The sequence below is a fragment of the Elephas maximus genome, chromosome 7 (assembly GCF_024166365.1).
Source record: "Elephas maximus indicus isolate mEleMax1 chromosome 7, mEleMax1 primary haplotype, whole genome shotgun sequence".
Taxonomy (NCBI): Eukaryota; Metazoa; Chordata; class Mammalia; order Proboscidea; family Elephantidae; genus Elephas; species Elephas maximus.
In genome coordinates this window covers 113,568,709-113,712,887 of record NC_064825.1, presented here as the reverse complement: position 1 = coordinate 113,712,887, position 144,179 = coordinate 113,568,709, and the positions used below count along the sequence as shown (strand labels likewise).

Genomic DNA, 144,179 nt, shown 5'->3' with positions numbered 1-144,179 from the left:
CATGAATAAAAATCAACTCAAAGGAAAACAGGTTTGGTTTGGTTTAACAGATGCATGATAGATAGATAGGCAGACAGAGAGACAGAGAGATAAATAAACAGGCATACATCTTCAGCATATAGGTGCCTATTGAGGACAGTGGGTTGAATAAAATCAAGAAAGTATGAAAAGGTAAGGGCAGAGGAGATTTGGATAAAAACTGAAAAGCTTATCCTCAAAAGCACAGGCAATAGAAATACAACTTCTAAGTTACAGAAACAAGGAAATGGTAAATAAACTCAGAGACTGCTTTGCTCTGAAAACAAAAGATATACTCAACAGAGGCTAATAATGCTACCGAGCTGCCAAAGGGAGGGGGGAAAAAAAAAACCTTCATTGAATTTGGGAATAGGGAAGTTGATAGTGAACTTGTTGAGAAAATTTCAGTGGAATGATGGAAAAGGAAGGTGAATTACACTGGATTGAGTTATAAGTGTAATTCACATGCTCCAAGACTTTTAATTGAGAAGTGGTAAACGGGAGACAAAAGATAAAAGAGTAACTTAGATAAAGGTTCTGGGTAGATGGTAGTCAAAGGGTAAGGGGAGAGGGTGTTTTTGTTTTTCTTTTATCTGTCTTACAGATCTGGAGCCCTGGTGTCACAGTGGTTAAGAGCTCGGCTTCGAACCAAAAGAACAGTGGTTCGAATTCACCAACTGCTCCTTGGAAACCCTATGGAGCAGTTCTAATCTGTTCTATAGGGCCACTGTGAATTGGAATTGACTCAGCCCCAAAGGTTTGCGAAGTAACTGAGACAATGTGGTACCAAAGAAAAGCCAAGTGAACTTATCCGCTGCTCTCAATGGGAGTGATTTCAATTCTGCAAGTTTTCAAAATTCAGAACCCAGTTTAGGTTTGTGGACATGGTCTGTGGAATTTAGTTTTTTAAACTCTTTCCAAATGCTGTACACTTTGGATCATATACATGCTTAAAGATACCAAAACCAAACCCACTGCAGTCGAGTCAATTCCAATGCATTGCAACCCTATAGGAGAGAGTAGAACTGCCCCATAGAGTTTCCAAGTAGTGCCCGAAAGACTCAAACTGACTACCTTTTGGTTGGCAGCTGGAGCTTTTAACCAGCGCATCACCAGTGTTTCCTGCTTAAATTTACAGGGTAAAATAATTTGTCTTCATGGTCTAAAGCTGTTTATAATCTGGAAAATAGTTTACTACTGTGTATTTTGTAAAAGAGAAAAATACAGAAAATTAACAATCCTATTTTTCCTTAATATTAGTATCATAAGTTTATTAAAGGAAAAAGAAATGGAAGTAAGCAAAAAAAAAAAAAAAAGTTTAAAAATTATACCAAACTGGATACCTAAAGATAAATAGTTTTAATATTTTGGTTTTGACTTGTCAAATTACATTTTCCACACTCATTCCTGATAATTCATAATTTATTTATTAATTGATATATTCAATCCATAACTTTATGAAATCAACTCAAAATATAAGAAATCATTTTGATATGTTCTGATAACCACTAACATTTTTAATGCTGCAACTTTTATTTTCCCTATATTTAAAGAAAATACAACATAGATTTTGCTATTTTATTGATTGTAAATTTTAATTGAAATTATCTTTCCTATTTTGCAATTTCCCAGTGGATTGGAATTTCTGCCTGGACCAAATCTATTCACACTGACAGCAGGAGTAATAGCCAAATATAACAGAATTCTCCTTCAACCGAATTTAAAGTAATGTCCTGGTGAGCCATGACCATCTTCCCATATGTAGATTGATCACTTCCTACAGAACCAAGTTTATTCAGACCCTGTGCTCTGAGGGGTTTCCTTTAGAAGAAATTGTATATCTATTTCATGGCCAAAGGCAATTATTCAGCAGTAACTGAGTTCATCCTCTTGGGACTCACAGACAATCCAGAGCTTCAAGTCATTCTCTTTAGTGTCTTCCTAGGGATTTACTTAGTTACTGCTGTGGGTAATCTTGGTTTGATTGTGATAATTCAAATCAGTCCTCAGCTTCAGACACCCATGTATTTTTTTCTCTGTCATCTGGCTTTTGTTGATTTTTATGGTACCTCCTCTATCACCCCAAACACCCTGGTGAACTTTGTGCGTGAAATTAAAAGTATGTCATTTTATGCATGTGCAACTCAGGTGTGTTGTTTTATCACGTTCTCAGTTTGGGAATTATTACTGCTGTCTATCATGGCATATGATCGGTATGTGGCCATCTGCAACCCTTTACTCTATGTAGTTCTCATGCCAAGGAAACTCTGCATTCAAATGGCCACTAGCACATATATTTATGGATTCACTGTGGGAGTTGTACAGGCAGTGGCTACATTCCACATGTCTTTCTGTGACTCTAATGTGATCAACCAGTTCTACTGTGATGATGTTCCATTGATTGCTCTAGCTTGTTCTGATACACGTGTCAAAGAGCTGATGCTGTTAATTATTGCTGGATTCAATGTGTTTTGCTCCCTTATCATTGTTCTCATCTCGTATGTCTTCATTCTCTTTGCCATCCTGAGGATCCACTCTGCTGAAGGAAGACAGAAAGCCTTCTCTACCTGTGCTTCTCATCTATTTTCTATTACTATGTACTATGGAACCTTAATGTTCATGTACCTACAGCCCAAGTCAAGCCATTCACTGGATAAAGACAAATTTGCCTCAGTGTTCTATGTAGTGGTGATCCCCATGTTAAACCCACTGATCTATAGTTTGAGGAATCAGGAGGTAAAAAATGCCCTGAAGAGAATTATTGAAAAAATGTATTTTAATGATCAATAGTGAGATAAAAGTTGTCACTAAAAAAAAAAAAAAAAAATGGCAGATACAGAGTTAGGAGATTCTTGAGTCAAGGCTTGCACAATGGTACAGCGCTAATAAGTACAGGGACCCTTGTCCTCTGGGACTCAGCTTCCTAAAGTCTAGTTCCTTGCAAATAAGTATTTTTCTCGTCCTTTATTTTACCTTTTTTTGGTTTACACATAGTAGGCATTTCGTAAATGTTTGTTTAGTTGTTGGAGTCTAAAATGGAGAAAAAAATGTCAGCGCTCTTTGACCATCAGATGTTTCAACAATACAGATAAGCATTGAGTGTCTTGAAATAATGAATTTATCTTATTTCACTACGATTAGCCAACCACTTTACATTAAGATCAATTTATGTGTGGTCATCTTAAACTTTTATTACTGTAAAATGTATTTCTTTTGAAGCAATATTGTGTGGATTACTATAACAATGAATGTGGCAGTCTTTAGGCCAATGGAAGGTTTTATTCTCTCGAACACTGTAGTTAGGGAAGGCAAATCCATATACAAATATGTATTGATTTGGTACACTGGTGGCTTCCTAGTGATTTACAGACAGTGGAAATTAGCCCTGGAGAATTGGTTAAAGTACTAGGAGTAACAGAACATGGCATTCTAGGAAAAAGAAGAGAAGGTGATTTCAATCTAAAAGGTAGATTCTCTAATCTTCCTCGCTGTTGCAAAACTCTCTACTGTAGCTACTCTTTAGCAGTTAAAAATTTAAATCAGCTTGCCTTGTGCCCATTTCTCTTTCCCAAATTCCATGTCTTGCAGTCTTGTTACTCCAAGAACCCTAATCAACTGTCCAGGCCTATTTAGCATTGTTTTGAGTCAGTGTGTATCCATGCCTCAGGCCACAAGTTCTCCAGCTGAAGTGGGCAGTTAAATGCTCAACCACTGGGACTTTACATCTAAGTGGAGATGGGATGAGACATCAGTTTATGTCTAACTAGTTCTTACATAATGTAACAACCAACTGTGGATTAGATCCAAATATTAACCCCATCAGTTGGTTGTAGGGAATCTCTAACCCATGCAACCATGGAGTAGATCGACAGAAAGAACTTTATACAACAAACAACACTTGAGAGATAGATGATATAAAAATATCTTTCTAAAACAATTAATGAGCAGATTCTCAGGTCCATAGAGCTGTGTATATGCTGACAAGCATCTTTCAATCTTCCTTGGAATTCTCACATCTCTGTGGAAAATTACAATTAGTGCAACCATTACACACTAATTAGAAATAAAAGACTTCTGTAGAATTTCTGTGCAAGGTATTCTTGTTGTGGCTGTTAAACCCATGATATCAAAAAAGAAAAACCAAACCTGTTGCCATTGAGTCAATTCCAACTCATAGTGACCCTTGCAGGACAGAGCAGAGCTGTCCCACAGGGTTTTCAAGGCTGTCATCCTTACAGAAGCAAAGTGCCACACCTTTCTCCCATGGAGAGGATGGTGGGTTTGAATCAAAGACTTTAAGGTAGCAGCAGAGCACTAAGCAGCTGTGTCACACAGAATGATATTATTAAGAAACAGAAGAATAATGTTTCTTGGACAAAATATTCACATTAAATAAGATTGATTGTGTGTGTGTTTGTATAAAAATAACGGGCTGATTATGATTTTTCAATCAGTTCATCTTCCTGTTTATTCTACACAGACAGGTATGTGTGAAATGGGAATGAACAGACTTCACTAGAGGGTTTGATGTGTATATTTTTAAATGTTTTCCAGCACAGTGCTAGACATAAAATGAGTTATTTCTCAGTTATTATCCTTTGTGAAAGAATTTTCAGGCATAATTCTCTGTGACTGAACTATATACACCAGTAGGCCAATAAGAAATTCATGCCAATTGATAAATGTCAACATAATTGAGTTTCTCACCTAGAGTTGAATCTTTGGTACAATTCAAATCATTACTTAGCAGTAGATTAATCTCCTTTGATCTAATGAATATTATGGCCACTTATTGAAATTCATAAGTTTAAGAAGACCAATATTAAAGCATAAAAATATAAATCAAGTATAACTAAACATCTTCCATGTTGTTTTCCAAAACATTAGAATGATCTTTGTTAAGTAATTATTCTTTATTAGCAAGGTGATCTATTTCAAGTTGTTGTTCCTTGTCTGTGAGGCAAAATGGATCCCAAAAGACCAGCCATAACATAATTTGTTATGCTCGTGACTCATCATTACACTGTTTCATAAATTTTAAAGAATGATGTAATACAAGGAAAAGGCTCTAGAGAGACTACAAATGATCAAAATGTACTGACAATACTTAAGTAATCACAAGTGTTGTTGGCATCCCCAGAGCTGGCTTCAAGATTGATTGAATTCTTTTTGGTTTTGTCATAGATTACTCAAAGACGGCCATGAAGTAGAGAAAAATATTCAAGGTAATTAAGGTAATAAAAAAGGGTTTGGAGTAACCCAAACTTTGGATTTGTTTGTTCTGTTGCTCTACAGATACATTTGGAGTATCTACCAGTTGCTAAGTCCTGCTGGGAACTGGAGATAAAACTGAGAGAAATACAGAACTGTTTTGGCTTACCAAGAATTTGAAATTTTAAGTAGGTTCCAGACAAATTAACAGGTGGGTGAATAGTTCAGAGCTGCACTTGAGAGATAATAAAAAGGCTACAGAAGAAAGTGAAATTTCATCTGGAATTGGAAGGAGAAGTTGAAAGAAAATAGCCAGCCAGAGAGGTGAAGGTAAAGAAAGGAGTATTCCGGCAAAACTATGTACAAAATGTGTGGTCACATCTGAGAAACTGAGGCAACATGGCTGAGGCATGGAGATTACATGAGGGATGCCACAAGAGATAAGACTAGTCTGCAAAGCAAGGGTTTGTTTACCAAAGGTTGATTTAGCCACCTTAACGGCTTTGAACTTTATCTAAGGTCAGCTAGAGAACAAGCTAAGATTTGCAAGTTAGGAAGAACTCTTGGGCTACTATATGCACAGAGAGGGTTGGAAACTAGACGCCTGGATAAGTTAGAGAGTAATATTTAGGCTTTTCCTGCAGGAAAGGTATGATAGAAGTCTAAATAAGGAAAAGAATATATAATATAGAGAATACGAGAGAGATTGGATTTGAAAAAAATGGATTAAACAGAAGTGTTCAATAATTATTTGTTGGGTGGGAAAGAGTTATATGGAATGCTTTCTTGGTTTCTCACAGATTGAATGGCTGGAAGATACACCATTAATGGAGTTAGAAAATATATGCTCTAAAGCATATAGTGGGGTGGGGTGATTTTTGAATCTCTGGTTTTACTTTTGAACATGTTTAATTTAGGCACCTCAGATATATCTAAACAGCATTATCTGGAAAGCTGTTGGATACATGTACCTGGAGCTTAGAGAAAAAGCTGTCCTAGATATTTAGATTTGTGCATCATCAGTACATAAATGACAATTATCTTCATATCATTAAATGAGATCTCCCAACAAGAATGCTCAAAAAGGAAATGAGTTGGCCTAAGGTAAAACTGTAAGAGGGTCATTTAAAGTATAGACAAAGGATACATAGTCATCGGGGGAGAGTAAAAATGGACAAAAAGATGGGAAAATCCAGAGATTCTGGTGACTTAGAAGTCAAAAAAGAATGTTTTTCAGGATAAAAGGAAATGCCAATGGTGTTCAATGCTACAGAGAAGTCAAATATGAAGGTTTTGCTGGATTGGGAATGAGGAGAGTGTTGGTGTACTTGATGAAAGTAGTTTCAATGCAATGCTGAGAAAAGACATGACAATAATACAATAGGTCGAGATACGAATGTGAGAAAGGATGTAAGTGTGGGTGACTTTTCTATGGCGTTTGGTAATGAAGGAATAGAGAGAGTCGAAGACTTGGAGGGGTTTCTTAGGTAAAGGGAGAAGAATAGTGATGAAGGATCCCCGGTGGGGTTTTAACTATATACTTCATTTATAGTTCAATGTGAATGACTGAATAAATTAGCAGAAGGAGAAGATATGGAATGCAAAGAAACATGTGATCAAAATATAAGTTTAGGTATTAGAAATAGTGGTGTGCCTGACCCCAAACCATGGTATTTTCAGTTGCCTCATATGCACGTGAAAGTTGGGCAATAAATGAGGAAAACAGAAGAAGAATTGATGCTTTTCAATTATGGTGTTGGCTAAGAATATTGAATATGTCATGGACTGCCAGAAGCATGAACACACCTGTTTTGAATGAAGTACAGCCAGGATGCTCCTTAGAAGCAAGGTTAGAGAGACTTTGTCTTATACACTTTCAACATGTTGTTATGAAGGACCTGTCACTCAAGAAAGGCATCATGTTTGGTAAAGTAGAGGGTCAGTGAAAAAGAGGAAGACTCTCAACAGGATGAACTGACACAGTGGCTGCAACACTGGGTCCAAATACAGCAATGATTGTGAAGATGGCACAGGGTCAGGCAGTGTTTCTTTCGGTGGTTTTTAGAGTCACTGTGACTGACTGGACAGAATCTAACAACAACTTTAGAAATAGAACTATCCTCTCTAAAAAAAAAGAAAAGTGCAGAAAGGATAGATAGGAAGCAGGTAGGTTTGTGCAACTCTTCAAATGAAATTAAAATTAGTTTTATTTTATTACTTTAAATTCCTCTCTTTGTTGTCATGGATTGAATTGTGTCCCCCCAAAATATGTGTCCTATAGGTTAGGGCATGATTCTCAGTATTGTGTGGTAGTCTTTTATTTTGTGGTTTTCCTATGTGTTATAAATCATAATCTCTGCCTGTGGTTAAAGAAGATTATGGTGGGGAAAAAAACCCTTACTTAGGTCACAATGTAAAGGGAGTTTCCCTGGAGTGTGGCCTGCACCACCTTTTATCTTACAAGAGATAAAAGGAAATGGAAATAAGCAGGGGAACGACTTCCTACCACCAAGAAAGCAGTGCCTGGAGCAGAGCCCATCATTTGGACCTAGGGTCCCTGCTCAGAGAAGCTCCTACCTAGTCTTGGGGAAGGTTGATAAGAAGGCTGATAGAGAGAGAGAAAGCCTTCTCCTGGAGCTGAAGCCCTAATTTGGACTTTTAGCCTACTTTATTGTGAGGAAATAAACTTTTCTTTGTTAAATCCATCCATTTGTGGTATTTCTGTTACAGCAGCACTAGAGGACTAAGACTTCTGTTAGAATTGTTGGTATGTACTGAGAGTAAGGGGGGTGGTATAGAAAAGTATGAAGAAATTCAAAGGGTATGTGATAATAGGTACATGTAGACTAATACACAGAAAGTCAATTTAAGAAAAAGGCCAATCTCCTGGACAAAAGTAAGTGGCTATTTTCAATACGATAAGTTTGTAATTGCTTACTTTTGCCTGGTTGCTGTTCTTGTTACCTCAGACACAATTGTGAAGAAAACATTTCAAAATACCCAGATTTTGATGTATCTGGAGAGAAATAAGACCAGGATGTTTGGGATGTTGACAAGAATAATTGTAGTAATAATCATGAAGTCTAAGGTGGGCAGAGGAAGAATTAAATAAAGGAGGTAACAAAAGAGAAATAATTAGTGGAAAATAGTGTTGTCAGTGGCATCTTGGTATGAGAATTTGTTTTGTCATTTCTGAGATGTTAAAGGGAAGGGCAAATGTTTGTGATCTTAAGGTAATGTTTTAATTTTGGATTCGTAGTAGTCAATCAATTTCCAGATAAAACAAGATCCAAGATGGAGCCATGAGAGTTGGAAGTTCAAGCGTATTGGTGTTGGAGACATTGACATCAAGATTTTGAGAACTGTAGAAGCATTGTATTAAATGTGTGGTCTGTGTAGGCACTGATGTCAGCTTTATGGAAAAGAGACACACTGATCTTGGTGCCAAAATCTTCAATAAATAAGGAGTGACCTGGGCATAAATAAGTGACAACAATGAAGACAGGTATAAACTTCAAAGCATCACAAGAGTTTACTCAATGCAAGATGATGAATCATATCTTATCTCGAGCAAATGTGAAATCTGTGGAGAGTTACAAATTGAGCAGCCTGCAGAGAGGTGGCCTGGAGAGAAGCAGGTCTTCAAGTGGGAGCCAAGTTTTAGTTTAAGCAAGGGTGGGTAAAATGATTAAAGATGTTGGAGAGAACAAAATAAAAATGATACTAAATTTATGGTCCAGAGATCAAGAGTATTCAAAATTTTATCTCTGATCTTTCATATTAACTCTTTGGGAATCAATTTTTGGAATTTATTTCCTTTTAATTACATTTTTTCAATTTATTACACTTTTATTTAAGGTATTCTCATAACTTTAAAACATATTTTGACATCTGTGTTCAAAAAACTCTATTTCCTTCTATTAAAATTAGATTACTTTAACAATTCTTCACATAATTTAATATTTTGAAATTTCTGCCTAGAATACATGCCTTTATTCTGAATGCAGAACTAGCCTGAAGTTTCTCCTGGTGGGTCAGAGCCACCTTCTAACATCTGTTTGATGATTGCCTGCAGACCCAAATTATTTGCAACTGTGATCTGGAGGGATTTATTGTGATTTTTCCATGGCCAAAGGCAACCATTCAGAGGTGACTCAATTCATCCTTTTGGGACTCACAGATAACCCAGACCTTCAAGTCATTCTCTTTAGTGTCTTCCTAGTGATCTACTTAATTAGTGTCCTGGGTAATCTTGGTTTGATTGTGCTAATCCAAATCAGCCCTCAGCTTCACACACCCATGTATTTTTTTCTCATACACCTGGCTTTTGTTGATTTTTCTTTTACTTCATCTGTCACCCCAAACACCTTAGTGAACTTTTTGTGTGAAGTTAAAAGTATAACATTTTATGCGTGTGCCACCCAGGTGTGTTGCTTTATCACGTTTGTAGTTTGTGAAGTCTACTTGCTCTCAATCATGGCATATGATTGGTATGTTGCCATCTGCAACCCTTTACTCTATGTCGTTCTCATGCCTAGGAAACTTTGTATTCAGCTGGTTGCTAGCACATATATTTATGGTTTTACTGTGGGTCTTGTACAGACAGTGATGACATTCTGTTTGTCTTTTTGTGACTCCAGTATGGTCAACCACTTCTACTGTGACGATGTTCCTTTGGTTGCTTTGGCCTGCTCTGACACTCAAGTCAAAGAGCTGATGTTATTAATCCTTGCTGGGTTCAATACACTTTTCTCTCTACTGATTGTGTTAATTTCCTATGGCTTCATTGTCCTAGCCATCCTTAGGATCCACTCTGTTGAAGGAAGACAGAAAGCCTTTTCCACCTGTGTGTCCCACCTGACCGCCATCACAATATTTTATGGGACCCTTATTTTTATGTACCTCCAGCCCAAGTCAAGCCATTCTCTGAACACAGATAAATTTGCCTCGGTGTTTTATGTAGTGGTGATTCCCATGCTAAACCCACTGATCTATAGCTTGAGAAACCAGGAGGTAAAAAATGCGCTGAAGAGAAATATGGAAAAGTTGTGTTTGGCTATCAGATAAATGAAGAACCATAGGGCAGGGATCAGGAAACTTTGAGTTATGGCTTTTCTAGTGTCACAGTGTTGGTAAATGACAAAGCCAATTCCATTACTTCAAATGTTCAGACTCACATTTCTGAGGTATACCTCTGTAGACTCTAGGGGAGTGAGATCCACTGTTTATTCCCAGTGACTTTTCACATGAAATACATTTTATAAATTTTATTTGGGTTGTTGAAAGAAGAGAGAAAGAGAGGGAGGGAAGGGGGCAAAGAGAGAGAAATCCGTCTTGGCCGTGAAATCCTTCATCAATAGAGAATTGGGAAATATTTATTTTACCTGAAATCCATGTGAAATTGAGAAATTCAAGTTACAGTAAAGTAGGTGATTATCTGGTATCTTATATTGAAAATCTGCTGCATAGATTATCTAGAAAACATGCCAAAGTTTAATAGCAGGAATTTCGAGTTTGAGCGCTCTGCATAGTTTCCCTAACCCTCCACTGTCTCCGCACCCGGCTGGGAAGGGCAGCACTCGCAGAGCTAACCTGTCATTGAGCATTTCGTTGCATTGACCCTGTACCCGTCTAGATTGCTGAGCAACTTCAAACCGCTGTAATTCAGCCGCCTGTTATATGTGAGGGTGTGGTTAGGCTTATTGTATACAAGCGTGTGTTTAGAACTTGGATTCTTCATTCAAACATTTTGACTGACAATTTTCGCTTTACCAATTAATGTGATGAGAGAGTTAGTTCACATTTCTGTATCTCAACTGCCTCATCTGCAAAAGGCAGTAAGAGCTCCTTTCTCTTAGACTGATTGTGAGTAGAACTGCACCACAGAGTTTCGAAGAAGCCCTTCCAGGATTCGAATTGCTGGCCATTTGGTTAGCAGCTGAGCTCTTAACTACTGTGCCACTAGTTCTCTGATTGTGAGAAGTAGATCAGGCTATAGATTTGAAGGACATTGCACAGTTCCTAACACATAGAAGCAATTCATAAATGTTGAGTATTTCATTTAATTATTAACATTATAATTGCATAGATGTTTCCTTTGATTTGGTCTTAGAAAATGCAGTAGACATTTTGAAAATGGTTGTCCACATGATAAATTTCATTTTGTTGTTGTTAGGTGCTGTCAAATCGATTTCGACTCACAGCAATCCCATGCACAACAGAAGGAAACACTGCACTGGTATTGCTCCATCCTCACAATTGTTTCTATATTTGAGTCCATTGCTGCAGCCACTGTGTCAATCCATCTCCTCAGGATCTTCCTCTTTTTCATTGACCCTCTAATTTACCATGCATGATTTCCTTCTGGAGAGATTGATCCCCTCCTGGTAACATGTCCAAAGTATGTGAGACGTTATCTTGCCATTCTTGCTTCTAAGGAGCATTCTGTCTGTACTTCTTCCAAGACAGATTTGTTTGCTCTTTGGAAGTCCGTGGTATGTTACATATTCTTCGCCAGCACTAAAGTTCAAAGGCATCAGTTTTTCTTTGGTCTTCCTTCCTCGTGCATATGAGGCAATTGAAAACGCCATGGCTTGGGTCAGGTGCACCTTAGTCCTCATGGCTACGTCTTTGCTTTTCAACACTTCAAAGAGGTCTTTTGCAGTTGATTTTCCCAATGTTGAGCGTCTTTTGATTTCTTGATTGCTGCTTCCTTGGGTGTTGATTGTAGATACAAGTTAAATGAAATATTTGACAAGGTCAATCTTTTCTACATTTTTCATGATGTTGCTTATTGGTCCAGTTGTGAGGATTTATGTTTTCTTTATGTTGAGGTGTAATCCATATGGAAGGCTGTGGTCTTTGATCTTCAACGGTAAGTGCTTCAAGTCCTCTTCCCTTTCAGCAAGCAAGGTTGTGTCATCTGCATAGTGCAGGTTGTTAATGAGTCTTCCTCCAGTCCTGATTCTGTGTTCTTCTTCATATAGTCCAGCTTCTTGGATTATTTGCTCAGCATACAGATTGAACAGGTATGGTGAAAGGATACAACCCTGATGCATACCTTTCCTGACTTTAAACCACTCAGTATCCCCTTGTTCTGTTTGAATGAATGTCTCTTAATTTCATGTATGGATTCCTCACTCCACATTAAGTGTTCCAGAATTCTCGTTCTTTTGAAAAATTATCCATAATTTGTTATGATCCATACAATTGAATGCTTCATCATAGTCAATAAAACACAGGTAAAATCTTTCTGGTATTCTCTGCTTTACTAACATACACATTTACTAACATACACGTAGCTGATATCTAGATGAACCAGGTATTACTAATCCAGTTTTCTCAAACCACAAAGTTCAATTTTTAGATATTTTCTATACTTCCAAGTAAGTTGTACAATGTTGGATATATATTTTAAATTGAACAATGATTCACAAAAAGTCACTCAGAAAATATATGTGAATTAAAAATTTTATGTAAGTTCAAAAATACTCAGAAAGATAGATAAGCCTGAGTCTGGCACAGAATCTGGACCCTCCCCAGGTGTTGGTCATATACTCAGAAAAATAAAGTAAAGGGGAAGGTTATCACGCATATGGGGCCAGCTCTTCTGCCTTCATCATCCTGTCATCTGCCAGCGAAATTAACTTCAAGTGTGTCTGGGAACCTCCCGATTGCCCCCATAGCAAGATTCTTAGCTCTTCCTATAAAATATAACTGAAATTCCACTTTGAAACTTTCATGTCACTGGGCCCCATCTACTCAATTGTCTTGGTTTAGAACATGAGAAAAGGACACTGAAAAACTCTGATGCACAGTTTTCTTATCTGTAAGTATGGCCTGTAGGAGAAATGATCTGTAATGGATCTGAAGCTGTGTGATTACTAAGCTAGTAAAATGCCAACATCCTATGCTTGGCTACAGACCAAATTATGTTCCAAGAGGAAGGCATGAAAAAAAGTAAATATGTAGTATATAAATATAAACTAGTAGTTTGAAACCACCCACCAGCTCTGCAGGAGAAAGACCTGGAAATCTGCCCCCTTAAAGATGACAGTCAAGAAAACCCTGTGTTTTTGTTGTTGTTGCTCCATGCCATTGAGTCAGTTCAGACTCATAGTGACCTTACGTACAATAGAATGAAGCACTGCCTGGTCCTGCACCATCCTCACAATATTTCCTATCCTTTAGCCCATTGATGCAGCCACTGTGTCAATCCATCTTATCAAGGGTCTTCCTCTTTTTTGCTGACCCTCTACTTTACTAAGCATGATGTCCTTCTCCAAGGACTGATTTCTCCTGATAACATGTCCAAAGTATGTGAGACATAGTCTCACCATCCTTGCTTCTAAGGAACATTCTGGTTGCACTTCTTCCCAGACAGATTTGTTCATTCTCTTGGCAATCCGTGGTATTTTTAATATTCTTCGCTAAAACCACAATTCAGTTTGTCAATTCTTCTTTGGTCTTCTTGATTTATTGTCCAGCTTTTGCATGCATATGAGGTGATTGAAAACACCATGGCTTGGGTTAGGTGCACTTTAGTCCTCAAGGGGACATCTTTGCTTTTTAACATCTTAAAGAGGTCTTTTGCTGCAGATTTGCTCAGTGCAACGTGTTGTTTGATTTCTTGACTGCTGCTTCCATGGGTGTTGATAGTGAATCCAAGTAAAATGATATCCTTAACCATTTCAAGTTTTTCTCTGTTTATCATGATTTTGCTAACTGGTTCAATTGCGGGGATTTTGTTTTCTTTACATTGATGCATAATCCATACTGAAGGCTGTGGACTTTGATATTCTTTAGTAAGTACTTCAAGTCCTCTTCACTTTCAGCAAGTCAAGGTTGTGTCATGTGCATATGGCAGGTTGTTAAAGTCTTCCTCCTATCCTGATCCCAGGTTTTTCTTCATATAGTCCGGCTTCTTGGATTATTTACTCAGCATGTAGATTGAATAACATGGTGAAAGAATACAACTCTGAGGCATACCTTTCCTGATTTTAAACCATGAAGTATCCCCTTCTTCTGTTCAAAGGATTGCCTCATGATCTATGTATACATTCCTTATGAGCACAGTTAAGTGTTCTGGAATTCCCATTCTTCACAATGTTATCTGTGATTTGTTATATTCCACATAGTCAAATCTCTGCATAGTAAATAAAATTCAGGTAAACATCTTTCTCAAATTCTCTGCTTTCAGCCAGAATCCATCTGACATCAGCAATGATATCCCCGGTTCCACGTCCTGTTCTGAATCTGGTTTAAATTTCTGGCAGCTCCCTGTATATGTGCTGCTGCAGTCACTTTTGAATGGTCTTCAGCAAAATTTTAGTTGTGTGTGATATTAATGATATTCTATGGTTTTCACATCCGGTAGGATCACCCTTTCTTGGGAATATGCATAAATATGGATCTCTTAGAGTAGGTTTGCTACGTAGCTGTCTTCCAAATTTCTTGGCATAGGCGAGTGAGCACTTCCAGGGCTGCATCCCTTTCTTGAAACATCTCATTTGGTATTCCATCAACTCCTGGAGCCTTCTTTTTTTGCCAATGCCTTCAGTGCAGTGTGGACTTCTTCCTTCAGCACTATTGTTTCCTGATCACATGCTACCACCTGAAATGGTTGAATGTCGACCAATTATTTTTGGTATACTGACTCTGTATATTCCTTCCTTCCTCTTTTGAAGATTTCTGCTTCTTTTAATATTTTCCTCATAGAATCCTTAAACATTGCAACTTGAAGCTTGAATTTTTTCTTCAGTTCTTTCAGCTTAAGAAATGCTGAGTAGGTTCTTCCTTTTTGGTTTTCTACCTCCAGGTCTTTGCACATATCATTGTAATACTTTGTCTTCTCAAGGTGCCCTTTGAAATTTTCTGTTCAGCTCTTTTACTTCATCATTTCTTCATATGACCCACAGAGTTGCTGTGAGTTGGAATGGACTTGAAGTTATCTAACAACAACAACAACAATTCATTGTCTATACCTCAATATTACCTTGAGGAGATTAAAAATATATAAAAGGATTATGGGCTTCTTTAAACTAATTCTTAAATAATAAATAGATTTCAGGGCATATGAAGGACTTACAACTTAGTCTACAAAAAAGGTGTAAATTAAACTCCATGAGGATAATTACTTTCTAAATGTATTCCAGAATAATTATGATAAAAAATAATCCTGTCATCATATTAAGCTATATTTTCAAGGAATTTTAACTTCATTCATTTTTAAATTGTATGTTTTTTGATAAAAGGATTAAAGACCACTTAATTTATTTACTCTGTAAATCTCATTTTTCACATATTGAACTTACATGCTTGGCTATGACTTATCACCTGTGTAATTTGGATAAGTCATTTACATTCTTTATGTTTCACTTTTCACATTTTTAAAACTGTAAATAATAATCACATGTACTTCTTGGTACTAATAAGAGGATTAAATGAATGGATAAATGCTACACACTTAGAACAGAGGCAACTAATGGCAAACAATAAATGCTAGCCATTCTATTGCTATTATCATTATTATAATAAATACTATAGAGATTTTAGAACTCTGTGATGCTCTTTTGTTCAAATATAGTGTTTAAAAATCTTATATTCTACAGAGGGGTCTCTGTTCTGTTTATAACAAGGCAGTCTTTACTCAACCAGCTGAAAATTGTTGAAAAGCAGCTGAGGCTAAGAAAATCTAATACAAAGTCTAAAAGCTTTAATACCAGTATTCAAAAACAATCACTTTGTTTTTTATTCAAATTATACTACTAATCCATTGTGGACACAAAATAATAATAATAATACCCTTGTTTACAAGAAAAGTCATTGTGATATGGTTAATGTCTCAGGCCGTATTGATAATAAACTATTTATTAAGCCTCCCTTGGTTTTCAGCCATTGTGCAACAGTATTTACATAGATTTCTATCTAAATTTTCATACTGAGACAGGAGTTGGAATCTACTCCAGACTCAACAGCAAAAAATGCAGCCTCGCCAACCTCTTAAGTTTGTTTGACTGGAATAATTCAGGCTACTTGATTAAGTGCCTGGCCAAACAATTAATCAATCCTTAGCAGAACCCAATAAGTTGAGTTCTAATATTTCTAAAATTGGATACAAACGGACACAGAGTTTAAGTCAGTTGTCCAAGAATACACAGCTAATAAGGAAAGGAAATTGTATTCAAACTCAGGCAGTCTTATTCCTGAGCCCCAAGAGTTAACAAAAATTTGCTCCTGCCTTTGCTTGGAAAACACAAGTGGTTTTTTGTGTGCATGTCTGTGTTTGTTTTTGAGCAAATTTTCGTAGTCTCTAAAGACATTGGTGGCCTGAACAGGAATCTAAAGTGTACAGACTTTCCAAGTGTGCCCCTGATACTTACAGAAAATGACAATATCTATTGAAATAACAGCCACTTTTTCAGTCAGTTGGGAAAGAATTATAAGAAATATAAGCAAGATATTTTGTTGCATGTTTTTAGTTAACAAAGCACTTATATTATTATTTTCATAACTGCAACATCTTTACAGTTTCACAACCTTTATCCAAGGCTTTCTTGGAGGCTTTTTTTCCCTCCTTGTTCCTTAGACTATAGAAGAGAGGGATCAACATGGGGATCACTACAGTGTAAAAGATAGGAGCCATTTTGTCTGTGTCCAGTGAGTGGATTGCTGTAGGCTGTAGATACATGAAGATTAGTGTGCCATAGAAAATAGTGACAGCCACCATATGAGAGCCACAGATGGAGATGGTCTTGAGTCACCCCTGGGTAGAGGAAGTCTTTAAAATGTCAACAATGATAAAGATGTAGGAGACGAGTACAATTGAAGAGGAACAGATCATATCAAAGCCAGCAAAAGAAAAGATCAGCATTCCCTTTGTGTGTGTCTGAACAGGACAGATCTAAGAGGTGAAGGTCATTGGAAAAAAAATGGATAATTACATTGGGTCCACAGTAAGATAGACAGAAAGTGATACTGGTATGGAAGAGGGCAACCAGAAAGCTATATATATATATATATATATATACATATATATACATATATATATGTATATAGTGGGATATATATATATATATATATATATAGCTTTCTGGTTGCTATATATATATATATAGTGGGATATATATATATATATATATGGAACAGCCACTAATTGAATGCAGACTCTTTTTAAAGTTAATATTGAGTAACGCAAGGGACTACCGATGGCTATGTAATGACCATACATCATGGAGGCTAAAATGACACACTCAGTGATCATGAAGGTAAGAGAGTGGCCCAGTTGTGTTGCACAAGCATGAAAAGGAATAGTATTGCATTCCACAACAAAATTTACCATCATCTTCAGGGTACAGGCAGATGAGTAACAAAAGTCTGCAAAGACCAGGTGGCTGAGGAAATAGTACACACTTTTAGAATAATCTCTTAATCTGAATCCAGTTTAGGTCTGTGGAAATGTTCTTTGGAATTTATTTATTTAGACTGTCTCCAAATGTTGTACACTGTACATCATTTAGGTGCTTAATGATAGAGGGTGAAAAAATGTGTCTTAATCATGTAAAGCTGTTTATAATATGGAAAATAATCCTATTTTTTCCTTAATATTAGTACTATAAGTCTACTGAAAAAAAAATATAGAGGAAGAAGAAAAAAAAAGAAAGAAGTGGAAATGAAAGACAACAACAACAAAAAAGTGTTTAAAAATAGTACCAATCTGGATACCTAAAGATAAATAGTATTAATATTTTGGTTTTCATTTGTCATACTCAAATTTGCTAATTCATAATTTACTTATTAATTGATGTATTCAATCCATTATTTTTATGAGATGAGTTTATACCATAAGAAACCATTTTAATATGTTGTGAAAACCACTCACAGCCTTAATGCTACAATGTTTATTTTCCATATTTTTAAAGACAATACAACATAGATTTTGCTATTTCACTGATTGTTAATTTTAATTGAAACATCTTTCTTCTTTTACAATTCTGCATTGGATAGGAATTTCTGCCGGAAACAAATCTCTTCACCCTGACAGCAGAAGACATATTCAGACATAACAGGGTTCTCCTTCAACTGAATTTAATAGAACGCCCCAGTGAACTAGGGCCGTCTTCTCATATATAAACTGCTCACTTCATACACAGTCAAGATTATTCAGACCTTGTCCTCTGGAGAGGTTTCCCTTAGAAGAACTGTATATCTATTTCATGGCCAAAGGCATTATTCAGCAGTAACTGAGTTCATCCTCTTGGGACTCACAGACAATCCAGAGCTTCAAGCCATGCTCTTTGGAGTCTTCCTAGTGATTTTCTTAGTTACTGCTGTGGGTAATCTTGGTTTGATTGTGCTAATTCAAATCAGTCCTCAGCTTCACACACACACGTGTTTTTTCCTCTGTCATCTGGCTTTTGTTGATTTTTATGGTACCTCCTCTATTACCCTCCGACGTGTCTGTCAGTTCATCGTACTGTGGAGGCTTCTGTGTTGCTGTGTTGCTGGAAGCTATGCCACTGGTATTCAGATACCAGCAGGGTCACCCATGGAGGACAGGTTTCAGCTGAGCTTCCAGACTAAGACAGAATAGGAAGGAGGACCCGGCAGTCTACTTCTAAAAAGCATTAGCCAGTGAAAACCTTATGAATAGCAGCAGAACATTGTCTGATATAGTACTGGAAGATGAGCCCCCCACGTTGGAAGGCACTCAAAAGATGACTGGGGAAGAGCTGCCTCCTCAAAGTGAGTGGACCTTAATGACATGGACGGAGTAAAGCTTTCGGGACCTTAATTTGCTGATGTGGCATGACTCCAAATAAGAAGAAACAGCTGCAAATATCCATTAATAATCGGAACCTGGAATGTATGAAGTATGAATCTAGAAAAATTGGAAATCGTCAAAAATGAAATGGAATGCATAAACATCGATATCCTAGGCATTAGTGAGCTGAAATGGACCGGTATTGGCCATTTTGAATCAGACAATCATATAATCTACTATGCTAGGAATGACAACTCGAAAAGGAATGGTGTTGCATTCATTGCCAAAAAGAATGTTTCAAGATCTATCCTGAAGTGTAACGCTGTCACTGATAGGATAACATCCATACGCCTACAAGGAAGACGAGTTAATACGACTATTATTCAAATTTATGCACCAACCACTAGGGCCAAAGATGAAGAAATAGAATATTTTTATCAGCTGCTGCAGTCTGAAATTGATCCAACATGCAATCAAGATGCATTAATAATCCCTGGCGATTGCAATGCAAAAGTTGGAAAAGAAGAAGGATCAGTAGTTGGAAAATATGGCCTTGGTGATAGACACAATGCCAGAGAACGAATGATGGAATTTTGAAAGACCATCAACTTCTTCATTGCAAATACCTTCTTTCACCAACATAAACGGCGACTGTACACAAGGACCTCTCCAGATGGAACACACAGAAATCAAGTTAACTACATCTGTGGAAAGAGACAATGGAAAAGCTCAATATCATCAGTCAGAACAAGGCCAGGGGCCGACTATGGAGCAGACCATTAATTGCTCATATGCAAGTTCAAGCTGAAACTGAAGAAAATCAGAGCAAGTCCACAAGAGCCAAAATATGACCTTGAGCATATCCCACCTGAATTCAGAGACCATCTGAAGAATAGATTTGATGCATTGAACACTGGTGACCGAAGACCAGATGAGTTGTGGAATGACATCAAGGACATCATCCATGAAGAAAGCAAGAGGTCACAGAAAAGACAGAAAAGAAAGAAAAGAAAGAAAAGACCAAGGTGGATGTCAGAGGAGACTCTGAAACTTGCTCTTGAGCATCAAGTAGCTAAAGCAAAAGGAAGAATTGATGAAGTAAAAGAACTGAACAGAAGATTTCAAAGGGCCTCTCGAGAAGACAAAATAAAGTATTATAATGACATGTTCCTTGCTGGAGATGGAAAATGAAAAGGGAAGAACATGCTCAGCATTTCTCAAGCTGAAAGAACTGAAGAAAAAATTCAAGTCTCACGTTACAATAGTGAAGGCTTCCATGGGGAAAATATTAAATGATGCAGAAAGCATCAAAAGAAGATGGAACGAATACACAGAGTCATTATACCAAAAAGAATTAGTCGATATTCAACCATTTCAAGAGGTGGCATATGATCAGGAACCGATGGTACTGAAGGAAGAAGTCCAAACTGCTCTGAAGGCATTGGCAAAAAACAAGGCTCCAGGAATTGATGGAATATCAATTGAGATGTTTCAACAAACAGATGCAGCGCTGGAGGTGCTCACTCGTCTATGCCAAGAAATATGGAAGACAGCTTTCTAGCCAACTGATTGGAAAAGATCCATATTTATGCCTACTCCCAAGAAAGGTGATCCAACTGAATCTGGAAATAATAGAACAATATCATTAATATCACACCAAGCAAAATCCTGCTGAAGATGATTCAAAAACAGTTGCAGCAGTATATCGACAAGGAACAGCCAGAAATTCAGGCCGGTTTCAGAAGAGGACGTGGAACCAGGGATATCATTGCTGATGTCAGATGGATCCTGGCTGAAATCAGAGAATACCAGAAGGATGTTTACCTGTGTTTTATTGATTATGCAAAGGCATTTGACTGTGTAGATCATAACAAACTATGGATAACACTGCGAAGAATGGGAACTCCAGAACACTTAATTGTGCTCATGAGGAACCTTTACATAGATCAAGAGGCAGTTGTTTGGGCAGAACCAGGGGATACTGATTGGTTTAAAGTCAGGAAAGTTGTGTGTCAGGGTTGTATTCTTTCACCAAACCTATTTAATCTGTATGCTGAACAAATAATATGAGAAGCTGGACTATACAAAGAAGAACGGGACATCAGAATTGGAAGATGACTCATTAACAACCTGCGTTATGCAGATGACACAACCTTGCTTGCTGAAAGTGAAGAGGACTTGAAGCACATACTAATGAAGATGAAAGACCACAGCCTTCAGTATGGATTACACCTTGACATAAAGAAAACAGAAATCCTCACAACTGGTCCAATGAGCAACATCATGATAAACGGAGAAAAGATTGAAGTTGTCAAGGATTTCATTTTACTTGGATCAAGAATCAACAGCCATGGAAGCAGTAGTCAAGAAATCAAAAGATGCATTGCATTGGGCAAATCTGCTGTAAAGGACCTCTTCAAAGCGTTGAAGAGGAAAGATGTCACCCTGAAGACTAAGATGCACCTGACCCAAGCCATGGTATTTTCAATTGCATCATACGCATGTGAAAGCTGAATAATGAATAAGGAAGACTGAAGAAGAGTTGACGCCTTTGAATTGTGGTGTTGGCGAAGAATATTGAATATACCATGGACTGCCAAAAGAACAAACAAATCTGTCTTAGAAGAAGTACAGCCAGAATGCTTCTTAGAAGCAAGGATGGCGAGACTGCGTCTTACATACTTTAAACATGTTGTCAGCAGGGATGAGTCCCTGGAGAAGGACATCATGCTTGGCAGAGTACAGGATCAGCAGAAAAGAGGAAGACCCTCAACGAGGTGGATTGACACACTGGCTGCAACAATGAGCTCAAGCATAACAACGATTGTAAGGATGGTGCAGGACTGGGCAATGTTTCACTCTGCTGTGCATAGGGTCACTATGAGTCGGAACCAACTCGACGGCACCTTATCAACAACAACAATCTCTATTACCCAAACACCCTGGTGAACATTTTGTGTGATATTAAACGTATGTCACTTTTTGTATATGTAATGTAGGTGTGTTGTTTTATCATATTTTCAGTTTGGGAATTATTACTGCTCTCTGTCATGGTTAATGACTGGCATGTGGCCATCTGCAACCCTTTACTCTGTGTACTTCTCATGCCTAGGAAAATCTTCATTCAAATGGTCACTAGCACATATATTTTTGGATTGACAGTGGGAATTGTACAGGCAGTGCCTACATTCCACATGTCTTTCTGTGACTCTAATGTGGTCAACCAGTTCTACCGGGATGATGTTCTCTTGATTGCTCTACCTTGTTCTGATACACATGCCAAAGAGCTAATGCTGTTAATTATTGCTGGAGTCAATGTGTTTCGCTCACTTATAGTTGTTCTCATCTCCTATGTCTTCATTCTCTTTGCCATCCTGAGGATCCACTCTGCTGAAAGAAGACAGAAAGCCTTCTCTACCTGGGCTTCTCATCTATGTTCTCTTACTATGCACAAAGGGACCTTGATGTTCATGTACCTACAGCCCAAGTCAAGCTACTCACTGGATAAAGACAAATTTTCCTCAGTGTTCTAGGCAGTGGTGATACCTGTGCTAAACCCATTGATCTATAGTTCAAGGAATCAGGAGGTAAAAAAGGCCCTGAAAAGAATTATTGAAAAAAAATATATTCTAACGATCAATGGTGAGATTCATTTTCACGAAAAAAATGCCGGAAACAGAGTTTGGAGTTTTTTGAGTCAAGTTTGTACAATGGTACAGTGCTAATAAGTGTAGGAATCCTTGCCCTCTGGGGCTCAGTTTATTGAAAATAGTTATTTGCTTGTCCTTTGTTTTATCCTTTTTGGTGGTGTTTCATAAATTTTTGTTTCATTGTTAAATTTTAAAATAAAGAAAAGAATTAACAGCCCTTTTTGACCATTAAATATCTCATCAATAGAGATAGAGCATACAGTTTCTTGAAATGATGAATTCTAAGTGGAGATGGGGTGAGACACCAGTATATTTCTAACTAGTACATAATATAACAACCACCTATGGACTAGGCCCAAATATTAACCCTGTCTTTTTGTCATTGTAGGGAATCCCTAACCCAGGCAACCATGGCATAGATCAATAGAAAGAGCTATGTACAATGAACAACACTTAAGAGATAGGTGATATAAACATCTGGACTACCTTTCCATATAACGTGTTCATACAATCCTGGAAATAGACTTTGTGGTTTCGACAGAGGGAAAGCAGTTTAAAATATCTCCGTAAACCAATGCGTGAACGTGTTCTCAGGCCCAAGTGTCTTTCAAGCTACCTTGCAATTCTCTCACATCTCTGTAGAAAAACTAAAATTAAGTTAATAATTACAGATTAATTAGAAATAAAACAATCCAAAAATATATAGTGACTTCTGTAAAATTTCTGTTCAAGATACTTTTATTGTGGTGGTTAAATTCACAAAACTAAAACACAAAAACCAACCCTGTTACCGTCAAGTCAATTCTGACCTCATACTGATCCTTGTAGGACAGAGCAGAGCTGCCCCATAGGGTTTCCAAGGCTGTAACCTTTACAGAAGCAGACAGTGACATCTTTCTCATACGGAGGAGCTCGTGGGTTTGAATCGTGGACCTTGAGATTAGCAGTAGGGCACTTAAACCCTGGGCCACCCAAAATGGTATTATTAAGAACTAGAAAAATAATGTTAATTGGGCAAAATATTCACAATAATTAAGGTTGATCTTGTGTGTGTGTTTGTATAAAAAGAAGGGGTTGATTGTGATTTTTCTATCTATTCATCTTTCTGTTTATTATTCTACACACATACATGGGTGAAATGGTAATGAATAGAGTTCATTGCAGGGTTTGATCTATGTACCTTTAAATGCTTTCCAGCACAGTGCAGGATAAAATAAGTTCTTTTTCAGTTATTATCCCTTGTGAACAGAACTTTCAAGCATAATTGTCTGAGATCAAACTAAGTACACCAATAGCAAATAAGAAATCCATGCTAATTGTTAATTGCAACAGATCGAATTTCTCATCTAGAGTTGGATATTTGGTACAATCCAAATTATTACTTAGTGGTGGGTTAATATACTTTGATCTAATGCATATCATGACGACTTATTGAAATTTATAAATTTAGTAAGACCAATATTAAAGTATAAAAAAGAAAACCAATTACAATTAAATATTTTCCATGTTGTTTTCTAAAACGTTAGAATGATCTTTGTTAAGCAATTATTCTTTATTAGACTTTGGCTCAGCAAAGTTATCTGTCATTTCAAATAATTGTTGCTTGCTTGTGAGGCAAATTGAATCCCAAAAGATCAACTATAACATAATTTGCTATGCTCATGAGACATCATTACATTGTTTCTCATAAATTTTAAAGAATGATGTAATACAAGGACAAGCCTCTAGAGGGACTACAAACCATACAAAATGCACTGACAATACTTAAGTAACGGTAAGCGTTGTTGGCATTCCCGGAATTGGCTTCAAGACTAATTGAATTCTTTTTGGTTTTGTCATAGATTACTCAAAAACGGCAATGCAGTACTGAAAAGTGTTCAAGGTAATTGAGGTAGTAAAAAAGGGTTTGGAGTAACACAAACTTTGGATTCATATTTTCAATTATTTTACAAGTGTTTTTGGAGTGTCTACTGATTGCTGAGTCCTGTTGGGTATTGGAGGTAAAACGGGGGAAAATATAGAAACATTCTGGCTTACCAAGAATTTCAAATTTAGAGTAGGTTACAGACAAATTAACAGGTAGGTGAATAGTTCAGAGTAGCACATGAGAGATAATAAAAGCCCTACAGAAAGAAGTGAGATTTCACCTGGGATTGGAAGGAGAAGCTGAAAGAATGTAGCCAACCAGAGGGGTGAAGGTAAAGAAAGGAGCATTCTGACAAAACTATGCACAAACTATGTTGTCACATCTGAGAAACTGAAGCAACATGGCTGAGGCACGGAGATTACATGAGGGATGTCACAAGAGATGAGACTAGTCTGCAAAGCAGGAGTTGGTTTTCAAGGGTCGATTTAGTCACTTTAAGGACTTTGAACTTTATCCTAAGTTCAGTTGAAGAAAAAGTTAAGACTTGCCAGTTAGGAAGAGCTCTTGGGCTGCCATATGCACGAAGAGGGTTATAAAACTAGAGGCTAGGATAAAAGAGAGCAATATTTAGGCTTTCCCTCCAGGAAAAGTGTGATAAAAGTCTAAATAAAGAAAAGAATTCATAATGTAGAGGACATTAGAAGAGGATGTATTTGAAAAAAAATGGATTAAAAAATTAGAAGTGTTCAATAATTAATTATTTGTTGGTACAAGAAGGAAGGTATATGAAATGTTTTCTTGGTTTCTCACTTGGATAAATGGCTGGAAGATGGTACCATTCACTGAGATAGGAAATATATGCTATAAGGCATATGAATGGGGTGGGGTGGTTTTGAAACTCTGATTTTTCTTTTGAACATGTTAAATTTAGGTACCTCTGAAATATTTAATTAATGTTATCTGGAAATCTGTTGGATATATGTACCTGGAATTTAGAGAAAAACCTATCTTAGATATTTAAGTTGATGCATCATCAGTACATAAACGACAATTGTCCTCATATCATTAAATCAGAGCTTGCAACAAGAATGTTCAAAAAGGAAATGAGTTGGCTAAGGGTGGAACTCTAAAGTAAGATAGTCATTTAAAATATAGACAAAGAAAACATATCTATCAAGGGAGAGTAAAAGTGGACAGAAGGATGGAAAAACCCAGAAATTCTGGCTACTTGAAAGCCAAAAAACAATGTTTTTTAGGATAAAAGAAAATGGTGTCCAATGCTACAGAGAAGTCAAGTGTGGAGTCTTCATTGGATTTGGGAAAAAGGAGAGTATTGCTGTACTTCATGAACATAATTTCAATGCAATGCTGAGAAAAAACATAACAATAGTACAATAGGTCAAGATATGAATGTGAAAGAGGGGGTAAGTGTTGGCAACTTTTCTCGGCTGTTTGGTAATGAAGGGTGGAAGACAAGAGCAGAGGTAGAGGGTTATCTTAGGTAAAGGGGCAGGAGTAGAAATGAAAGAACACTGGTGAGGTTTGACCATATACTTTGTTTATAGAACAATGCAAATGGTTGAATAAATTAGCAGAGGAGAAGATGTGGAATGCAAAACAGCATGTGATCAAAATATAAGTTTAGGCATTAGAAATAGAGGTGTGCTTGATCCAAGCCATAGTCTGTTTGATGGCCTCATATATATGTGAAAGCTGGGCAATTAAAAAAGTACTACTGAAGAAGGATTGATGCATTTGAATTATGGTGTCGGTGAAAAATATTGAATATACCACGGACTGCCAGAAGAATGAACACACCTGTCTTGGAAAAAATACAGTCAGAATGCTTCCCAGAAGGGAGGATGGTGAGATTTTGTCTTATGTACTTTCCACATGTTATTAGGAGGAACCAGACCCTGGAGAAGGACATCATCTTTGGTAAACTAGAGAGTCAGTGAAAAAAGAGGAAGACCACCAAAAAGACGGATTGACACAGTGCCTGAGACAATGGGCTGAAACATAGTAATGATTGTGAGGATGGCTCAGGACCAGTGTTTCATTTTGTTGTAAATAGGGTTGCTCTGAGTTGGAACCTACTCAATGCCACCTAACAACAGCATTAGAAAAAAAAATCCTCCAAAAAAAAAAAAAAATGGAAGCCGGTAGTTTTGCACAACTCTTCAAAAGAAGTTGAATTTTTTGTTTTGTTTTGTTATTTAAAATCTTATGATGGAATTATTGGTAGAGAATAAAGGGGTGGTATTTTTTTTTTATTGAAGAGTGTGAAGAAATTCAAAGGGCCTGAAATAATAGTTACATATAGACTGAGAGAAAGTTGATTCAGGAAAAAGGCAATCTTCTGGGGAAAAGTAAGTGACTACTTTTGAATATAAGTTTCTAATTGTTCACTTTTGCCTGCTTGATGTTCTTGGGAGTTCAGGTACAATTGTGAAGGAAGAATATTTAAAAATACCTAGATGTTAGTTGATCTGGAAAGAAATAAGACCAGGATGTTTAGGATGTTGACAAGAATAATTGTAGTAATAAATCATGGAATCTAAGCTATGTAGGGGAAGAACTAAAAAAAGGAGGTGACAAAATGGAAGAGAAATAATTAGTGGGAAATAGCGATATGAGTGGAAACCTGGTATGCAAAGTTGTATTGTCTGACTAAGATGTTAAAGGGAAGGGTTGTGATCTAAAGAAAATGTTCTAATTTTGAATATTTAGCATTTAATCAATTTCCAGATAAACAAGACCAAAGATGAAGCCATAAGAGCAGGAAGTTCAAGGCTGTTGCTGTTGGGGTCACTGATACCAAGATTTCAAGGATTCAAGGAACAATGCATTAGATGTGTGGTTTTTGTGGGCACTGATGCCAAATTTATGGAAAAGTAACAGAATGGTCTTGGTGCCAAAATCTTCAATAAATAAGGAGTGACATAGGAATATCTAAGTGGCAACAATGAAGATGGTTTTAAGCTTCAAAGCATTAGAAGAGTTTACTCAAATGGATGATATAATAATAAGTAAAAAAACAATGCTCTGAGTACGAATAAGGCCTTGTCTTAGCTCCCAAATTTGAAATATGTGTAGAGTTACAAATTGAGCCACCTAGAAGAAGTAGGTCTTCAAGGGGAGCCAAGATTTAGTTTAACCAAACAAAAAAAACATTGCCTTCAAGTCCATTCCAACAAATAGTGAACCTATAGGACAGAATTGTCCCATAGATTTTCCGAGGAGTGGCTAGTTGATTTGAACTACTGACTATTTGGTTAGCAGCCTACTCTTTAACTACTGTGGCACCAGGGCCCCATTAGTTTAAGCAAGGGAGAATAAAATGAAGATGTTGGAGAGTTTGGCAATATCAGAGCAAGAGCTGCCCATATTTCAAAACAACACAACTATGTAAGTACTAGAGAGAATAAGAGCCAAGACGGGCAGGGATCAAAGTTAAATTTAGTGAGGCAATGGGAGAACGCTTTTCAAAATATTGCAAAACAAATAAACTCCTTGATAAATAACTGTGATGGGATTGCACACAGAGTAAGTCTCAATGTAAATAATATTAACACTATTAAGAGCTAAATTTTATTTAGCACATAGTATGAGATAATGGACAATGAATAAGGAAACCGAAGAAGAGTTGATGCCTTTGAACTGTGATGTTGGCGAAGAAGATTGAATATACCACGGACTGCCAAAAGAACGAACAAATTTGTCTTGGAAGAAGCCCAACCAGAGTGGTCCTTAGAGGCAAGGATGGCGAGACTGCGTCTTACATACTTTGGACATGTTGTCAGGAGGGATCAGTTCCTGGAGAAGGACATCATGCTTGGCAGGGTACAGGGTCAGCAGAAAAGAGGAAGACCCTCAACAAAATGGATTGACACAGCGGCTGCAACAATGAGCTCAAGCATAACAACGATTGTAAGGATGGCTCAGGACAGGGCAGTGTTCCGTTCTGTTGTACATAGGGTCACTATGAATCGGAACCAACTCGACAGCACCTAACAACACAACATGAGATAGGCACTGCTCTAAGCGTTTGACATGGACGTGGGTTGCCTTTCCAATGCTGTTTTGTTTCTGGTAAGTGGGGGAAATCATTCCTCTCTGAAAAGAGATCATTGAATAAACTATGAATTGAGGTTAGGGATTCAAGGCTGAGACTAGTTAGTGTGTTACTCTTCTTCATCCCATGCTGGTCAAGAAATGTAAAGGAAACGTAAACTCTCTGCCTCCGTTTGTATATCTCAAAATAAAGGTGACACCTATATTATCAACCTATAAGCTTGATAAAATCTGAGACAAAATAGTTAGAAAGGCAAATCACTTTGTGGTAATGTAAAGTTCATTAAAAGGGCCCTCCTTTTGTTTAGCTAGAAACCAGCTTGCATTTCTACAAATTCGTTTTATGATGTTTTCCTGCTTTGCATTTGGAACTTGGAAGATACGTGATAAATGTGCTTTGTGAATCACTTAATGCATCTTTAACTTGTTCTGCAATTTTCAAATAGAAAGAGTGTGTTTATACTTCCACGGTATTTTTCTCCTTTAATTCACAAAAACTACACAACAATTAAAGAAAAAAACAGGAATTACAGGTATGAGAAAAAAATTTAAACAATCCTGAGTTTATGGTAGAGAGCTCAACAGTATTCAAAATTTTAACTCTGAACTTTTATATTAACTATTCTGGGATGAATTTTTGGAATTTATTTCATTTTTATTATGATTTTTTAAAGGATTTAGTATACTTTTTTTTTTTGTTTTTTAAAGGATGTAGTATACTGGGGCAGTACTACTCTGCCCTATAGGGTAGCTGTGAGTCGGAATAGACTCGATGGCACTGGGTTTTAGTATACTTTTATTTAAAGTATTAAAATAACTTTAAAAACATTTTGGCATCTGTGTTTAAAAATCTGCCAATCTTTATTTCCTCTTGCTAAAAGTAGATATGCCATAGATTTTTCAGTTATATAAAATTTTAAATAAAATGCCATCTTTCTACTTTTACTAGTCCCTACATAATCTCATGTTTTGGAATTTCTGCCTAGATCAGATGCCTTCATTCCAAATGCAGAGCTAGCACGAAGATTGTCCTGGGGGGTCAGAATCATCTTCTAACATCTGCTTGATGATTACCAGCAGACTCAAGATTACTTGGAACTGTGATCTGGAGGAGTTTATTGCAATCTTTTCATGGCCAAAGGCAGCCATTCAGCTGTGACTGAGTTCGTCCTCTTGGGACTCACAGATAACCCAGAACTTCAAGCCATTCTCTTTAGTGTCTTCCTAGTGATCTACTTAGTGTCCTGGGTAATCTTGGTTTGATTGTGCTAATCCAAATCAGTCCTCAGCTTCACACACCCATGTATTTTTTTCTCAACCATCTGGCTTTTGTTGATTTTTCTTTTACTTCATCTGTCACCCCAAACACCTTAGTGAACTTCTGGTGTGAAGTTAAAAGTATAACATTTTATGCGTGTGTCACCCAGGTGTGTTGCTTTATCACATTTGTAGTTTGTGAACTCTACTTGCTTTCCATCATGGCATATGATCGGTATGTTGCCATCTGCAACCCTTTACTCTATGTCGTTCTCATGCCTAGAAAACTCTGTATTCAACTGGTTGCTAGCACATATGTGTATGCTTTTACTGTGGGTCTTGTACAGACAGTGATGACATTCCGTTTGTCTTTTTGTGACTCCAATATGGTCAACCACTTCTACTGTGACGACGTTCCTTTGGTTGCTTTGGCCTGCTCTGACACCCAAGTCAAAGAGCTGATGTTGTTAATCATTGCTGGGTTCAATACACTTTTCTCTCTACTGATTGTGTTAATTTCCTATGACTTCATTGTCTTAACCATCCTTAGGATCAACTCTGCTGAGGAAAGAAAGAAAGCCTTTTCCACCTGTGTGTCCCACCGGACCTCCATCACAATATTTTATGGGACCCTTATTTTTATGTACCTCCAGCCCAAGGCAACCCATTCCCTGATCAGAGATAAATTTGCTTCAGTGTTTTATGTGGTGGTGACTCCCATGCTAAACCCACTGATCTACAGCTTGAGAAACCAGGAGGTAAAAAATGCACTGAAGAGAATTATGGAAAAGTTGTGTTTGGCTATCAGATAAATGAAGAGCCATAGGGCAGGGATCACAAAACTTAGAGTTATATCTTGTCTAGAGTCACAGTCCTGGTAAATGACAAAGCCAAATCCCTTATTTCAAGTGTTCGAGCACACTATTCTGAGGTACAGTTCTGTAGACTCAAGGTGAGTTTCATCCACTGTTTATTTTCAATAATCTCTACATGAAAATCATTTTGTAAATTTTATTTCGGTTGTTGAAAGAAGAGTGTGGGAAGGAGAGAGGGAGGGAGGCAAAGAGAAAAATAGAGAGAAATCCTTGTTGGATATGTTACCCTTCAGCAGTAGAGTTTTAGGAAATACTTATTTTACCTGAAATCCATATGATATTGAGAATAGATCAACATCTGATATCTTACTTTGAAAATCTGCTGCCGGGATAATCTGGAAAGCATGTCAAAGTTTAATAGCAGGTGTTTTGGGTTGGAACACTCTGAATAATTTTCCTAGTAGTCCACTTTCTCTGCACCCAGCTGGGAAAGATAACTCAAGCAGAGTTACCCTGACATTGAGCATTTAGTGGCATTGATTCTGTATCAGTTTAGATCATTTGGGCTACTTCATACCATTATGATTCACTGCCCATATATATGAATGTGTGGGTAGGCCTATTCTACATAAACGTGTGGTTAGAACTTGGATTCTTCATTCAAACAGTTTGGCTAACCATTTTAGCTTTTCCAATTAATGTGATAAGAGAACTAGCTCACATTTCTGTATCTCAACTGCCTCATCTGCAATAGGCAAGAAGAGTTCCTTTCTCTTAGACTGATTGTGAGTAGAACTGCACCATAGAGTTTCCAAGACGCAGCTGGTGGATTTGACCTGTGGACCTTCTGGTTATCAGCGGAGCTCTTAAGCACTGCACCACCAGGGCTCTGATTGTGAGAATTAGATCAGGTTATGAATATGAAGAGTATTGCCCAGTTCCTAGCACATAACAAGCAATTTATAAATGTTGCCTATTACATTTAATTATTAATATTATAACTACACTAATGGTTCCTTTGATTCAGTCTTAGAAAATAGAGGAGCCTTTTTGGAAATAGTTGCCAACATGATATACTTTATTTTAAAATCAACAAAATGAAGCTATAAAAGCTAAAAAGTTATATTCTTGTGATCTTTTAAAACAATACAATGCTTTTAAATTTCTTTTGTGTGTGTTGATGAGCACATTTTTAATCGATTTTTTAAGAGGGAGCAATTCTCTCATACCAGCACTTCGATGATACTGATAATATGCATTGCTTTCTTGATAAAATGAATCAATTCATTCTTGTTATATTTAGTAAAGATTAGGTTAATAAATTATTAATTTATTCAGTTACAAACTTTTAAAATAAAATTGGAGTTAACATCAATTGTGTCTTTTTGGTGTGTCAGGTGGTTAGTGCAGTGTTTTTAAATAAACTGTTTCAGTTAATTTTCATAATACCCAGCTGAGATAGATATAATTCTCCATTCTATCAAGAGAATAGTCAAAGTAGGTTATGTAATTTACTAGCACATGCATAGCTGATATCTGAAAGAATAAAGGTTTGAATCTAGTTTTGTAAAACCATAAAGCTCATTTTGTAATTATTTCTTATACTTCCAAGGACAGTTGTACAATGATAGGGTATTTTAAAAAATTGGAACTAATTGAATGCAGACTCTTTAACATCAGTATTGAATAATTCAGGGGACTACAGATGGCTACATAGCAATGATAGACCATAGAGACTGTCTTTGTTATCTAGTGCTGCTATAACAGGCATGCCACAAATGGATGGCTTCAATGAACAGAAGTTTATTCTCTCATAATCTAATAGGCTAGAAGTCCACATTCAGGTCATCAGCTCTAGGAGAAGGCTTTCTCTGTCAATTCTCCAGGATGTCCTTGCCATCAGGCTTCCCCTCATCTAGGAGCTTCTCCTACACAGGGACCCTGGGTTCAAAGGACATGCTACGCTCTAGGTGTTGCTTTCTTGGAGGTGTGAGACCCCCCATCTCCCTGCTCCATACTGTTTTTTATATCTCAAAAGAGATTGGCTTAAGACACAATTTAATCTTATAGATCTCATCAACACACCTACCAATAACCCATCTCCTTAACATCATAATGATCAGGTTTACAACACATAGGACAATCACATCAGATGACAAAATGGTAGACAATAACACAATACTGGGAATCACGGCCCCACCAAATTAACACACATAATTTTGGGGGACACAATTCAATCCATGACAGAGGCTAAAAGGAAACACTTAATGATCATGAAGGTAAGAAAGCAGCACAGTTGTGTTGCACAAGCATGGAAAGAAATAGTGTTGCATTCCCCAACAAAGTTCACCATCATCTTTGGGATAATGGCAGAGGGGTAAAAAAGATCCATGAAGGCCAGGTGGCTAAGGAAATAGTACATAAATGTGTGGAGTCGAGTGTCAATCCTGATTAATATAATCAATCCAATGTTCCCCAGAACTGTGACCAGATAGATGAATAAAAGTACCACAAAACATGGGGTCTGGAGCTCTGGCCTGTCTGTAATGCCTTTGAGAATGAATTCAGCAACTTAAGTGATATTAACAGCAGCCATTTATATTCGGTGATTGTTGTTGCATTTGGAGAATAAAAATGGCAACTCTCTTGGCCTCTGCCAGTGTAGAGGAAAGATGATCATTGATGTCTTGTCAGCCTTGAATTACATCATCAGATGGGTAAAAAGTGCACCTTAGCTTTTATCTGCCATTCAGAATAATCTTCTTAAAAGTTATTTTTCTTTCTAAGTTTAGAAAGTAAGAAATCATCTTGGCTGAAACAAAATATTATCTAATTTAAACCCATTGCAGCAACCACCACTAATATTTCACTGTTCTTGCTGCCGTTATCTTTTCTATGCACATATAAGCACAATGGGAGTCCCTGGGTGATGCAGATGGTTAATGTACTAAGCTGATAAGCATAAGGTTGGAGGTTTGAGTCCACCCAGAGGTGTCTCAGAAGAAAGGCAGAATGACCTACTGTTCAAAAATCAGCCACTGAAGACCCTCTGGAGATCTACTCTGACACACACAGGGTCACCATGATTCAGAATTTACTCGATGGCAACTGATGTTTTTACTTGCATATGGTATTTAAAAATACTCAATTTTTTATCACAAAGTCTTTTCTTTCAGTTCCAACCATGAAGTTATGATTTGAACCCTAATTGAGGATAATTATAAGATTACCATATAAGGTAATAATAAAGTAGGCCATCTTCACTGAAAGATGATCTCAGGGGAAGAGGTTTATTTATAATTTTTTTTCTTTTTTGCTTAAAATAGAAACACAAGTTTTTTTTCTTTTATTGCTTTTATAAAACCTCAAGATTTATTGTTGTCCCAAGTTGCTTGTCAAACCAAAATCAGAGGAAACTGTATGGGGACATAAGTGTATCAATGAGAACCTGAACTATGGTAGATATTTACTACTAAGTCCTGGTGGTGCAGCGGTTAAGAGATCAGCTACTAACTAAGAAGGCAGTTCCAAATCCACCAGCCACTCTTTGGAGACCGTATGGGGCAGTTCTACTCTGTTCTATACGTTCACTATGAGCTGGAATCAACTCAATGGCAACAGGTTTGGTCTGGTGGTACAAGCAATTTGCAATCAGTTACTACCTTAAACTTTGGAGGTTCAAATCCACCCAAGAGTACAATGGAAGAAAGGCCTGCTCATAAGCTTCTATAAATATTACGGCCAAGAAAACCTTATGAGGCAGTTTTACTCTGTAACATATGAGGTTGTCATGAGTCAGAATCCATCTGAGGGAAACAGGTTTGGTTTGGTTTAATAGATAGAGAGAGATAGATAGAGAGACAGACAGACATAATCAGCAATGCCTATTGAGGACATTGGATCGGACAAAATCAAGAGAGTATAAAAAGGTAAGGGCATAATAACCTTCATGAACCCCAAAAAACAGATCATCTAAAGCACAGATAATAGAAACAGAACTTCCAAGTTACAGATTCAATGAAATAGTAAATAAACTCAGAGACTGCTTTGTTCTAGAAACCGAAAGTATATTCAACAGAGTCTAATGCTATAGAGCTGCCAAAGGCAAAAACCAAACAGATAAACAAAAAACCGTCATTAGATTTGGGAATAGGGAGATTCATAGAGAACTTGGTGAAAAAATATCAGTGGAATGATGGAAAACGAAGGTAAATTACTCTAGGTTGAGCTATAAGAGTAACTGAGAAAGTGGAGATAGATGCTCCAAGATATTTAATTGCGAAGTGGTAAAAGAGAGACAAAAGATAAAAGAGTAACTTAGATAAAGGTTCTGAGTAGATGGAAGTCAAAGGTTAAGGGAGGGGGGTTATATTTTATTTTATTTTATCTGTCTTACAGATCTATAAGGTTGATGTTGAAATAACTTGAGAAAATGTGGTAATAAAGGCAAATCAAGTTAACTTATCCTTTGCTCTGGATGAGAAAAATTTCAATTATGCCAGCTTTCAAAATTCAGAACCCAGTTTACATTTGTGGAAATATTCTGTGGAAGTTAGTTTTTTAAAACTCTTTCCAAAATCTTTATATCATTTAGATGCTTAAAGGTAGAGGGTAAAGCAATGTGTCTTAGTCATCTAAAGCTGTTTATTACCTGGAAAATGGTTTACTAATGTATACGTTGTAAAAGACACAAAGACAGAAAATTAGCAATCTTAGTTTTTCCTTAATATTAGTATTTAAGTCTATTGAAGAAACAAAGAAAAGAATTAGTAGCAAAAAAAAAAAAAGAATGTTTAAAGTTATACCAAACTTGATACCTAAAGATAAATAGTATTAATATTTTGGTTTTGAAATTGTCATATTACATTTTCCACACTTAATTCTGGTAATTCATAATTTACTTGTGAATTGATATATTCAATCCATAATATTTTGAGATAAACTTAAAATCTTACAGTACAAGAAATCATTTTAACATGTAAAAACCGCTCACATTCTTAATGCTGCAATTTTTTTTCCTATTTTAAAGAAAATACAACAGAGATTTTGCAATTTTATTGATTGCAAGTTTTAATCTAAACACATTTTCTTCTTTTGCAATTCCCCAGTGGACTGGAATTTCTGCCTAAACCAAATCTCTTCACACTGACAGCAGAAGAAATATCCAAACATAACAGATTTCTCCTTCACCTGAATTTAACATAACATCCTGGGGATCTAGGATCATCTTCTGATATTGATCACCATCTTCTCTAAATTGATCATTTCCTACAGAATCAATATTATTAAGACCATGTGGTCTGGAGAGGTTTCTTGTAGAAGAATTGTATATCTATTTCATGGGCAAAGGAATTATTCAACATGACTGTGTTCATCCTCTTGGGACTCACAGATAATCCAGAGCTCCAAACTACTCTCTTTGGTGCCTTCATAGTGATCTACTTAGTTACTGTCATGGGTAATCTTGGTTTGATTGTATAAATTCAAATCAGTCCTCAGCTTCACACACCCATGTATTTTTTCCTCTGTCATCTGACTTTTATTGATTTTTATGGTACCTCCTCTATTACCCCAAACGCTCTGGTGAACTTTTAGCATGAAATTAAGAGTATGTCATTTCTTGCATGTGTTACTCAGATGTGCCGTTTTATCATTTTTTCAGTTTTTGAATTATTACTGCTTTCTCTTACGGCCTATGACCGATATGTGGCCATTTGCAACCCTTTACTCTATGTAGCTTTCATGCCTAGGAAACTCTGCATTCAGAAGATCACTCAAAAAAACCTGTTGCCATCATGTCGATTCTGACTCATATCAACACTATAGGGCAGACTAGAACTGCCCCATATGGTTTCCAAGGAGTGGCTGGTGGATTCAAACTGCCCACACTTTGTTTAGCAGAACTCTCAGCCACTGGGATACCAGGGATCCAAACGGTCACTAGAACATATATGTATGGATTCACCCTGGGAGCTCTACATTCCACGTGTCGTTCTGTGACCCTAATGTGGTCAACCAATTCTACTGTCATGATGTTCCCTTGATTGCTCTAGCTTGTTCGGACACATTGTCAAAGAGCTGATGCTGTTAATTATTGCTGGATTCAATGTGTTTTGCTCTCTTATCACTGTTCTCATCTCCTTTGTCTTCATTCTCTTTGCCATCCTGAGGAACCACTCAGCTTAAGGAAGACAGAAAGCCTTTTCTACCTGTGCTTCTCATCTATTTTCTATTACTATATACTATGTGATCTTAGTGTTTATGTACCTACAGCCAAAATCAAACCATTCACTGGATAAAGACAAATTTGCCTCAATGGTATATGCAGTGCTGATCCTCATCCTAAACCCATTGAACTACAGTTTGAGGAAACAGGAGGTTAAAAATGACCTGAAAAGAATTGTTGAAAAAAAAAAATACGTTCTACTGATCAATAGTGAGATATGTTGTCACTAAAAAAATGCCAGACACAGAGTTAGGAGATTTGGGAGTCAAGGCTTGTACAATGGTACAGTGTTGATAAGTGCAGGAACCTTTGTCCTCTGGGGTCGGTTTCCTAACATCTCGTTCCTTAAAAACAGGTATTTCATTGTCTTTTGTTTTACCCTTTTTGTTTTACACATAGTAGGCATTTCATGAATGTTTGTTTAGTTATTGAATTCTAAAATAGAGAAAAGAATTATCAGCCCTCTTTGACCACCAGATGTTTCAATAATACAAATGAAGCATACAGTCTCTTTAAATAATGAATTTATCTTATTTCACTATGATTGGCCACCCACTTCATGTTAAGATCAATATGTGTGTAGCCATGTTAAACTTTTGTTGTTGTAAAATACATTTTTTTGAAACAATGTTGTGTCGATTACCATACCAATGAATGTGGCAGTCTTTAAGCCATTAGAAGATTTCATTCCCTCATACACTGCACTTTTTTTTTTTTTATTAATTTTTACTTAGGGAAGGCAAATTCATATACAAAATATGTATTAATTCAGTGCAGTAGTGTCTTTCTAGTGACTTACAGACCATTGTAAATAGCCCTGGAAAGTTGGTTAAAGTACTAGGAATAATAACAGAACATGGCGTTCTAGGAAAGAAAAGGGAAGATGATTTCCATTTATAAGGCAGATGCTCTAATCCTCCTTGCTGTTGCAAACATACTCTGTTGTAGCTACTCACTAGTAGTTAAAAACTTAAATCAACATGTTTTGTGTCCGTTTCTCTTTCCTAAAATTCCATTTTTTATAGACTTGTTACTCCAAATACCCTAACCAACTGTCCAGGTCTGTTTATTATGAGTCAGTGTGTATACACATCTCAGGCCACAAGCTCACCAGATAAAGTGGACAGTTAAGTGTTCTACCTGCTGGGACTATTATATCTAAGTGGAAATAGGATGAGGAAATGTTGCTGGGTGGAAACCCCAGGATCTGTTCAGGGTGACTTGTCATAGCCAATAAACAAGAAGCCTAGGTGGGAGAAGAAAGGCGCCTCTATTTTGTTGTACAAGGAAAGGAGCAATCGGGAGTGCTGCCTCCAAGACTGCTGGCAGACAGCTTGGGGAGGTGGGCTTTTACAGAAAGCAGACAAGGAAATGCAAATTCATCATGAGCATTCAGGAATGACCTTCACTCAAGTGCTCAGGGCTTGGGGATGGCTATGCATTTTCTCTAAACAATTATTTGATTCTCTGCCAGGATATTTATGTGTATTTTGCACTTAATGAGCTAATAGGTTACCCGAAGTGTTGACATGGCATAGAAAATCTGCTAAGACCAGTTGAGGCCCACCATGACTATTCTGTGGTTATCTTTTCAAGGACAATTTCTGGCCCATTTTATACTATCTTGTCAAGGACAGTTTCAGAAAAATGTGCAGGCTATTCTGCTTAGTGTAGGAGGAAAGCCAGAGCAGGTGTCTCTTAGAAGTGCTGAGCCCTGAGGCTACCTTTGTCTCCTTGAAGTGCTGAGCTCTGAGGCTGCCTGTCTCATTTTCTCTTTTTATTTGAACCCTGACCAATACTGGTCAGGGTTCATTCTAGACCACTGTGCAGCTGCATATTTTGCCTGGTGGGAAGGCTCTGATGAGGTCGCAAGCTGGGGGTAAAGCTCTGGGATTTTGTGAAGATTAACTCTTTGTTATGCCATCATTATGAAAGAGGTTTTGGGTCAGAACGTATTAAAACATGTGGGGAAAATTTGGATGCAACAGCATAGTAAAATCCATAAATAAAAAAAAACCAACCCCCCTTCTGTTGAGTCAATTTTGACTCATGGCAACTCTGTAGGACAGAGAGTTCCCAAAGAGAGCCTGGTGGATTCTTCAAACGGCCGACCTTTTGCTTAGCAGCCTCAGCCATAGCTCTTAACCACTATATCGCCAGGGTTTCTGAAATGCATAAGCAGATAAAAAGAAATGAAAATGAACACTTCTTGTATTCAGGAGGTACTGGGTAACCAGGAAGTGAGCCAGCTAAGAAGGGCAGTGGGCCCTAACACTCTGGAACCAGATAACTTGCTCCCAAATACGTCTGACAATTTGTTCTACAATTCCTGAGTTATTCATCCACATGCAGCAAGAGGTATTGGCTATAGCCCAGACCCCTCCTTGATTAGCTAAGAGGAAGTTCATCACAACATGGTTATCTAAAACTGCTCTAGCTAAAGCATCTAAGGATGTTTGTTGGGTCCTAACAGCTTGAGTTGTTGAATAGGCAATGACTTGTGAGAAGTGGGACAGTTTGTGGAGGAGTAGTTCGTGGGAGGCTATGTCTATACAAGGGATAAAGAAACTAGATTCAAATAACCCCCATTGGACAATGTCCTGTAGGCTGCGTTTAGTTCGGTGAGCTGTGGACACAGAACAGTTAGTTGCATTAAACACTTGAAATGGGATTGTGAGCCCAAAGAGCACTGCCCAGTCATTTTGGCATTGAGGTGTCAAATAACCCATCTGTACAGGGGTCAGCTGGGCCAGACAAAGACATATCCTGAGTGGAGGGCACATGCTGCTAAGCGAGATGTGTTATTTAAGAAACTGGTGATATTTAAATATCAGGGGTCCTGGTGACAAGACCTATTACCAAAAGAGAAAACGTGGGGAGTTTTGGTCCTCTTGGCAAAGGCAGATGGTTAGTGAAAAACATGAAAAGTAACATTGGTATCACAGGTAGGTCTATCGGGATGGTCTACTAGCACACAACTTTCTTTCCAACTGGAAATAACTTGGTTACAAGATGGGGAAAACACGTCACTGGTTGATTGTCCTGGCTTTAAGGGTACCATCGATGCTCCCATTAGGCATTGGGAGTAAAAACTGTAATTGACATCGACAGTTTTACTGGGGGTTAGATTGAAGCATATATCTGGAGCATGAGACAGGTGAATACTTTTATGGCCATGGACTCAGGGTTTCCTGGTGTCCAAGGGGAAATGCCTGTTAGGCTTTGGACAAATTGGGTCAGTAATAAACTGTCAGGGTCTTCTGAACTCCAAATTGGGAGAGGGTGACAGACCCAGCAGTTTTTTAAATGTCCTCCTGTAGCAACGGCTTGACTAAGTTTGGTGATAGCCTTGTCTTTCTAGTCTTCTTGGACTGTGGTTTCAAGGCTGTGTGTAAGTTCCAATTAGTGGCCAGGGAAGTTGCCACTGATTGCACCACCAAGGCACAAAATGGGGCCCATTGTCACTGCCAATAGAGATGGGAAGCCAAAATCAAGGGATAATTTCGTTTAGGAGGTGTTTCACAACCTCAGTGGCCTGCAAGGAAAAGCTTCAACCCAGTTAGTAAAGGTGTCGATAAAAACTAGCAGATATTTGTAATTCCTGGGAGCTTGAGACAGTCAGTGAAATTCACTTGCCAGTAGTCTGCAGACATTGTCTCAGTTTGCTGGACCCCTGGGGATGATTCAGCAGTGTTCTTTGGATTATTTTTCACACAGGTGGGGCAGCTCTTTATCATTGCTGAAATAGTGGACCTTTGGTCCAATTAATTGTCTCTTAACTCAATCATATGGTCCATCTTGTCCATAATGGGTGGATAGGTGGCCTCTCTGTAGAATAGAGTGTATGAGTTTTTATGGAATGAAAATCTACCCATGAAGGGTGTACAGCCATCCATCCTTGTTTAAAGTGCCCCCCCTCCCCATCTTGGCAATGTTTTTATCTTGTTAGGGCCAGTTCAGGGGGAGGTCAGGTGGTAATAACTCTAAACGGGGAGTTAGCAGGGCTACTACAACAGGGTTCTGTTGGATCGTAGCTTTATTTTCTCTCGCATCTGCTTTGTAATTACCTTTGGCCACCACGATGTCCCCTTTCTAATGCTTTTTGTAGTGTACTACTCTTCCTTGGGTGGGTAGGAGAACAGCTCATAAACGCTGTAAGATCTCTTGAGAATATTTAATGTCCTTACCTCCTGCTTTTAGGAGGCTTTCCTTCCAGATTGCCACTGTGCATGCAATACCCCAGGCATGTACTTGGAATCAGTACAAATAGTTGTTCGCTTACCTTTGGCGATTTTAAGGGCTTGCCACATGGCAATGAGCTTGGACTTCTGGGTGAAGGCACCTGGGGGAGGTGCTCTAGAACCTTTTGTAAAGTGACCACCACATATCCAGCTTCTCTTTTTCCTTGTTCAGTATAACTGCTTCCATCAGTGAATAGCTCAAGGTCTGCGACTGGCGACGAGTAGATCGTCCACATATTGAGGAGGACACCATTGGTTATGGTCAGTTGTCACAATTCTTGGACTAAAGCTGATCTAAAAAGAGTGGGACTGTTTTTAAAGAGCTGTGGGAGGACTTACCAGCCAATGCAGCTTCTGTCTTTGTCCTGTTCCTGGGTCCTCTCACTCAAAGGTGAAGATTTCTTGAATTTTTCCTGCATTTAGATGCAAAAGAAGGCATCTTTCAAGTCGAGGACAGTGAACCTAGAAAAGGTGGGCAACAAGGTCAACAGCAGGATATATGGTTTGGGGACTACAGGGTGGACCATAACAGCTACCTTGGTGACAGCTCGAAGGTCCTGAAAGAACCGGTAGTCTCCATTTTTCTTCTTCATTGGCAGGATGGGGGGTGTTGAACATGGTCTGAGCAGTCCATGTTTCTGGTATCTGGTGATGATTTTGCCCAGTACCTGTCAGGCTTCAGCTCTGATGGGATACTGCTTAACCCTTGGGAGAACTATAAGAAAAAAAAAAAAATTTGTCTTATATACCAGGTAACAATTCAATGACAATGGGAGGGACATTTTTGCTCTCCCCTGTATTCTGTTGGCCCACACCTATGGCACTACTGCATCTCTGATATCTGGATCAACTAACTTTTGGTAATGTTCTTCTTTCCCATAGTTAGTTGGTGGCCCAATAGTGTTGGCCCACTGTTGGCCCACACTTATGGCACTACTGCATCTCTGATATCTGGATCAACTAACTTTTGGTAATGTTCTTCTTTCCCATAGTTAGTTGGTGGCCCAATAGTGTGGGCCATTTGTAACTGCCACCTGTTTTTTGTAAAGGAAGGAGTATATTAAAGATTTTCCTTGTATAGAACAAGTTAGAGGTTGTAGGAAGGGGGGGGTGTTCTTTTCTTGATACTCCCACAATGGACAGTGTCTGTCTCATTGGGGTAGCTTCTTTTATCATTAATTTTTTTTGAGGAGGGGACTCAGAAGTGAAGAGACTGCTCCAGTATCTACCAGAAACTTTACATGTTTCTCTCTTCCACCTTCATTATAACCAGAAGATCGGGTGAAGGACTTGCCTTAGTTTGACTCATCTTCTAGTGGCACGACTGGGGACTGGGTCACCTGTCTGTTTTTTTAGTTCCTTTGGTTGGTATTTTGTACACTCTCATTCAATGTATTTTTACATCAGCTGCACCTGTTTCTTTTCAAAGGAATGTGGGGCCTTCTCATCACCTGAGGCCTTGATCTCCCTTTTCTTATTTATTTCTTCGGGGGATGGCCTTCAGCCTGCAAGCCGGCAGCTAGGAAGTTTGCCTGGTGCTTTGGATTGTAACTTTCTTGCTTGCTCCTTATCTCAGTTATAGTAAACTTGACAGGCCAGTCCCACTAGCTGAGAGATTTTTAACCCTATACCACCTTCTACTTTCTGAAGCTTTCCTTTAATATTGGGGGCACTTTGCCTAAAATATTATATTAACCATTAGAGCATTTTCAGGGCTTTTGAAATTCAGAGCAGTGAACTTGTGAACATGGTTCTAAGATACCATGACTCTCCCAAGAACTGGTGTCGACCGGGGTATTTTCATTTTCCCTAACAGACAAATGAGGGTGCCCAAAAGTCATTCCATTCTGTGTGTGAGGGCAGCGAGCCAACTGGCAAGACAGAAGGACCAGGGAGGGGTGGATACAAACATTGAGGGGGCTTAACAGTGGAGGCTATCACTGGTGCAGTGGCTCCATTGGGTGGAAGCAGGTGTAGAGAGCAGGAGGTGCGCATGCTGAAGCAGTGGGAGCTGTAGAATCCTCTTCAGGGTCAAGAGAGAGAACTGGTAATTGTGATTTATCAGTCTCTTTCTGAACTAAGATTTTATTTTTTTCTGTAACTGTTTATTCTAATACAGAGTCATGAAAACTTTCACATAATACTTTTTATCTCATTTACCCTTGCAAGGACAGAAAAGATAAAGTTGGAGGACAGTATAGTTAAGAGACCAATTTGCTGGCTACTTTTACTCATCTGCCAATTCATACTGAGGCCATGTGGCATTACAAAAGAAAATCATCTTTTTATTTTTCATTGGGTCTAACCTGAAATATCCCTAGTTTTTAAAGACGCATCTTAGTTGGCTGTGTTTCAGGATCTTGTGAACGTTCCTCATTTCCCAGACTCACACACACTTATACATTCACACAACCTCATTCAGTGCACCAACAGGTACCCAGAGTCTTTTACACTCTCAACCATCAATACTCCTGCTTCTTGGGACTCTTGTAAGAACTTACGTTGGAATTACCCTGTTACTTGCCAAACCTAGAGCCTTTTACCCCCTTAATGGTAAATACTCTCTCTTCTTTGGACTCTTCTAAGGCCTTACCTGGGTGCTTACCAAATAACCTCAGATACCTAGAGCTTTTTATGCCATCAATGGTCAATATTCTTGCTTCTTCAGACTCTTTTAAGGCCTTACCTAGGTACTTACCAAATAACTGTAGGCACATTTCATGTCTCCCACGTAGCCACCATTGGATCTGAGGCAGGTAGGCCTTTAGGACTTCCCTGAGGTCTCCTGGAGAACTCTCCAGGTGGTGCCAGACATCAGATGGGGTCCCTGGCACAGCCCATCTCAGGAACCGAGCAATGACTCCTGGCTGGCTGGCCAGAAATGCTGCCTGGTGGAAACCAAACTCAGGTTCTGCTCAGTGTAATTTGTTACAGCCAATAAGCAAAAGGCTGAGGTGGGAGAAGAAAGGCACATTCATTTCATTGCGCAAGGAAAGGAACAATCAGGGCTGCTGCCTCCAAGACTGCCTGCAGGAAGCTTGGGGAGGTGAGCTTTTACAGAGAGCAGACAAGGAAATACAAATTCATCATGAATATTCAGGATTGAACCTAACTCATACACTCAGGGCTTGGGGATGACTATGCATTTTCTCTAGACAAGGGTTCCATCCTCTGGTGGGGTATTTAGATAAATATTTTACACTTAATGAGCTAATAGGTCACTTGAAGTGTTGAGATGGCATAAAAAACCTGCTAAGACTGGTTGAGACCCACTATGGGTGCTTTGTGCTTACATTGTCAAGGGCAATTTCTGGTCTGTTCTATAGCTATCTTGTCAAGGACAGTTTCAGAAGAATGTGCAGCCTATTCTGCTTGGTGTAGGTGGATATATCAGAAGTGTCTCTTAGAAGTGTTGAGCCCTGAGGCTACCTTTGTCTCCTTGAAGTGCTGAACTCTGTGGCTTCATGTCTCAACACCAGTTTATTTCTAACCAATCCTTACATAATGTAACAATCATTTGTGGATTAGGCCCAAATATTAACCCAAGCTGTTGGTTGTAGGGAATCCCTAACCCATGTAACCATGGCATGGATTGACAGAAAGAACTTTCTGCAGCAAACACTTGAGAGATAGGTGATATAAACATCTGGACTACCTGTCCATATAATGTGTTCATATATTCCTGCACATAGAATTTGTGGTTTTGAAAGAGGGGAAGAAGTTTAAAATACCTTCCTTAAAAGATCAGTGGACAGATTCTCAGGCCCGTAGAACTGTGTATATGCTGGCAAGTGTCTTTCAAGCTTCCTTGACACACTCTTACATCTCTATGGAAAAACTACTGTTAGCATAATCATTACAGATTAATTAGAAATAAAAAAATGCAAAAAGATATACTGACTTCTATAAGATTTCTTATAGAAGTCAGTATAAGATTTCTGTTCAAGATATTTTTGTTGTGGTTGTTAAATCCATGATGTCAAATAAGAAAAACCAAACCTGATGCCATTGAGTCAATTCCAACTCATAGTGACCCTTATAGGACAGAACAGAACTCTTCCCTAGGGTTTCCAAGGCTGTAATCTTTACAAAAGCAGACTGCCACATCTTTCTCCCATGGAGTGGCTGGCAGGTTTGAACAGGGAGACTTCAGGTTAGCAGCCAAGAACTTAACCACTGCACCACTCAGAACTGTATTATTAAGAACCAGAAGAATGATGTTTTTGGACATAATATTCATATTAAATAAGATTGTGTGTGTGTGTGTTTGTATAAAAAGAAGGCGTTGATTATGATTTTTCTATCTGTTCATCTTTCTACTTATCACTGTATACACACTTATGTGTGAAATAGGAATGAACAGAGTTCATCGGAGGGTTTGATTTTTATACCTTTAAATTCTTTCCAGCACAGTGCAGGAAATAAAATGAGTTCTTTTTAAGTTATTATCCTTTGTGACCAGAACTTTCAAGTGTGACTCTCTGAGATTCAACTAAATACAGAAGTAGGCTAAGAAATTCATGCCAACTGTTAACTGTAATAGATTCAGTTTCTCATCTAGTATTGGATCTTTGGTAAAATCCAAATCATTACTTAATGATGGGTCAATATACTTTGATCTAATACATAACACGACGACTTATTGAAATTCATAGATTTAATAGGACTAATAAAAAGACTTAAAAGGTAAAACAAGTACAATTAACGATTTTCCATAACATTAGAATGATCTTTTTTAAATAATTATTCTTTATTAGATGTGGGCTCAGCAAGGTGATCTGCCATTTCAAGCGATTGTTCCTTGCCTGTGAGACAAATTGTATCCCAAAAGATCAATCATAACATGATTTGTTATGCTTCTGGGACATCATTACACATTTTTTCATAAATTTTAAAGAATGATGTAATACAAGGAAAGGCTCTAGAGGGACTAACAACCATACAAAATGTACTAATAGTACTTAAGTAATGGTAAATATTGTTAGCATTGCCAGAATTGGCTTCAAGGTTGATTGAATTATTTTTGGATTTGTTCTAGATTACTCGAAGACAGCAAAACAGTAGGAAAAAAATATTAAAGGTAATTAAGATAGTAAAAAAGGGTTTGGAGTAACACAAATTTGGATTTCTTTGTTCAGTTATTCTACAAGTACATGTGGAGTGTCTATTAATTGCTGAGTCATACTACGTATTGGAGATAAAACTGGGGAAAATATAGAAGCATCTTGGCTTACCAAGAATTTGAAATTTAGAGTAGGTTACAAATTACCAGGTGGGTGAATAAAAAAAAAAAAAATTATTTTTTTTATTCACCCACCTGGTAATTTGTCTGTAACCTACTCTAAATTTTACCAGGTGGGTGAATAGTTCAGAGTAACACTTGATATTGAAAGACCTACAGAAGGAAGTGAAATTTCACCTGGGATTGGAAGGAGAAGCTGAAAGAAAGCAGCCAACCAGAGTGGTGAAAGCAAAGAAAGGAGTATTCTGACAAAACTATGTACAAAATGTGTGGTCACATCTGAGAAACTGAAGCCACATGTCTGAGGCATGGAGATTACATGAGGGATGCCACAAGAGATAAGACTAGTCTGCAGAGCAAGGGTTTGTTTATCAAGGGTTGATTTAGCCATCTCAAGGACTTTGAACTTTATCCTAAGGTCAGCTGGAGAACAAGCTAAGACTTGCAAGTTAGGAAGAACTCTCAGGCTGCCATAAGCACAGAGAAGTTTCTAAAACTAAAAAAAAAAAAAACTAGAGACCAGGATAAAAGTTAGAGAGTAGTATTTAGGCTTTTCCTCCAGGAAAGGTGTGATAGAAGTCTAAAAAAAAAAAAAAAAAAAAAATATGTAATGTAGAGGACATTAGAAGAGGATGCATTTGAGAAAAATGGATTAAACACTTAGAAGTTTTCAATAATGAATTATTTGTTAGAGGGGGAAAGGAGGTATATGAAATGTTTTCTTGGTTTCTCACCTGGGTGATAGCTGGGAGATGGAGCATTCACTGAGAAAACATGTGCTCTAAGGCCTATGAGTGCGGTGGGGTGGTTTTGAATGTCTGATTTTTCTTTTGAATATGTTAGATTTAGGTATCTCTGAAATATCTAACTAATGTTACCTGGAAAGCTGCTGGATGTATGTACCTGGTGCTTAGAGGAAAATCTGGCCTAAATATTTAGATTTGTGCATCATTGTTACATAAATGACAATTGTTTTCCTGTTGTTAAATGAGAGCTCTCAACAAGAATGCTCAAAAAGGAAATGAGTTGGCTTAGGGTGGAATTCTAAAGCAAAAAGGTCATTTAAAGTATGGATAAAGAAAGCATACCTATCAAGCAAGAGTAAAATTGGACAAAAAAATGGAAAAATCCAGATATTCTGGTGACTTGGAAGCCAAAAAAGAATGGTTTTCAGCATAAAAGGAAACGTCTGCTGTGTCCAGTGCTACCGAGAAGTCAAATATGAATCTTTCATTGGATTTGGGAATAAGGAGAGTGTTGGTGTACTTGATGAAAGCAATTTCAATGCAATGCTAAGAAAAGATGTGACAATAATATAATAGATCAACATATGAATGTGAAAGAGAGGGTATTAGTGACTTTTCTAGAATGTTTGGTAATAAAGGGATGAAGAGAAGAGGAGAGGGGGAGGAATAGCTTAAGTAAAGGGAGAGGAATAGAAATGAAAGAACACTGGTGAGGTTTGACCATATACTTTGCTTATAGATTATTGTGAAAGGTTGATTAAATTAGAATAGGGAGAAGATATCGAATGCAAAAGAGTATGTGATCAAAATATAAGTTTAGGTAGTAGATATAAAGTTGGGCCTGACCCCAAGCCGTGGTATTTTCAATTGCCTCCTATGTATGAGAAAGTAGGACGGTAAATAAAGAATACTAAAGAAGAATTGTTGCATTTGAATTATAGTGGAGATGAAATGACACAGCAGTTGTAACGATGGGTTCAAACATAGTAATGATGGTGAGGATGGTGCAGAGCCAGGCAGTGTTTCGTCGTGTTGTAAACAGGGTCGCTATGAGTCAGAACTGACTTCATGAAACTTCACAGCATTAGAAATAGAACATCCAGCCACTACAAAAAAAAAAAAAAAAAAAATTGGAAAGGATAAATGTGGAAGCAGGTAGGTTTGTGGAAATTTTCAAATGAAGTTGAAATATTTTGTTGTCATTGTTACTTTAAATTTCTCTCTTATGTTGGAATTTTGGTATCTTTTTTTTTTTTTCCTGGGAGTAAGGTGGGTGGTATAGAAATGTATGAAGAAATTCAGAGTCTGAAATAATAGCTACATACACACTAAGAGATGGTTGATTCAAGAAAAAGCCAACCTTCTGGACACAAGTAAGTGGCTACTTTTGAGTACGATAACCCTGTAATGGTTCAGTTTTGCCTGGTTGATTTCTTGGTAGTTCAGGTACAATTGTGAAGAGCAGAACATTTCGAAATGCTCAGATTTTGATGTATCTGGAGAAAAATAAGACAAGGATGTTTAGGATGTTGACAAGAATAATTGTAGTAATAAAACATGGAATCTAAGCTATGTAGGGGAAGAATTAAAGGAGGTGGCAAAATAAAAGAGAAATAATCAATGGGAAATAGTGATATGAGTGAAGCCTTAGTATGAAAAGTTGTATTGTCATAACTGAGATGTTATAAGGAAGGGCAAATGGTTGTGATCTTAAGATAATGTTTTAATTTTGGAAACTTAGCATTTAACCAATTTCCAGATAAAACAAGATACAAGATGGAGCCATGAGAGTGGGAAGTTCAAGGGTATTGGTTTTGGAGTCACTGTTTTGATCTCAAGATTTCAAGAATTCAAGAAGCAATGCATTAAAGGTGTGGTCTGTGTGGGCACTGATGCCAACTTTATGGAAAAGGGACAGAACGATCCTGGTGTTAAAATCTGCAACACATACGAAGGAGTGGCCTAGGCATATATAAGTGACAACAATGATGATGGGTATTAGCTTCAAAGCATCAGGAGTGTTTACTCAAATGAGAGGTGTAATAATAAATAAAAAACAAAGCTCTGAGCATAAATCATGCCTTACCTTACCTCCCAAATTAGAAATATGTGGAGAGTTACACATTAAGCAGCCTGCAGAGAGGTGGCCTGGAGAGATGTAGGTGTTCAAGGGGAAACCAAGTTTTAGTTTAAGCAAGGGAGGATAAAATGTTTGAAGATGTTAGAGAGTTTGGTCATATCAAAGCAAGACCTAAAATATCACAGAGATGTTAGTACTAGAGAGAATAAGATCCATGTGGGACAGGGATTCAAGATCAGAACTTAGTGAGGCAACAGGAGAACATTTTTCAAAACATTGCAAAACAAACTCATACATCCATTACTATGATGGAATTACACACGTTTCTGCAGAGTAAGGCTCAACATAAACAATATCAATACTACTAAGAGATAAATTTTAATTAGCATATAGTATGAGATAGGCACTATTCTAAGCATTTGACATGGACATGGGACGCCTTTCCAAAGCTGCTTTGTTTCTAGTCAATGGGGCAATTCTTTCCGCTCTGAAAATTAACCATTTGAATAAACTGTGAATTAAGGTTAGGGATTCAAGGCTGGGACTAGTTAGTGAGTTATTCTTTTTCATCTCATGCTGATCAAAGACCACAAATAAAAACTAAATTATCTGCCTGAGTTCATATATCTTGAAAACAAGGAAGAAAGCTATATTATCAATCTATAACCTTCATATAAATATAATCTGAGACAAAAGAGTTAGAAAGGCCAATCACTGTGCTCAGGTAAAGTTCATTAAAATTGACCACATTTTAATTATCTAGAAGCCAACTTGCATTTCTACAGACTCAGCTTAGGATGTTTTTCATTTCCTGTTTTGCATTTGGACACTGCATCACACACCATAAATGAGCTTTCTGAATTATTTAATGCATGTTTAACTTTGTTATACAATTTTCAAGTAGGAAGAGGCTATTCATATTTCTATGCCATTTTTCTCCTTTAATTCAAAAATACTGCACAATAATTGAATAAAAAAATGAAGAATTACAGGTAAGAGAAAAAAAGAAATTATCATGAATTTATGGTCCAGAGATCAACAGCAGTCAAAATTTTAAATCTTTAAAAAAAAAATTTAAATCTTAAAAAAAAAAAAATTAAATATTAACCATTTTGGAATGAATTTTTGAATTAATTTCCTTTTAACTAAAATTTATTTTCATTTATTACACTTTTATTAAAGATATTTCAATAACTTAAAAAAAATATTCTGACATCATGTTCAAAAAAACTCTTTCTTCCTATTAAAAATAGATTAAAAAATGGTTCAATTATATTATTATATTATAATTTACATTTAAAATTTTAAGTAAAACACTACCTTTCTACTTATACAATTTAAAATAATTTCAAGTTTTGGAATTTCTGCCTAGATCAGATGCCTTCATTCCGAATGCAGAACTAGCCTGAAGATTCTCCTGGGGGGTCAGAATCATCTTCTAACATCCGCTTGATCTTTACCAACAGACTCAAGATTGCTTGGAACTGTGATTTGGAGGGGTTTATTGTAATCTTTTCATGGCCAAAGGCAACCATTCGGCTGTGACTGAGTTCATCCTCTTGGGACTCACAGATAACCCAGACCTTCAAGCCATCCTCTTTAGTGTCTTCCTAGTGATCTACTTAATTAGCGTCCTGGGTAATCTTGGTTTGATTGTGCTAATCTAAATCAGTCCTCAGCTTCACACACCCATGTATTTTTTTCTCAACCATCTGGCTTTTGTTGATTTTTCTTTTACTTCATCTGTCACACCAAACACCTTAGTGAACTTTTTGTATGAAGTTAAAAGTATAACATTTTATGCGTGTGCCACTCAGGTGTGTTGTTTTATCACATTTGTAGTTTGTGAACTCTACTTGCTTTCCATCATGGCATATGATCGGTACGTTGCCATCTGCAACCCTTTACTCTATGTCGTTCTCATGCCTAGAAAACTCTGTATTCATCTGGTTGCTAGCACATATGTGTATGCTTTTACTGTGGGTCTTGTACAGACAGTGGTGACGTTCCACTTGTCTTTTTGTGACTCCAATATGGTCAACCACTTCTACTGTGACGATGTCCCTTTGGTTGCTTTGGCCTGCTCTGACACCCAAGTCAAAGAGCTGATGTTGTTAATCATTGCTGGGTTCAATACACTTTTCTCTCTACTGATTGTGTTAATTTCCTACGGCTTCATTGTTTTAGCCATCCTTAGGATCCACTCTGTTGAAGGAAGACAGAAAGCCTTTTCCACCTGTGTGTCCCACCTGACCTCCATCACAATATTTTATGGGACCCTTATTTTTATGTACCTCCAGCCCAAGTCAACCCATTCCCTGATCAGAGATAAATTTGCTTCAGTGTTTTATGTAGTGGTGATTCCCATGCTAAACCCACTGATCTATAGCTTGAGAAACCAGGAGGTAAAAAATGCACTGAAGGGAATTACGGAAAAGTTGTGTTTGGCTATCAGATAAATGAAGAACCACAGGGCAGGGATCATGAAACTTAAAGTTATGTCTTGTCTAGTGTCACAGTGCTGAGAAATGACAAAGCCAAATATATTACTTCAAGTGTTCATGTTCACTTTTCTGAGGTATAGTTCTGTAGACTCAAGGTGAGTCTCATCCACTGTTTATTCCCAGTATTTTCCCCAGGAAATATATTTTGTAAATTTTACTTGGTTGTTGAAAGAGGAGAGAGAGAGGGAAGGAGAAAGACACAGAGAAGAAGGGAGAGAGTTAGAGAAAGAAAGAGAAATCCTTTTTGGCCATGATATCCTTCCTCAATAGAGTGTTGGGAAATACTTATTTTATATGAAATCCACGTAATACTGAGATCAACATCGGGTATCTCATATTTCAAACCTTTTTGCATAGATAATCTGGAAAACCAGCCAAAGTTTAATAGCAGGATTTTTGGGTTGGAACACTCTGGATAATTTTCCTAATAGTCTACTTTCTCTGCATCCAGCTGGAAAGGACAGTGCTAGTAGAGGTACCATGGCACCAAACATTTAGTGGTATACTGATTCTATATCAGTTTAGATTGCTGAGCCAGTTTACACTACTATAATTCACTGCCTGTTATATATGAATATGTGGTCAGGCCTATTCTATATAAGTGTGTGGTTAGAACTTGGACTCTTCATTCAAATAGTTTGACTAACAATTTTAGCTTTTCCAATTAATGCAATAGAGAATTAGTTCACGTTTCTGTATCTCTCCTGCCTCATGTGCAATAGGCAGTAAGAGTTCCTTTTTAGACTGACTCTGAGTAGCACTGTACCATACAGTTTCCAAGAAGCAGCTGGGTAGATTTGAACTGTGGACCTTTTGGTCAGCAGCCAAGCTCTTAACCACTGCACCACCAAGGCTCTGATTGTGAGAATTAGATCAGGTTATAAATGTGAAGAACATTGAGCATTTCCAAGCACATAAAAAATAATTCATAAATTTTGGCTATTACATTTAATTATTAATATTATGATTGCATTAATGATTCCTTTGATTTTGTCTTAGAAAATGGAGTAGCCTTTTTGGAAATACTCATTAACATAATATACTTTATTTTAAAATCTACAAAATGAAAGTATAAAAGCTAAAAAGTTATTTTCTTGTGATCTTTTAAAGCAATGCAATTCTTTTAAATTTCTTTTTATGTGTGTTGATTAACATACTTTGAATTGACTTTTTATTGGGGGGGCAGTTCTCTCATACCTGCTACACAATGTTACTGATAATGTATATCATTTTCTTGAAAAAAAATCATTTCACTCTTGTTATATTTAGTAAAGCATAGAATAATAAATTATTAATTTACTCAGTTACATATTTTTAAAATCAAATTAGAGCTAACACAATTCAGTGTTTTTGTTGTGTCAAGTGCTTAGTGCAGAGTTTTAAGTTGACTTCCTCAGTTCATTTTCATAATATCCAACAAAGAGATATAATTCTCTATTCTACCAAAAGAATTGTCAAAGTAGCATTTGTAATTTACTTACATACACATAGCTAACACCTGGAAGAACAAAGATATGAATCTAGTTTTGTCCAACCAGAAAGCTCAATTTTTAATAACTTTTCCATATTTCCAAGTACAGTTGTACAACGCTGGGACTTTTTTTAAAAAATTAGAACTAATTGAATGTAGACTTTTTTTTTTTTTTACATCAGTATTGAATAATGCAGGGGACTTCAGATGACTAACAATCGTGCACCATGGAGGCTAAAAACTAACACTCGGTGACCATGAAGGTAAGAAAGTAGCCCAGAAGTGTTACAAAAGCATGAAAAGGAGCAGTGTTGCCTTTCACAACAAAGTTCGCCATCATCTTTGCGGTAATGGCAGATGAGTAGCAGAGGCCTACCATGACCTGGTGACTGAGAAAATAGTTCATAGGTATGTGGAGTAGAGTGTCAGTCCTGATTAAGATAATCAATCCAATGTTCCCCAGGACTGTGACCAGATAGATAACTAAAAATACCACAATGCCTTTGAGAATGAATTCAGTGATTTAAGTGATATTAACAGTAGCCATTTATGCCAACGGACATTGCAGATTTGAAGAATAAAAATGACAACTCCTGTGGTCCCTGCCAGTGTTGAGGGAAGATGATCACTGATGTCTTATCAGCCTTGAATTATGTCATCCAATGGGCAAAAAGTGCACCTTAGCTTTTACCTTCTATTCTTGCCCACAGAACGTTGTCTTTCTTTAATTTCAGAATAGCCTTCTTAAAAGTTATTTTTTGAAGAGGCAGGGCCAAGATGGCAGAATAGCCAGACACTTCCAGTGATCCCTCTTACAACAAAGACCCAAAGAAATAGTGAAAGGATTATGAAAACCTAGGAGCCCTGAACATCAAAGGCAAAGTTAGAAAACAGACTGAGCTGAAGGGGGAGGGAGAGACGGTTCAGAAGTGGAGAGGAGTTACTGGACCTGAATCTCCCAGAAACCTCAGGCACTATGCCCAGGAACGGCTGGGGAGGCTGGTGGTAGTGTTCAGCTGCAGTTTCCTCAGGGAGAAAGAGCCAGATGCACAGCCTACTCACAACTCCAGAACCAGAGAAGAACAGCGCTCTCGGCAAAAGCTAAGTACTTGTGTGTATTCTATCATGTACCTGCCCCCAAGCCTCAATCAGTGGCTGTTAAGTTTCCTGAGCCTGATAGAGGTGCTGTTGAGCTCCCTGAGCCATCCTTCCAGCCATGGAGAAGGAATAAATTCACAATTAGGGGAAAAGACAATATGCCAGCTCCACTAACCTGGGGAGCTCAGGACAGAAGTGGCTCCTGTCCGGGCATAAAGAGTCTGTGGGCTTTGAATACCTTTCCCCCACGCGTGGACATGTGTGGGCTGATTTCAGGAGAATAGCCCTTTTTAGCAGACTGCACCCGTTTTAGCTGTGTGTGGAGAGTTGGGTGTTAGATGTTCGACACCACTTTGCCTGTTAAACAGGGTCCTCACCTACTCACATTAGGGGCCTAAGGGCTGGTGGCTCCACTCAGGTTACCCAGCCACCTGTGACAGAGGTCCAAGGATAACTGGTACCTCCCAGTTCTTACAAACAAAAGCATTGGGTGCCCATGGCCCATCTGCAAAACCCACCCACCTGTATGCACGAGGGAACAGGGATGCACTTTCCTCACAGATACTCGGGGGATGGTTCTCAGCCCCCTGCCTTGTTCAGAGCATGACCTCCTGCTGCAACCAGATACTGGTACCTACACCGATCACCCCTGCCCCTCTAAGACTGTGGGACAGAGGAGTACCACACACTTGATGACCAACTACCTGGGCAACTGAGCTGAATCCATACAAGAAAAGTGAATGGACTCCTAGACTGATACACCTGATAACAGCTCTGGTCATCTGGTGACAGGACTTCAGAGCTTCAAAGGAGAAAATAGTCAAGCTAGCTTACTCAAGCAAACCACTTTGGCATATCAAAACAAAACAAAGCAAAAAGCTAGGATGTTGTTGTTGTTGTTAGGTGCCATCGAGTCAGTTCTGACTCATAGTGACACTATGCACAACAGAATGAAACACTGCCCTGTCCTGAGAAATCCTTACAATCGTTGTTATGCTTGAGCTCATTCTTGCGACCATTGTGTCAATCTACCTTATTGACGGTCTTCCTCTCTTCCGCTGACCCTGTACTCTGCCAAGCATGATGACTTTCTCCAGGGACTGATCCCTCCTGACAACATGTCGAAAGTATGTAAGACACAGCTTCGCCATCCTTGCCTGTAAGGAGCATTCTGGTTGTGGTCCTTCTAATACAGATTTGTTCTTTCTTTTTGCAGTCCATGGTATATTCAATATTCTTCACCAACACCACAATTCAAAAGCGTCAACTCTTCTTCAGTCTTTCTATTCCTTACTCATCGTCCAGCTTTCACATGCCTATGATGTGACTGAAAATACCATGGCTTGAATCAGGCACACCTTAGTCTTCAGGGAGACATCTTTGCTCTTCAACACTTTGAAGAGGTCCTTTGCAGCAGATTTACCCAATGCAATGCATCTTTTGATTTCTTGACTGCTGCTTCCATGGCTCTTGATTGTGGATCCAAGTAAAATGAAAACCTTCATAACTTCAATCTTCTCCGTTTATCATGATGTTGCTCATTGGTCCAGTCGTGAGGGTTTTTGTTGTCTTTATGTGGAGGCGCAATCCATACTGAAGGCTGTGGTCTTTGACCTTCATTAGTAAGTGTTTCAAGTCCTCTTCACTTTCAGCAAGAAAGGCTGTGTCATCTGCATAAAGAAGGTTGTTAATGAGTCTTCCTCTAATCCTGATGCCCTGTTCTTCTTCTCATATGGTAAAAGAATACAACCCCTATGCACACCTTTCCTGACTTTAAAACAATCAATATCCCCTTGTTCTGTCCAAACAACTGCCTCTTGATCTACTTAAAGGTTCCTCATGAGCACAATTAAGTGTTCTGGAATTCCCTTTCTTTGCAATGTTATCCATAGTTTGTTCGGATCCACACAGTCGAATGCCTTTGCATAGTCCATAAAACACAGGTAAACATCCTTCTGGTATTCTCTGCTTTCAGCCAGGATCCATCTGATATCAGCAGTGATATCCCTGGTTCCACGTCCTCTTCTGAAACCAGCCTGAATTTCTGGCAGTTCCCTGTCGATATACTGCTGCAGCCATTTCTGAATGATCTTCAGCAGAATTTTGCTTGCATGTGATATTAATGATATTTTTCTATAATTTCCACATTCGGTTGGATCACCTTTCTTGGGAATAGGCATAAATATGGATCTCTTCCACTCAGTTGGCCAGGAAGCTGGCTTCCACATTTCTTGGCATAGACAAGTGACCACCTCCAGTGCTGCATTTGTTTGTTGAAACATCTCAGTTGATATTCCATCAATTCCTGGAGACTTGTTTTTCACCAATGCCTTCAGAGCAGTTTGGACTTTTTCCTTCAGTACCATCGGTTCCTGATCATATGCCACCTCTTGAAATGGTTGAACATTGACTAAATCTTTTTAGTATAATGACCCTGTGTATTTCTTCCATCTTCCTTTGATGTTTCCTGCATCATTTAGTGTTTTCCCCATGGAATCCTTCACTACTGCAACTCAAGGCTTGAATGTTTTCTTCAGTTCTTTTATCTTGAAAAATGCCGAGCGTGTTCTTCCCTTTTGGTTTTCCATCTCCAGCTCTTTGCACATGTCATTATAATACTTTGTCTTCTGGTGAGGCCCTTTGAAATCTTCTGTTCAGTTCTTTCACTTCACCAATTCTTCCTTTTGTTTTATCTGCTCAACACTCAAGAGCAAGTTTCAGAGTCTCCTCTGACATCCATCTTGGTCTTTCTTTCTTCCTGTCTTTTCAATGACTTCTTGCTTTTTTCATGGGTGATGTTCTTGATGTCATTCCACAACTCGTCTGGTCTTTGGTCACTAGTGTTCAATGCATCAGATCTATTCTTCAGATGGTCTCTAAATTCAGGTGGGATGTATTCAAGGTCATATTTGGCTCTTGTGGACTTGCTCTGATTTTCTTCAGTTTCAGCTTGAACTTGCATATGAGCAGTTGATGGTCTGTTCCACAGTTAGCCCTTGGCCTTGTTCTGACTGATCATATTGAGCTTTTCCATCGTCTCTTTCCACAGATGTAGTCAATTTGATTTCTGTGTATTCCGTCTGGTGAGGTCCATATGTATAGTCACCGTTTATGTTGGTGAAAGAAGGTATTTGCAATGAAGAAGTCATTGATAGTGTGCAAAAACTCAACTACAGAAAGACAAATAACCCAATTAAAAAATGGGGAAAGGATATGAACAAGTCCTTTGCTTAAGACATTCAGGTAGCTAACAGATAGATACTTGAGAAAATGCTCATGATCATTTGCCATCAGAGAAGTGCAAATCAAAAGTATAGTGAGATTCCATCTCACTCCAACAAGGGTGGCATTAATCCAAAAAACACAAAATAATAAATGTTGGAGAGGTTGTGGAGAGACTGGAATACTTATACACTGCTGGTGGGAATGTAAAATGGTACTACCACTTTGGAAATCAATTTGGCACTAAAAAGCTAGAAATAGAACTGCCATACAATTCAGCAATCCCACTCCTTGGAATATATCTTAGAAAAATAAGAGCCTTTACATGAACAGATATATGCACACCCATGTTCACTGAAGCAGTTTACAACAGCAAAAAGATAGAAGCAACCAAGATGCCCATCAACCAATGCCTGGATAAATACATTATGGTATATTCATACAATGGAATATTATGCATTGATAAAGAACAATGATGAATCCGTGAAACATTTTATAACATGGAGGAATCTGGAAGGCATTATGCTGAGTGAAATTAGTTAGTTTCAAAAGGACAAATATTGTATAAGACCACTATTACAAGAACTCGAGAAATGGTTTAAACAGAGAAGAAAATATTATTTGATGGTTGAGATGGGGGAAGGAGAAGGCTTTTCACTAGATAGTAGATAAGAACTATTGTAGGTGAAAGGAAAGACAACACACAATACAGGAGAGGTCAGCACAACTGGACTAAACCAAAAGCAAAGCAGTTTCTTGAATAAACTGAACCCTTTGAAGACCAGCATAACAGGGGAGGGGGTTTGGGGACCATGGTTTCAGGGTACATCTAAGTCAATTGACATAATAAAATCTATTTAGAAAACATTCTGTATCCCACTTTGGAGAGTGGTATCTGAGATCTTAAATGCCACCAAGCAGCCATCTAAGTTGCATCAATTGGTCTCAACCCACGTGAAGCAAAGAAGAATGAAGAACACCAAAGACACAAGGTAATTATGAGGCCAAGAGATAGAAAGGGCCACATAAACCAGAGACTGCCTTAGCCTGAGGCCAGAAGAGTTAGATGGTGCCCAGCTACAACCAGTGACTGCCCTGACAGGGAACACAACAGAGAACCCCTGAGGGAGCAGGAGAGCAGTGGGCTGCAGACACCAAATTCTCATAAAAAGACCAGACTTAATGGCCTGACTGAGACTAGAAGACCCCAGAGGTCATGGTCCCCAGATCTTCTGTTAGCCTAAGACAGCAACCATTCCCAAAGCCAAGTCTTCAGACAGGAATTCTACTGGACTGTGGGATAGAAAATGATACTGGTGAAGAACGAGCTTCTTGGATCAAGTAGACATATGAGACTATGTTGGCATCTCCAGTCTGGAGGGGAGATGAGAGGCCAGAGGGTGTCAGAAGTTGGCTGAATGGACATGAAAAGAGAGAGTGGAGGGAAGGAGTGTGCTATCTCATTAGGGGGAGTGCAATTAGGAGTATATAGCAAGGTGTATATAAATTTTTGTATGAGAGACTGTCTTGATTTGTAAACTTCCACTTAAAGCACAATAAAAAAAATTTAAAGTCATTTTTCTTTCTAATTTTAGAAAATAAGGGATGATCTTGATTAAAACAAATTATGTATTACCTAATTTAAACCACTTGAGTCAACCACAGCTGGTATGTCAGTATTTTTGCCACCATTATCTTTTCCAGGCTCATAAAAATTTAATGGGAGTTCCTTGGTGGTGCCAATGGTTAATGTACTTGGCTGATAATCGTAAGATTGAAGGTTCGAACCCATCAAGACATGCCTCAGAAGAAAAGTCGAATGAGCCATTGCTCAACCTGCTATTGAAGACCCTATGGAGATATACTCTGACACGCTCATGGTCACGGTGATTCAGAATCTACTGAATGTTGACTGGCTTTTTTAATGCAAGTATGATATTTAAATACATTCAATTTTTTATCACAAAGTCTTTTCTTTCAATTCCAATAATGAAGTTATGATTTGAACCCTAGTAGAGGATAATTATAAGGCTACCATAAAAAAAAAAAAACCCCACTGCTGTCGAGTCGATTCCAACTCATAGAGACCCTACAGGACAGGGTAGAAGTGCCCCATAGAGTTTCCAAGGAGCTCCTGGTGGATCGAACTTAGGCTACCATGTAATATAATAATTAACTAGACAATCTTCATTGAAAGATGGTGGCAGGGAAGAGGTATATTTATAATTTATCTCTTTTTTTGTTTGTTTTTGCTTAAAAGAGAATACATAAGTTTTTCTTTCATTACTCTTATAAAACTTCAAGATTTATTGTGGTTCCTGTCAAACCAATATCGGAGGAAACCATATGGGGAGATAAAGGTATCAATGAGAATTTTAACTATGGTAGATATTTACTACTAAGTCCTGGTGGCGTGGTGGTTAAGAAATCAGCTGTTAACCAAAAAAGTCAACAGTTCAAATTCACCAGTTGCTCACTGAAAACCCTATGGAGCAGTTCTATGCTGTCCTATATGGTCACTATGAGTCAGAAATGACACGATGGCAACAGATTTGTTTTGGTGGCACAAGCACTTTGCAATCATTTACTAGCCTAAACTTTGGAGGTTCGAATCCACCCAAGAGTACAATGGAAGAAAGTCCTGGGCATCGGCTTCTATAAAGATTACAGTCAAGAAAAATGCATGGAGCAGTTTTACTCGGTAACATATGGAGTTGTCACGAGCTGGAATCGATTTGAGGGAAACAGGTTTGGTTTGATTTAATAGAGAGAAATGGAGAGAAAGACAGAGGGTTAGACAGACAGACAGACAAAATCAGCATATAGATGCCTACTGAGGACATTGGAATGAATAAAATCAAGAAAGTATAAAACAGTAAGGGCAGAAGAGCTTTGGGGGGAACCAAAAAACAGATCATCTAAAGCACAGATAATAGAAAAGGAACTTCTAAGTTAGAGAATCAAAGAAATAGTAAACAAAATCAGCTACCACTTTGCTGTAGAAACCAAACGTATATTCAACAGAGTCTAATGCTACAGAGCTGCCAAAGGGAAAAAAACAAACAGATAAACTAAAAGCCTTCACTGGACTTGGGAACAGGAAGGTTGATAGTGAACTTGGTGAAGGAATTTCAGTGGAATGATGGAAAAGGAAGGTAAATTACACTAGGTTGAGTTCTAAGTATAACTGAGAAAGTGGAGGTAGATGTTACAAGATATTTAGTTGAAAAGTGGTAAAGGGGAGACAAAAAATGAAAAAGTTACTGTGATAAAGGTTCTGAGTAGATGGCAGTCAAAGGTTAAGGGAGTGGGGATTATATTTGATTATATTTTCCCTGTCTTACAGATCTATGGAAACCCTGGTGACGTAATGGTTAAGTGCTACAGCTGCTAACCAGAATGTCCGCAGTTTAAATCCACGAGGCATTCCTTGGAAACTCTATGGAGCAGTTCTACTCTGTCCTATAGGGTCACTATGAGTCGAATCCACTCAACAGCAATGGGTTTTTATGGATCTATAAGGTTGAAGTAACCTGAGACAATGTGATAATAAAGAAAAGTCAAGTTAACTTATATTCTGCTCTGAATGGGAGTGATTTCAATTCTGTCTGCTTTCAAAATTCAGAACCCAGTTTAAAGAAAAGAAAAACACCCACTATCATTGAGTCAATTCTGACTCACAGCAACCCTGTAGGACAGAATAGACCGCCCCAGAGGGTTTCCAAGGAACACCTGGTGAATTTGAACTGCCGACAGTTTGGTTAGCAGCTGTAGCACTTAACCACTACACCACCAGTGTTTCCTTAGGTTTTTGGAAACGTTCTGTGGAATTTAGCTTTTTTAAAACACTGTCCAAATGCTTTACACTTTATATCATATAGATGCTTAAAGATAGAGGGTAAAATAATGTGCCTTCGACATCTGAAACCGTTTATAATCTGGAAAATTATTTACTAATGTTTATGTTGTAAAAGAGCTAAAGACAGAAAATTAACAATCTTTTTTTCCTAATATTAGTCTTATAAGTCTATTGAATGAAAAAAATGTGAAGAAACTGAAGTAAGCAAAAAGAAAAAAATTTTTTTTGAATGTTTAAAAGCTATACCTAAAGATAAATAGTATTTTGCTTTTGAATTGTCATACTACATTTTCCACACTTAATTCTGGTAATTCATAATTTACTTGCAAATTAGTGTATTCAATCCACAATATTTTGAGATAAACTTATAGTGCAAAAAATCATTTTAATATGTTTTGAACACCATTCACATTCTTAATGCTTCAATTTTTTTTTTACTATTTTTTGAAGAAAATACAATATAAATTTTGCTATATTATTGATTGTAAATGTTAATTGAAACAGTCTATATCTTCTTTTACAACTCCCCAGTGTACTGGAATTTCTGCCTGAACCAAATATCTTCACACTGACAGCAGAAGTAATGTTTAAACATAATAGGATTCTCCTTCACCAGAATTTAACATAACATTCTGGTGAGCCAGGGTCACCTTCTCCTACTCGAATTGATCATTTTCTATAGAATCAAAATTATTCAGACCATATGGCCTGGTGGGTTTTCCTGTAACATATCTATTTCATGGCCAAAGACCATTACTCAGCAGTGACTGACTTCATCTTCTTGGAACTTACAGGCAATCCGGAGAGTCAGATCATCCACTTGGGTGCCTTCCTAGTGACCTCCTTAGTTTTTAGTCATGCATAATCTTGGTTTGACTGTACTAGTTCCAATTAGCCCTCAGCTTCACACACCCATGTATTTTTTCCCTGTCATCTGGCTTTTGTTGATTTTTATGGTACCTCCTCTATTACCCCAAACATTCTGGTAAACTTTTTCGGTGAATTTAAATGTACCTGTTTTAAATGTGCAACTCAGGTGTGTTGTTTTATCACATTTTCAGTTTGGGAATTATTACCACTGCCATGGTATATGATCAGTATGTGGCCACCTGTAACACTTTATTCTATGTAGTTCTCATGCCTGCCAAACTCTGCATTCAAATGATCACTCCAAAAAAAAAAAAAAAAACCCATTGCCATCTAGTTGATTCCAACCCCTAGCAACCCTATAGGATAGATTAGAACTGGCCCGTAGGGTTTCCAAGCAGCAGCTGGTGGATTAGAATTGCTGACCTTTTGGTTAGCACTGGAGCTCTTTGCCACTGCACCACCAGGAATCCAAATGTTCACTGGTACATATATTTATGGATTTATGGTGGGAGTTATACAGGTGGTGGTTATGTTCCATATGTCTTTCTGTGACTTTAATGTAGTCAACCAGTTCCACTGTGATGGTGTTGTCTTGATTGCTTTAGCTTTTTCTGATTCACATGCCAAAGAGCTAATGCTGTTAATTATTGCTGGATTCAATGTGTTTTACTCTCTTATCATTGTTCTCATCTCCTTTGTCTTTATTCTTTTGCCATCCTGAGGATCCACTCAGCTGAAGGAAGACAGAAAGCCTTTTCCAACTGTGCTCCTCATCTATGTTCTATTACTATGTACAATGGGACCTTAATGTTTATGTACCTACAGCCCAAGTCAAGCCATTCACTGGATAAAGACAAATGTGCCTCAGTGTTCTATGCGGTGACGATCCCCACTTTAAGCCTGTTAATCTACAGTTTGAGGAATCAGGAGGTTAAAAAAAGGCCTTAAATAGAATTATTGAAAAAATGTATTCTAATAATCAGTAGTGAGACTCATTGTCACTAAAAAAAAATTCAAGGTACAGAGTTAGGAGATTTTTGAGTCAAGGCTTGTACAATGTGGGAACACTTGTCCACTGGAGCTCAGTTTCCTAATGTCTAGTTCCTTGAAAACAGATACTTTTCTTGTACTTTGTTTTATCCTTTCAGGTTTACAGATAGTAGGCATTTCACAAATGTCTGTCTAGTTGTTGAATACTAAAATAGAAAAAAGGTGTCAACCCTCTTTGACCGTCAGATGTTTCAACAATAGAGATGAAAAATACAGTATCTTGAAATAAGGAATTTTCTTATTTCACTGTGATTGACCATCCACTTCATGTTTAACATCAATTTATGTGTGGTCGTGTTAAACTTTTAATGTTGTAAAATGTATTTCTTCTGAAGCAATATTGTGTAGATTACCTTACCAATGAATATGGCTGTTTTTAAGTGATTGGAGCCCTGGTTGCACAGTGGTTAAGTGCTACAGCTATTAACCTAAAGGTCAACAATACAAATCCAAAGTTAAACAAAAGGTCAGCTGCTCCAAGGAAACTTACGAGGCAGTTCTACTGTTTTCATAGGGGTCTCTTTGAGTCAGAATTGACTCCACGGCAATGGGATTAAGCCATTGGAAGATTCTACTCCCTGGGACACTGCAGTTAGGGAAGGCAGATTATTATACAAAATATGTATTGATTCTGTACACCGGTAGATTCCTAGTGATTCATAAATAGTGAGAAATACCCCTGGAGAGTTGGATAAAATACTGGGAGTAATAGAATATGACATTCTGTGAAAGAGAAGGTGATTTCCATCCATAAAGCAGATCCTCTAATCCTGCTCAAGGTTGCAAATCCCCCCTGCTACACCTATTCTTTAAAAAAAAAAAAAAATTATATCGACATGGCTTGTGCCAAGTTCTCTTCCTCAGAGTTCCATGTTTTGCAGACTTTTTACTCCAAGTACCCTAACCAGCTATCTTCCGAAAACAATCAACAGATTCTCAGACCCAAGTGTCTCTAAAGCTTCCTTGAAATTCTCTCACATTTCTGTGGCAAAACTACAATTAGTGTAATCATTACAGGTTAATTAGAAATTTAAAAAAATATATAGTGACCTCTGCAAAATTTCTGTTCAAGATAACTTTGTTCTGGTTGGTAAATCCACGATACCAAGAAAGAAAAACCAAACCTGTTCCCATCAGTTCCAACTTATAGCAACCCTTGCAGGACAGAGTGGAATTGTCCCATAGTTTTCCAAGGCTATAATTTTTACAGAAGCAGACTGCCACATCTTTCTCCCATGTAGCAGCTGCTGGGTTTGAGCAGTGGATCTTAAGTTTAGCAGCCGAGCACTTAACCACAGTGCCACCCAGAATACTATTATTAAGAACCAGAAGAATGTTTCTTGCACAAAATATTCACAATAAATAAGATTCATTGTGTGTGTGTGCGAGTTTGTATGAAAAGAAGGCGTTGATTATGATTTTTCTATCTTCTATTCATTTTTCTATTTGTTATTCTCTATATACATATATGTCTGAAATGAAATGGAGTTCATTAGTGGGTTTGATTTGTATACCATTAAATGTTTTCCAGCACAGTGCAGGAAATAAAATGAGTTCTTTTGAAGTTATTACCATTTGTGACCAGAACTTTCAAGAATGATTCTCTGAAATTGAGCTAAATACACCAGTAGGCCAATAAGAAATTCATGCTAACTGTTAATTGCAACAGGTTCAGTTTCTCATCCAGTGTTGGATCTTTGGTACAATCCAAATCATTACTTAGGAGTGGGTTAATATACTTGGATCTAATGTATAACATGACCATTTATTGAATTCATAAATTTAATAAGACCAATATTAAAGTCTAAAAAGGTAAACCAAGTACAATTAAACATTTTTCATGTTGTTTTCCAAAACATTAAAATGATCCATTATTAGACTTGGGCTCAGCAAGGTGATCTGCCATTTCAAGTAGATGTTCCTTGACTGTGAGGCAAATTGGATTCCAACAGATCAATCATAAGGTAATTTGTTATGCTCTTGAGACATCATTACATTGTTTTTCATAAAGTTCAAAGAATGATGTAATACAAGGAAAAGGCTCTAGAGGGACTAACAAACCATACAAAATGTACTAACAGCGCTTAAGTAATAGTAAGTATTGTTGGCATTCCAGGAATTGGCTTCAACCTTGACTGAATTATTTTTGGATTTGTTGTAGATTACTCAAAGACAGCAAAACAGTAGGAAAAAAATATTAAAGGTAATTAAGATAGTAAAAAAGGGTTTGGAGTAACACAAAATTTGAATTTGTTTGTTCAATTATTCTATAAGTACATTTGCAGTACCTACTAATTGCTGAGTCATACTACGTATTGGAGATAAAACTGAGGAAAATATAGAAGCATCTTGGCTTACCAAGAATTTGAAATTTAGAGTAGGTTACAGACAAATTAACTGGTGGGTCAATTGTTCAGACGAACACTTGAGAGATAATAAAAGGCTTATAGAAAGAAGTGAAGTTTCACATGGGATTGGAAGGAGAAGTTGAAAGAAAGTAGCCAACCAGAGAAGTAAAGGTAAAGAAAGGAGCATTCTGGCAAAACTAAGTACAAAATACGTGGTTATATCTGAGAAACTAAAGCCACATGGCGGAGGCATGGAGATTACACGAGGGATGTTACAAGAAATGAGATTAGTCTGCAAAGCAGGGGCTTGTTTTTCAAGGGTTGATTTAGCCACCTTAAGGACTATGAACTTTATCCTAAGGTCAGTTGCAGAACAAGCTAAGATTTGAAAGTTGGGAAGAACTTTCAGGCTGCCGTATGTACAGAGGGTTCTAAAACTAGACACTAGTGTAAAAGTTACACAGTATTATTTAAGCTTTTCCTCCGGGAAAGACATGATAGAAGTCTAAATAAAGAAAAGAATACATAATACAGAGGACATTAGAGAGAAATCTGGCCTAAATATTTAGATTTGTGCATCATCAGTACATAAATGACAATCGTCTTCATATCATTAAAGGAGGGCTCTGAACAAGAATGCTCAAAAGGAAATGGGTCGGCTTAGGGTAGAACTCTAAAGCAAGAGAGTCATTTAAAATATGGACAAAGAAAGCATAGCCATCAAAGAGAGTAAAAAAGAGTGGAAAAATCCAGAGATTCTGGTGACGTGAAAGCCAAAAGGATAAAAGGAAATGTCAGTGGTGTCCAATGCTACAGAGAAGTCAATATGAAGTCTTCATTGAATTTGGAAATAAAGAGAGTGTTGGTGTACTTGATGAAAGCAATTTCAAAGCAATACTGAGAAAAAACGTGACAATAATACAGTAGGTCAAGATATGAATGTGAAAGACAGGGTAAGTGTTGGTGACTTTTCTAGGGTGTATGGCAATGAAGGAGTGAAGGCAAGAGCAAGGTAGAGGGGTAACTTACGTAAAGGGAGAGGAACAGAAATGAAAGAACTCTGGTGAGGTTTGACCATATACTTTAGTTATAGATCAATGTGAATGGTTGAATAAATTTGCAAAGGGAGAAGATATGGAATGCAAAAGAGTATGTGATCAAAATATAAGTTTTGGTATTAGAAACAGAGGTGGTTCTGACCCCAAGCAATGGTATTTTCAGTTGCCTTATATGTATGTGAAAGTTGAACAATAAATAAGGAAGACTGAAGGAGAATTGATGCATTTGAATTATGGCAGAGATAGATTGACACAGTGGCTGCAACAATGGGCTCAAACATAGCAATTATTGTGAGGATGGTGCAAGACCAAGCAGTCTTTGCTCTGTTGTAAATAGGGCCACTATGAGTAGGACCTGCCTTAATGGCACCTAACAACAACATTAGCAATAGAACATTCCCTCCCCTAAAAAAAAAAAAAAGGAAATGAAAAATGGGGAAGCAGTTAGGTTTGTGGAAATTTTCAAAAGGAGTTGATTTTTTGTTGTTGTTGTTCCGTTGTTGTTACTTTAAATTTCTCTCTTATGTTGGAATTTTGACATCTACTGGGAGTAAGGGGCATGGCATAGAAGTGTATGAAGAAATTCAAAGAGTCTAAAATAATAGCTACTTACAAAGTAAGGGATAGTTGATTTAGGAAAAAACCAATCTTCTGGACACAAGTAAGTAGCTACTTTTGAGTGTGATAAGCTTGTAACTGTTCCCTTTTGTCTGATTGGTTTCTTGGTACTTCAGGCACAATTGTGAAGAGAACATTTCAAAACACTTAGATTTTGGAGTGTCTTGAGAAAAATAAGACAAGGATATTTAGGATGTTGATAAGAATAATTGTAGTAATAAATCATGGAATCTAAGCTATGTAGGGGAAGAATTAAATATAAGAGGTGACAAAATAAAAGACAAATAACTAGTGGGAAATAGCGATATGAGTGGATCTTTGGTATGAAAAGTTGTATTGTCATACTGAGATGTTTATAGGGAAGAGTAAATGCTTGTGATCTTAAGATAATATCTTAATTTTGGATATTTAGCATTTAATCAATTTCCAGCTAAGACAAGATCCAAGATGGAGCCATGAGAGTGGGAAGTTCAAGGGTATTGGTTTTGGGGTCACTGATATCAAGATTTCAAGAATTCAGGAGGCAATGCATTAAAAGTGTGGTCTGTGTGGGCACTGATGCCAACTTTATGGAAAAGGGACTGAATGATCCTGGTGTTAAAATCTTCAGTACATAAGAAGGAGTGACCTAGGAGTATATAAGTGATAATGATGATGGGTATTAGCCTCAAAATTCAGGAGAGTTTACTCAAATGCAAGATGTAACAATAAATAAAGAAACAAAGCTCTGAGTATGAATCATGCCTTATCTCACCTCCAAATTAGAAATATGTGGATGGTTACAAATTGAACAGCCTGTGGAGAGGTGGCCTGGAGAGAAGTAGGTCTTCAAGGGGGAGCCAACTTTCAGTTTAAGCAACCCCCAACCCACTCCACTGCTGTTGAGTTGAATCCAACTCATAGTGACCTATAGGACAGAGTAGAACCGCCCCATAGAATTTCTGAGGAGCACCTGGTGGATTTAAGCTGCTGACCTCTTGGATTGCAGCTGTAGCACAAGTAAGGGAAGATAAAATGATTGAAGATGTTGGAGAATTTGGTCACATCAAAGTAAGATCTACACATATTTGAAAATACCACAGAGATGTTAGTGCTAGAGAGAATAAGAACCAGGAGGGGCAGTGATTCAAGATCAAAAGCTAGCGAGGCAAAGGGAGAACAGTTATCAAAATATTGCAAAACAAACTCATACATCCATAACTGTGATGAGATTGCACACGTTTCTGCAGAGTAAGCCTCAATGTAAATAATATTAATACTCTTAAGAGCTAAATTTTATTTAGCACATAGTATGAGATGCTAAATAAAATTTAGCTCTTTTTTTTTTATGAGATAGGCACTGTTCTAAGCATTTGACATGGATGTGGGATGCCTTTCCAAAGCTGCTTTGTTTCTGGGCAATGGGGCAATTCTTTCCTCTCTGAAAGGAAATCATTTGAATAAACTATGAGTTGAGGTTAGGGATTCAAGGCTGGGACTAGTTAGTGAGTTATTCTTTTTCATGTCATGCTGGTCAAGAGCCATAAATAAAACCTAAACTATCTGCCTGAGTTTGTATATCTCAAGATAAAGATAGCTATATTATCAATCTATTTTCTTGATATAAATAAATATAGGGTCACTATGAGTTGGAATGGACTCAATGGCAATGAGTTCAGTTCAGTTGAAATATAATCTGAGGCAAAAGTTAGAAAGGCAAAATCACTTTGTGCTCATGTAAAGTTCATTAAAAGTGATTGCATTTTAATTAGCTAGAAGGCAACTTGCATTTCTACAAACTCATCTTTGGATGTTTTTCTTTCCTTGTTTTGCATTTGGACATTGGAAGATCCACCATAAATAAGCTTTCTGAATCATTTAATGCATGTCTAACTTGGTTGTACAATTTTCAAATTGAAAGATGCTATCCATATTTCTATGCCATTTTTCTCCTTTAATTCAAAAGGAGAAAAAATACACAACTGAACAAAAAACTAAGAATTACAGGGAAGAGAAAAAAAAAAAAGTATCCTGAATTTATGGTCCAGAGACCAACAGTAGTCAAAATTTTAAATCTGACCTTTTATATGAACTATTTTGGGATGATTTTTTAAATTAATTTCCTTTTAACTGAAATTTATTTTTATTATACTTTTATGAAAGGTATTTCAATAACTTAAAAAAAATTCTGACATATGTATTAAAAAAACTCTCCTGCTATTAAAAACAGATAAAAAATAGTTTTTTCAGTTATATAAAATTTTAAATAAAATACTACTTTTATAATTTACAATAATTTCATGTTTTGGAGTTTCTGCCTAGACCAGATGCTTTATTTTGAATGCAGAACTGGGATGAAGATTCTCCTGGGGGGTTGGAACCAACTTCTAACATCTGCTTGATCTTTGCCAAGAGACTCAAGATTACTCCTAACCCTGTTCTGGAGGGGTTTATTGTGATATTTCCATGGCAAAAGGCAACCATTCATCTGTGACTGAGTTCATCCTCTTGGGACTCACAGATAACCCAGACCTTCAAGCCATTCTCTTTAGTGTCTTCCTAGTGATCTACTTAGTTAGTGTCCTGGGTAATCTTGGTTTGATTGTGCTAATCCAAATCAGTCCTCAGCTTCACACACCCATGTATTTTTTTTCTCAAACACCTGGCTTTTATTGATTTTTCTTTTACTTCATCTGTCACCCCAAACACCTTAGTGAACTTTTTGTGTGAAGTGAAAAGTATAACGTTTTATGCATGTGCCACCCAGGTATGTTGCTATATCACATTTGGAGTTTGCGAATTCTCCTTGCTTTCCATCATGGCGTATGATCGGTATGTTGCCATCTGCAACCCTTTACTCTATGTCATTCTCATGCCTAGAAAACTCTGTTTTCAACTCGTTGTTATTACGTATGTGTATGCTTTTACTGTGGCTCTTGTACAGACAGTGGTGACGTTCTGCTTGTCTTTTTGTGACTCTAATATGGTCAACCACTTCTACTGTGACGATGTTTCTTTGGTTGCTTTGGCCTGCTCTGACACCCAAGTCAAAGAGCTGATGTTGTTAATCATTGCTGGGTTCAATACACTTTTCTCTCTACTGATTGTGTTAATTTCCTATGGCTTCATTGTCTTAGCCATCCTTAGGATCCACTCTGCTGAAGGAAGACAGAAAGCCTTTTCCACCTGTGTGTCCCACCTGACCTCCATCACAATATTTTATGGGACCATCATTTTTATGTACCTATGACCCAAGTCAAGCCATTCTCTGATCACAGATAAAGTTGCTTCAGTGTTTTATGTGGTGGTGATTCCCATGCTAAACCCACTGATCTACAGCTTGAGAAACCAAGAAGTAAAAAATGCACTGAGAAGAATTATAGAAAAGTTGTGTTTGGTTATCAGATAAATGAAGAATCATAGGACAGAGATCTGTAAACTTAGAGTTATGTTTTGTCTAGTGTCACAGTGTTGGTTAATGACAAATCCAAATATCTTACTTCGAGTATTCAAGCACACTTTTTGAGGAATAGCTCTGTAAACTCAAAGCGAGTCCCATCCACTGTTTATTCCCAATATTTTCCCCATGAAATGTATTTTGTAAATTTTATTTTGTTGTTAAAAGAAGGGAGAAAGAGAGAGGGAGGTAAAAAGAAGGAGAGAGAGAGAAACCTTTTCGCTCATGATGTGCTTCCTCAACAGAGTATTGGGAAATAGTTATTTTTTCTGAAATCCATGTAATACTGAGAAATTTGTGTTTTAGTAAAATTGATATCTGGTATCTTACACTGAAAAACTGCTGCATAGGTAATCTGGAAAACATGCCAAAATTTAATAGCAGGAATATTGAGTTGGTACACTCTGCATAATTTTCCTAACACTCCACTTTCTCTGCTTCTAGCTGGGAATCATAACACTAGCAGAGTTATCATGACACTGAACATTTAATGGCACTGATCCTGTATCAGTTTAGCTCATTAGAGCCACTTCAGACCATTAAAATTCACTGCTTGCTATATATGAATGTGTGGTTAGGCCTATTCTATACAAGTGTGTGCTTAGAACTTGGATTCTTCGTTCAAACAGTTTGGCTAACAATTTTAGCTTTTCCAATTAATGTGAAGAGAGAGAGAGTTCACATTTCTGTATCTCAACTGCTTCATCCACAAAAGGCAGTAAGAGTTCCTCTCTCTTAGGATGATTGTGAGTAGAACTGCACCAGAGAGTTTTCAAGAAGCAGCTGGTGGATTCAAACTGTGGACCTTTTTGTTGGCAGCCAAGCTCTTAAACACAGCACCACCAGGGCTCTGATTGTGTGAATTAGATCAGGTTATAAATTGCACAGTTCCAAGCATAAAAGAAGCAATTCATATATTTTGGCTATTACATTTATTAATATTATAATTGCCTTAATGGTTCCTTTGATTTTGTCTTAGAAAATGGAGTAGACTTTTTGGAAACAGCTTACCAACATGATATACTTTATTTTAAAATCTACAAAATGAAAGTATAAAAGATAAAAAAATATTATTTTTTTGCAATCTTTTAAAGCAATGCTATGCTTTTAAATTTCTTTTTGTGTGTATTGATGAACTTATTTTGAATTGATTTTTTATTTTGGGAGGGGCAGTTCCCTCATACCTGATTCTCAATGTTACTCAGTGTTTTCTTCAAAAAAAAAAAAAAAATCATTTCACTCTTGTTACATCTAGTAAAGTTTAGGTTAATAAATTATTAATTTATTCAGTTATAAATTTTTTAAATAAAATTAGAGCTAGCATCAATTGAGTGTTTTGTTGTAGGGTGTTTAGTGCAGTGCTTTAAATCTATTTTCTCAGTTAACTCTGCATTTTATCAAGAGAATTGTCAAAGTAGTTTATGTAATTTACAAACATACACATAGTTAATATCTGGAAGAACAAAGGATTGAATATAATTTTGTCAAACCAGAAAGCTCAATTTTTAACTACTTTTCTATACTTCTGAGGACAGTTGTACGATGTTGGGATATTTTTAAAGATTGGAACTAATTGAAGGCAGACTCTTTTTGACATCAGTATTGAGTAATGCAGGGGACTTCAGATGACTATGTGGGGGTCATATGCGATGATCGTGAAGGTAAGAAAGCAGCCCAGTTGTCTTGCACAAGCATGGAAATGAATAGTGTTGCCTTCCACAGCAAAGGTCATCATCATCTTCCGGGTAATGACAGAAGAGTAACAAAGGTCTGCAAAGGCTAGGTGACTGAGGAAATAGCGCATAGGTTTGTGGAATCAAGTGTCAAACCTAATTAAGATAATCAGTCTAAAGTTCTCCAAAACTGTGACCAGAGAGATGACTGAAAATACCACAAAATAATGAGGCCTGGGGAGCCCTGGCTGGTCTGTAATGCCTTTGAGAATGAATTCAGTGACTTAAGTGAATATTAACAGCAGACATTTATGCCAGTGGATTTTGCTGCATTTGAAGAATAAAAACGGCAACTCTAATGGCCCCTGACAGTGTTGAGGGAAGATAATCATTATTGTCTTATCAGCCTTGAATTATGTCACCAGAGAGGCCAAAAGTGCACCTTGGGTTTCCCTGCTATTCTTGCCCAGGGAAGGGGGTGTCTTTCTTTTACTTTCAGAAGAGTCTTCCTAAAAGTTATTTTTCTTTTTAATTTTAGAAAATAAGGAACAATCTTGATTAAAATAAATTAAATATTTTCTAATTTAAACCTCTTGCATCAACCACAGCTAGTATTTCAGTATTTTTGCCACCATTATCTTTTCCATGCCCATATAAATATGATGGGAGTCCCTGGGTGGTGCAGACGGTTACGTTAATTTACTTGGCTGATAAACGTAAGGTTGAAGATTCGAATCCATCAAGAGATGCCTCAGAAGAAAGATCGAATGAGACATTGCTCAATAAACTGTTGAAGACCCTATGGAGGTCTAGAACTGCCCCATAGGGTTTCCAAGGAGAGGCTGGTGGATTAGAACTGCCGATCTTTAGGTTAGCGGCTGAACTCTTAACCACTGCACCACCAGGGATCCAAATGCTCACTAGCACATATATTTATGGATTCACCATAGGAGTTGTACAGGCAGTGGGTACATTCTACATGTCTTTCTGTGACTTTAATGTGGTCAGCCAGTTCTACTGTGGTGATGTTCTCTTGGTTGCTCTAGCTTGTTCACATACACATGTCAAAGAGCTGTTAATTATTGCTGGATTCAATGTGTATTGCTCTCTTATCATTGTTCTCATATCCTTTGTCTTCATTCTCTTTGCCTTCCTGAGGACCCATTCTGCTGAAGGAAGACAGAAAGTCTTCTCTACCTGTGCTTCTCACCTATTTTCTATTACTATGTACAATGGAACCTTAAGGCCTATGTACCTATAGCCCAAGTCAAGCCATTCACTGGGTAATGACAAATTTGCCTTAGTGTTCTATGCAGTGGTGATTCCCATGCTAAATCCATTAATCTACAGTTGGAGGAATCAGAAGATAAAAAAATGCCCTGAAAGGAATTACTGAAAAAATGTATTCTAATGATCAATAGTGAGATTTGTTGTCAAATTCTGGATACAGAGTTAGGAGCTTTTTGAGTCATGGCTTATATAAAGGTACAACTTTGATAAGCGTGGGAACACTTGTCCACTTGAGCTCAGTTTCCTAATGTTTAGTTCCTTGAAAACAGGTATTTTTCTTGTCCTTTGTTTTATCCTTTTGGGTTTACAAGTAATAGGCATTTCATAAATGTCTGTTTAGTTGTTGAATTCGAAAATATAAAAAAAGAAAACCAATTATCAGCCCTCTTTGATCATAGATGTTTCAACAATAGAGATGAAAAATACAATATCTTGAAATAATGAATTTATCTTATTTCACTGTGATTGGCCATCCACTTCATGTTAACATTAATTTATGTGCAGTCATGTGAAACTTTTACTGTGGAAAAACGTATTTCTTCTGAAGCAATATTCTGTAGATTAGCTTACCAATGAAAATGGGTGTTTTAAGTGATCGGAGCCTTGGTGGCATAGTGGTTAAGTGCTATGGCTATTAACCAAAAGGTTAGCAGTACGAATCCAAAGTTAACCAAAAGTAAGACAGCACACAATACTGGGGAAGCCAGCGCAACTTGTACAAGGCAAGGTCACGAAAGCTCCATAGACACATCCAAACTCCCCGAGGGAATGAATTGCTGGGCTGAAGGCTGTGGGTACCATGGTCTCGGGGAACATCTAGCTTAATTGACATAACATAGTTTATAAAGAAAATATTCTATATTCTACTTTGGTGAGTAGAGTCTAGGGTCTTAAAAGTATGTGAGCGGTCACCTAGGATACTCCACTGGTCTCACCCGTTCGGGAGCAAGGAAGAATGAAGAAAGCTAAAGATACAAGGGAAAGATTAGTCCAAAGAACTAATAGATCACATCAACCAAGGCCTCCACCAGACTGAGACCAGGACAAATAGATGGTGCCCAGCTTCCACCACCAAATGCTCTGACATGGATCATGATAGAGGGTCCCAGACATAGTTGGAAAAAATGTAGAAAAAAAAACTCTAACTCAAAAAGAAAGACCAGACTTGCCAGCCTGACACAGACTGGAGAAATCCTGAGAGCATGGTCCCCGGACACCCTTTCAGCTCATTAATGTTGTCACTCATGAGCTTCACCCTTCTGCCAAAGATCGGACAGGCCCATAAAACAAAATGAGACTAAAGGGGCACACCAGTCCAAGGGCAAGGACTAGAAGGCAGTAGGGAACAGGAAAGCTGGTAACAGGGAACCCAAGGTTGAGAAGGGAAAGTGTTGACATGTCATGGGCTTGTTAACCTACGTTATAAAACAATATGGGTACTAACTGTTTAATGAGAAACTGGTTTGTTCATCTAAAGTACAAGAAAAAAAGAAAAAGTTAACCAAAAGGTCAGCTGTTCTACTCTTTTATAGGGTCTCTGTGACTCAGAATTGACTCCATGGCAATTAGATTAAGCCATTGGAAGATTTTATTCCCTGGGACACTGCAGTTAAAAAAAAAAGGAAGACAAATTCATATACAAAATATTAATTGATTCTGTATGCTGATGGATTCCTTGTGATTCATAGACAGTGGGAAATAGCCCTGGAAAGTTGGCTAAAGTATTGGTAATATCAGAACATGACATTCTGGGAAAGAGACAGGAAGGTGATTTCCATCTACAAGGCAGGTTCCCTAATCCTGCACAAGGTTGTAAACCTCCTCTGCTGTACCTGCTCTTTAACCTGTTGTGTCCAGTCAAATCAGACTCATAGTGACCCTATAGGACAGAGAAGACCTGCCCCATAGAGTGGGCAGCTAAATGTTCTACCCACTGGGACTATTCTACCTAAGTGGAGATGGGATGAGACACCAGTTTATTTCTAACTAGTCCTGATATAATGTAACATCCATTTGTGGATTAGGCCCAAATACTAAGCCCATCAGTTGGTTTTAGGGAATCCCTAACCCATGCAGCCATGGCATGGATTGACAGATAAAACTTTGTGCAACAAACAACACTTGAGAGATAGTTGATATAAACATCTGGACTACCTGTCATATAATATTTTCACAGAATCCTGGAAATAGACTTTGTGGTTTTGATAGAGGGAAAGAAGTTTAAAACATCTTCCCCAAACAATCAAGGAACAGATTCTCAGGCCCAAGTTTCCTTGAAATTCTCTCACATTTCTGTGTAAAAACTACAATTAGTGTAATCTTTACAGATTAATTAGGAATAAAAAAAGAAAACACAAAAATATATAGTGACTTCTGTAAAATTTACCTTCAAGATATTTTTGTTGTGGTTGTTAAATCCATGATACCAAAAAAGAAATATCAAATTTGTTGCCATCAATTCCAACTCATAGTGACCCTTGTAGGACAGAGCAGAGCTGCCCTTGAGGGTTCCCAAGTCTGTAATCTTTATAGAAGAAGAATGCCACATCTTTTTTGCATGGAGTGGCTGGTAGGTTTGAACAGTAGACCTTAAGGTTTGCAGTCGAGCACTTAATCACTGTGTCACACAAAATGGTATTATTAAGAACCAGAAGAATAATGTTTCTTGCACAAAATATTCACATTAAATACTATTGATTTTGTGTGTGTGTGTCTGCTTCTGTATACAAAAAAGGCATTGATTATGATTTTTCTATCTATTCCTTTTTCTGTTTATTATTCTATACACATATGTACATGTGAGATGGAACCAACGGAGTTCATTAGAAGGTTTGATTTTTATACCTTTAAATGTTTTCCAGCAAAGCGTAGGAAATATAGTAAGTTCTTTTTAACTTATTATTCTCTGCTACCAGAACTTTCAAGCAGATCTAAATACACCGGTGGCAAAAAAGAAAATCATGCCAATTGTCAATTGCAACAGATTCAGTTTCTCACCTAGTGCTGGGTTTTTGGCACAATCCAAATCATTACTTAGTGGTGGGTTAATATATCTTTATCTAATTCATACCAGTACCACTTATTGAAATTAATAAATTTAATAAGATAATATTAAAGTATTAAAAAAAAAAAAGTACAACTAAACATTTTCCGTGTTGGTTTCCCAAATGTTAGAATGATTTTTGTTAAGTAATTCTGCTTTATTAGACTTGGGCTCAGCAAGGTGATCTGCCTTTCAGGTATTTGTGCCTTGACTGTGAGGTAAATTGGATCCCAACAGATTAACCTTAAGGTAATTTGTTATGCTTGTGAGATGTCATTACGTTGTTTTTCATAAATTTTAAAGAATGATGTAATACAAGGAAAAGGCTCTAGAGGGACTACAAACCATACAAAATGTACTGACAATACTTAAGTACTGGTAAGTATTGTTGGCATTCCCAGAATTGGCTTCAAGATTGATTGAATTATTTTTGGTTTTGTTGTAGGTTACTCAAAAACAGCAAAGCAGTGGGAAAAAAAATATTGAAGGTAATTGAGGCAGTAAAAAGGGTTTGAAGTAGCACAAACTTTGGATATGTTTATTTAGTTATTCTACAAGTACATTTGGAGTGTCTACTAATTGCTGAGTCTTGCTGGGTATTGGAGACAAAAGTGGGGAAAATATAGAACCATCTGGATTTACCAAGAATTTGAAATTTAGAATAGGTTACAGACAAATTAACTGGTTGGGTGAATTGTTCAGAGCAGCACTTGAGAGATAATAAAAGACGACGTATACTGTAAAAAAAAATTTTTTTTTTTTTTAGGAAGTGAAATTTCAAATGGGATTGGAAGGAGAACTTGAAAGAAAGTTGCCAACCACAGGGGTGAGGGTAAAGAAGGGAGTATTCTGACAAAGCTATGTACAAAATATGTGGTCACATCTGAGAAACTGAGGCAACATGGCCGAGGTATGAAGATTACATGAGGAATGTCACAAGAGATGAGACTAGACTGCAAAGCAAGGCTTGTTTATCAAGGGTTGATTTAGCTACCTTAAGGACTTTGAACTTTATCCTAAGGTGGGTTGGAGAACAGGTTAGATTTGCAAGTAGGAAGAAACCTCAGGCTACCATATGTACAGAAAAAACCCACTGCCATGGAGCCGATTCCAACTCATAGCGACCCTATGTACAGAGAGGGTTATAAAATTGGAGGCCAGGATAAATGAGAGCAGTATTTAGGCTTTTCCTCCAAAAATGGTGTGATTAAAGTCTAAAGAAAAGAATACATAATATACAGGATATTAGAAGCAGACGCATCGGAAAAAATTGATTAAATACAAGTGTTCAATAAATATTTTTTGGTTGGGGAAAGAAGGTTCATGAAGTTTTTCTTGGTTTCTCACCAAAATAAATGGCTGGGAGATGGCACCATTCCCTGAGGTAGAAAATATATGCTGTAAGTCATATGAGTGGGTGGGGTCATTTTTGAATCTCTGGTTTTTCTTTTGACCTTGTTAAATTTAGGTGTCTTTGAAATATCTAATTAACGTTTTCTGGAAAATTGTTGAATATATATACCTGGAGCTTAGAGAAAAATCTGGCCAAAATATTTAGATTTGTGCATCATCAGTATATACATGACAAATGTCCTCATATCATGAATGAAAGCTCGCAAAAAGAATGCTCAAAAATGAATTGAGTTGGCTTAGGGTAGAGCTCTAAAGTAAGAGTGTGGTTGGAGTAGAGAATAATGAAAGACAGCCATCAAGGGAGAGTATAAATGAACAAAAAGTTGGAAAAACCAAGAGACTCAGGTGACTTGAAAATTTAAAATTTTTTTTTTTTTTTTTTTTTAGGATAGGGAAACGTCAGCAGTGTCCAATCTACAGAGAAAACAAATATGAAATCTTCATTGTGTTGGAAATAAGGAGAGGGCTGGTGTGCTTGAAATTAATTTCAAGGCAATGCTGAGAAAAAAACATGCCAATAATACAATAGGTCGAGATATGATGTGAGAGAGGAGGTAAGTTGTTGAAGACTTACCTAAGGTGTTCAGTAATGAAGGGGGTAAAGAGAAGAGCAGAGGTAGAGGGGTAACTTAGGTAAAGGTAAAGGCATAGAAAACTAAAACTAAAATCTCTGCATCAGTTTGTGTGTCCCATAATAAAGATGATAGTTACATTATCAGTCTATCCCAGAACACAGTGGCGTCGGGCTGATTCTGAGTCATAGCGACTGTATAGGACAGAGTTGAACTGCCCCATTGAGTTTCCAAGGAGCGCCTGGCAGATTCGAACTGCCAACCCTTTGGTTAACAGCCACTATGCCGCCAGGGTTTCCTTATCAATCTATAGGCTTGATATAAAGATAATGTAAGAAAAAATAGAAAGGCAAATCACTTTGTGCTCATTAAAAGAGACCTCATTTTAATTAGCTAGAAGCCAGCTTGCATTTCTACAAACTCATCTTAGGATGTTTTTCTTTTCCTGCTTTATATTTGGCTCTTGGAAGATAAATAATAAATGTGCTTTCTGAATCACTTAATGCATCTTTAACCTTGTTATGGTATTTTTGTTCTCTAATTCCAAATACTACACAATTGAAGAAAAAACTAAAAATTACACAGAAAAAAATAAAAATCATCCTGCATTTATGCTCTAGAGATGAACAGTATTCAAAATTTTCTCTATGACTTTTTATATTAACTACTCTGGGGTCAGTTTTTGGAATTTATTTCCGTTTAGTTATTTTTTTTGAAAGAATTTAGTATATATTTATTTAAGGTATTCCAATAACTTCAAAAAATATTTTGACATGTGTGTTCAAAAATCTCTCAATATTTATATTCTCTTATTAAAAATAGCTATGGCATAAATTTTTCAATTATATAAAATTTTAAATAAATTGCTATCTTTCTACTTGTAGAATTCCCCTCATAATTTCACGTTTTTGAATTTCTACCTAAAATAGATACTTCATTATAAAATGTGGAACTAGGATGAAGATTTTCCTGGTAGGTCAGAACCAACTTCTAACATCTGCTTGATCTTTGCCAACAGACTCAAGAATGCTCAGAACTGTGCTCTGGAGGGGTTTATTGTAATTTTTCCATGGCCAAAGGCAACCTTTCAGCCCTGACTGAGTTCATCCTCTTGGGACTCACAGATAACCCAGACCTTCAAACCATTCTCTTTAGTGTCTTCCTAGTGATCTACTTAGTTAGTTTCATAGATAATCTAGGTTTGATTGTGCTAATCCAAATCAGTCCTCAGCTTCACACACCCATGTATTTTTTTCTCAAACACCTGGCCCTTGTTGATTTTTCTCTTACTTCAACGGTCACCCCAAACACTTTAGTGAATTTTTTGTGTGAAGTTAAAAGTATAACATTTTATGCATGTGCCACCCAGGTATGTTGTTTTATCACATTTGTAGTTTGTGAACTCTACTTGCTTTCCATCATGGCATATGATCGGTATGTTGCCATCTGCAACCCTTTACTCTATGTCGTTCTCATGCCTAGGAAACTCTGTACTCAACTGGTTGCTAGCACATATGTTTATGGTTTTATTGTGGGTCTTGTACAGACAGTGGTGACATTCCATTTGTCTTTTTGTGACTCCAATATGGTCAACCACTTCTACTGTGATGATGTTTCTTTGATTGCTTTGGCCTGCTCTGACACCCAAGTCAAGGAGCTGATGTTGTTAATCACTGCTGGGTTTAATGCTCTTTGCTCTCTACTGATTGTGTCAATTTCTTATGGTTTCATTGTCTTAGCCATCCTTAGGATCCACTCTGTTGAAGGAAGACAGAAAGCCTTTTCCACCTGCGTGTCCCACCTGATTTCCATCACAACATTTTATGGAACCTTTATTTTTATGTACCTCCAGCCCAAGTCAAGCCATTTTCTGAACAGAGATAAATTTGCTTCAGTGTTTTATGTGGTGGTGATTCCCATGCTAAACCCACTGATCTACAGCTTGAGAAACCAGGAGGTAAAAAATGCACTGAAGAGAATTATAGAAAAGTTGTGTTTGGCTATAAGGTAAATGAAAAGTCATATGACAGGTATCAGGAAATTTAGAGTTAAGTCTTGTCAAGTGTCACAGTGCTGGTAAATGACAAAGCCAAATCCCTTATTTCAAGTGCTCAAAACTACTTTTGGGGGTATAGCTCTATAGACCCAAGGTGAGTCACATCCACTGTTTATTCCCAATGACTTCCACATGAAATGTATTTTGTAAATTTTGTTTGGGTTGTTGAAAGAAGAGAGAAAGAGAAAGGGAGAGAGTGAGGGAGACAGAGAGAGAGAAATCCATTTTGGCCATGATATTCTTCATCAATAAAGTATCATGAAATACTAATTTTATCTTAAATTCACGTGATATTGAAAAATTTGGTATATAGTAAAATAGGTCAACATCTCGTATTTTATATTGGAAACCTGCTGCATAGATAATCTGGAAAACATGCTGTCATGGATTGAACTGTGTCCCCTCAAAAATATGTGTCAACTTCGTTAGACCATGATTCCCCATATTATGTGGTTGACCTCCATTTTGTGATTGTAATTTTATATTTAAGAGGATTAAGGTGGAATTATAACACCATCCTAACCCAGGTCCTGTGCTTGAGCCGATGTAAAAGGCAGTTTCCCTAGGGTGTAGTCTGCACCATCTTTTTTTTTTTATCTTAAAAGAAATAAAAGGAAAGGAAAACAAGCAGAGAGTTGGGAACCTCATACCACCCAGAAAGCAGCACCAGGAGCAGAGCACATCCTTTGGACCTGAGGTTTCTGTGCTGAGATGCTCCCAGACCAAGGGAAGACTGATGACATGGACCTTCTTCCAGAGCCAACAAAGAAAGAAAGACTTCCCCTGGAACTGACACCCTGAATTAGAACTTTTGGCCTACCTTACTGTGAGGAAATAAATCTGGTGGTGTAGTGGTTAAGTGCTAGGGCTGCTTAGCAAAAGGTTGGCAGTTTGAATCCACCAGGCCCTCCTTGGAAACCCTATGGGGCAGCTCTACTTCGTCCTTATAGGGTTGCAATGAGTCGGAATCTACTCGACGGCAAAGGGTTTGGTTTGTCTTTTTATTTGTCAAAGCCGGCATTTGTGGTATTTCTGTTATAGCAGCTCTAGACAACTAAGATACGTGCCAAAGTTTAATAATAGGAGTTTTGGGTTGGAACACTGTGGATAATTATCCTGAAGCACTCTACTTTCTCTGCATTTCACTGGGAAGGATAATGCTATCAGAGTTACCATGACATCAAACATTTAGTGGTGCCAAATCTGTATCAGTTTAGATCATTGGAGCCACTTCATACCACTATAATTCACTGCCTGTTATATATGAATATGTGGTTAGGCCTATTGTATATAAGTGTATGTGGGTAGGAACTGAGATTCTTCATTTAGTTTGGCTAACCATTTTAGCTTTTCCAATTAATGTGATAAGAGAGTCAGTTCACATTTCTGTATTTCAACTGCCTCATCTGCAGAAGGCAGTAAGAGTTTCTTTTTCTCAGACTGACTGTAAGTAGAACGGTACCTTAGAGTTTCCAGGAAGCAGCTGGTAGATTCAAACTGCAGACCTTTTGTGCTCTTCACTACTGTGCAACTGTCATGGACTGAGTTATGTCCCCCCCGAAATGTGTATCAACTTGGTTAGGCCATGATTCCTAGCATTGTATGGCTGTCCTCCATTTTGTGATTGTAAATTTTATGTTGAGAGGATTAGGGTAGGATTATAACACCACCCTCACTCAGGTCAGCTCCCTGATCCAAGGTAAGGGAGTTCCCCTGGGGTGTGGCCTTCACCAACTTTTATCTCTCAAGAGATAAAAGGAAAGGGAAGCAGGCAGAGAGTTGGGGACCTCGTACCACCAAGAAAGCAGCACCAGGAGCAGAGTGTGTCCTTTGGACACAGGGTCCCTGCACCTGAGCAGCTCCTTGACCAGGGGAAGATTGAGGACAAGGACCTTTCTCCAGAGCCTTCAAAGAGAGAAAGACTTCCCCTGGAGCTGACATCCTGAATTTGGACTTGTAACCTACTAGACTGTAGAAAATAAATTTCTATTTGTTAAAGCCATCCACTTGTGGTATTTCTGTTATGGCAGCACTAGATGACTAAGAAAGCCACTAAGGCTCTGATTGTGAGGATTAGACCAGGTTATAAATATGAAGGGCTTTGCACAGTTCTTAGCACATAGCAAGCAATCATAAATGTTGACTATTACATTTAATTATTAACATTATAATTGCATTAATGATTCCTTTGATTTGGTCTTAGAAAATGGAGTAACCTTTTTGTAAATAATTGCCAGAATGATGTACTTCATTTTAAAAATCCTCAAAATAGTACTATAAAAGCCAAAGAGTTATTTTGTTGTGATCTCTTAAAGGAATGCAATGCTTTTAAATTTATTTTTATGTGAGTTGGTGAACATATTGTCAATTGAGAGCAGTTCCCTCATACTTTCTACTCAATGTTATTAATTATATACATCATTTTCTAAAAAAAATCATTATTAATTATAAATTATTAATATACTCAGATACAAACATTTAAAATAAAATTAGAACAAACATCTTTTTGTTGTTTCAGGTGCTTAGTGCAGTGCTTTAAATTAACTTTCTCAGTTAATGTTCATAATACCCAGCTGTGAGAGTTATTATTCTCATTCTATCAAGAGAACAGTCAAAGTAGTTTATGTAATTTACTAATATTCACATAGCTATTATCTGGAAGAACCAAGATTTGAATTTAGTTTTTTTCAAACCAGAAAGTTCAATTTTTAATTACTTTCCTATACTTGAAAGTACAATTGTAGAAGGTTGGAATTTTTCTTTTTTTAAAATTGAATGCTGATTCACAGAACATATATTTCTATAAAAATTTTTTTGTAAGTTTGAAAATGCTCAAAAAGGTATGTGAGCCTGAATCTGGTACAGAATCTAGACCTTTCCCCCATGTAGCTTATATATTCAAAAAATAAATAAATAAAGGGGAAGGTCACCACACATAGGGGCAGAGAACTTCTGCCTTTATCATCCTTTTCTCTATCAGTGACGTTAACTTCAAATGTGTCTGGGAATCTCCCACTTATTTCCACAGCCAGATTCTTAGTTGTTCCTATAACGTATAACCAAATTCCACCTTGACACTTTGATGTCACTGGGTCCCGCTGCTCAACTGTCTTTGTTTAGAACTTAAGAAAAGGACCCTAAACAACTCTGAGGTACAATTTTCTTAACTATGAATTGTGTCCTTAGGAGAAATAATCTCAAATGGATCTCAACCTGTGTGAGCAGTAATCTAGTAAAATGCCAACTTCCTATGCTTAGTAATGGACCACATTGAATGCCAAGAGGAAGGAATCAATATATATGCATAGTATATATGTTATCACCAGTAGTTTTAACTCATCCAATGGCTTTTCAGGAAAAAGACCTGGAGTCTTCTCCCATAAAAACTAAGATTACAGGCAACAAAATCCTGTGGGGCTGTTCTACTCTGACACAGGGTCTCTATGAGTTGGAATCGACTTGAAGGTACCTGACAACAACAGCAACACTAGTTATTCATTGTCTATAATATTGAATATACCATGGAATTGCCAAAAGAACAAACAAATCTGTCTTAGAAGAAGTACAGCCAGAATGCTCCTTAGAGGCAAGGATGGTGAGACTGCGTCTTACAAACTTTGGACATGTTGTCAGGAGGGTTCAGGCCATGAAGAAGGACACCATGCTTGGCAGAGTACAGGGTCAGTGGAAAAGAGGAAGACCCTCAACAAGGTGGATCAACACAGTGGTTGCAACAATGAGCTCAAGCATAGCAACGATTGTAAGGATGGCTCAGGACCGGGCAGTGTTTCATTCCTTTGTGCAAAGGGTCACTACGAGTCGGAACCGACTCGACGGCACCTAACAACAACAACAACAATAATCCAATATTACTTTGATGGGATAAAAAATCTGTAGAAAGAATATGGGTTTCCCTAAACTAATTCTTAAATAAGAAATATATTTGAAGGAATATGAAGGCATTACAAACTAGTCTACAAAAAAAGGTGTAAATGAAACTCCATGAGAATAGTTACATTCTAAAAGTACTCTCAAAAAATTATCTTAAAATAATTTTATAATTATATTAGAGCATACTTTTAAGGAATTTTAACTTCATGCATTTTTAAATTATACATTTTTTGATAAACAGGTTAAAGACCACTTAATTTATCTATCCTGTTAATCCTATTTTTCACATATTGAGTTTGAGTATGTATTAGCTGTGTAACATTAGATAACTTCTTTACTTTGTCCATATTTACTTTCACATTTATAAAATTGTAAATAATAATTGTATATACTTCTTAGTATTAATAAGAGGATTAAATGAATTGATAAATACTACCCACTTAGAATGGAGCCAAATAATGGCAAGCATTGAATGAATGTCAGAATGTTATTATTATTATTACAAATAGTACAAAAATTTTAAAACTTGGTGATGCTCTTTTACACAAATATGATATTTAAGAATCTTATGTTGTATGGGGAGGAATCTGTTCCATTTAGAACAAGGCAGTCTTTATTCAACCAGCAGATAAGGGTTGAAAACCAGCTAAGGCTAAAAAAAAATCTAATACAAAGTCTAAAACTTTTAACATCAATATCCAAAAACTATCACTTTGACTTTTATTCATATTATACTACTAATCCATTGTCAATACAAAATAATAATACTTTCATTTACAAGAAAATTTCATCGTGATATGGTTAATGAAGCAGGCAATATTGATAATAAAGTTATTTATTTAAGTCTCTCTTAGTTTTCATCCATTTTGCTAAGGTATTTACATAGATTTCTATCTAATTTTTTACACCCGGACATGAGTTGAAATCAACTGCAGACTCCACAGGAAGAGATTATATCTCACCAAACTCTTAGGCTTGTTTGATTAGAATTAGTAGGACTGCTTGATTAAATACCTGGCAGGTAGTAGAATTCCACCAGGTTGTGTCCCTCTTAGTTAAACACTGATAAATGTTTGAGAGTTCAATGAGCTCATCTTTTATAACATGTAACAAACATTTATATATCTAACATTCATGTAAAGGACACTTACATAGCACTTTTTATCATGGATTTTGTTCTAAGCAACTCATAGATTAGCCTATTTAATCCTTAAAAGAAACAAATGAGTCGAGCCTTATTATTTCCAAAACTGGGTACAGAGGAAAGTGCGGTTTAAGTCAGTTCTCCAATAATACACAGCCAATAAGGAAAGGAAATGGCAGTCAGACTCGGTCAGCCTTATTCCTGAGCACAGAGGTCTTACAAAAACATGCTGCTCCCTTTGTTTTGGATACACTTGTGTGTTTTTCTGTTCATGTTTGTGTTTGTATTTGACCACAATTTCACTAGCCTATAAAGGTGTTGGTGGCTGGAACAGGAATCTAAAGTATACTGACTATCCAAGTGTGACCCTGACAGCTACGGATAATGACAACGTGTTGAAATAACAGTCAAATTTTCAGTCAGTTGGAAAAGAATTATAAGAAATAAAACCAAGAGATTCCTTTCCCTACTTTTATGTAACAAAGATTTTTATTATTATTTTCTTAATTGCAACATCTTTAAAGTCTCATAGCCTTTATCTAAGACTTACTTCAAGGCTTCTTTTACCTCCTCGTTCCTTAGACTATAGATGAGAGGTTTGACGCAGGGATCACCACAGTGTAAAAGACAGAAGCCATTTTGTCTGTGTCCACGGTGTGATTTGATTTAGGCTGTAGGTACAAAAAGACTAATGTGCCACAGAAAATAGTGACAGCCACTATATGACAGCTACAGGTGGAGATGGCCTTGCATCACCCCGAGTGGAACAAATCCTTATGATGGAGATAATGATGAAGGTGTAGGAGAACAGTACAATTGAAGAGTAAGGGGTCATATAAAGCCAGTGAAAGCAAAGGTCAGAATTTCCTTCATATGTGTGTCTGAACAGGACAGAGCTAAGAGAGGAACGTCTTTGTAATAGAAACCTCAGTTTTATTGGGACCACTGTAAGTTAGACAGAAGGCGATAATGGCATGGAAAAGGGCAACTAGAAAGCTATATATATAAAATGGAACAGCAATTAACTGAATGCAGACTCTTTTTGACATCATTATTGAATAATCCAGAGGACTAGAGATGTAGCTATCAGAAGCCATAGACACTCAAAGGACTCACTCAGAGATCATGCATGTAAGAAGGCAGCCCAGTTGTGCTTCACAAACATGGAAAAGAATAGTGTTGTGTTCAACAACAAAGTTCACCATCATCTTTGGGGTAATGGCAGAAGAATAAAAAAGTACTACAGATTTCCGGCCAACATGGCGCTAAAGAAAGAACCACCATGCCGTCCCTCCACAGAAATGACTTGAAAAACTAAGTGAAACAGAGACAAGCATCAATCCTGGAACCTGAAGTGTCAAATGAAGAGAATAAGAACTCAGCCAAGCACTGCATGGAATAAGAAACTGACACAGAACGGAGAGCAAGGAGAGATACGTGCAGAGGTACCCTGTCTGCTAATGAAGCTTGGGTTCCCCAGCCTGGACTCCTGTCGGAGATCAGCGGACAGGGAGCACAGGAAAGCAACTTCACAGAGCTCTCAGCAGGAGACAGAGCACCAGGTAACTAGTGATACAGACTTTTCCACCCCCCATCCTCTTCCCTGCTGTTCCTTTACACTTCCCAGGTGACAGCAGTGGCTTGGCCAGCCAGGAAGTACAGCACAGGTGCCACTTGGATTCACCCCACCCACATCGACATCAGCCGACAAAGAGTATGAGAAAGCAGTTTCACAATATTCCCAGCAGAAGACAGAGCACCTGGTAGCCAGTGATATATGCTTTCCTAATCCCCACCCTTCCTCCTTCTGAGTTGGCCTACTCTACTTCCTGCCAGCCACAGTTTCTTTGACAGGAAGCAACCGCTTAGGCCCTGGGCTGCTAGGAGTCACCCCGCCCACACTGGCCAGTTCCCTGAGTGCCATTTGTCTGTTGCTAGAGTTGCTTTTATCCATTTCTTTTGGTTTCTTCAGTGCCTTCGAGCACCTCCCACTCGTTTCTCTCAAACACATGGTGCCATGTGCCATCTTTGCTTCTTCTTGAAAGGCTGTGAAGTTCTGCTCAACTGGGAAACCACTCTCCCAGGCCCCGGCCCACAACACGAAGCTGGTGGGTTCCCTGGGGCTTTGTTTTGTTTTGCTTAGTTCTTTTTTGTTTGTTTTCTTTTTCTTTTCAAGGCTTGGGAGCCTCCTCTAGCTAGGCCGCACTGCATGGCTTAGGAGCCCCTTTCCCAGTTAATACAGCTGTGTCAGCGGGATCCCTGGGGGCATTTCTTTTTTCTTTTTCATTTTCTCTTTTTTCCTTTCTGTCTTTCTTCATTTCTCAGTTCTCCACTCTCTATATTTACCTTCTATCCCTGTCTCCTGAATACCTGGAACTCTGTGGCATCTATCCGCCTCTAGCCAGGCTATATGGCTCAGCCTGGGAGATGCTCTCCCAATCTTCACAGCTGCAGCAGTGGGACACCTGGGGGCTTTTCTTTCTTTTTTTATTCCAAATTTTTACCCAGTTATTTTTTCCCATTTTTTTTTCTTTTTGTTTTTCTCCATTTCTTTGTTTCTCATCTCTCCACTCCAATGGCAAGTTCCTTTAACACAGTTTTTTTTTTTTTTTCTGTTTTCTGGCTCATATTTCCCCTCTCTCCTCTTCCCCATAACCATACAGGCTTCACACATCACAACCTCCCCCCTCCATCCTGCCTACCTGCACCGCGTGCTGAATATCACACCTGCAAGCAGCAGAGGCATGGTCTACTGGAACCTGCCCACACTGATTCCTGGCCTGACCTGTTGGCCTGGGTACATGCCGCAAACAACCCAGCCCAGTTCCTTCCCTTCAGCTGGACCTGACCTGTTGCACCATAGCTTAGCAAATGGCTCAGCTCATTGGACAAGGAGGTGAAAAGTGCTGTGACCACAGATGAGCAAACATCAAAGAACGCACAGCTTACCTGCTAAGACATAACCAAGTAAACCAAAAGGCAGGGTGAAACAAACAGATCTACAATCAATAAATGAATAAAATACTACTGAATGTTCTAAAAAAAAAAGAATTTTTTTTTTTTAGGCAGCAGAAAATATCAAAACATTAAAAAAAAAAAAAAAAAAAAAGGCCAGGATGGTTCTAGTGGGCATCCAAAATAAAACACTGGTTGACTTTCCAGGAAAAGAAAAGGCCCTAGAACTACCTGATGGGGAATTCAAATCTCTAATATTCAGAGTTATGCAAAAGTTGAAGCAAAAAGCAGCTAAAAATGAGGAAAAAAATAGAAAAATTCATGGAAAACACAGAGGAAAAAATGAAGAATTTGGGGAAATAATACAGGGAAAAAATCAAAATAAATTCACAAGCAGAAATCATACAAAAACAATAATTAGAAATCCAAAAGATAAAGAACAAGATTTCAGAAATGGACAGGGTCATAGAAAGGCTGAGAAGCAGGTTTGAAATGATGGAAAACAGAATCAGAAAATTGAAGACAAACAACTGGATACAACTCAGTTTCAGGAAAAATCAGAACAAAAAATGAAGAAAAATAAGGAAACCCTGAGAATTATGTGGGATACAATCAAAAGCAAAAATTTGAGAGCAATCAGAGTTCCAGAACAGGAGGATAAACAGAAAGCGCAGAGAGGATCATTGAATAACTGCTGATAGAAAACTTCCCTAATATCATGAAAGATCAAAAGTTGACCATCCGAAAAGCTCAACAAACACCATATGGAATAAACCCCAAAGAAAATCACCAAGGCATGTCATAATCACACTTGCTAAAACCAAAGACAAAGAAAGACTCCTGAGTACAGATCAAAAAAGTAAAAAAACAAAAAGTCACATACAGCGGAAAAGCAATAAGACTAAACTCTGCTTATTAGGCAGAAATCATGCAGGCAAGAAGGCAATGGAGTAACATATATAAAACCTTGAAAGAAAGAAAAAAAAAATTGACAACCAAGAATAATATGTCCTACAAGACATTCTTTCAAATATAGTGGTGAAATTGGGGGATTTCCAGATAAACGGAAAATGGAATATATAAAAACCAAACCAAACTTACAAGAACTATTAAAGGGAGTCCTTCAGTCTGAGAGCGAACAGCATCAGACCACAGCCTGAATCTAAAACACAAGATTGTACCAGACAGATACCAACCTAGGAAATGAACTCTCAAGGAGTATCCAAAACCAAAAGAATTGGAACAAGGAACCAGAGAAGTTAAACTGTAAATGACCACAATGTCAGAACAATAAAAGAGGGAATAAACAGTGTAGGTACAGAACTTTCTTATGGAGAGGAAGGCAAGATGATACCAAGTAATAATAGACTGCTTCAAACCTAGGAAGATAAGGGTAAATTTCAAGGTAACCACAAAGGAAGTTAACAACTCTGTTCATCAAAATAAAGAAGAAAAACATAAAGTCTCAATAAAAACAAAGAAATCCACAAACAAAAGGAATTCAGCACAGGAGAGTAAGAGGAACAAAGAAAATGTCAGCACCAAAAAATAAAAAGCACTACAAAATGACAGCAGTAAACTCACACCTATCAATAATTACACTGAATGTAAATGGCCTAAATGTACCCTTAAAGAGACAAAGAGTGACAGAAAGGATAAAAAAGAAACAAGATCCATCAATATGCTGTCTACAAGAGGCACACCTTACAAACAAGGACATAAATTTATTAAAAATCAAAGGATGGAAAAAAAAATCAAGCAAATAACTACCAAAAAAGAGCAGGAATGGCAAAGCAAATCTTAGATAAAATAGGCTTAAAAAAAAAAAAAAAAAGATAAAGAAGGACACTATATAACCATGAAAAGGAAGATTCATCATGAAGACTTAACCATAATAAACATTTATAGACCCCATGACAGGGCTCCAAAATACATAAAACAAACTCTAACAGCACTAAAAAGAGAAATTGACAGTTCCACGATAATAGTAGGAGACTTCAACACAACACTCTAGGTAAAGGACCAAACATTTAGAAAGAAACTCAACAAAGGTACAGAAGAGCAAAGGAGCACAATCAGCCAACTTGACCTCATAGACATATGTGGAACACCCCACCCAACAGAAGCAAAGTACACATTCTTTTCCACAGTACATGGAATGTTCTTCATAATAGACCTCATCTTAGGCCACAGAGCAACCCTCGACAAAATCCAAAATACTGAGATAATACAAAGTACCTTCTCTGACCAAAAAGCCATCAAAGTAGAAATTAACAACAGGAAGACCAAAGGAAAAAAAAATCAACTACTTGGAAACTGAATAATGCCTTGCTTGAAAGCTACTGGGTAATAGAAGAAATCAGAGATGGAATCAAATTATTCCTAGGATCAAACAAGAATGAAAACACATCATAATAAAACCTTTGGGTCATAGCAAAGGCTGTGTTCAGAGGTCAGTTTATAGAAATACATGCACACATCAAGGAACAAAATCAAAACATTAACTACGAAACTTGAACAAATGGAAAGATAACAGCAAAGGAACCCCACAGCCACCAAAAGAAGGAAATAATAAAGATCCGAGCAGAAATAAATGAAATAGAGAATAAAAAAATAATAGAAGGAATCAATAAAGCCAAAAGTTGGTTCTCTGAGCGGTTCAACCAAATCAACAAACCACTGGCCAAGCTGACAAAAGAAAAGTAGGAAAGGATGTAAATAACATAAATAAGAAATGAAATGGGGGACGTTAAAACAGACAGAATTGGAATAAAAAGGATCCTAACAGAGTATTATGAAAAACTATACTTCAACAAATTTGAAAACCTAGAGAAAATAGACAAATTTCTAGAAACCCACTACCTAACCAAACTAATACAAAATGAAGTTGAAAATCTGAACAGAACCATAACAGATAAGAGACTTAAAAAGGTAAAAAAAAAAACAACAAAAAAAAAACTCCCACCAAAAAAGTCCTGGCCCAGATGTATTCACTGGAGAATTTTAGCAAACATTCAGAGAAAAGCTTAAACCAATACTACTCAAACTATTTCAGAACATAGAAAAGGAAGAGATACTTCCAAATTTATTCTATGAGCCAGCATAACCCTGATACCAAAACCAGGCAAAGACGCCACAAAAAAAAAAAAAAAAAAAAAAAAATTACAGAATATAGATGGAAAAATTCTCAACAAAATTCTAGGCAATAGAATTCAGCATCATATCAAAAAAATAATATACCACCACCAAGTAGAATTCATACCAGGTATGCAAAGATGGTTCAACATTAGAAAATCATTCAACATAATCTACCACATAAATAAAAGGAAAGAAAAGAATCACATGATCATCTCAATTGACTCAGAAAATGCACTGGACAAAGTTCAACATCCATTCCTGAAAAAAAACTCTCAATACAGTAGGTATAGAAGGGACCTTTCTCAACTTAGTAAAGGGCATCTATGCAAGACCAAGGGTCAACATCATTTTTGATGGTGAGAGGTTGAAAACATTCGCCCTGAGAACAGGAACCAGACAGGAGGCCCTTTATCACCACTCCTATTTAACATTCTGCTGGAAGTTCTAGCTATAGCAGTAAGGCAAGAAATAGAAACAAAGGGCATCCAAATTGGTAATGAAGAAGTTAAGCTGTCCCTATATGCGGATGATATGGTACTGTACATAGAAAACCCAAAAGACTCCATGGGAAAACTACTGGAACTAATACAAAGATTCAGCAGACTAGCAGGATACAAGATAAACATACAAAAATCAGTTGGATTCCTATACACTAATAAAGAGAACGATGAAAAGGAAATCACAAAAACAATATCATTTATAATAGCCCCTAAAAAAAATAAAATACTTAGCAATAAGTCTAACCAGTAATGTAAAGGACCTATACAAAGAATAGTACAAAACACTACTGCAAGAAACCAAAAGAGATCTACATAAATGGAAAAACATACCATGCTCATGGATAAGTAGACTCAACATTCCGAAAATGACAATTCTACACAACTCAGTTTACAAATACAACACAATCCTGATCCAAATACCAACAACATTCTTTAGAGAGATGGAAAAACTTATCACTAACTTTATATGGAAAGGAAACAAGCCCCAGGTAGAAAAGCCTATTGAAGAAGAAGAAAAAAGTAGGAGGACTCCCATTACTGATCCTCAGAACCTACTATACAGCTACGGTATTCAAAACAACCTGGTACTGGTATGACTACAGATACACTGACCAGTGGAACAGAATTGAGAACCCAGATCTATGGTCACCTGCTCTTCGACAAGGGCCCAAAGTCCATCAAACTGGGAAAAGACAGCCTTTTTAACAAATGGTATTAGCAAAACTGAATGTCCATCTGCAAAAAAATGAAACAAGACTTATATCTCACACCATACGTCTTGGATTGGATTATGTCCCCCCAAAATGTGTATATTAAATTGGTTAGGCCATGACTCCCAGTATTCTGTGGTTGTCTTCTATTTTGTGATTGTAATTTTATGTTAAAGAGGAGGAAGCAGAGTTGCTATCTTAGTGGGCCTGGAAGGTGGAGCTGAAGCCCAGGGCCAAGGGGCCTCCACTCAGAATCTAGACAGTGTGGCCAATACCTGGAATCTGGAGGGCAGGGTTATCCTGTAAATTGTTTCAGAGAACAGAGAATTATTTTGAAAGCTTTGAGGGCTAACATAATATGTCCTGCTGATTTGCTTGGTGCCTGCTATGCCTTTTCCTCCCAGTTTCTTCCATTTATAATGGAAATGTCTAGCTTGTGCCTGTTCTGCCATTGTTCCTGGAAGCAGATAACTTGTATTCTAGATTTCACAGATGAAGAGGAATTTTTGGATTTTGGACTTGGAGTTTAGGCTTTTGCTATGATCTGATGGGGTGGATGTGTTTTGCATGTTGCAAGGATGTCATTTTTGGGGGATCAAAGGTGGAGTGTCATGGATTAAGTCATGTTCCCCCAAAAATGTGTGTATTAACGTGGTTAGGCCATGATTCCTGGTATTCTGTGATTGTCTTGCATTTTGTGATTGTAATTTTATAAGGTGGGATTGTAACACTGCCCTTACCCAAGTCACCTCCCTGATCCAAGGTAAAGGGAGTTTCCCTGGGGTGTGGCCTGCACCACCTTTTATCTTAAAAGAGATAAAAGAAAGGGAAGCAAGGAGAGAGTTGGGGACCTCATACCACCAAGAAAATAGGATGAGGAGCAGAGCACGCCCTTTGGACATGGGGTCCCTGCCCCTGAGAAGTTCCTTGACCAGGGGAAGATTGAGGACAAGGATCTTCCTCCAGAGCCAACAGAGAGAGAAAGCCTTCCCCTGAAGCCGACACCCTGAATTTGGACTTGTAGCCTACTAGACTGTGAGAAAATAATTTTCTCTTTGTTAAAGCCATCCACTTGTGGTATTTCTGTACGGCAGCACAAGATCACTAAGAAGCCATACGAAAAAAACTAATTCAAAATGGATCAAAGACCTAAATATAAAGCCAAAAACTATGAAGTTCATAGAAGAAAAAATAGGATCAATGCTAGAGGCCCTAATACATGGCATTAACAGGATACAAACCACAACCAACAACACACAAACTCCAGAAGATAAGCTTTTAGATACCTGGCATCTTCTAAAAACTAAACACTTACACTCATCAAAAGACTTCACCAAACGAGTAAAAAGGAAACTTACAGACTGGGAAAAATTTTTTGACTATTACAAATCAGACAAAGGTCTAATCTGTAAAATCTACAAAAAATTCAACACCTGTGGGAAAAAAGGCAAATAATTCAATTAAAAAATGGGGAAAGGAAATGAACAGAGAATTCACTAAAGAAAACATTCAAGTGGCCAACAGACACGTGAAGAATTGTTTGGGATCACTAGCCATTAGAGAAATGCAAATCAAAACCACAATGAGATACCATCTCACCCAGGTATTACTGGCAGGAATCAAAAAAAACCAGGAAATAACAAATGTTAGAGAGGCTTCATGGAGATCGGATCTCTCATGCACTGCTGGTGGGAATGCAAAATGATAAAAACAGTTTGGAAAATGACATGTGCTTCCTTAGAAAGCTAGAAATAGACATACCACATGAACCAGCAAGCCCACTCCTAGGAATATGTTGTTGTTATTGTTGTTAGGTGCCATCGAGTCAGTTCCAACTCATAGCGACCCTAGCACAACAGAACAAAACACTGCCCGGTCCTGCGCCATCCTTACAATCGTTGTTATGCTTGAGCTCATTGTTGAAGCCACTGTGTCAATCCACCTCGTTGAAGGTCTTCCTCTTTTCCGCTGACCCTGTACTCTGCCAAGCATGATGTCCTTCTCCAGGAACTGATCCCTTCTAACAACATGTCCAAAGTATGTAAGACAGAGCCTTTCCATCCTTGCTTCCAAGGACCACTCTGCTCGCACTTCTTCCAAGATGGATATGTCCATTCTTTTGGCAGTCCATGGTATATTCAATATTCTTCGCCAACACCACGATTCAAAGGCATCAATTCTTCTTCCTTCTTCTTTATTCATTGTCCAGCTTTCCCATGCTTATGATGCGAATGAAAATACCATGGCTTGGGTCAGGCGCACCTTAGTCTTCAAGGTGACATATTTGCTCTTCAACACTTTGAAGAGGTCCTTTGCAGCAGATTTACCCAATGCAATGCATCTTTTAATTTCTCGACTGCTGCTTCCATGGCTGTTGATTGTGGTTCCAAATAAAATGAAATCCTTGACAACTTCAATCTTCTCTCCGTTTATCATGATGTTGCTCATTGGTCCAGTTGTGAGGATTTTTGTTTTCTTTATGTTGAGGTGCAATCCATATGAAGGCTGTGGTCTTTGATCTTCATTAGTAAGTGCTTCAAGTCCTCTTCACTTTCAGCAAGCAAGGTTGTGTCAGCTGCATAACACAGGTTGTTAATGAGTACTCCTCCAATCCTGATGCCCCATTCTTCTTCATATAGTCCAGCTTCTCTTATTATTTGCTCAGCATACAGATTGAATAGGTATGGTGAAAGAATACAACCCTGACGCACACCTTTCCTGACTTTAAACCAATCAGTATCCCCTTGTTCTGTCCAAAGAACTGCCACTTGACCTATGTAAATGTTCCTCATGAGCACAAATAAGTGTTCTGGAATTCCCATTCTTGCAAATGTTGTCCATAATTTGTTATGATCCACACAGTCGAACGCCTTTGCATAGTCAGTAAAACACAGGTAAACATCCTTCTGGTATTCTCTGCTTTTGGCCTGGATCCATCTGACATCAGCAATGATATCCCTGGTTCCACATCCTCTTCTAAAAGTGGCCTGAATTTCTGGCAGTTCCCAGTTGATATACTGCTCCAGCCATTTTTGAATGATCTTCAGCAAAATTTTGCTTGGGTGTGATATTCATGATATTGTTCTATAATTTCCACATTCGGTTGGATCACCTTTCTTGGGAATAGGCATAAATATGAATCTCTTCTAGTCAGTTGGCCAGTAAGCTGTCTTCCCTATTTCTTGGCATAGACGAGTGAGCACCTCCAGCTCTGCATCTGTTTGTTGAAACATCTCAATTGATATTCCATCAATTCCTGGAGCCTTGTTTTTAGCCAATGCCTTCAGAGCAGCTTGGACTTCTTCCTTCAGTACCATTGGTTCCTGATCATATGCCACCTCTTGAAATGGTTGAACATCGACTAATTCTTTTTGGTATACTGACTCTGTGTATTCCTTCCATCTCCTTTTGATGCTTCCTGCATCGTTTAATATTTTCCCCACAGAATCCTTCACTACTGCAAACGAAGGCTTGAATTTTTTCTTCAGTTCTTTCAGCTTGAGAAACACTGAACGTGTTCTTCCCTTCTGGTTTTCCATCTCCAGCTCTTTGCACATGTCATTATAATATTTAACTTTATCTTCTCGAGAGGCCCTTTGAAATCTTCTGTTCAGTTCTTTTACTTCATCAATTCTTCCTTTTGCTTTAGCTGCTCGAAGTTCAGGAGCAATTTTCAGAGTCTCCTCTGACATCCATGTTGGTCTTTTCTTTCTTTCCTGCCTTTTCAATGACCTCTTGCTTTCTTCATGTATGATGCCCTTGATGTCATTCCACAACTTATCTGGTCTTTGTTCACTACTGTTCAATGTGTCAAATCTATTCTTGAGATGGTCTCTAAATTCAGGTGGGATATACTCAAGGTCATATTTTGACCGTCGTGGATTTGGTCTGATTTTCTTCAGTTTCAGCTTGAACTTGCATATGAGCAATTGATGGTCTGTTCCAGAGTCGGCCCCTGGCCTTGTTCTGACTGATAATATTGAGATTTTCCATCATCTCTTTCCACAGATGTAGTCAATTTGATTTCTGTGTGTTCCGTCTGGCGAGGTCAGTGTGTATATTCACTATTTATGTTGGTGAAAGAAGGTATTTGCAATGAAGAAGTCGTTGGTCTTGCAAAATTTTGTCATTTGATCTCTTGCATTGTTTCTATCACCAAGGCCATATTTTCCAACTACTGATCTTTCTTCTTTGTTCCCAACTTTCGCATTCCAATCACCAGTAATTATCAATGCATCTTGACTGCATGTTCAATCAATTTCACACCGTAGCAGCTGATAAAAGTCTTCTGTTTCTTCAACTTTGGCCTTAGTGGTTGGTGCACAAATTTGAATAATAGTCATATTAACTGGCCTTCCTTGTAGGCGTTATGGATATTATCCTATCACTGACACCGTTGTACTTCAGGATGGATCTTGAAATGTTCTTTGTAATGATGAATGCAACTCCATTCCCCTTCAAAATTGTCATTCCCAGCATAGTAGACTATATGATTGTTCAATTCAAAACGGCCAATAACAGTCCATTTCAGCTCACTAATGCCTATGATATCGATGTTTATGCCTTCCATTTCATTTTTGACGATTTTCAATTTTCCTAGATTCATACTTCATATGTTCCAGGTTCCTATTATTAATGGAAGTTTGCAGCTGTTTCTTCACAATATGAGTCATGCCACATCAGTAAGTGAAGGTCTTGAAAGCTTTACTCTATCCATGTCATTAAGGTTGACTCTACTTTGAGGAGAAATATGAGTCAGCACACAAATAGACATACGCACATCCATGTTTATTGCAGCATTGGTCACAGGACCAAAAAGATGGAAACAACCTAGATGCCCATCAACAGAGAAAAGGAAAAATAAACTGTGGTATATACCCACAATGGAGTATTACACATAGATAAAGAACAACAATGAATCTGTGAAGCATCTCATAACATGAATGAATCTGGAGGGCATTATGCTGAGTGAAATAAATCAGTCATAAAAGGACAAATATTGTGTGAGACCATTATGGTAAAAACACATGAAAAGGTTTACATACAAAAAGAAACAATCTTTGATGGTCGAGGGAGGGGAGGGGAAAAGTAGGGATGGAAATACACTAAATAGACAATAGATAAGTGGTAAATTGGTAAGGGGTAAGGCACTACACAATACTGGGAAAGCCAGCACACCTTTTACAAGGCAAGGTCATGGAAGCTCCATAGACACAGTCAAGCTCCCTGAGGGACTGAATTATTGGGCTGAGGGCTATAGGGACCATGGTCTTGGGGAATATCTAGCTCAATTAGCATAACATAGTTTATAAAGGAAATGTTTTACATTCTACTTCTGTGAGTGAGGACTGGGGTCTAAAAGCCTGTGAGCGGCCATCTAGGGTACTCCACCGTTCTTACCCCCTCAGGGGCAAGGAAGAAGAAAACTAAAGATGGGAAAGATTAGTCCAAAGGACTAATGGACCGCACCTACCATGACCTCCACCTGATGGTGCTTAGCTATCACCTCTGACTACTCTGACATGGATTACAATAGAGGGTCCTGGATAGAGCTGGAGAAAAAGGTAGAACAAAATTCTAACTCAGACTGAAAGACCAGACTTGCTGGTCTGACAGATACTGTGAAACCCTGTGAATAAGGCCCCCGGACACATTTTCAGCTCAGTAATGAAGCCACTCCTGAGGTTCATCCTTCAGTCAGATTGGGCAAGCCTATAAAACAAAATGAGAGTAAAGGGGCACACCAGCCCAGCGGCAAAGACTAAAAGATAGGAGAGGACAAGAAAGCTGGCAATTGGGAACCCAAGGTTGAGTACAGACAGTGTTGACATGTTGTGGGGTTGTTACCCAATGTCATAAAACAATATGTGTACTAACTGTTTAATGAGAAAATAGTTTGCTCTGTAAACCAACATCTAAAGTATAATTAAAAACAAACAAAAAGAAAAAGGTCCTCAAAGGCCAGGTGGCTGAGGAAATAGTACATAGGTGTGTGGAGTCCAGTGTCAATCCTGATTAAGGTAATCAATCCAATGTTCCCCAGAATTGTGACCGGATAGATGACTAGAAGTATTACAAAATATCCGGCCTGGAGCTCTGGTTGGTCTGTAATGCGTTTAAGAATGAATTCAGTGACATAAGTGTTATTAACAGTAGCCATTTATTCCAGTGGATGTTACTGCAGCTGAAGAATAAAAATGGCCACTCTCAGGGCACCTGACAGTGTTGACAGAAGATGATCACTGATGTCTTGTTAGCCTTAAATTACATCATCTGATGGGCAAAAAGTGCACCTTGGCTTTTACCTGCCATTCTTGCCTCAGGGAAGGGTGTCTTACTTTAAGAATAGTCTTCTTAAAAGTTATTTTTCTATCTAATTTAAAAAAGTGTGTAATGATTTTGCTTATATCAAATTAAATCTTATCTAAATTAAAACACTTGAGACAACCACACCTAATATTTCGGTATTTTTGCTGCCACTATCTTTTCTTTGCACATATAAGCACAATGAGAGTCCCTTGGTAATACAGACGGTTAATGTGCTCAGCTGACAAGCATAAGGTTGGAGGCTTGAGTCCACCCAGAGCTGCCTCAGAAGAAAGCCTAAGTGACCTACAGCTCAAAAATTATCCATTGAAGACCCTCTGAAGATCTGCTCTGAAATACACGGGGTTACTATGATTCACAATCTACTGGATGGCAACTGGCTTTTTCACTCACATAAGGTATTTAAAAATACTCAGTTTTTTATCATAAAGTCTTTTCTTTCAATCTCAACCATGATGTTATCATTTGAACACTAATTGAGGGTAATTATAAGGCTTCCATATAATGTAGTAATAAAATAGACCATCTTCTCTGAAAGATGGTGGCAGGGCAAGAGATTTATTTATAATTTATCTCTCTTTTTTTTTTTTTTGCTTAAAAATGGAAGCACATAAGTTTTTCTTTCATGGCTCTTATACAACTTCAGGATTTATTGTGGTTCCAAGGTGCCTGTCAAATCAAAATCGAAGGAAACCATACAGGAGATAATTGTATCAATGAGAACCTTAACTATGGTGGACATTCACTACTAAGTCCTGGTGGTGCAGTGGTTAAGAGGTCAGCTGGTAAACCAAAAAGTTGGCAGTTCAAATACTCGAGCCACTCCTTGGAAACCCTATCGGGCAGTGCTACTCTATCCTACAGGGTCACCATGACTCAGGATCCACTTGACAACAAGTTTGGTTTCGTGGCACAAGCAGTTTGCAATCAGTTACTAATCTAATCCTTGGAGATTCAAGCCCACCCAATAATACCATGGAAAAAAGGCCTAACGATCAGCTTCTATAAAGATTACAGCCAAGAAAACCTTATGGAGCAGTTCTACTCTCTAACATACAGCATCATCATGAGTCAGAATCTACTTAAGGGAACCAGGTTTTGTTTGATTTAATAGATAAATGGAGAAAGACAGACAGACAGACAGATAAAAACAGCATAAAGATGCGTATTGAAGACACTGGAGAGGATAAAATCAAAAAAGTATAAAAAGGTAAGGGCAGAAGAGCTTTGGTGAGAACCTGAAAAACAAATCATCTAAAGCACAGATAATAGAAACAGAACTTCTAAGTTAGGGAATCAATGAAATAGTAAATAAACTCAGAGACTGGTTTGCTCTGGAAACCAAAGGTATATTCAACAGAGCCTAATGCTATTGAGCTGTCAAAGGAGAAAACGCAAACAGAAAAATGAAAAAAACAAAAAACCTTCATTGGATTTGAGAATAGAGAGGTTCATAGAAACCTGGTGAGGAAATTTCAGTGGAATGATGGAAAAGGAAGGTAAATTACACTAGGTTGAGTTATAAGTGTAATTGACAAAATGGAGATAGATGTTCCAAGATATTTAATTGAGAAGTGGTAAAGGGAAGACAAAAGATAAAAGAGTAACTTAGATAAAGGTTCTGAGTAGATGGCAATCAAAGGTTAAGGGTGGGGGGATTATATTTGATTTTATTATATTTTACCTGTCTTACAGGTCTATAAGTTGGACGTCGAAGTAACCTGGGACAATATGGTAATAAAGACAAGTCAAAGTAACTTATCCTCTACTCTGGATGGGAGGGATTTCAATTCTGCCAGCTTTAAAAATTCAGAACCCAGTTTATGTTTGTGGAAATAGTTGAATTTTGTTTTTTAAAACTCATTCCAAATGCTGTATACTTTATATCATTTAGATGCTTAAAGATAGAGGGTAAAATAATGTGTCTTAGTCATCTGGAAAGTGGTTTACTAACATGTACTTTGTATCTTAAAAGATATAAAGACAAGAAATTAAAAATCTTATTTTTTCTTTAATATTAGTATTGTAAGTCTATCTGAGAAAAAAAAGAAATGGAATTAAGCAAAAAAAAAAAAAAAGTTTAAAAGTTATACCAAACTCAATACCTAAAGATAAATGGTATTGATATTTTGGTTTTGAATTGTCATATTACATTTTCCACACTTAATTCTGATAATTCATAATTTACTTGTGAATTGATGTATTCAATCCATAATATTTTGAGATAAACTTAAGGCACAAGATAACATTTTATCATGTTGTGAAAACCAATTATATTATTAATGCTGCAAAGTTTTTATTATTTTTAAAGAAAATACAACAGAGAATTCACAATTTTATTGCCTGTAAATTTTAATTGGAACACTCTTTCTTCTTTTGTAATTCCCTGGTGGGCTGCAATTTCTGCCTGAACCAAATCCCTTCACACTGGCAGCAGAAGTAATATCCAAACATAACAGGATTCTCCTCCACCTGAGTTTAACAAAACATCCTGGAGAGCCAAGGCCATCTTCTCATATTGATCTTCATCTTCTCTAAATTGATCATTTCCTACAGAATCAATATTATTAAGACCATGTGGTCTGGAGAGATTTCCTGCAGAAGAGTTGTGTATCTATTTCATGACCAAAGGCAATTATTGAGCAGTGACTGAATTCATCCCCTTGGGACTCACAGACAATTCAGAGCTTCAAATCATTCACTTTGGTGCCTTCCTAGTGATCTCCTTAGTTACTAGTCATGTTACTCCAAGTACCGTAACCAACTATCCAGGCCTCTTTACCACTGTCTATGAATCAGTATGTCTCCATGCCTCAGACCACAAGCTCTCCAGCTGAAGTGGGCGCCTAAACTTCTACCCACTGGGACTATTACATCTAAGCAGAGATGGGATGAGATACCAGTTTATTTCTGAGTTCTTACATAATCTAACATCCATTTGTGGATTAGGCCCAAATATTAACCACATCAATTGGTTGTAGGGAATCCCTAACCCATGCAATGGACTGACTGACAGAAAGAACTATGTGCACAAATAACACTTGAGAGATAGATGATATAAACATCTGGACTGCCTGTCCATACAATATTTTCATATAATCCTGGAAATAGACTGTGGTTTTGACAGAGGGAAAGAAGTTTCAAATATCTTCCCCAAACAATTAATGAACAGATTTTCAGGCCCCAGAGTCTTTCAAGCTTCCTTGAAATTCTCTCACATTTCTGTGTAAAGACTACAATTAGTGTAGTCATTACAGATTAATTAGAAATAAAAAAATGCAAAGATATATAGTGACTTCTATAAAATTTCTGTTCAAGACATCTTCGTTGTGGTTGTTAAATCCATGATATCAAAAAAGAAAAACCAAACACGTTGCCATCCATTCCAACTCATAGTGACCCTTGTAGGACAGAGAAGAACTGCCCCGTATGGTTTCTAAAGCTGTAATCTTTCCAGAAGCAGACTGACACATCTTTCTCCCATGGAGCTGCTGCTGGGTTTGAACAGTGGGCCTTAAGGTTTACAGTTGAGCACTTAATCGCTGTGCCACCCAGAAGGGTATTATTAAGAACCAGAAGAATAATGTTTCTTCTACAAAATATTAACGCTGAATACGAATAATTTTGTGTGTGTGTTTGTGTAAAAAGAAGCAGTTGATTATGATTTTTCTATCTATTCATTTTTTATTGATTATTCTCTACACAAATGTATGTGTGAAATGGGATCAATGGAGTTTGTTAGAAGGTTTGATTTGTATACTTTTAAATGTTTTCCAGCAGAGTTCAGGAAATGTAATGAGTTCTTTTTAACTTATTATTCTTTGCAACCAGAACTTTCAAGCAGAATTCTCCGAGACTGAACTAAATATACCAGTGGCAAATAAGAAAATCATGCTGATTGTTAATTGCAACAGATTCAGTCTCTCATCTCCTGTTGAGTCTTTGACACAATCCAAGTCATTACTTAGTGGTGGGTTAACATACTTTATCTAATGCATACCATGACCATTCATAAATTTCATAAGACCAATATTAAAGTATGAAAAAGTAAGTCAATTACAATTAAACAACTTCCATGTTGTTTTCCAAAATCTTAGAATAATATTTGTTAAGTAATTATTCTTTATTAGACAGGCTCAGCAAGGTGATCTGCGATTTCAAGTAGCTGCTCCCCGCCTGTGCCACAAATTGGATCCCAAAAGATCAACCATAACATAATCTGTTATGCTTGTGAGACATCATTACACTGTTTTTCATAAATTTTAAAGAATGATGTAATATAAGCAAAGGAAAAGGCTCTAGAGGGCTTAAAAAAACTTACAAAATGTACTGACTATACTCAAGTAATGGTATTGTTGGCATTCCCAGAATTGGCTTCAAGATTGATTGAATTGTTTTTGGTTTTGCTGTAAATTACTCAAAAACAACAAAGCAGTAGAAAAGAAAATATTAAACATAATTGAGGCAGTAAAAAGGGTTTGGAGTAACAAACTTTGGATTTGCTTTTTCAATTATTCTACAAGCACATTTGGAATGTCTACTAATTGCTGAGTCCTGCTGGTGTTGGAGATAAAAGTGGGGAAAATATAGAACCTTCTTAAATTACCAAGAATTTGAAATTTAGAGTAGGCTACAGACAAAATCACAGGTGGGTAAATAGTTCAGAGCAACACTTGAGGGATAATAAAAGGCCTATAGAAGGTAATGAAATTTCAAATGGGATTGGAAGAAGTTGAGAGAAAGTAGCCAACCAGAGGGGTGAAGGTAAAGACAGGAGTATTGTGACAAAACTATGTGCAAAATATGTGGCCACATCTGAGAAACTGAGGCAACATGGCTGAGGCATGGAGATTACATAAGGGATGTTACAAGAAATGAGATTAGCCTGCAAAGCAGGGGTTGTTTATAGGAAGTTAATTTAGCCACCTTAAAAACTTTATCCTAAGGTCAGCTGAAGAATAAGCTAGATTCGCAAGTAGGAAGAAACCTCTGGCCGCTGCCATGTGTACAGAGAGGGTTGTAAAACTGGAAGGCAGGATAAAAGTTTGAGAGCAGTATTTAGGCTTTTCCTCAAGGAAAGGTGTGACGGAAGTCTAAATAAAGAATACTTAATATAGAGAAAATTAGAAATGTATGCATTTGAAAAAAATGGATTATATAGAAGTGTTCAATAACTAAATAATTTTTGGTGGGGGAAAGATGGTAGATGCAAGATTTTCTTGGTTTCTAACCAAGAAAAATGGCTGGAAGATGGCACCATTCACTGAGGTAGAAAATATATGCTCCAAGGCATATCAGTGGGGTGGGGTGGTTTTTGAGTCTGTGATTTTTCTTTTGAACATGTTAAATTTAGGTACCTCTGAAATAGCTAACTAATGTTATCTGGAAAGCTGTTGAACATATGTACCCAGAGCTTAGAGAAAAATCTGGCCTAGATATTTAGATTTGTGCATCATCAGTACACACATGACAACTGTCCTCGTATCTTTAATGAGAGCTCTCAACAAGAAAGCTCAAAAATAAAATGAGTTCACTTAGGGTAGAACTCTAAAGTAAGAGTGTCATTAAAGTAGAGAAAAAGGAAAATAGTCATCAGGGGAGAGTAAAAGTGGACAAAAAGATGGAAAAACCAAAAGATTCTGGTGACGTGGAATTTAAAAACTTTTTTTTTTTTTTTTTAAGAGAAGGAAATGTCAGTGGTGTCCAATCTACAGAGAAGTCAAATATAAAGCCTTCATTGGCTTGGAAATAAGGAGAGTGTTGGTGTACTTGATGAAAGTAATTTCAATGTGATGCTGAGAAAAGATATGGCAATAATACAATAGGTCGAGATATAAATGTGAGAGCGGAGGTATGTGTGGACGGCTTTTCTAGGGAGTTTGTTGATGAAGGAGTAAAGAAGAGCAGAGGTAGAGGGGTAACAGGGAAAGGTAGAGGAATAGAAATGAAAAATCACTGGTGAGGTTTTACATATACGGTGTTATAGATCAAAGTGAAAGATTGAATAGATTAGCAGAGGGAGAAGATATGAAATGCAAAAGATTATGTGATTGAAATATATGTTTAGTATTAGAGGTGTGCCTGACCCCAAGCCATGGTATTTTCAATTGTTTCATATTTATGTGAAGCTGGAGAATAAATAGGAAAGAATGAAGAAAAAAGTGATGTGTTTGAACTCTGGTGTTGACGAAGAATATTGAATATACCATTGACTTCCAGAAGAATGAACAAATCTGTCTTGGAAGAAGTACAGACAAAATGCTCCATAGAAGCCAGGAGGGTGACACTTTGTCTTATGTACTTTCAACATGTTACTAGGAGGGACCAGCACCTGAACAAGGACAGCATGCTTGCTAAAGTAGAGGGTCAGCAAAAAAGAGTAAGACCTTCAACCCTCAACCAGATGGACAGACACAGTGGCTTCAACAATGGGTCCAAACATAGCAAAGATTGGGAAGATGGCACAGGACCAAGCAGTGTTTTATTCTGTTGCACACAGGATCAATATGAGTCAGAACCGACTCGAAGGCACCTAAGGACTACATTAGAAATCGAACACCCCCCTACCAGGCATCCCCCCCCAAAAAAGAAACAGTGAAATGATAAATGTGAAAGCAGTTAGATTTGTGCAACTCTTCAAAAGAAGTTGAATTTTATTTTTTATTTCATTTCTTTAAATTCTTCTCTTATGTTGGAATTGTTGTCATTTACCCAGAGTAGGTGATTTAGAAAAGTATGAAGAAATTCAAAGGGTTTGAAATAATAGCTACGAACAGACTAAGAGATAAAACATTGAATCAGGTAAAAACCAATCTCATGGACAAAAGTAAGTTACTACTTTTGAATATGAGAAGTTTGTAATTGCTCACTTTTACTGGTTGGTGTTCTTGGTAGTCCGTATACAACTGGGAAGCTTAAGGACATTGGTGTTGGGGTCAGTGTTATCAAAATTTCAAGAATTCAGGAAGCAATGAATTAAATGTGTGATCTGTGTGGGCACTAATGCGAACTTTATGGAGAAAGGACAGAATGACCTTGGTGCCAAAATCTTCAATAAATGAGGCGTGATCTAGAAATACATAAGGAACAACAAAGAAGATGGGAATCAGCTTCAAGCATCAGGAGAGTTTAGTTGAGTGCCAGATATAACAATAAACTAAAAACAATGCCCTGAGCGTGAATCATGCCTTATCTCGCTTCCAAAATTTGAAATACCTGGAGAGTTACAAACTGATTAGAATGCAGAGAGGTGGCCTGGGAAGAAGTAGGTCTTCAAGGGGGAGCCAAGATTTACTTTAAGCAAGGTAGGATAAAATGATTGAATATGTTGGAGAGTTTGCTAATAACAGAGCAAGAGATACACGTATTTCAAAACAACACAGGGATGAAGTACTAGAGAGAATAAGAGCCAAGAGGGGCAGGGATTCAAGATTAAAAGTTAGTGAAGCAATCAGTGGAAGAACCCTTTTCAAAATATTGCAAAACAAATAAACTCCTACATACACAACTGTGATGGGATTGTGCACACGCTTCTGCACAGTAAGTCTCAATGTAAATAATATTAATACTATTAAGAGCTAAGTTTTACTAAGCACGTAGCATGAATTAGGCACTGTTCTAAGCATTTGACATGGACATGGATCACCTTTCCAAAGCTGCTTTGTTTCTGCTCAATGGGGAAATTCTTTCCTCTCTGAAAGGACATTATTTGAATAACCTATAGGGTCACTATGAGTTGGAATCGACTCAATGGCAGTGGGTTTTTTTATGAGTTGAGTTTAGGGATTCAAGGCTGGGACTAGTTAGTGAGTTATTCTTTTTCATCCCATGCTGGTCCAGAAACATAAAGAAAACTAAAATCTCTGCATCAGTTTGTATATCTCAAAAAAAAAAAAAAAATGATAGCTATATTATCAATCTATAGGCTTGATATAAAGATAATGTAAGAGAAAATAGAAGGGCAAATCACTTTGTGCTCATGTAAAGTTCATTAAAAAAAGATCTCATTTTAATTAGCTAGAAACCAGCTTGCATTTCTACAAACTCATCTTAGGATGTTTTTCTTTTCCTGCTTTACATTTGGAAGTTGGAAGATACACGATAAATGTGTTTTCTGCTTCTCTTGATGCATCTCTAACCTTGTTACGCATATTTCAAAAAGAGAGAGACTTTTCATATTTCTATGGCATTTTTCTCCCCTAATTCCAAATACTACACAATTGAAGAAAAAACTAGGAATTACATGTAAAAGAAAAAAATAAAAATGAGCCTGACTTTGTGGTCCAGAGATCAACAGTATTCAAAATTTTACCTATGACTGTTTGTATTAAATATTCTAGAACCAATTTTTGAGATTTATTTCCTTTTACTTATTTTTTCAAAGAATATAGCATACATTTACTCAAGGTTTTCCAATAACTGTAATAAATATTTTGACATGTGTGTTCAAAAATCTGTCCACAGTCTTATTAAAAATAGCTATGACATAGGTTTTTCAGTTATATAAAATTTTACATCAATTACTTTCTACCTTTATAACTCCTTTCATACTTTCATGTTTTTGAATTTCTGCCTAAAACAGATGCCTCCATCCTAAATGCAGAACTAGCTTGAAGATTTTCCTGCTGGGTCAGAGCCATCTTCTAACATCTGCTTGATCTTTGCCAACAGACTCAAGATACTCAGGACTGTGATCTGGAGGGGTTTATTGTAATATTCCCATGGCCAAAGGCAACCATTCAGCTGTGACTGAGTTCATCCTCTTGGGACTCACAGATAACCCAGACCTTCAAGCCATTCTCTTTAGTGTCTTCCTAGTGACCTACTTAATTAGTGTCCTGGGTAATCTTGGTTTGATTGTGCTAATCTAAATCAGTCCTCAGCTTCACACACCCATGTATTTTTTTTCTCAACCATCTGGCTTTTGTTGATTTTTCTTTTACTTCATCTGTCACCCCAAACACCTTAGTGAACTTTTTGTGTGAAGTGAAAAGTATAACATTTTATGCGTGTGCCACTCAGGTATGTTGTTTTATCACATTTGTAGTTTGTGAACTCTACTTGCTTTCCATCATGGCATATGATCGGTATGTTGCCATCTGCAACCCTTTACTCTATGTCGTTCTTATACCTAGAAAACTCTGTATTCAACTGGTTGCTAGCACATATGTTTATGGTTTTACTGTGGGTCTTGTACAGACAGTGATGACATTCCGTTTGTCTTTTTGTGACTCCAATATGGTCAACCACTTCTACTGTGACGATGTCCCTTTGGTTGCCTTGGCCTGCTCTGACACTCAAGTCAAAGAGCTGATGTTGTTAATCATTGCTGGGTTCAATACACTTTTCTCTCTACTGATTGTGTTAATTTCCTATGGCTTCAATGTCTTAGCCATACTTAGGATCCACTCTGCTGAGGGAAGAAAGAAAGCCTTTTCCACCTGCGTGTCCCACCTGACCTCCATCACAATATTTTATGGGACTGTCAGTTTTATGTACCTGCAGCCCAAATCAAGCCATTCTCTGAACACAGATAAATTTGCTTTGGTGTTTTATGTGGTGGTGATTCCCATGCTAAACCCACTGATCTACAGCTTGAGAAACCAGGAGGTAAAAAATGCACTGAAGGGAATTAAGGAAAAGTTGTGTTTGGCTATCAGATAAATGAAGAATCTTAGGGCAGGGATCAGGAAACTTAGAGTTATGTCTTGTCTAGTGTCACAGTGCTGGCAAATGACAAAAGACAAAACCCCCTTTCTTCGAGTGTTCAAGCAGAGTTTTTAAGGAATAGCTCTGTAGACTCATGGATTGTTTCACCCACTGTTTATTCCCAATGATTTCCACACAAAAAGTGATTTGTAAATTTTATTAGAGTTTTTGAAAGAAGAGAGGAAAGGAGAGGGAGAGAGGGAGGAAAAGAGAAGAGAGTGAAATCCTTTTTGACCATGATATTCTTCATCAATAAAGTATTGAGAAATACTTATTTTATCTGAAATCCATGTGATATTGAGAAACTTGAATTAGAGTAAAATAGATCAACATCTGCTATTTTAATTTGCAAACCTACTGCATAGATTATCTGGAAAACATGCCAACATTTAAAAGCAGGAATTTTGGGTTCGAATACTCTGGGTAATTTTCCCAACACTCTCCTTTCTCTGCATCCCACTGGGAACGGTAACACTAGGAGAGTTACCATGACACTGAACATTTAGTGAGTGGCACCAATTCTATACCAGTTTAGCTCATTGGAGCCACTTCCTGTCATTATAATTCACTGCCTATTAAATGTGCACGTGTGGTTAGGCCTAGTCTATGTATGTGTGGCTAGAACTTGGATTCTTCATTCAAACAGTTAGGCTAACAATTTTAGCGTTTCCAGTTAATGTGGTGAAAGAATGAGTTCACATTTATGTATCTCAACTGCCTCATCTGCAGAAGGCAGTAATAGTTCCTTTCTCTTAGACCGATTGTGAAGATTAGACCAGGTTATAAATATGAAAGGCATTGCACAGTTGATAAATGTTGGCTAGTACATTTAATCCTTATCATTATAATTGTATTAATGAGTCCTTTGATTTGGTCTTAGAAAATGGAGTAGCCTTTTTGGAAATAGTTGCCAATGTGAAGTACTTCATTTTCAAATCCACGAAATGAAACTATGAAAACCAAAAAGTTGTTTTCTTTTGATCTTTTAAAGCAATTCAGTGCTTTTAAATTTATGTTTATGTGAGTTAATGGACATCTTTTGAACTGATTTTTTATAGGGAGGGGCAGTTCCCTCATACCTGCTACTCAATATTATTGATAATATGCATCATTTTCTGAAAAAAAAATTCATTCTTGTTATATTTAGTAAAGTTTAGATTAATAAATTGTTATTTTACTCAGTTATAAACATTTAAAATAAAATTAGAGCAAACATCAGTTGGATTTTTTGTTGTGTCAGGTGTTTAGCACAGTGCTTTAAATCAACTGTCTCAGTCAATTTTTGTAATACCTGGCTGAGATAAAATTCTCCATTCTATCAAGAGAATATGGTAGCTTATGTAATATACTAACACGCACATAGCTAATATCTGGAAGAACCAAGGTTTGAATCTAGTTTTGTCAAATCAGAAAGCTCAATTTTTAATTACTTTTCTATACTTCCAAGTACAGTTGTACAATGTAGGAATGTTTTTTAAAAAGTGAATGTCGATTCACAAAATCACTCAGGAAGTACATTTCAATAAAAATTTTTTGTAAGCTCAAAAAGATATGTGAACCTGAGTCTGACACGGAACCTGGGCCTTCCCCCCATGTTGCTCATACAAATTGAAAAATAAAGTGAAGGAAAAGGTCACCATACATTGCGGCAGAGACCTTCTGTCTTTATCACCCTTTTGTCTATCAGTGACGTTAACTTCAAATGTGTCTGGGAATCTCCCGCTTGCCCCCATAGCCAAATTCAGTATATATTATGAAAACTGAATTCCACTTTGATGTCACTGGGTCCCATTTGCTCAACTGTCTCAGTTTAGAATACAAGGAAGAGACGCTGAACAATTCTGAGGCATGGTTTTCTTATCTATAAGTTGGGTCTTTAGAAGAAATGATCTGTAATGGATCTCAAGCTGTGTGATTACCAATCTAGTAAAATGTCAACTTCCTATGCTTAGTAACAGACCAAATAAAGTGCCAAGAGGAAGGCATCCAAATATGGGTGTCTCTAAACTAATTCTTAAATAAGAAATACATTTGAGAAAATATGAAGAAATTACAAACTAGTCTACAAAAAAAATGTAAATGAAGCTCCATGAGAATAGTTAAATTCTAAAAGTATTCCCAAAAACTTACGTTAAAATAATTTTATAATTATATTAGAGCATATTTTTAAGGAATTTTACCTTCATGCATTTTTGGATTATTTATTTTTTGATTAAAGGATTAAAAACCCAACCAAACCCACTGCCATTGAGTCAATTCCCACTCATAGTGACCCTACAGGACAGAGTAGAACTGCCCCATAGAGTTTCCAAGGAGCGCCTGGAGGATTTGAACTGCTGACCTCTTGGTTAGCAGCCCTAGCACTTAACCACTATGCCACCAGGGTCTCCAAAGGATTAAAGACCGCTTAATTTATCTATTCTGTAAATTCTCATTTTTCATATATTGAGCTTGAATATGCGACTATGTCTTATTAGCTGTGTGACTTTGGATAACTTATTTACCTTCTCCATATTTCACTTTTCACTCTTATAAAATTGTAAATAATAATTGTGTGTACTTCTTAGTATGAATAAGAGGACTAAATGAATGATAAATGCTACTCACTTAGAAAAAAGTCAAGTAATGCTAGCAATTTTATTGTTATTATTACAAATAGTGTCGAAATTTTAGACCTTGCTGATGCTCTTTTATGCAAATGTGAGGTTTAAAAATCTTATGTTGTATGGAGAGGACTCTGTTCTGTTTAGAACAAGGCAGTTCTCATGCAACCAGCTGAAAAGTGTTGAAAAGTAGCTAAGGTTAAGAAAGTCTTATACAAAGTCCAAAATTTTAATATCAATATCCAAAAACAACCAATTTGATTTTTATTGAAATTATACTGCTAGTCCATTGTAGATACAAAATAATAATAATTCCTTTGTTTATAAGAAAATGTCATTGTGATATGGCTAATGTAGTAGGCAATATTTATAACAAAGCTATTTACTTAAGCTTCTCTTAGTTATCAGCCATTTTGCCAAGGTATTTGCAGAGATTTCAATCTGAAATTTCATGTGTAGACATGAGTTAGAATTGACTCCAGAGTCCACAGCAGGGGATGATATCTCACCAACATTTTAGGTTTGTTTGATTGGAATTAGTAGGGCTATTGATTAAGTGCCTGGCAGGTAGTAGAATCCCACCAGGTTGTATTCCTCTTAGTCAAAGACTGATAAGCCTTTGAGAGCTCAATGAGCTCATCTTTAATTACATATAACAAACACGTATGTCTAACAGTCACAAAAAGAACACTTACATAGAACTTTTTACTGTAGATTTTGTTCAAAGAAATTCATAGATTAACCTGTCTAATCCTCAAAGACATCATACATGAAGAAAGCAAAAGGTTGTTAAAAAGGCAGGAAAAAAAGACCAAAATGGATGTAAGAAGAGACTTTCCCTTGAATGTCAAGCAGCTAAAGCAAAAGGAAGAAATGATGAAGTAAAAGAACTGAAGAGAAGATTTCAAAGGGCAGCTTGAGAAGAAAAAGTGTTAGAGTGAAATGTGCAAAGACCTGGAGATAGAAAACCAAAAGGGAAGAACACTCTCAGCATTTCTCAAGCTGAAAGAACTGAGAAAAAGTTTAACCCTCAAATTGCGATAGTGAAGGATTATATGGGGAAAATATTAAAACAAATAGGAAGCATCAAAAGAAGGTGGAAGGAATACAGAGTCCTTATACCAAAAAGAATTGATCGGCATTCAAACATTTCAAGAGGTAGCATATGGTCAGGAACCGATGGTACTGAAGAAGGCTTGGCATTGGCAAAAAACAAATCTCCAGGGAATTAACAGAATATCAACTAAGATGTTTCAACAAATGGATACAGTGACGGAAGTGCTCACTCATCTATGCCAAGAAACGTGGAAGACAGGTACCTGGCTAACCAACTGGAAAAGGTCCATATTTATGCCTGTTTCCCAGAAATGTGTTCCAAGTGAATGTGGAAATTATTGAACAATAATATTAGTATCACATGTAAGCAAAATTTTACTAAAGATCATTGAAATGTGGGTGCAGCAGTAGATCGACAGGGAACTGCCAGAAATTCAAGCCAGATTCAGAAGAAGACATGGAACCAAGGATATCATTGTTGATGGCACATGGATCCCGGCTGAAAGGAGAGAATAGCAGAAAGATATTTACTTTTGTTTTATTGACCATTGAAAGGCATTTGATTGTGTGAATCATAACAAATTATGGATAACATTGCAAAGAATGGGAATTCCAGAACACTTAAGTGTGTTCATGAGGAATCTGTACATAGATCAAGAGGCAGTTGTTCTGCCAGAACAAGGGGATATTGCATGGTTTAATGTCAGGAAAAGTGTGGTTCAGGGTTATATCCTTTCCCCATACCTATTCAATCTGTATGCTGAGCAAATAATCTGAGAAGCTGGAATATGTGAAGAAGAATGGGGCATCAGGATTGGAGGAAGACTCTTTAACAACCTGCATTATACAAACGACACAACCTTGCTTGCTGAAAGTGAAGAGGACTTGAAGTACTTACTGATGAAGATCAAAGACCACAGTCTTCAGTATGGATTACACCTCAACATAAAGAAAATAAAAATCCTCACAACTGGACCAATAAGCAACATCATGCTAAACGGAGAAAAGATTGAAGCTGTCAAGGATTTCATTTTACTTGGATCCATAATCAATACGCATGGAAGCAGCAGTCAAGAAATCAAAAGACTCACTGCATTGGGCAAATCTGCTGCAAAGGACCTTTTTAAAGTGTTGAAGAGCAAAGATGTCACCCTGAAGACTAAGGTGCACCTGACCCAAGCCACAGTATTTTCGATTGTATCATATACATGCAGAAGCTGGGCAATGAGTAAGGAGGACAGAAGAATAATTGACATCTTTGAATTGCGGTGTTGGCAAAGAATATTGAATGTACCAAGGACTACCAAAAAACAAACAAATCTGTCTTGGAAGAAGTGCAATCAGTATGCTCCTTAGAAGCAAGGATGGCGAGGCTCTGCCTTACATAATTTGGACATGTTGTCAGAAGTGTTCAGTCCCTGGAGAAGGACTTCGTGCTTGGTAAAGAACGTGGTCAGCAGAAGAGAGGAAGACTCTTAATGAGATGGATTGACACAGTGGCTGCAACAATGGGCTCAAGCATAACAATGATTGTGAGCGTGGTGCAGGACCGGGCAGTGTTTTGTTCTGAAGTACATAGGGTTGCTGTGAGTCAAAACCAACTCAACGGCACCATAAAACAACAACAACAATTCTCAAAAGAAACCAAGGAGTTGAGTTCTATTATTTTCCAGAATTGGATACAGAGGAACACACAGTTTAAATCAGTTGTCCAAGAATACACAGCTAATAAAGGAAGGAAATGGCATTTAAACTTAGGCAGTCTTATTCCTGAGCTGAGAGTGCTAATAAAAACATGCTGCTGCCTTTGCGTGGGATACTCTTGTGTGTTTTTGTGTATGTGTCTGTGTTTGTATTTTAACACAATTTTAGCAGTCTGTAAAGCTGTTGATGGCCTGAAAGGAATCTAAAACATACTGACTTTTCAAGTGTGCCCCCAAAAGTTACAGAAAATGGCAGTGTCTGTTGAAATAACAGTCACATTTTCATTAAGTTGGGAAAGAATTATAAGAAATACAAGCAAGAGATTTCTTTGCATGCTTTTAGTTAAAGCATTTTTATTATCATTTTCTTAATTGCAACATCTTTAAAGTTTCACAACCTTTATCCAAGGTTTTCTTCAAGGCTTCTTTTACCTCCTTGTTCCTTAGACTGTAGATGAGAGGGTTTAACTTGGGGATCACTACAGTGTAAAAAACAGAAGCCATTTTGTCTGTGTCCAGAGAGTGGTTTGATGTAGGCTGTAGGTACATAAAGATAAGTGTGCCATAGAAAATAGTGACGGCCACCATATGAGAGCCACAGGTGGAGATGACCTTGCGTCGCCCCTGGGTGGAGTGAATCCTTAAGATGGCAGCAATGATAAAGACGTAGGAGATGAGTACAATTGAAGAGGAACAGATCATATCAAAGCCAGCAAAAGCGAAGATCAAAATTTCCTTCATATGTGTGTCTGAACAGGACAGAGCTAAGAGAGGAAGGTCATCGCAATAGAAATGGTTAATTACATTGGGTCCGCAGTAAGTTAGATGGAAGGTAATAATGGTATGGAAGAGGGCAACCAGAAAGCTATATATATATGGAATAGCCACTAACTGAAGGCAGACTCTTTTTGACATCAGTATTGAATAATGCAGGGGACTACAGATGGCTACGTAGCGATCATATGCCATAGAGGCTAAAAGGAAACACTCAGTGATCATGAAGGTAAGAAAGCAGCCCAGTTGTGTTGCACAAGCATGGAAAGGAATAGTGTTGCGTTCTGCAACAAAGTTCACCATCATCTTTGGGGTAATGGCAGAGGAGTAACAAAGGTCTACAAAGGCCAGGTGTCTGAGGAAATAGTACATAGGTATGTGGAGTCGAGTGTCAATCCTGATTAAGATAATCAGTCCAAAGTTCCCCAGAACTGTGACCAGATAGATGACTAAAAATACCGCAAAACATGGGGCCTGGAGCTCTGGCCGGTCTGTAATGCCTTTGAGAATGAACTCAGTGACATAAGTCATGTTAACAGAAGCCATTTATTCCAGTGGATGTTGCTGGAGTTGAAGATTAAAAATTGCAACTCTCATCGTTCTTGCCGATGTTTAGGGAAGATGATCACTGATGTCTTGTCAGCCTTGAATTACATCATCAGATGGGCAAAAATGCAGCTTAGCTTTTGCCTGCCATTCTTGCCCCAGAATAGGGTTTCTTTTACTTTCAGAATAATCTTCTTAAAAGTTATTTTTCTTTCTAATTTTAGAAAATAAGGAATGATCTTAGTTAAGAACAAATTAAATATTGTCTAAATTAAACGGTGTTTTTGCTGTCATTATCTTTTCCATGCATATATAAGTATGACAGGAGTCCCTGGGTTGTGCAATTTGGTGAATGTGTTCAGCTGATAAGCAAAATGTTGAAGGTTTAAATCCATTCAGAGGTGCCTCAGAAGAAAGGCCAGGTGATTTACTGCTGAAAAATCAACCATGGAAATCTGCTGTGACACACAGGGTCACCATGGTTCGGAATCTTCTTGATGGCAACTGGCTTTTTTACTCCCATATGGTACTTGAACATGTTCAAAGTTTTATCACAAAGTTTTTATTTAAATTTTAACCATAAAGTTATGATTTGAACCCTAATTGAGGATAATTATAAGACTACCATATAAAATAACACAATTAAGTAGACCACCTTCACTGAAAGATGGTGGCAGGGGAAGAGGTTTCTTTATAATTTATCATTCATATATATATATATATATATTTTTTGCTAAAAATTGAAACTCATTTTTCTTCTACTGTACTTATAAAACTTCAAGATTTATAGTGGTTCCAAGGTGCCTTTCAAATCAAAATCAGAGAAAACTATATGGGGAGAGTAATGTATCAATGAGAATATTAACTAGGATAGATATTTACTGCTAAGTAAGCTGAATATTTAAGTACCCCATTATTGGTAAAGAAAAAGAGGTACAGTGGAGTTGTATAAGAATAAAAAAAATTAATTCCTAAGATCAATAAAGTGAAAAATGACGTAGAAACAAAATTCCCTATAAGATTCTGCTAAATTTTGTCTATAAATTTTGAAATCCCTATGGAGCAGTTCTACTCTGTGTATATAATTTTACATTAATGGGTTCACCATGAGTCAGAATCAACTCAAAGGCAACTAACAACAACATGTATTTCTAGATTATATTATCAATTCCTATAATTCTTTAAAAGTATTTTTTTCTATGACCTTCAATTAGTTTCTCCACCAAACAAGTCTCACTGTCTATTGAGTCATTTCCCCATCTCTCAATTTTGAGAAGAAATGCTTAAAATTATTTATACATTTTACCCTCAGGGTGCCCCAGTAGCCATTGTTTTCTTTGCTTGATAGTAAGTTGCTCAAAATAGTGATTCTCAAACTTGGCTGCTCATTGTAATCATCTAGGGAATTTTTAACATCTCAGTGCCTAGGCACCTCATACCAATTCAGTTGGAAACTGAGGGAGTGGTATCCAGGCATCAGTGTTTTTAAAGCCCTCCAGATGATTACAATGTACTAGGCTTCAGCGCAAGCAGCCTAAATAATGAATTCATTTATGGCAATGGCAACCTGAGCTCAGCTATATCCTCAAAATCATTGTTTTTTTTTTGGTTTTATTTGAGTTACCTGTAGCTAAATTGGAAATCCTGGTGGCATAGGGGTTAAGTGCTACTGCTGCTAACCAAAAGGCCAGCACTTAGAATCCACCAGGCGCTCCTTGGGAACTCTATGGGGCAGTTCTACTCTGTCCTATAGGGTCCCTGTGAGTCAGAATCGACTGGACGGCAACGGGTTTGTTTTTTTTTGTTATGGCTAAATTAGTTTGAATACATGACTCCACTTAGCTAATGAAATTCATATTGGAGTATGCTTATTCCTGTTTACATGAAAAGACTCACCAAGGGTTATGTGGACAAGGATAATTTTAAGGAAATCAATTTCTTAGTCGTCAATGTCCATACCTGCTCCTTTCTGATACTGGTTTGACTAAGGCACCTATATCTTAGCTCTTCTTGGCCCCCTTGCTCACAATCTGCCCTTTACCTATTTTATGAAGGAAAAGCATATATCTCACTAGTTGGGAATCTTACTATGAATCCTTGCCCCAGAGATAAAAATATCTGGGGAGCTAAACAATTTGAATTTTTTTTTTTTTATTGTGCTTTAAGTGAAAGTTTACAGCTTGTTAGTTTCTAATACAAAAATTTATACACACATTGTTATGTGACCCCAATAGCTATGTCTAGAATATGTCAGCACACTCCTCCTTTGCACCCCCAATTTCCTGTGTCCATTCAACCAGCTCCTGTCCGTTTCTGCCTTCTTGTTCAATTTGAGTAATTTGATGATTCCTTTCAAGATATTGTAAATACAACCCTCAACTCATTAAAAGTGAAATTTAAAGCTTAAACTTATTATTTATCAAAAGAGGAAATATATATAGATAGATATCTATACCTACCTGGTGGTTTAGTGGTTAAGCAGTACTGCAGCTACTGCTGCTAACCAAAAGGTTGGCAGTTTGAATCCACCAGGTGCTCCCTGGAAACTTTATGGGGCAGTTCTACTCTGTCTTTCAGGGCAGCTATGAGCCAGAATTGACTTGATGGCAATGGGTTTGGTTTGGTTATATATATGTATATATGTTTATAAATCATTCCTCTACTAAGAGTGATTGTAATTCTATATATTTGATTTATAGATAGTAAGGTAAGTTAGGAAACCCTGGTGGCTTAGTGGTTAACTGCTATGGCTGCTAACCAAAAGGACAGCAGTTCAAATCTGCCAGACTCTCCTTGGAAATTCTATGGGGCAGTTCTACTCTGTCCTCTAGGGTCACTATGAGTTGGAATCAACTCGCCAACTCGATGGCAGTGGGTAAAATAACCAATGAAACACACTAAATAATAAAAGTATATTACGTTAGGATAGCTTTTTGGGGGGTGGAAATGGGGTGGAAATATGAATACAAGGGAAATAAAGAAATATTTTATATTATTTAACTCTTGAAAAAGAAGTCCCTGGGTGGCGGAAACAGTTTGGCACTCAACTACCAGCCAAAATGTGGGCGGTTCAAATCCACTTAGAGGTGTCTTAGAAGACAGGCTTGTTCATTTGTTTTCAAAAGGTCACAGTCTTGAAAACTCTGCAAAGCAGTGGTAGTTTGCATATATGGGGTTGCTGGGAGTCACAATGGAGTTGGAGGCAACTAACAAAGACTCTTAAAAAGGGAGTTTTTTTTTAATAATAGCAGTATCAATTACTATATCTATATCCTTATTGGTGCACTTAATATTTAGAGTAAAAAATTTTAAAATGTCAATACTTAGAAAAATTACATTTTTTACACCTATTTAAACTACTAAAGAATATTTTTAGATGTTTGCTGAAATATGTAGAAAAAAAGATATTTTTTTCAAATTTTTTTAGTGGACACCAAAAATTATCAACTATTCATATTTTTATTCCTTGTTGGTAGTTGATTAATTCTTTAAGAACAAGCAGTTTAACTTATTTAGTTTTCTCCTAGCCTTTGCAGATTCTAGTTTGTCCATCTAGATTTTTAATATACCACTGCTGAAAAAATTAAATTTTTCTTTATGCTAATTATAAAAAGCTTTTGAGGACATATCTCTGAAATTTCTGTAGACACTTTGGCACCTAAGATAATGGCAAAGCTTCACACAGAAGGTACTCAATAATATGGGAGAAGGATATGATCACGGGGTAACCTCCTCTGTCCTATCCGCTGCTCTGTTGGTAAAGATATTTCCCCATTCTTTTACTGCCTGGTGTTATCCAGGCCCTGTCCTATGCTTTATAATGGTCTGCAGGTCTTTTCCAAGCCAGAGCACTCTTCCATTTCTGGGCTGTGCCTTGGTTTCTTTGCCAGATCTTAACAGCCAGGCTGCAGAGCCATACTGTTTAACACCAGTATGCTCCAGGTAATAAATTAACGAGCCGTCGGATATTTCCTCCATATGTCCCAACACGCATACACCCATTAAGCCATGACATGGAGTTAAGCCTGTGGTTTGAGGCCTATTGCCTTGGAGCCCTGCTTGAGGTCAAACATCTTCTCTGAGAAGCCATATCAAGGAAATGAAATATAAATGGGTTTCTAATTTATTTCAGGATTCAAATGTTACGGTGAGCATCCATTCTTTATTTTAGAGGGAAAAATTTACCTTTATGTTCAGCATTTTCCAAGAAGCCAAGGATTGATTTTTAAAAACACTGTTACCAGAGCTTGTGTGGAGAGCCATTCATGATGACCTGCCTTCACTGGAGAATTTAGACAGGAAACCTCACCTGCCTCCAAATCTGTCCTCCATGAGCCATGTAGTATTAATTTTTTTGTTTGTTTACTCTGTGTGTGTGTGTGTGTGTGTGTGTGTACTACTAAAGAAAGGAGTGCAAAGTCTAGGAGGTTGTTTGTCTAACTCAATTTGGAGTCAATTAAGGATTTTGTTTCTGTGTGTGTGTGTGATTGATGAAATAGAATTTTAACTGTAAATATATGTTGCCCTAAAAATAGAGTAGAAAATTCTAGAAAGCAGAGAGTATGAAGGGAAGAAGTGTAGTTAAAATGTTAGAGGTATTATCTCTGAATGCAGCCTGTTCAACTTAATACCATAGCTCACCAAGTAGAAAGATTTGTAATGGGGAGATGGAGCTTGGGTGTAGGGTTGGCAATTGGCTCTATATCAGACTCCATCTGACTCACCTGCTTAGCAGGGATATTGGCTCCCAATAAGCTCATTCTGAATTTGTTTGGGAAATTTATTGGTTCCTGGGTCCCTTTGGATCTAAACTTGAAACTCTAGAGATACCTGAATGCTGTAATACTTCCTTCCATGTTTCTCTCAAAGCGAGATGAGCTAGATAAATTATATTGAGGATTTGAGAATATTACTACTAACTACCTGTATTCCTGAAGGGATCATACTTTGAATATACTGATCAGAAATTCCCATGAAGGCAGAGTTAGGCTATACTACTGGAAACAACGTAAAAAGATCATAAATAAAACTTGGTTCATTAGTTAAGGGCACAATGAAGCTTTGTGAAAAATAAGACCAGCACTTGAATCCTGAATAATTTATTTCTGAGAACTTGGATAAGGTCTGTATTCTTTTTAAGCCTCAAATTCCTCATTTGTAGACTATAAGTAGTAATGTGACCTTCTTTATAGTGTTTTTATGATATTGGATAAGTTAATGTATGTAAAGTGCTCAGTAAATTCTGGAAAGTAGTAAGTGCTCACAAAAGATTTTTAAAGCAATAAGAGAGAATCAGATCCATAAATAACATCAAGATGCCCCAATAATCTAAAGTGAAAAATAGAACTGCTTCTACCACAGCTTCAGTCTCTTTCTGATTGTCATCGTGTCATCTTTAATGGAAAATAATCTTTCCACGTTCCTCGGAACTCAGTTCTCCGTATAAATCTATATATAACTCATCATTCCTAGGTCTAGGTCTAGCTTCCAGAGGTTCTTACTGTTCATTGCATCTTTGCCATTGAATCTATTATCTTTTTCTCATTAAATTGCCTTTCCACATCTTCTATGAGAACCCTGGTGGCATAGTGGTTAAGTGCTACAGCTGCCAACCAAAAGGTCGACAGTTCAGATGTACCAGGAGCTCCTTGGAAACTCTATGGGGCAGTTCTACTCTGTCCTATAGGATCGCTATGAGTCGGAATCAACTCCATGACAATGGTTTAGCATCTTCTATATGCATTATTTAACAGAAAGGAATAATACTTTTATTTTCTTACTTGCCTTTGCTTGAGAATATTAGAAGACATTAATTTCAGAGTATATGAAGATCAACCCTTTCTGGCTCATTTTGTGATTATTTTTCTAATTCAAAATTGAAAGAAAGGACACCTGTTATTATTGATGGTGAAATTCAGTTTCTTTTCAAATAGAAAATGATTAGATAAGTATATATGCACACCTACATTTATGAAACGTGTGCTTCACAAATGTATATGTGGATATATGCCTATCAAATCATTTTCTAATTTGAGAAGAAACTTAATTTTATACCTACTAAGTTTTATGCCTACTGGGAACCCTGGTGATGTAGTGGTTAAGTGCTACAGCTGCTAACCAAAAGGTCAGCAGTTAGGGTCCGCCAGGGACCCATTGGAAACTCTGTGGGGCAGTTCTACTTTGCCCTATAGGGTCGCTAGGAGTTGGAATCGACTTAACAGCAGTGGGTTTTGGTTATATATATATATGCATACATATAAATATATGTGTATGTATGTTGTGAGTTGTTTTTCATATATAGTAGCCAAACCAACATTTTTGAAAACCTGTCTGCTCTTTCCAATTTCTCATAGTCTTTTGCTCTTTCTGTTCCAACTTTCCCTTCACCACTAAAAGTAGCATTTTTAAGTTATTGACTATCATGCTATTGATAAAGACAATGGATATTTAAAAATTTTTAGCTGGTTTTCCTTTGGAATTTTGAAACTCTTGTACATTGCCTCATTCTTTGTCTTTTTGGGCACTACACTTTATTTTTCTTCTAACTCTCTTGATAACAGTTTTAGCATTTTCTTTTCAGCTGTTAGTTCTGCTAGTACATGACTCTCTTCTAGATCTTTTTTGTTGTTGTTGTTTTTTGCCCACATTCTCAATTTTTAAAAATATTTTGTTGTATTTTTGATGTAAGTTTACATAGCAGGATAGGTTCCCATTTGACAATTTCCACACAAATTGTTCAGTGACATTAGTTACATTTTTCACAATGTGCCAACATTCTCTGTTTTCTGTTTGTTCCATTTCCAGTACTCTAGTTTCCCTCCCACTTTATCTTCCTTCTCATCTTTGCTATTAAGTAAATGTTGACCTTCTGGTCTCATACAGATGGGTTTTTTTTAGTAGAACACTGTTCTTAGAGTCAATATCCTTTATTTTGTGTGCCACTCTACTATTTCTGTAAGAGGTAATCTCAGGGGATAATTTTGGTTCAGTGTTTAAACAGTGTCTTGGGGAGATAGTCGTAACCAGTCCTTTGGTCTCAACTGGTCCAGATAGTAGGGCCTTTTTTAATAAATCAAATTTTGTTGTACATTTTTCTCCCATTCTATTTGGGACCATCTATTATGACCTGGTCAGAATGGTCAGTGGTGTAGTCAGATGCCATCTAGTACTTCTGGTCCCAGGATAGATGAGGTCATGGCTCATACACATTATCAACCTGATAGACTTGTTCCTTCTCTGATGTTTTGGTTACTTTCTTTTGCTTCTGATGAATATAGACCAATAGTTGTATCTTAAATGGCCATCCACATGCTTTAAAGACACAAGATGCTAATGACTTCGGTAGGATACAGAACATGAACTTTGTGAACTATATATGCCAATTAACTGAGTTGTCCCATAAGACTGTGGTCTTAAGCTTTCAAACCTAACAAACCAATCTTGGAAACTGTTTGGTTATGTCTGAGGAGTATCTGCAGTAGTGTCTTCAATGAATATGTGTGACTGCATACAAGTATCTTTATTTACACATGTCTAGAGATCACTTGTTTAATTTTCAATGAGTCTCATATTTATTTCTCCATTTTAGACATGTTCTTTCAGCTCCAGAGCCTTATAGCCAAGTACCTAATACCGATGTTTCATTGTTGTTTTTGTCAGGTGCCTTCATGTTGCTTACAACTCATGCTGACCCTACATACAATGGAACAAAACACTGCCAGGTCCAGTACCATCCTTACACTCATGGCTATGTTTGGGCCCATTGTTGCAGACACTGTGACAATCCATCTCATCGAGAGTCTTCCTCTACTTTACTAAGCAATATGTAATTTTCCAGGAGCTGCTCCCTCCTGATAACATGTCCAAAGTATGTGAGACAAAGTCTTGCCATTCTTGTTTCTAAGGAGCATTTTGGTTGTACATCTTCTAAGACAGATTTTTTGGTTCTTCTGGCAGTCCATAGTGTATTCAATATTCTTTACCAACATCATAATTCAAGATCATCAATTCTTCTCCTTTTTCATTCTCCAGCTATTGCAAGATACAAGGCAATTGAAAACACAGTGGTTTGCGTCAGGCACACCTTAGTCCTCAAAGTGACATCTTTGCTTTTTAACACTTTATGGAAGTCTTTTGAAGCAAATTTTCCCATGTAATAATATACTGATTTCTTGGCTGCTGCTTCCATGGGCATTGATTGTGGATCCAAGTAAAATGAAATTCTTGACAACTTCAATATTTTCCCTTTTTATCATGATGTTGCTTTTTGGTCCACTGTGAGGATTTTTGTATTCTTTATGTTGAGGTATAATTCATACTGAAGGCTGTGGTCTTTGATCTTCATTAGTAAGTGCTTCAAGTCCTCTTCAATTTCAGCAAGCAAGGTTGTGTTATCTGCATATCACAGGTTGTTAATTAGTCCTCCTCCAATCCTCATGCTATAGTCCTGTTCATATAGTCCAACTTCTTGTATTATTTGTTCAGCATACAAATTGGAAAGTATGATGAAAGGATAAAACCCTGACACACACCTTTCCTAATTTTAAACCAGGCAATATTCCCTTATTTTCTTCAAACTACTGCCTCTTGGTCAATATACAGATTCCTCCTGACCACAATTAAGTGTTCTGGAATTCCCATTCTTCACAATGTAGTCCATAATTTGTTATGATCCACACAGTCAAATGGCTTTGCATAGTTAATAAAACATATTTCTCCTTTCTCTGATTTTGGCCAAGATCCATCTGACATCAGCAATGATATACCTTGTTCCACATCCTCTTCTGAATCTGGCTTGAATTTCTGGCAGTTCCCTGCAGATATACTGCTGCAACTAGTTTTTAATTGTCCATGAACTTAGGGAATCTAGAGCAAACTCTACCATGAATTCAGAGAAAGTTGACTTTTGAATTTCTGCTTAAGAGATGAGAGGGGGCCAGACATTATACAGAGAGGTGAGGCTGTAGAGAAGTATTTCAATGACACAGGGTGTGCAAAAACTAGAAGTGCAGCTACAGTCACTGAAGGAGAGATAGATTTGTGGGAGACAGAGAAGGAAAAAGCAGGTGAAGGAATTAGAAAGACATTACAAAGAAGTGATTCATGTCACAAAGAGCCTTATAAATCAAACTAATGAGTTTTGAATACATCCTATAGTACAGGAAAAATTGAAATATACACAAGAATGATATAATCAGAAGTAGCATTTTCAAAGGTTCCTTCATCAAAGTAGTGATTTAACATGATGGAATGCCATGCAGTGAATACAAAAGAGTCTGATATGAGGGAAAGTTAGTAGAAAATTAATGGAATTCAAAATTCAAAAAAAACACATGTTACAATGTATACATACCTGAGAAAAATGAGGAAATTTAGAGATTTATGTTTATAGTTTTGTATCACTTTGGTTGTGCTATTGATGTGGTGTGGAATTCATAGAAAAGTGGAATTCTTTTGGGGGAAGAATAAGCATTGCTTGGGTTGAAATATATTAAAAGGTTTAATGATATTTGTATGTATGTATGCATCTATACATCCATGTATATATTTATCTAATGCATTATTTGTACCATTACTGCAAATAATATCAGCATCCTAGATTTTCATTATCATTATTACAAAGAACACTACCATAATGTATTCTTGAGCACTTTAGATCAATTTTTTTAAAAAAAATCTATAAAGAAAAAATATACACCAGGGTTTCCACTCTGGAGTTACATTTTCAGTCTGATTTCCAGTTAACACATTTATCATCTGTGACTTGAGACAAATTATTTAAATTATTTTTCTCCATTTTCTTATTTGAAATATGGAACCATTTTACCTATATCATAGCATTTTGTCAGAATTAATGATATAATGTATGTAGATTTTTTAGCACTTTGCCTGAGATTTAATAAGGACACAATGAATGTTAGTCACTGTTACTATTATTGCTAATAGTATCATTCTACCCATAATCATTATAACATTATTAGTCTGCAGTTTGCAAAGTAAATTCATATCCTTTATCTGTTTACTCTTAAAAATAGCCCTGGGCTGTAATATTCTTATTTGTTAACTGAGGCTCAGAGTTTAGGATCTTCCCAAGAGTACATGGCCACATAGTGGTAGAGCCTGGGCATAAGCCTAGGTCCTGCTTCAAATCCACTTGTCTTCCCGCTTCACCATTTTGTCCCCAAAGGAAGGTGCCTTACCGCGGAGGAAACACTAACCGTGAGGAATCAGATAATTACCTCACCACACTTCAAACGAAACTGAAAATTCATTAATCTTAATGAAAAATTTGAAACTTTGTGTTTGTTGAGATTAGTTTCCATTAATATGTCCCCATGAAGAAGTTCAGAATCTAATCATTTTGATAAGGCCCCTGGAAACTGATTAGTAAGGAAGCCCTTTATAGCAATTACTGTAGGGAATTCTGTTTGCAGCGAAGAGTTTTGTAACAAGATCCAGAGAGACACTTTCATCATCAACACTTCAGCAAACTCTGACTGCAGCTTCTCTTCACTCAATGACCAGCAATTATTTAATTAAAAGGAACAGATGAGTAATGGTAGCTCCAGAAAAATAGCATTTAAATTTTTTTTTTCCCCCATATACACTTAACGTTTGCGGCCTAACTAGAAAAAGACTCTTTAACCTAACTCATTTTGTATTACATAATGTGGGTAGGCAATGGGCATTTGGGAACTTCCAAATTATGTGGTGAGATATTGCATATTATTCTGTGCCAAATAATTTAGAAATGTAATCACTGATTAAAGTTCTTCAAATTTTGTGGCAAACTAGCATTTCTATCACAATTAAATGTTTTTGACCTATACTATGACTAGAAAACTATCCTAGAATGCACTAAGGCTGACTTAAAGGATGTTCAATAATTCCCTGAACAAAGAAATTCAAAATAATCAGCAGTTAAATTAAAGGTTTACTCTCACAGAGACAGAATGTAAATATTAAATGTGAAATATGAATGCTAGAAATGCAAGATGACATATTTCATGTCTACAATATTTGGATGGGAGTGATGGTCTGTACACTGCAATAATTGGCGAAGTCTTACCCACAGCCTGTCAAATAAACGGTTAAGAGATTGACATATTCTCTGTCTCTTACCTGAAAAATTTTTGTGACATTGGGTACCTATTCCTTCCTTTATTGAAACTTATTTTCCTCATGTGCAAATAGAAAATGGAAAAACAAATTATAGATTTAGTATTAAAACTTGCAATCAGGGGGTGTTTTCATTGTCAAATGACAATAAAAACACTTAGTATAGTGTCAGTCTTATTATACATATATACATACACACACACATACACACACTGGTTCCCTCTAGCAAATATAGTTTTATTTTCAATAGTGCACATGTATTTTCAGACAAAAGGATAGTCACCGTTGGGAAAAAAGACATTTCCCATATTTTCTGGATGATATAATGGTTAACCTAAAAGATCCAAGATGAGCGAATATAAAAATTATTACACTTAATAAAATTGTATTAACATGGCCAGTTATAAAATACGTATGTCAAAAATACAGTGGTCTAACCATGCATCACTCTCAGGCACAATAATACTATTGGCCATAATAAAGTACACAAGAGTTGAGAATTTTTATAGAACATAGGACAGATATGAAGACACTTAGAAAGTTTACTGAGGGGCATTTAAAAATTCATAAATGATGAAAAAGCATAACACATTTCACAGAGGAATATACCCAATATTTTAAAGATGTTAATTCTACCCCAAAGTTAATTTATAAATATGATACAATGACAAAAGTATAATAAATTAACAATGAGGGTTTTCTTTTGGAAAATAATGGAAAGATTCTAAAATTGTATATATATAATTTATATTTTACATATTTCATAATTATTTTTCATTATATTATAATTATGGTACATCTTAAAATTAACTTGAGAAAATAATAGACAATTCTTAGTATAATTCTAATTTTTTGTTGTGGTAAGTATGTATATTACAAAACATTTGATATTTCAACTTTTTTACATGTACAGTTCAGTGACATTAATTACATTCGTCATGTCACACAACCATCATCACTATCCATTTCCATATTTTTCTGTCACCCTTAACAGAAAGTTAAATGTTACCTTAAGAAATACAATGAACAATATTAAGCTATTTTCATGTTTAAAATAACCTTAACAATGTTATTAAAGCTGAAAAAAAAAGAAAAATCTCCATTAATGAAATGTGATAGAAATCAGGAAAAAAAAAAAAAAAACTCAGGTTAGTAGGAGTATTTGAAATCATTTCATTATTGCCTTGTTAACACATACTTGTATTCATATATCAACAAAAGGACACTAGGCTCCATTTTAAGCCATCTTTTCATGTTATAGGTTTCACAGAATCACAAAATTTTTCTTCATGTCTGATCACAGTTTGAGATCTATTTACCTCACCATGCATTAGTGTCTCCCATCTCCACAAGAATGTATGCCGTCAGAACAGGGACCCTATCTGAATTTGTGCACTATTGGGTCCCAGGCACATATCATACTGTTTGGCATATAGTAAGAGCTCAATATTTTGAATAAATGAGAAATAAATGCATTAATCATTGAACAAGGTTCTGGCAATCAATCAATCATACAGGGAAAAATTAAGGTAACCTTGTAGAATCCTTAATTTATTCCATACCCTAAAATATAGATTTATTAAAGAGTTAAATATAAAAATTAAATAAGTAAACAAATAAATAAAACATTCTAGATGGGTATTTGCATAATGTTCTGGGTGGATAAAGTCAGAAGAAAGTCTGTCTTAGAAGCAAGAATGAATACGTTAATAGATGTATTTACATTCATTTAAAAAAATACACTTCTAATTTTTCAAAACATAATAAAATTTTGAGGAGTATATTAAAATGTCAAGATGATTTGCAATATATGACAGCATATTGACATCTTTTAAAATAAAATAGCTGTATAAATCAATAAATAAAACTGAAACAAATGAATGAAAAGACACCAAAAAGCATGAAAAATTTAAAAGAAATGTGAATGAGCAATAAATATACAAAAATATCAACTATATTAATGATCACAGAAATATAGATAAAAGAGAAAATACGCCATTTTTAAATAATCAGCTGGAAAAATAAAAATTATATATACAGATATATTTCTCTTTTTTGGTACAGAAAAAAATGGATACTTTTACAGCATTGGTGGGTGTCAAATTCCCAAAAACTCTGTGAGAGATCAACTTATTGTTCAACAGTTATTTATTGAGCCTTTAGTTTGTGTCCTGCACTATAGACAAAGCAGTAAAAAAGAGACCAAAACCCTTGCCCACATAATAAACAGTAGAGGGAACAAAAAAGCTAAGTGAAAATATTATGTAGTCATAAACAATTTGAAGGAAAAAGTAAATTAGGTAAGGGAGATAGCATTTGTAGTAATTAATGCGTATATAGCAGTTGTGACATTCTGGCACTATTCTAGCTCTTTACACTAACTCATTTAATCCTAAGAACAGCACTCGAGGCAGTTACTATTACTATTTCTATTTTAAAGATGGTGAAAACAAGACACAGAGCTGTTGTGTGTCTGGACCAAGTTCTCATTGCACAAAATGTCAGATCAGAATCTGGACTCTGACAATCGGATTGCAGTGTTTTTACTTTCACCACCACGAAAGTGTCGGGGGTAAAGGAGCAAACCATGGAGATATGTGAGGAAAGACCACTCCAGATAGACGAAGCCAGTACAAATACCTAAGATCAGCTGGCCAGTATGAGTAGAAGGATGGGTGAGGGGAGGGAGGTTAAGTTGGATGAGAGCAGAAAGTAAACAGGAACAGATCACATTGGGCCTTACAGGCCATTGTAAAGGACTTTGGATTTTTCTCTGGGTGAAATGGGCAATGGGCAAGCATTGCAGAATTCTGTTCAGAGAAGGAAGATCACCAAACTTACTCATAAAAAGCATTACTGTGGATACTGTGTTAAAAATCATTTGTAGTGGGAAAGGATGAAAACGAAGAACTTAGTTATAAAGTTATTTACATTGAAAAAGATGGTAGATAAGACTACAAGGCAGTAGGGTAGTTGGTTAAAAAAAAAAAAAAGCTAGATGAGGATATATTGAAGATAGCATCAATCAGTGTTCCTAACGGATTGAAAGGTAGAATATGAGGAAAAGGAATAGAGTGTCATCCTAAGGAATTTAACTGGAACAGACTGAGTTGCCATTGACCGAGCTAAATAGAATGAGAAGGCAGCAAGTTTCAGGTGGGAAGGGACAGGATGTCAGCAACTCAATTTTAGACACTAAAATTTGAGACACTTAGTCCACATCCAAATAAAGATGACAACAAGGATGTTGCATATGGAAGTCTAGAGTTCAAAGGAGTGTTCTGGGTTGAGGACACACATTGGGAGATACTGGCATATAAAAATTTTTTTTTTTTAATAGATACTGTTAAAAGCTAAAAGACAGAATAAAATTACAATGAAAAGGAAGATGCGTAAAAAAAAAAAAAAATTGAGCCAGCAGTTCCCCAACATTTAGAGGTGAAGGCAATAAGGAAGAGACAGCAATGGAGACTGAGAAGGAACAACCAGAGAAGTAGGGGGAAGGAATGCAAGTGAAGAAAGTTAATCAAGAAATAAGTAACTTTTGCAAGTATTGCTGATAGTTCAATTAACATGATGATGGAGAATTGATCATCAGTTTATTTCACTGAACCCTCTCTTCACTTATTGACATAGCTAAGTTCCAAAGACGAGGTTGTTGGGCAAAAATTGACATTACGTGAAAACGGAGGATGACCATATCAGATCACAAAATATTATGTGGGACACATATATCCCACTGGACCCAACAGGCAGAAAATGTAAATGAGTGCTGTAAGTCCCACTGGTCACAAAAGGGTGACTGCCAAATGTGTACTGTTAATGAGCAAAACAGACAGTACATTTTTTACTGTCGTCTTAAAAGGGAACTGTCAGGTAATGAAATAGTTGATAAGTGAGGAGTAGGTGAATAATATGGGGGTAAAAGACTTCTGGAATGATCCAAGAGAAATCAGAGGAGATAAAGTGGAGATAACATGTAAAGACAGCTTTTTCAAGGAGTATTGTCAGAAAAAGGTAATTAAGCAGTAAACAAAAAGTTTTAAAGTAGTCATATCCTTTTATTCAACATTTCTATTTTTTTAGGATTTTACTCTAAAAATACCAGGTCATCTAAACAAATCATGAATAAGAAAATTTATCATAGTATTATTATTCTACTAATTAGAAAAAAAAATCACATAATATCAAAATATGGACTGCTTATCCATATATGTTTAGGAGAGACTATTAAATAGTATGTTAAACCCTGATACATTGTTGGTGAAAAATGAAGATCATATTCATTAAATTGTTCTATGCTCTATGATCCCAAGTCTAATAAAATATATGAAAAAAAGACAAATTATATACAATCTTAAAGAACAGTTATCTCTAGTGAGTGATTTGTACATAAAAAATTTTTTTTTGATTTGTACATATTTTATATAATTTTCTTTGTACCAAATGTTATAAATCATCATACATATAGTTTATTTATTTTCTGGAAATATATTCATACACAGATATGTATATATGTGTGTATATAAATAATTTTTTCTTTTTTTTACAAAAGAGAATAGAAAAAAATGCTATGTGCCTGTCAAGGTACCTATAGACAGAAGCTGGTTAGTTTTATTGAATCATTTTAGTCAACCAAAAAATAGTTTTAAATATTACTTAATTGTAAATTAATAAGAAAGGGATGGCTTATTCAATCAATAATAAGTGATGGCTTATTCAATCAATAATAGAGGGGTAAATAGCTATTTGGGCAAATGTCTAATCACATGTTTGCCTCAGGTCATACAACAGATTAATGTCCTGATTTTATAAAGGTACATCCTAATAGAGCTTGTAGTTTATAAGAAAAATAAACTGTAAACCCTATTAGGATGTAGCTAAAAAATTTGTTATTGTATTAATTGACACATTTAGAAAATAAAATATAAGTAGGTTTGTCCGCCTAGAAACTTAAAACTTATGCATAAAGCGACTCTTGTAGGAGATGGTAGAATCAGGGTTTCAAAATGATACATTCCGTTTGACTCCCTGCTAGGAATTTACATTTCCACCCCAGATATACTGAATCAGAATCTACATTTTAACAAGATCCCCAGGTCTTGTATACACGTATACGTAAGGAGCACCTGGGGGTCTCGTTAAAATGTAGATTCTGATTCAGTATATTTTGCTTGGATAGGCAAATTCTCAGCAGGTGGTAAGCCCGAATGAACTGATTTGAAGCCCTAGATAAAACAAATGATTAAGTCATTTGTTTTATCTCTCATTAAGATGCTCACAGTGAAGGGAAAGGATGAATGTAAACAAGATATGCAGTACCTTAGTACATTAGAAGTGGTCGTGACATCTAAATTGTTTGCCCTTTTTTTTTTCTTTTTGCTTCATTTTGTTTATACAAATAGGATTGTACACATATTTAAAAAAAAGACTAGTGGCTCCACGGGGAGGCATTGTAATTCAGATATTGCCTCATGCTACTTTTGTCTTTACAGGATAATCATTTACTGATTAGACCTTTCCAATCACAGCTGGGCCTTGGAGCGTCAATGACCCTGGGGCAATCATGTCTGGGGAACATCGAGAATTAATTCTGAAAAGAATAGATAATTCACCACATAAAGGCATATATCACCCATACACATACTCTCACTACCTGAGAGTCATTTGAAAGGAGACCTCTTTGGAAATATTCAAGGGAAGATTTCTTCTAAAATCAGGTAGGTTGACAGGCTCAATCAGTCATTCACAATAGCCCCCCAAACCATCCATGATTTTAACCCATCAAAGATCAAACAGATTACTTTGTCCAGCTCTCTTCCAACTCAATGAGGTTGATGTCTATAAATGGGACTAAATAACCTTCCTAAGATTTGTACTTCCTTCAAAAGGAGAAAATATTTTTTGTCTGTTGATAAAACTCAGATGTCAATTCCTATGGAAAAATAACATTTGTGTGTATGAGTTGCCTTTCTTTGAGGAGAAAATTTTGATAATTTAAGAGAAAATAGATATCAAGGAGACAGGTGAAATTAGTGCTCAAAAATGGGAGATGGTCTTTCAAAAACTTGAAATAAAGGAGGGTATGAGGGTTTTGCTTTTTTTTTTCTATCATCAATGTAAAGAGAAGAAAATGAGTCTGAGTCCAGTGTATGTGCAAAGAAAAGTAACTCAATACCAAAAAGCTCCCACTAATTATCTCTGAACTTCCAAAGTGATATTTGTCATGGAAGCTGCTGTAGGATCAAAGTCAATACATCTCCATGTCTAAAGGTAGACAGATGCTAGTCAAATCAACATGCTCTTACTTGCTCTGTTATTTTCACACCCAGAATGGTGAGCTCTAAGAGCTGTGTTAAGACATTCTAGAAGACAAGTCAGTTCAACAGCTACATTCTAACACATCACTTACACAGTGGGTGTTGGCTCCATCAAGAAGAAAATAAATATTGGTGGGAGGGGAGAAGAAATGTTTTCTTGTTAGGTTTCCTGTGCGTATGGTATGTATTTTTATGTATGAATGTGTGTGTGTATATGTCTGTGTGTGTTTGTATTTTTTCGTTTGTTCAAGAATCCATTAGTTATCAGTTATAGTGTTAAGCCTGGCTTAATAGAGGACAAAAAGAACATCAAAAAGACAGATTATTTGACCATAAACACTGAACTTAAAAAAAAAAAAGAACAGTTTCTTCTCAGTGCTTAATACATATTGGGAGGAAACATGGATTGGTCTTCCTATTTTATATACTGTGTAACTGTGTAATTTGATATGGTGAGAATATCTTATCAATTTACTCCCAAAATAAAGTTAGCTTCCTAACCTTCAGAGGTGGAAAGGGGAATAGAACTCCCAATATCCTCACCACGCATGTTGTGAAAACCATATGCACGTTATATACATAAGACTGAGATAAATTAATTCTCATGGTTGAGATAGGAATGGGAGGGCACTAAGAGACAAGATCTGAGGGGGCTCCATGAACAAAGAGGCAACTGGTGGAAGACATGTCTTTTTACTTTCTATAAACCCAGAGTCCAAAGAAATTACTTTTATCACCCACAGAAACACTGCTCTTATGTTGTGGCTCTAGCTCTTTTCCCTGCATTCTCCTTTACAAGACCTAGATGGCAGATTGAACAACTTGGACTCTTAAGCAAAAACCGAAAATCTATACTGATATATTCACAACTGTGGGCATAAAGGTTATTGCTTTAATAATAACTTTCCAAAGTCATAAGATAGGAATGTTACTTCCTAAAAATGAATTGTTCTTTTTTCCATAAAAGAGGTTTTAAAAGCAGGAATTTAGGCAGTTGTTTTCATTGAAAATTAATCACAGATTTCTAATTTCTAATTACAAATTTTGAATTTTTATAATAATTCAAATGGAGAGCCATGGCTTATTTAGAGAAGTACGCCTTTTAATATATATGCATATATATAATATTCTAGCCCTGCTGACAATTTTATACTTTTAATTTTAGAAAGCAACATTTGGAAATAAATTAGCCACATACAAATTCAAAATGCACCTGAATATACAGGTAGAAATATTTAACTACTCCCTTTGTTTTCCCCCTTGAGTATCTTGCTTAAGTTTTCATTTAGTGTAATGCATTTAAAAAAAAATGGAAAAACAAATTATTCAAAAACTATAACAAATTAGTGATTAAGGTTCTGCTCTACTGCGGGGAAAATAAGACAGTTCAAAACAAGGAACTTTGTCCTGTTTCAGTATAACTTAAAACTACCTGAATTTTAAAAAGTAAATATTCTTTGTTCTTGTTAGGTGCTGTTGAGTCTATTCTGACTCATAGTGACCCCTGTGAATGAAACACTGCCTGGTACTTTACAAACATATAAAGCTTTTTTTTTAAACTTTACTATGTAGCCTTTGATTTCTTTCCTTTCTTTTTTTTTTTTTCTATTAGGACTTTAATTTTGTTTTTGTACGTATATAAATAGACAGGATGTACAGTTTGAAATGGACTGTGTTCGTGTGTTCTGTTATCCTATATCAGTGAACAATGTCGTTTCAAAAGCCAAAGAAAGGCACAAGATATGGCATCAGATCACAATTTCTGGTCCCAGTAATTCCTCTCTTGCCGCATCTTCTTCTTCTCCCCCAATCCCAGCAGACGAAAGACTGGAAAAAATGGCTGAAGGGAATAGCACCAGGGTGACCGAATTCATTCTTTTGGGTTTTTCAGTTCACAGAGAGATCGAAATTATTCTCTTTCTGCTCATCTTAGTGGTGTACACTCTAACTTTGGTAGGGAACTTTGGAATGATTTCATTAATCTGGTTGGATTCTCGACTTCACACACCTATGTACTTTTTTCTTAGTAATCTGGCCTTTGTGGACTTTTGCTACTCCTCATCAATAGCCCCCAAATTCCTGGAGACTCTTTTGACCAACCACAGATCTATATCTTTCTATGTGTGTGCAACACAACTGGGATTTTTCCTGAACTTCTTGATTTCAGAGATGTTCCTCCTTGCTGTCATGGCTTATGACCGCTATGTGGCCATCTGCAATCCTCTTCTCTACATGGTAGTCATGTCCCAAAAGGTGTGTATGCAGCTGGTATTGGCTCCCTACTTATACAGCTTTTCTGTTGCTTTGCTCCACACAGTAGTTACTTTCCAACTGATTTATTGTGGCCCCAATATCATCAATCACTTCTATTGTGATGATGTCCCATTAATGGCCCTTGCCTGCTCAGACACCAGCCTCAAAGAGATTCTGATTTTCATCTTCGCTGGATTCAACACGATCAGCTCTTTGACTACTGTCCTTATTTCTTACTTGTACATTGTGGCTGCCATCCTGAGAATCCAGTCCACAGAAGGAAGGTGCAAAGCGTTCTCAACTTGTGCCTCTCATCTCACCGCAGTGACTATATTCTACGGGACTCTGATTTTCATGTATCTGCAGCCAAAATCAAATCATTCCCTTGACACAGACAAAATGGCTTCTGTTTTCTACACAATAGTCATTCCTATGCTGAACCCCATGATCTACAGCTTGAGGAACCAAGAGGTAAAGAATGCCCTGTGGAAAGCCATTGAAAAATGTTATGTCTTGTCTCTAACAAATTTAAAAAGATAATTTCCTTACTTGGAACAATACCACATACAAATGTATTGTTTTTTATAAATATTTTGTTGAAGTAAATTTGTTTTTTTTCCCCCTTAATGAGTAAAATTCCTTTGTACTAAGTTCTATTTTCCATGCAACCTGTAATAAAATGTTATGTATAAGGGAGTAGAATTAAGGCTTTTAACAAATTAATACTGGTTCCATATGGGACCTTGATATATATGACCTGTATTCTTATGCCATCGATACAAGATTCAAGGGCCCTTCATAAGTTTTTTTTTTTTTTTCTATTTATTATTTAATGAAGGATCTGAGGGAGCAATGAAGTTGATGAAGTGAATTTCTTGTCCACACCTATGGCGTATTTCCTGCAATAGTCTGCTCCTTAGCTGTACCTGACTGCTAATTATCATTCTTTGCTCTGCCTCTGACCACTAACAGGCCTGCTACTGGTCACTCCCTGAAATTACATGATTACCACGTCCTTTGGAAAGATGTTATTTCTACTACACAGGTCTCATATCAGGATTAGATTTTGAAAGACCAGGCACCCTTTTGGTATCCTAACACAATCAAGAATGTATACCTATTTCTAGATTTCCTAAACAATGCTATCGGTTCCAAAGGTTTTTGGAGGTTTGAGAATATGAGGAAAATATAGTAGAGTTGGAGGAATGAAGATCTGGCTTAAAACCAAGTGATAAATATGGTGGCTTTCTGATTCCAAGAATATAGCTCTATGTTGGGGTTACTATGGATTCCCTGCTTGGCAAAAATGGTTAACATGCACGTCTGTTAACTGCAAGGTTGGATGTTTGAGTTCACCTAGAGACAACTGGTCCGTCCAGATAACATGTCCAAAGTGCATGATTCGAAGCCTTGCCATCCTTGCTTCCAAGAAGCACTCTGTATTTCTTCCAAGACAGATTTGTTCATTCTTCTGGCTGTCTGTCTAAGTCATCTAGTGCTGCTATAACAGAAATACCAGAAGTAGATGGCTTTAACAAAGAGAAAGGAAGGACCAAGCACTCTGCTTCTTAAAAAAAAAAAAAAAAAATCAAGCATTAAAAACACTATGCAGCATAGTTCTACTCTAACACACATTGAATTGCCATGAGTTGGAATCAACTCAACAGTAACTGGTTTGGAGAGTTACTATAAAACAACATCATACAAAACCAATTTAACCTTTGAAATATAATGGAATAGACTTGCTTCTTCATTCATTCAAATGTTCAGTGTTTATCATGTGCTTGATATTGTGTGACATCACTGCAGAATAAAAGCAAACATGCCCCCTCCCCAATAGTGCTGCAGGATTGGTAGAGGAGGCAGCTGTCAATCAACTAATCATTATATATATATATATATATATATATATATATATATATATATATATATTTAATTTCAAAACAAATTAGTGAGGTTCAGACGTAATTAAGATCTCAGAGAAGAGTGATTAAACACTTAATGTGCTGCCAAGTCCAACAGTACAGTGGCCTGAGCCACTAGTCCCAAAGTACCTGTAGAGTCCTGCAAGTGAGTGAGAATTGCATGAGGCCCCGAGGAGAACAGGGGCACAAGTGAGACAAGACAATGCTATTTTTTTTTTTCTCACTGCAGCACTTTTTTTTTTAATAATTTTTATTGAGCTCTAAGTGAACGTTTACAAATCAAGTCAGTCTGTCACATATAAGCTTATATACACCTGACTCCATACTCGCACTTACTCTCCCCCTAATGATTTAGCCCTTCCAGTCTCTCCTTCTGTGACAATTTTGCCAGTTTCTAACCTTCTCTACCCTCGCATCTCCCCTCCAGACAGGAGATGCCAACACAGTCTCAAGTGTCCACCTGATACAAGTAGCTCACTCTTCATCAGCATCTGTCTCCAACCCATTGTCCAGTCCCTTCCATGTCTGATAAGTTGTCTTCGGGAATGGTTCCTGTCCTGGGCCAACAGAAGGTTTGGGGACCATGACTGCAGGGATTCCTCTAGTCTTAGTCAGACCATTAAGTCTGGTCTTTTTATGAGAATTTGGGGTCTGCATCCCACTGATCTCCTGCCCCCTCAGGGGTTCTCTGTTGTGCTCCCTGTCAGGGCAGTCATCGGTTGTGGCTGGGCACCAACTAGTTCTTCTGGTCTCAGGATGATGTAAGTCTCTGGTTCCTGTGGCCCTCTCTGTCTCTTGGGTTCATAGTTATCGTGTGACCTTGGTGTTCATTCTCCTTTGATCCAGGTGGGTTGAGACCAATTGATGCATCTTAGATGGCCGCTTGTTAGCATTTAAGACCCCAGACGCCACATTTCAAAGTGGGATGCAGAATGTTTTCATAATAGAATTATTTTGCCAATTGACTTAGAAGTCTCCTTAAGCCATAGTCCCCAAACCCCCGCCGTTGCTTCGCTGACCTTTGAAGCATTCATTTTATCCCGGAAACTTCTTTGCTTTTGGTCCAGTCCATTGGAGCTGACCTTCTGTGTATTGAGTAAGACAATGCTAATTTGGAAGAGATTAAAAACAATAGGAGACAAACTATGACCCCTTATTCCCTTTGCGAAGCTCACCAGACTCTAGTGAAATATCACCTCTGCCTCACTAGTCTCTCAGTATGTCATTGTGTACCTGTGTTGGCTTAGTCACAAAGTGTAATGTTTGCTCTGGGATACTCACTGGGAGGAATGAATTTATATTCTACAATTCATCGCTCTTAGAGTCTAACACAATCTCTGTAACCATTCCAAGTGATGGTAGAAGGGTGGTTCACTTAGTGACCAAAGAAAATGTGTACTATTTTAACTGTTTTCCTTGCTTCAGCTGCTTTCTGCTCTCTGAGAAGTCCCCTCTTTCCCAAGGTCAGAATGTGACATCCATCATCGTACTAGTGGTTCTAACCTTATGAGCACAGACTGGAGAGGTCACATAACTGAAGTTGAGCCAATCAGGTATCTTTCCAGGAAATTTGGAATCTGAATCTGATAGTTCTAGCAAGTCTTAGTTGATCACTTAATCTTGTTGTTACTGTTGTTAGGTGCCATTGAGTTGGTTCCAACTCATAGCAACTCTATGTACAACAAAATAAAACACTGTTGAGTTCTGTGCTATCCTCACAAATGTTGTTATGTTTGAGCCCATTGTCCCAGCTACTGTGTCAATCCAACTCATCAAGTGGCTTCCTCATTTCATTCACCCTCTACTTTACCAAGGATGATGTTCTTCTTCAGGTACTGGTCCCGCCTGATAACATGTCCGAAATACGTGATTTGAAGTCTTATCAACCTTGCTTCCAAAAAGCACTCTGGCTATATTCCTTCCAAGACAGATTTGTTCATTCTTCTGGCAGTCTCTCTTAGTCATCTAGTGCTGCTCTAACAGAGACACCACAAGTGGATGACTTTAGCAAAGAGAAATTTATTCTCTCACAGCCTAGGACTAGAAATCCAAATTCAGGGTGCAAGCTTCAGGAGAAAGCTTTCTCTCTGTGTTTCTGGGAGGAGGTCCTTGTCATCAATCTCCCCCAGTCATGGATCTTTTCAGCACAAGGACCCCAAGTCCAAAGGTTGCTGTGTTTTCCTGACTCTTGTTTCTTGGTGGTATGAGATCTACCAGAGCTGACACAGAGAGAAAGCTTTCCCTTGGATCCGGCAGACTGAATTTGGACTTCTAGCCTCCTAGACTGTGAGAGAATAAATTTCTCTTTGTTAAAGCCATCCACTTGTCATATTTCTGTTACAGCAGCACTAGAAGACTAAGACGGAATTTGGTACCAGGAATGGAATGCTGTTTTAACAGATACCTACCATGTGGAAGCAGTTTTGAAACTATGAATGGATAGAGGCTGTAAGAGTTTTAAAGTGCCTCATAGTAAAAGCCTAGATTGTCTTGAAGAAACTGTTGGTGGAATTATGGATGTGAAAGACAATTCTGGTGCGGATTCAGAAGGAAATGTGGAAAGCTGTTACACTGAAGACAGCACGGATGGCAAGAAGCAACAGCAGAGAAACAGTAGTAGCAGAACCAGACCAGTGTGAGATAGTGCTGAAGCACACCCACAGAGTGAGAGAGCTGAGCTCCTTTGTGTAGGAGGCTTCCTGGCAGAGTGGGGTGCCTATGAACACTTATTGGTGGAGGTAGGCTTACCGACCCACAGAGCAAGACAGCTGAGTGCCTTCCAGCTAAAGTTTGCTGGCAGAGTGGAGCTCCTCCAGGAGCTCATCGGTGGAGCTAAAGAGATTTGGAACACTCTCCTGAGCAGGGCAGAAGCCAGCTGAGGGGCCAAGAAGTCAAGGGACCAAGAAGCAGATACGAAAGAGACAAAGATCACAGGAAACAGAACTGCCTCAGTTTCAAAGGGTAGAGGGATGGCCTATGAATTATGGTAGAGCTTCTAAGAGTGAAGCCACGGTCTCCTAGGTTTCAAAGACTCAGATCTTCACCAACTTGGTTCTGTTGTGTGGGGCTGCCATTCACAAGTGCGAGGGAATGGAGCAGATCCACTGCCCAAAACTGAGGGGGTGGAGCTGCCACACCCAAAGGGCAGAGCTGAGGGGGCAGCGTTGCCATTCAGATGGACTAGGAGAATGGAGCTGTCCAAAGCCGAGGGAGCAGAGTTGTCGTTTCAGTAGGCCTGGAAGGCAGAGCTGAAGCCCAAGGCCAAGGGACCTCCATTCAGAATCGGGAGAATGTGGCCAGTACCTGGAGTCTGGAGGGCAGGGCCATTCTGTAAATGGTCTCAGAGAACACAGGATTATTTTCAAGCCTCGAGAACTGATGTAATGTGTTCTGCTGACTTGTTTAGTGCTTGTTATCCCTTCTTTCCCTCCAATTTCTCCCATTTGTAATGGAAATGTCTAGCTTGTGACTGTTCCACCATTGTACTTCGGAGGCAGATAACTTGTATTCTAGATTCCCCAAAGCAAGAGGAATTTTTGGATTTTGGACTAGGAGTTGAATTAAGACTTTGTTATGATATGATGGGGTGACTATGTTTTACATGTGGCAAGAAAATGAATTTTTGTGGGCCAAAGGGTGAAATGTTATGGATTGAACTGCATTCCCCAAAAATGTGTGTCAACTTGGCTAAGATATGCAGTATTGTGTGATTTTCTACCGTTTTGTCGCCTGATGTGATTTTCTATGTGTCATAAACTCTACCTCTATAAAGTTAATGAGGTGGGATTAGAGGCAGTTATGTTAATGAGGCAGAACTCAATCTACAAGGTTAGCTTGTGTCTGAAGTCAATCTCTTTTCAGATATAAATAAGAGAAGTGAGCAGAGAGAGGGAACCTCATGTCACCAAGAAAGCAGCTCCAGGAGCAGAGCTTGTGCTTTAGATCTGGGGCCACTGCACCTGAGAAGCTCCTAGACCAGGGGAAGATTGATGACAAGGATCTTCCCCTAGAGCAGATAGAAAGAGAAAGCCTTCCCCTGGAGCTGACACTATGAATTTGGAATTCTAGCCTACTAGACTGTGATAGAATAAATTCCACTTTGTTAAAGCCATCCACTTGTGGTATTTCTGTTATAGCAGCACTAGATAACTAAGACACAGTCCATCGTATATTCAATATTCTTAGCCAACACCATAATTCAGAGACATCAATTCTTTTTTGGTCTTCCTTATAATCATTGTCCAGCTTTCTCATGTATGTGAGGCAATTGAAAATATCATGGCTTCGGTCAGGTGTACCTTAGTCCTCAAAGTGACATTTTTGCTTTTTAACACTTTAAAGAGGTCTTTTGCAGCAGATTTGCCTGGAGCAATATGTCGCTTGATTTTCTGACAGCTGCTTCCATGGGCATTCATTGTTGATCCAAGTAAAATGAAATCCTAGACAACTTCAGTCATTTCTTGGTTTATCATGATGTTGCTCATTGGTCCAGTTTTGAGAATTTTTGTTTTCTTTATGTTGAGGTGTAATCCATACTGAAGACTGTAGTCTTTGATCTTCATCAGTAATTGCTTCAAGTCCTATGTGCTTTCAGCAAAGGAACGTTGTGTCATCTGCATATCACATGTTCTTATTAAGTCATCTACCAAACCCAAAGTGACATTATTCATACAGTCCAGTTTCTCCTTTATTTGCTCAGCATACGGATCGAATAATTATAGTGAAAGGATGCTACCCAGTCACACACCTTTCTTTATTTTAAACCATGCAGTATCCCCTTTCTCTGTTCAAGTGACTGCCTCTTGTTCTATGTACAGCTTCTGTATGAGCACAATTAAGTGTTCTGGAATTCTCATTTTTTGTGATGTTATTCAGAACAACTATAATCCATAATTTGTTATGTGGCTTTAAATTGAAATAAATTTTTTATAAGTGAAAGATGAAAGAAATCTAATTAATCAGTCTTCTGATTATATGACTTCCACTATGAGTTACGTACTGTAATATGTATTAAAGTGGATCTAGAGACCGAGGAAAGGGTTCATATGGACTTATGTTGATAAAAAAAAAAAAAATTAAACTGTGTTGCTTATGCATTTCAATTTTACATATAATCCATTTTTTCTTCTGATATGACTCCTGTTTTCTATTTTTTCTGTCATTCTTGCTTCAAATTCACCAAAAGGCCCATAATCAGACCCAGACATGACCAGAAATCAAAATCTGCCTGCATTTCAAGGTATGACATCTTAGCAGAAGAGAAATAAGCTACCTTTTGGAGCCTAGTGATGAGTTCACACCTCAGTTCTATCATTTGCTAACTAAACAACACTGGACGATGTCTTGGACTTTATCACAAAAACTCTTCAAGAACAGCTCTGAGTGGTAGGCAGTCTTGAATCTGCTGCTTACAGCAGAATTATCTTAAGAAGTTTTGGTCTAAGGCAAGAAACTGTAAGTACATTATTGTGATAAAATTTAAAAGCTCAAAATGATAATTATCAAAGAGCCAAAAAAAACCAAACTCTTGGTCAATTACAACTCATGCAACCCTATAGGACAGAGTAGAACTGTCCTATATCATTTCCAGGGAGTGGCTGGTGGAGTCAAACTGCTGACCTTTTGGTTAGCAGCCAAGTTCTCAACCACTGCACCACCAGGTTTTTATTTCCTAACTCCAAGACTTTGCACATTTCATTAATTTTATTTTGTCTTCTCAAGCTGCCCTTTGTAATCTTCTGTTCAACTATGGTACTTCATCATTTCTTCCTTTTGCTTTAGCTACTCGAAGTTCAAGAGCAAGTCTCAGAGTCTCTTCTGACATCAATTTTGGTCTTTCCTTTCTTTCCTGTCTTTTTAATAACCCTTTGCTTTCTTCATGTATGATGTCCTTGATATCATCCCACAACTAGTCTGGTCTTCAGTCATTATTGTTCAATGCATCAAATCTCTTTTTGAGATGATCTCTAAATTCAAGAGGAATATACTCAAGGTCATTTTTTGGCTCTTGTGGACTTGTTCTGATTTTCTTCAGCTTCTGCTGGAACTTACGTATGAGCAATTGATGGTCTGTTTTACAGTCGGCCTTGTTCTGATGGATGATACCGAGACTGATATCAAAGAGCAGAGATATAGAAATATTGGTTCTCTTCCCCTAAAGCTAGTAAAAGAGAAAAGCCAATGTAATGAAATAACTCATATGTCAAAAGCTGTCTTTGATGAATCTATAGATTTACCAACTTCTTGCAGTAATGGAGTGGGTTACAGATAGATGGCATTGAACTTAGCTACAAGATTTAGAAACTTTCAACCAAACCATAAAGGACAGACACAACAATTAAAGATATAAAATTCTGTGAGATAGGGCATTGCCTCAATGCAACTATAACCAGAGGTACAGTATTGCCTCAGTATAGTTATAACCAGACTATACTTGCATAAAAGTAGAGGTCATAGCAGTAAGTTAAAGTGGTAAAACTGGCAAGGAAGAACAGGCTTTCAGTATAATTTGTTCAAAATACCTTGTGTTTTGGTCACTAGAGTGGATGAAAAGAGTACTATGAAGTGTTTACACCTGGGTCAGTAGGAGAAATGGACACATGAATAATAATAATGATGCCAAGAATTTACAGTGTGTTCAGTATCTGTCAAGCACTATGTTATATACCTTTAATCCTCATAACAACATTCTAAGGAAGACAATATCAGCATCTCCATTTTACAGATGAGGAGATTTAG

At 37.2% G+C, this 144,179-nt stretch overlaps 6 protein-coding genes and 7 pseudogenes across 6 annotated transcripts; 11 read left to right on the top strand and 2 right to left on the bottom strand.

Annotated features, from left to right (window-relative positions):
- Positions 1-1,827: 1,827 nt before the first annotated feature.
- On the top strand, positions 1,828-2,808 carry LOC126080422 (olfactory receptor 5AL1-like). The gene has a single exon (XM_049891640.1). The coding sequence runs from the start codon at positions 1,867-1,869 to the stop codon at positions 2,806-2,808; it is 942 nt and encodes a 313-aa protein (XP_049747597.1). The 5' UTR covers positions 1,828-1,866.
- A 6,546-nt stretch (positions 2,809-9,354) lies between these two features.
- LOC126079296 (olfactory receptor 5AL1-like) lies at positions 9,355-10,296 on the top strand. The gene has a single exon (XM_049890221.1). The coding sequence runs from the start codon at positions 9,355-9,357 to the stop codon at positions 10,294-10,296; it is 942 nt and encodes a 313-aa protein (XP_049746178.1).
- An 8,147-nt stretch (positions 10,297-18,443) lies between these two features.
- On the top strand, positions 18,444-22,716 carry LOC126080421 (olfactory receptor 5AL1-like; annotated as a pseudogene).
- Positions 22,717-28,494: 5,778 nt separating this feature from the next.
- Positions 28,495-30,651, top strand: LOC126078999 (olfactory receptor 5AL1-like; annotated as a pseudogene).
- Positions 30,652-36,015: 5,364 nt separating this feature from the next.
- Positions 36,016-37,110, top strand: LOC126080420 (olfactory receptor 5AL1-like; annotated as a pseudogene).
- Positions 37,111-50,706: 13,596 nt separating this feature from the next.
- LOC126079509 (olfactory receptor 5AL1-like) lies at positions 50,707-51,648 on the top strand (annotated as a pseudogene).
- A 10,552-nt stretch (positions 51,649-62,200) lies between these two features.
- On the top strand, positions 62,201-63,161 carry LOC126080419 (olfactory receptor 5AL1-like; annotated as a pseudogene).
- A 6,571-nt stretch (positions 63,162-69,732) lies between these two features.
- On the top strand, positions 69,733-70,675 carry LOC126079632 (olfactory receptor 5AL1-like; annotated as a pseudogene).
- Positions 70,676-79,783: 9,108 nt separating this feature from the next.
- Positions 79,784-80,725, top strand: LOC126079595 (olfactory receptor 5AL1-like). Its single transcript, XM_049890690.1, has one exon. It carries the CDS (start codon positions 79,784-79,786, stop codon positions 80,723-80,725), a length of 942 nt encoding a protein of 313 aa, XP_049746647.1.
- Positions 80,726-86,300: 5,575 nt separating this feature from the next.
- LOC126080736 (olfactory receptor 1038-like) lies at positions 86,301-99,268 on the bottom strand (annotated as a pseudogene).
- An 8,887-nt stretch (positions 99,269-108,155) lies between these two features.
- Positions 108,156-109,098, top strand: LOC126080742 (olfactory receptor 5AL1-like). The gene is given in 2 exon segments (XM_049891918.1): positions 108,156-108,335; positions 108,337-109,098. Coding segments are annotated over 2 exon segments (942 nt in total).
- Positions 109,099-114,865: 5,767 nt separating this feature from the next.
- LOC126080734 (olfactory receptor 1038-like) lies at positions 114,866-115,825 on the bottom strand. The gene has a single exon (XM_049891913.1). It carries the CDS (start codon positions 115,823-115,825, stop codon positions 114,866-114,868), a length of 960 nt encoding a protein of 319 aa, XP_049747870.1.
- Positions 115,826-135,099: 19,274 nt separating this feature from the next.
- Positions 135,100-136,056, top strand: LOC126080735 (olfactory receptor 1038-like). The gene has a single exon (XM_049891914.1). It carries the CDS (start codon positions 135,100-135,102, stop codon positions 136,054-136,056), a length of 957 nt encoding a protein of 318 aa, XP_049747871.1.
- Positions 136,057-144,179: the final 8,123 nt, after the last annotated feature.

Excerpts from the sequence above, each read along its gene's own strand:
- LOC126079296 (XM_049890221.1), top strand. The coding sequence starts at position 9,355 with ATGGCCAAAGGCAACCATTCAGAGGTGACTCAATTCATCCTTTTGGGA.
- LOC126080422 (XM_049891640.1), top strand. The coding sequence starts at position 1,867 with ATGGCCAAAGGCAATTATTCAGCAGTAACTGAGTTCATCCTCTTGGGA.
- LOC126079595 (XM_049890690.1), top strand. The coding sequence starts at position 79,784 with ATGGCCAAAGGCAACCTTTCAGCCCTGACTGAGTTCATCCTCTTGGGA.
- LOC126080734 (XM_049891913.1), bottom strand. The coding sequence starts at position 115,825 with ATGGCTTCTGTTAACATGACTTATGTCACTGAGTTCATTCTCAAAGGC.
- LOC126080735 (XM_049891914.1), top strand. The coding sequence starts at position 135,100 with ATGGCTGAAGGGAATAGCACCAGGGTGACCGAATTCATTCTTTTGGGT.